The 144,179-nt window shown below is 40.4% G+C and overlaps 3 protein-coding genes and 1 long non-coding RNA gene across 14 annotated transcripts in view; 1 reads left to right on the plus strand and 3 right to left on the minus strand.

Moving 5' to 3' along the window:
- Nucleotides 1-8,864: 8,864 nt before the first annotated feature.
- PTPRC (protein tyrosine phosphatase receptor type C) lies at nt 8,865-62,214 on the minus strand. Of its 9 annotated transcripts, XM_015869491.2 has the most exons (33): nt 62,052-62,214; nt 60,382-60,488; nt 59,942-60,059; nt 34,991-35,080; nt 34,608-34,628; nt 34,058-34,195; nt 33,175-33,261; nt 32,305-32,337; nt 31,312-31,527; nt 30,701-30,823; nt 28,869-29,021; nt 27,790-27,921; nt 27,118-27,273; nt 25,958-26,163; nt 25,103-25,163; nt 23,727-23,835; nt 22,472-22,500; nt 20,946-21,061; nt 20,330-20,420; nt 20,158-20,234; nt 19,867-19,903; nt 19,194-19,291; nt 18,188-18,313; nt 16,683-16,840; nt 16,177-16,312; nt 15,378-15,527; nt 14,930-15,020; nt 13,813-13,946; nt 12,849-12,983; nt 12,421-12,543; nt 11,800-11,978; nt 11,002-11,137; nt 8,865-10,234 (listed from the first exon to the last, which is right to left on the minus strand). In XM_015869491.2, exons 3-33 carry the CDS (start codon nt 60,006-60,008, stop codon nt 9,965-9,967), a joined length of 3,678 nt encoding a protein of 1,225 aa, XP_015724977.1. In that variant the 5' UTR covers nt 60,009-60,059; nt 60,382-60,488; nt 62,052-62,214; the 3' UTR covers nt 8,865-9,964. The 9 variants fall into 9 exon arrangements, with proteins under 9 accessions (XP_015724977.1, XP_015724975.1, XP_015724978.1 ...); XM_015869489.2 differs by lacking the exons at nt 60,382-60,488; nt 62,052-62,214 and adding an exon at nt 60,145-60,293; XM_015869492.2 differs by lacking the exons at nt 34,991-35,080; nt 60,382-60,488; nt 62,052-62,214 and adding an exon at nt 60,145-60,292.
- Nucleotides 62,215-65,957: 3,743 nt separating this feature from the next.
- On the minus strand, nt 65,958-85,241 carry LOC107317188. Its single transcript, XR_001556769.2, has 3 exons — nt 81,823-85,241; nt 80,400-80,542; nt 65,958-77,968 (listed from the first exon to the last, which is right to left on the minus strand). It is a non-coding gene; the product is annotated as an uncharacterized LOC107317188 (long non-coding RNA).
- Nucleotides 85,242-85,319: 78 nt separating this feature from the next.
- ATP6V1G3 (ATPase H+ transporting V1 subunit G3) lies at nt 85,320-96,321 on the plus strand. The gene is made up of 3 exons (XM_015869543.1): nt 85,320-85,561; nt 92,064-92,164; nt 95,379-96,321. Exons 1-3 carry the CDS (start codon nt 85,480-85,482, stop codon nt 95,550-95,552), a joined length of 357 nt encoding a protein of 118 aa, XP_015725029.1. The 5' UTR covers nt 85,320-85,479; the 3' UTR covers nt 95,553-96,321.
- Nucleotides 96,322-141,290: 44,969 nt separating this feature from the next.
- Nucleotides 141,291-144,179, minus strand: part of NEK7 (NIMA related kinase 7) — a 58,651-nt gene continuing 55,762 nt past the window's right edge. For all 3 annotated transcript variants that reach the window (XM_015869364.2, XM_015869362.2, XM_015869363.1), the window contains one exon: nt 141,291-144,179. This exon is cut by the window's right edge and continues 3,931 nt beyond it. The gene's annotated coding sequence lies outside the window, so the exon portion shown is untranslated.

Below are 144,179 nucleotides of genomic sequence, written 5' to 3' on the forward strand. Positions count from 1 at the left end.
GAAACAGAAGTGCCTGGAAAAGCTGCTCTGAAGTTGAATCAGTCTTGTTTAACTACTTCTGAATTACTTGCACTTATTTCCAGAATGGATAAGGACATAACAGTTGACATCACCATCTATTTTCAGAGCTACTTAAATGTTAAACATACCTTGCATTTCTCCAGAAATTCCTAGTTTTGATCATCTGTCTTGGATTTTAACTCCATTAACTAAATTGAAATGGACACGCATATTTAATAGATAGCTTTGAAAGTCCCAATTCCTATTCTGTGCTCATTGTGCCAAACTGCTGCAGCTTTGGAAGTATGAGATTGAACATATATGAGATTGGAAAGGGTACTATTTTGCTACAGTTTAAGCTGTTTTGCTGACTTCATAGACAGTGGCCTTTCAAGCAGTTATGCTCAGACTCTTGTTTGTCTCGAAACAACACCTAAAAGGGAAAGCACAGAAGGAAAATCATTAGTTTTGGTTTGGCTTGTTGTTGTTTTTTGGTTGGTTGGTTGGTTTTGTGCATTGTGCACATGCCTTTGATGAAACCAATTTGAACAGTGTGATCTGTCTCACCCTTAAGTCCACTCAACTTTCTGATGGCACATCTGCATTGCTCCAAACTCATTCAGTGAGGTACCAAGTACTGTAGCTGCTCTGTCTTTGCAGTCTGCCCAAGCAGATCTGTCCTACCTACCAGCCAGGCTAATTCATTCTCATGGGAGTTCAGGAACAGCATGGTTAGACTGCATCTCATCAGTGGTGGCTCCCAGCTCCCTGGCTCAGGATTAGTAGAGGAGCTTCTACCCTGTGTTCCTCTGCTTGATGCCTTCTAATGTCAGCATTGCAGCGAAGATAAATCACATTTGGACCATTCTGTCACAGTTATCTAGGGAGTGAAAAAATAACCACAAACTGATCTGGAATCATTTCTATTTTCCTCTTGACAAGTAAAATTCAGGTACAACCAGGAGTCTGTGAAAGGTCTGGCATGTCATACCACATTCTCCTTATCCAAGGCAACAAAGATTAAGTAAGATTTCTTTTCATTTACTCAGAAAACAAAACAAAACAAAACAAAAACCAAAGTTCATTTGCTGTAGTAACATGATTTTAGTTTTCTTTAATTTGGGGGTAAATGTTGGTGAAATTCAGCGCTCATAAAAGCAAAACATTAATCCTGGCCAGAGGAAGGCTTGGTACAGCTGGACTCTGTGCAAACTCCCACTCGTTCCCATCAATGCATCTCAGTTAGGCTTGCGAGACGTGGCTGCTGTCCCAGCACTGGGCCTCTTCTGAGGGGAGAGTGCCAAACCTGCTGAAAAACCCAAAGGTTTGCTTGATTGCAAATAGGTTTCAAGCCCACCAGAACAGTGTGTTTAATTACACTTCCTTGTTGCTTAACTCTGAGATAGTAACAGGTACTAATGTGTCCTCCAACAATGCTCATGTAATAGGCCCTATTAAAAAAAATAAAAAAAAATAAAATATATATATATCCATGAGATGGAAGAAATTGTATTTTTGATGCTGCTTTATTTCCTGTTTCTTCTTTCTTTCTCTCTTTCTTAACTAAATGCTAAATGATTTTTAATCTGCTGGACTGAATTTTCATGTAACAAGAAGCACTTCTAAGGGCAAATTCCTGTTACTTTTTGTCACACACACAAAAATCTGATGCAAAAGAAGAGAGGATATGAAAAACAAACAGGTGTGAGACTCTGAAAAACACTATAACCAGGTCAATAGGAATTTCCCACTTGCTGTTCATATTCTGTGCCTGTTTGCCAAGGAATCAAGGCTCACCACATACAGTTTCCCTGCTGCTGGCAGGGGTCTTATCACTGAGCCAAATTAGCAGGAAGGCATATTCTTAGATCTTTGCTGAATAGGGGCCAACACAACCACGGGCTCCTGTTAAAACAGAACTGATTATTGTACCCTTCCTCTTAAAGAAGCAGAATGCAAAAGTTAATACTGAGAGTTCACCACAGACCTGTCCTGTGCCATTCTCTACCTGAAGGGCAGCAGAATCCAAAGACTGAACAGTTTCAAGGTACATCATTGTGCAAAATGCACATTTTTATTATGTATATAACCTCTGCTTTCCCCTCAGTCTGCAGGGAGACCATATTGTGAGTATATCTCTGATACAGAAGGACAAAAAAATATACTGAATGTAATCTATTCATGCTTTCTTCTGTTACTTAAAACCCAAAATACTGCACAGCAAAACCACTGGAAGGAATCCCACTAATTTTAGTTGGTAAGGGACAGAGCCTTGGTTCAGAAGAATGGAGCGATCACATCAACGTTACTGGACACTTGTAAGCAACACTTCTCCACCTCCTCCCTAGAATGGACCGCCCAGGGAAGTAGTGGAGTCACCAGCCCTGGGGGTGTTCAAGGAACAACTGGATGTTGTGTTGAGGGACATGGTTTAGTGGGAGCTATTGGTAATAGGTGAACGGTTGGACTGGATGATCTTTTAGGTCTTTACCAACCTTGGTGATTCTATGATTCTATGATCCTTAAAGCAGTTTGTCCCTGGAATTGCTTCCCCTACACTCATGATGTGCCTTGTGCAGCTAAAGCACACTCTGGGAAAACTCAGGGAAGGCTACAACCCAGGGAATTGCTTACGCATTATCCAATTGGGTCAGAAAATTTGTTTTTCTAGAGAATGTGAAATGCATTGGACTTGAAAAGCTCTTGGCTTATGTAAGAGATGCCAAAGGGCAGTCTATTCATTAGCCAAGACATAAAAGTAAAAAGGCTGCTTCAGGGCCTCGAGGCAACTCAGTTTCTTGAGCTCTGCTTCATAACAGCTGCCCTCCAGAGTCTGCCTAACGTCATCAGACTTGCTCTGTAGCAGCAGAGGAAGATGGTGCACTTATTGCTACAAAATCCCCACATTGAACAGACTCTGTATGAGAGGAAAACACCTTCCATTTCCAAATCTGTCTTTTCTGGTGCTGAACCCCAACACTGGGGTTCTTCCTTTACTTCAGTGTAATCACAGTTGGAAATTTTACTCCTTTCTTTGTAATATTACTTTCTAGTCTTCCACAGAGCTGTAGCTGCCTACAGATTTATTACGTGTGCTGCTGGCCCTGCACACCAGTCCTCTATGAGGAAGCTGTCTTGATAATTTGGAAATCATGAAGCAAGCCTTGCAGATTGTATGCTTCAGGCTTGAAGTAGGCAACCAGTACCAGAGAGCAAGAAGAGTTAGCAAGTGACATTCTACTACATGACTATATTACTTGGCTATAGACATGATTACCACACGTTGCATTTTTTTTCACTTAAATGCTGCCATAAAATGATATAATTGGCTAAAAATTCTTTGTTACTCAGTCTGGTACACACTTTTCCCTTTTAGAGGTCCAGCTGGGCATCTGCTTTTCTGCCTTGCATTCAAGCTGACTTGCCTGATGTAGAGGTGCCTCCTGTTCTATCTCCCAAGCTGGGCTTCTCCCTTTACCTGCTAACAGCACCCTGTACACACAAGCTCTGCCTGTGAACCACTTCAGAGGGGCCATCAGCACGCAGTTGTAGCTGTTCGGAGCAGTTACCGTCACGCGGTCACTGGTCTGTGTTTGTGATGTCTCTCAGCCAAGAGTGTCAGGTTGCAGGGGAATGCATTGGCTGGGATGTCTACTGTAGTTCGAGCTCTTGCCAAGGAAACCTGAATAAACCCTATAAAAATATTCTCCTTCTTCCTATTTATCTTAGATTTTTTTGAAGTTATAACTATTTAATTTATCAGGCTTGATTTATTGAAGTATTTACCTTGGATGCTGTTGTACTTGATGGTTTTGAGCAAAGAAATGACTAATTCATAATGACAGTTGGGATAAAAAAAATTGCAGCACAGGAATTAAACTAAACAAACTCCTGATTTATTTATATCTTTAGTTGCAAGCAAAAGCCTGAAGTTGAGTAATAGAGTGCTAGCTGCAATTTAAACAAAGTGCGATACAGAAAAGAACCAAAGCAAAAGAAAATTCCATTAAAATAAACACACAAAAAAACAACAAAAGAAAAGAAAAAAACATACCCACCTGCTTCATCCAAAAGCTTTGAAGGAGAAAAGGGAGAAGAGAGAGAACTGGCTATTGAATAACACTCATTTGATGACTCCTGAGTATTTCTTTACATAAAGAGCATAAGAGCATGAGGCCATCTCAGTCCAAGCTTCATGACTCCCTGTCCAGCAGTGCCTCCTGCCAGCAGCCTCCTGCCACACAGGAGGCACCACGGCTGGCCTCATGCCTGTGCTATTTTAGTGAAGCTTCTTGCTAGGAAAAGGTACCCACTAGAATGCTATGGAGATATCGGAAAATGAGATGTGGGATACATCTCTGAGTCGTAGTGCAAAACCCATGGCCTCAAGGAGTACCGAGTTAGGAAGTCAAAAATAGCAGTTTTGAAACAGTCACTCTTGCAGAACACCATCAGAAAACTGTTCCTGCTAGATGGAAAAGTGGAAAACAAGATATCCAGTTTGTAACTGCTTCTTGCCTACCTGTTCCACGGCAAGCTTTCATAATAAAATCTCAGCTGTGCAGGTGATGGGTGGATTCACTTTGGATGCAGAATCTGCAGCTGGAGCTCAGAGCAAAAGTGGGTCTTGAATGGAAATATCTGGGAGCGTCCCTGCTGTGGAGCAAAGAACTCAGCTAACTCTCCTATCTCTACGTGCTTAGCTCAACTTTAAACTGTGCACAGATCATTATAAATAATACTTTATATCAATAAAGGTCCAAGTTTTATTCTAAATATTCAGCATGCACTACTGGTTTTACAAGAGTCGCTGGTTTTACTATGTCCTTAACGTGAAAGACCTAAAATCTCCGCAATCTCCAGAAGTGCTAAGGCAGAGACCATGGTGTCGTAGGCCCACTGAGCTGCTGTGCTGGTATCTCTGGCCTCATAGACTGCACAGCCAGTAAATCCAAAGAGGCATAAGGCCCTTGAAAGAGTAGATGCTCCTGCCCAGCACACCCACAGAACAGCTTTCCATTGCTGCTGGGGCAGTGGCAACGCACCGTCTGATAGTGGCAATCACTCACTGTCTTGAAAAGGAGACTTGGCTCCTTATGGAATAATTTATTAATACCATTTAAGAAATTGAGTTCCTGTTCCGTATTTATGCTGAATCAATACATGAAGTCAGAATTTCATTTTATTTCCGAATAGAAAATATATTAAAAATCAGCATGGAAAAAGGAAACACTTTTAACGACACTGAGCTGTTTTAGTCTTCAAGTGCTTTCAACGACAAAATGATACATTAGAAATAATACATGTAAATATTTCATAAAAGAAGAGAGTAAAACCGAAGTCAGTGCTAAGGTTAGAACAAGATATGGTTGTTCTCAAAGTGATGATAACGTCAGTAAAATTGGACGAAAAATGATTCATTTTTTTCTTTTTTTAAATCAAAGCTCACACTTCTGGCCAAATGCCAGTTTGGCAAGAACTTCATTTTTGAGTGAAAATTTACTGCTGTCATTTTTTTTTTTTTTTTTTAAACCATATTTCTCTGCAGTTGAAGATCATGAAAGATGACTTACATTGCAACATAAGGGGAACCAATCTCTGGGTAGATGCTGGTGTGAAACTGACTTACTCTGCATGCACGCAATCTACTGTACCTCACTGCTGCTGAATGTTTTGCAAAGTCACTTTTAGAACCACTGTTCTGAAGTTCAGCAGTCACACAACTCAGTATTGTATCTGTGCTGTATTGCTCCACAAAGATGTTAGTAGATGGACACTATTGCATTGCTTTCTTTCCTACCTTCTTTTTCAGCCTGAGGAGTTAACAAATCAACAATTCATTGAATTCTGTGTTGGGAAAGCAATCATACTTTAAGGCAACTAACAATGCCCACAACCAAACAGTGCAGGCTAAGTTTGGAGATGTTCGGTTACAGCATATGCTCTTGTAACCAGGTCTTGGACAGATATAATCCACATGTTGGGATAAACAAATGTCATCCTCATTACCCCAGGTGGCTCCAGGGCATTGAAATTGAGCTGCTTTGAACAGAGCAAAAGGCATTCAAGGAATTCCAGCACAGCCTGGTGGGTGAGCTAGGAAAATGCAGCAGACTGAGATGGGGCAGGCAGCCAGGAGGGCTGCTCTCCAGAACAAAAACCATGATGCTGAATGCTAAAAGTGGTCCAAAGTAAACTTCTTTAGCTTAGAAGTTTAGCTTAGAAGTTGTTGTCTTGCTTACATTTGTACCAAAAGATCAACTTTTAAAACTTTTGTATAAACCTCCTAATGTATTGGGTCCCGTTCTTCCTCAGAAGCCTTATGCTTTTCTGATGTAGAGCTGATGCACACAGAAGTGCGCTGTACTGTGTCTGAAAAATTCCTTCTGGTTTGGTTTCCCCTTGCAAGTGATCAGAGACCAGCACATCACTCCGGGTCTTGGCAAACCGTTGTGTTATGTATGGAAAAATGGCTGTGATACAGCTGCACAGAGCCCTCGGGGAATTCCTGGTATTCTTTCAGAGGCAATCTGGGGAGTGTACAGATTCAAAAATCACTGAGACTGTAAAAAAGCAAGATGCCTTGTGTAAGAGATAAACATTGCTACTGGAGAGCTTTTCTGAGGAATGTTTAAAAAAGGGTCTAATTTCCAACTTAATGAAACACCTGCCTTGAGCCTCTTTTCCTTCTCACTCTCCCCATCATCTCACACAAACAAATGGGTCGTGATGTTGGCATTTCACATTCTTTCATATCTTCTAGATAAAACTCTGGGATGTGCCAGAAACACTGAGCCTCGTATACAAGATGTAAACTAGTTTCCCCATTTTGCAGCAAAGCTCAAACTTTATTCAGCAGTATGGGTGCAAAAAGCAGCAGGTACAAAGGTACCCTGCAAAGGTTCAAACACAGCAGTAAAAGCTGAGATGGGAGGGAGAAGGCTATGGGAAAGCAATCAGGTTTCTGCAGTCCTCTCAGTGGTGGCCCCAACCATCATGGCCTGAGCCAGTATCCCACACTCAGTGGACTGATATTTCTGTGTTGGGTAACGTTCATCTCAAGAATTGTGCTGTAGCTGTTAGTCATGACATCTAGCCTCTGCAAAAGGTTATACTGCAAATACTTTGTTCATTGCAGGGCACAAGAAATACATACAAAGCTAAACCAAAGAGAATGCATGACTCATCTTCTGTTGTACTCACCTCAGCAAGCAGAAGCTTGGGAAGACTCAGGGACCCTTCCTCTCCTACATCTTCCCACACATGGCTTCACTAACACAGCACCACCATTCTTCCACTTTTCTATCAGCTTCTAGACAGTAAATTGAGCAGAAATTCAGCCCCTTTGGTCACATTAGCCCATGATTAGACTCACTTTCCTCCAACACACCTGTCACTTACTTTGGCCTACATTTCAGATTGTAAAATACTTTTGAACAACAACTAACATTTGTCTGGAGGCAGCCATTACCAGTCTTTGTGCAGCTAAGCTCTACGTGAGAAAATCAATGGAGTTTCGCATCATACTTTGCCTGATTGTTTCTCAGGTTTGAGGCTGTTCCAGGTATCCAGCGCACTGCAATTAAGTTGTTGCTTTAACAAAGGCAGGTCAGTTTCCTAATGAGCACAGCTCTTTAGCTTGGGCTTTGTGCCTCACCTGTAATACACTTCACTGGCTTCCTGGGGGACTTGCAAATATGCCCATAGTGTACCCCTCTGAGTCTGTACAGCATCCCAGTGTATGAACACTCCTCTGCAAACGCTGTGTCACCATCTGGTGGACTTCTGAAACTTGGGTGACAACAGAGAAGGCAAAAGAATACATCCCTGGTGTATGCACAGCAAGCTCTTGTAGGCAATCAGAACTTCTAGACTGTATTAAGACAGGCTCTCTCAATTGTCACATTGGGATTTTATGAGATTTAATTACGTGAAGCGTTATTTAATTTGAAAACAATTAAAAGCCAAGAGCTCAGTATACCCCCAGGAATTCTACTCTGAAAGACATTCCTACTTGGCACATGGGGACAGTTTTAATGTAAGGCTCTGTTACCCTGACTTGGTGATTAACAAGAATGTGCATACAGCGGAATTTCACACCGTTCAGAATTCTGCTTTAAAAATGCATCAGAAATGAATCATCAACTCTTTGCGCAATTAAAAAAAAAAAAAAAAGGAAGAAAAAGTCCATATTTTGAGGTTTGCTCCCCAAAACAAAGAATGTGGTCCTAAGTGCTAAAGTTGGCTCAAAGGAAACTTCTAATATTTTTTCTGTAGCCAAGAGAAGAATTAGAATCTTTCTAGAAAACAGCTTCCAAATGAAAACAAAATCCTCCAAAATGCTTGCAGCCCACATGTCGTTGGAAGGGCTGCAGAGCAGTTTTCAAGGAATCAATATGAATAAGTGTCCCCAGAGTCACACGGGATGAAGATTTGGGAAATATTTGCAGTTATTCCTAAAAATAAGCGAGATTGCTGCCTGTCTCCACACCCAGATACTGACTGAAATAGCCAGAGAGGCTCTTGTCAACCAGATCTTAGAAGAAGAAACAGAAATTAAGTGCTCTCTGTCATCCAATGACCCACAGTGAGTAGATCAGTGTTTCAGTTTGCAGATCATCTGAGGAAGGTATTGATCACAATCTGGTAATCTGCTCAATCACTGACTTAACAGCCCCCACACAATTGTTTACGTGGCTCTCCAGATATTTTTAACTTTGTTTTGAAGGAGGAATCACCAATCTGCAGTAATAAGTGGAGAGGCACTATGTCTGTTCAGTGACGATTTCTTTAATGACTTCCAGCAGAAGAAAATCAGTTTTGTCCATCTGTAAGGAGAGAATCATAACACACACCAAGGCTCATATTGTTTCATAAGAATTTAATGGTGTGTTTTCCTAATGAAATTTGTTGTTGTTGTTGTTTTAAATCCACATGCTGGACAGAACAAGATGTTGTGCCTTTAGAAGAAAATGGCCAGTTAAGAGACTTCAACAGAATAAAACAATTCTCACTTTGTTAACTAATTTGCTAAAACGCAGCAAGAAACTGTAAAATTATCATAGCTATAACGTACAAAATCTCAAAAATAAAATTAAATCCCTGCACTAATCAAAATCTACAGTTTGGAGAAAAGCATCTAAGGATTTTCCAGCTATGGAAACAAGTCATGTGCATTTGTGGAAGTATTCTCTTCAAACCACAGGATATAAGCATAAGAAATAAACGTGCGAGCATGCAGCATTTCCATTTCTAAGAATAAACAGAATGCGTTTTCTGTCAGAACTGTTGTGACCATTTAAATCTCCAACCTTTCTTCTCTAATATTGAAATCACAGATGAATTTCCGTGGAGCAACAAGGACATCTTGAGGCAAGACAGAAAAATGCAGAACTTCTGTTCCCCGTTGATTCGGGAGGTTAGAGGGTCACAGTCTCGGTAACTGGCACATGATGTTAACGTTGCACTCTTGAATTGTTTGCCAAAGTCCCACAAGTTCCTCAGAGTATTATTAAAGCAGCACTTAGCCAGCAGTCCTAAAATAATAGGAGACACGCTTACCAATTATGTTGCTTTACTTACTAATAGCTTTGAACACAGACCTGTGTTAGCAACATGCTTGTCGTGGTGCACTGAGTTGCTTTTCTCCTTCTTAGAGAAGTGAAGAAAAAACTTCCTGCTGCTCAAAATAAGAATATAGTATTACACTGTACATGTTTTAAAATGGAAAAGTATCAAGATGGCGAAAAGGTTTTTGAATTATTAGATGCAAATCTACACCAAGATTTAACTTTCACAGTTCTTTGTCACTCTCTCTAAGTTTCAAGTATCACTTTAGATTTGTACCTTTGAAATCCGATATAAATGCTTTCCAAAAGGGAGGATAAAAAAAATCTTTAGTTTCTTACTGATTTGGTTGGTATGAAAATACAATTTTTACTAAAAAAAAAAAAAAAAAAAAAATCTAAGTTAAAACTGGAGTTGTGGGACCATTCGTTGAACTTTCTGTCCCCTGATTGGTATCTGCAGCCTTAAAATCATCGCAACATTCAGGAGCACCATTTCCCTCTGGAGTTGGTGGAGTAAGGTCAATAGTGATCAGTCCGGTTTCCTGATCTTTTTTCTCTACTTCGTTGCAAAATTCAACCTTATCTTCTTGCTGGCTGTTCTTTATTTGTCCATTCTGGGCAGGGTAGGTACGAGCAATGGTGTCATAGAGAAATTGATAATGTTCCTTCAATATAAAGAGAAGAGGTTAGTATGAATGGAATGCACAGAGCCCGCAGATTATCTCATTCTTAGTTTTTTTTAATTTTAGAAATGTAGCACATAGCTGGACATGCAGAACCAACATATGGAGCTGATTCCACAGCTCCTGGCAAACAGGACAGTGGTTTTATGGTTTATCTCAGTTTCGTGTGTGCGTAACATCTCTGCAGCTGCCTCTATCAGATGCACCAAGCAGCACACTTTTGGTTTACAAAGCAAAGTCACCAAAACACATTCTTCAGAGTATCTAAGCATTAAACAGCTTGTACTGTGAAGACTCTGGGACGGTTACCTTATAATCTGGATCATACTGACAAAAGTGTTTGGTTTGCTAGTAAAGCAGCAAATGCCACAGAGAGCCAAAATCTCTCCAGTGATTTAAAGTAAGTTGGTGGCTCCTAACCTATGCAATGGAGTTAGCCTCCTGACCACTCAGTTAAAGGACACTGTACCTGCATGTCCCTTAAGCAGCTGCAGAAGCACCCATTTATGCTATTTGTAGTTGTACAACATGCATCCTTCCATAACGTGTTTTACAATTAAAGCTTTAAACATCTCACAGACTGCTTTATTTTTATCAGCAATGGCCAATTCCCGAGTAGTGGTAAGTGGCCATGAATGTTCTGACTGCAATTAGTGTTCCCTATGCAGAAACAACGCATATGGTTAGGAGGATATTTGATTGATAAGAAGCCTTGTGATTTGTCCTGTTAAGTCATAGGATTTACTTACAAAAGTGGAGACCACTCCCAGCCTGCTGCGACGAAGAGCTTTTACTACTTGGAAAACATCTATTACTTCTTCAGTTTCTGCACTTTCCAAGAGGGTCATCAAAGCACAAAACACGCCAGTCTGCTGTGATCCATCACTAGAAGAAAAATTTTACCTTCTTAAAACGTAACATCACTAAAACTTCCCATTAAACAATAGCTTTATTTCAAAGTCTATACAGTGCATTACATATCTGATAGGTTTTTTACTGGACAGAAATTGTGACAATTACGAATATTTGTAGAATACACACAAGACACAGCTTATTTACATTATATCTGAAATTGATGAGGCCACTTAGTACATCAGAGAGAAATTAAAAATAACAGTCTTACAGTCTCAGCAATGATTTGCGTGATTATCTTCCTTTAAAGATAGTATGCAAGTTTATTTCTAGAAATAGTCCTAAAAAAGTCAGCTTACGCACTGGGATAAACTAAATGCTCTGCCAGGTCCCCACTATTACTTCACTGTAAGAGCATTCTGAGCTAGCACGTCTCAAAATACTTGTATCAGGCAAAAGCAGCTGTCTCTGATCACCCACTCCACGCTCACACTTGTTGAAGAGAAGTGCACTCATCTTACACTATTACAATCAAAAAGGTCAATGCTGAGCAAAAAAGAACACCCTAAGGATAGCTGAGACTCTCTCAAGCCACGGAAAGGCTTGTGGGAAAAGGCAGCTACCACAAAATTGCGGTTACTAAGCATACCCAGACCTTAGAAGTAGGTTATAATATATGTTGAGTTGAGACTCACCAGCAGTGGATGACAAGTGGGACACTGCGGCAGTTCTTGCTGTCCTCAGAGGTTGGTCTGGATGGCACTTTTTCTTTAAGGCTTAGAATCATATTGACTAAATCTTTGGGGTCTTCCGGAACATTCAATCCATTCCACTTGTGATATTGATACTGATATACCTTCTGTGTTTCTTTCCTCTGCAAAACATCAGTGGAGATGTAGTTAATGGTCAGGCTGAAAGAAAAGGTTCATGTAGAAGTACATCCATTGCAGCTGATACACAAAAGAACACTTACATTCCTGGGGAAGTATATTGTGATATGACCTCAGCCTTTATGTAAATATGTGGAAGGGAGAGGTCCAAGCTTTGCTCAATGTACAAAAGATAGCTGACCACCAGAGACTCTACTACCACTGCGTTAGCAATGTGCTAAGTGGTAAATGAGAGGCAATTTGTCACATTTATTGTGATCAGCAGCTGGTCTAGAAGACAAAAATACTTCTTTTTTTTTTTCTTTTTTTTTTTTACAGCAGACGGTATACATGGTGGGAACTGCCCCTCCTCTTTCTTTGGGCTAGATCTGTAACTAGAAGAACAAATGTAGAACTTCCTTTTGTAACTTGCAAAGAAGCTCCTACCTTCAGATGTGTGACATCAAATGCGCGTATGGTGTAGTTAGGACAACAGCTGACATCTGTCATTTGAACTTCTATGCCATCATATGTTTGTCTTCCTTCTCCCCAGTACTGTGCACAGAGTTCCTAATACAGATAAAAATACAAGTAAGTGCTTACCGTACAGACTTATTTATATTTTATCTTCCACGTGCACTTAGAGAACGCGTTCTCTTCAATTTAGGGAGTTTCACTACAGTTTAAAACACCGCACCAAACATTGCCTTTCATCAAAAATTAGTTGGGACACAAATTAGGAAGGTAAATCATAGGAAAAAAGTTCAAATTCCATCCCATGAAATACAAGAGGAAGAGAATAAGAGAGTGCAGGTCAGTGTTTTCTATGTATATAGATGACCTTTAATATGCCACTGAGAAAATGTCACCCTTACCTGATCCCCTTCTTTCAGCTCTGTCAGCATAACAATGACTTTGACTTTTCTTTGGAATACCATTTGCCAGAAATCAGAGATAGTTTCCTGCAGTGGTCCTTGTGTTGCAATCATGGATTTTGGACCCCAGTAACCCTACAAAAGAAATGTAAAATATTTTTCCCTTAAATTCATTTAAAATGTGATTGTCATGCAAAAGAACTCACTGTCATTTAAAGAATACTAAATTAATTATCTCTTTTGGTCACTGGAAAAATATACCTATCACAGCAGGCAGTGATCTTAGAGGAATTATGAGAGTCAAATGACAGCAAAATCACAGTATGACTTTCAGATTGACAAGATGCATTCATGATTACAGTGAGTGAGACCTCACAGTGCCATTACCTACAAAGCACATTCTTTCAGGGATAAAACAAACACCGACTTCTTTAGAACTGGATCAATAAGAAATGAAGTTTACACTACTACAGAGTTAATATGCCAGACAGTTCATTCTAACCTATCCAAAAGTTAAACTAAGTTCACTCTTAATAGATGTAACAATGTCAAATTTTAAAGATTCCAGATAAATCTAATTTACTCAGTAATTCCATAACATTCGTTATCTTCATAAGAGACAGATAATGGCTTGCTTGCTTTGGGGGTAAATATGGCACCATAAAGCTGATGACCCAAACTTTACTAGTACAGTTTTGTATATGTGAATAACTGCACTCACGTCACTTGCAGAGAAAATAATAACATGGATAAGCATGTTGCAGCAAAGTTTAGACTATTTTTTATTATTAAAATTATAAATGGATTTGTCATTCGAGTATCAGATCTTCCTTTTCTGTTCAGTTAAATTTTATTCTATTTGTGAAGTCCACAGAGAATGAGTTCAAGCTGGTATATAGTTCTCATAAGCAAGTTTAAGCTGAAAACTTGTGAGATACTTATAAAGGACCCTCTGTTTACTTACAGTTATGAAGGAAGCATTAATGTATTTGCTTGATTCTTCACAGTCGCTGTCCTCATCTGAGGAGTCCTCCGAATCATGTTCTCCCTCCTTACTTTGTTCCTCATCATTCCTGATTGGCACTCGGTTAAAATCATCTGCACAAGATGAAGTCACAGTTACACCACGTTGCTGCTCATATAACAGTACTGGAGCAGGGCTGACACTCTATGTGATCATCCTCCTGCCATCTCCAGGGAATCCCAGCTACTGTTTTTTATTACTGGGTAAAGAAGTAGTGGTGGCTTGGGTTCCCCTGTGGTTTGCTTGCTTTCTTCTCAGAGCTGAGTGGAGGAAAGAAGTTTATCTACTCACTCTGAACTGTATCCATTACTGAATTTGCTACCAGGTGAACATTTGTCACTCTCTGACTAGCAGAGGAGAGTCAGGGAACTGGGTTCTGATTCTGAAAAACCCTTGCAAAACACACTATGACCTGCAGTGTACAGACAGTAGTGTCCTTCCTGGCAGAACACCAAGAGGCATCAGAAAAAAGGGGTTTGATAGAAGAGCACTATGAGCTCCTGCACCTTGAGTAATGCCAAGTTCTCCAGTGCTGGAGAATGAGGATTTGATAAAAGCTACTCCAGGTTTCCATCCATCAGGCTTCCTCTTCCCTGTGCAATTCCCAGGTGAACCACAAACATTTTGGGGCATGCTGCATCCAAATACTGAACAAAGTTTTGCCCTATACATAAGAGTGCAAGCCGTTCTTTGAAACCTAGTGCCTGTCATCCCTCGCTAGCTCATCAGTCACCAAGTTCTTCATTTTCACCACTGGACAAGACAGCTGGTTCCTGATGTTTTAATGGAAACTGCAACCAGAAAAAGGCCAGTCTTTCACTTAAAAACTGCAGAATGAAGATCACTTTGTTTGAAATAAACCACTCCCAAAAATTCACATTTTAAAAAAATCATTTCTTATTTAAATCATGAGGGGATTTTCTAATTTTACAGTCCTGAGAAATTACTTAAATACATCTCTGTAAGGCAATTTACTGGCCTCAATTGTTCAGAATTTAATAGGATTTCTTAAAGACGATAGTAGATAAAACTCAGAAGGTTCACAGAAAATACTTACATGGAATTGTGTTGGCACTCCTATTTTTGTTTTTATTTTCCTCTCGATTCCCAGTGTTCTGTGTCCTCCATCCCTTGTAGGAAGGAAGTCTCTAAAGAAATAAGTTTGATGTTACGTTTGAGATAAAAACAGTTTCTTGTATCTTGGTCCCCTCTGAATACCCACATCCTGTCCTCATCTCCCAGTGCCTTGAATTCTTACTTTAATTCTATAAAGTTAGGTCACATCTGGACTGTAGCTTAAAAATGCCAACTCTAACAAGTACAGTAACATGGAAAATATGGTTCACAGGCACAATAATCATCCTACGTCCCTAATTTGATTAAAAATATTATCACAGAAGTGATCTATTATACACGTTATCCCTTTCTTGCAGCTACTGTACAAGTTACTTTCAAATCTAAGTGGGAGTGAAGGCCTAAAGAACTAGAAAACAATGTTTCTTTACCTGAAATTCTGCCTCCAGCAGAGAAGGTTCACTTGGAGGATCTTTTCTTTTCAGATTGTTAAGATAGGAATGTAGTTCTGAGAGGCTGACCTCTGTTTCTCCGTACTGATTGTATTCCACTAGTGCTTGATGGATAAGGATGTACTGTGACTGGTGTTTTCCATTTGAAAAGTTTAAGAATTGAATTATTTATGAGTTAGCAACTACCAACCACTATTTTTTATGTTGTAGTAACATTAAACATTATCATTAAGCAGCCACTACATTCAACTACTAAAAATCATATGGGCTTCCAAGTTAAATATTTTGGAGCACACAATGTGTTAAATGAAAATAAATATATGTCACGTCAATAAAAAACCATGCAATTAAGATTTGAAAGATTGGAAAAAAACCTTAATAAGTTAAAAATATTCACCCCATTAAGCCTGCAATTGTACTCTCAGCTGAAAACCCTGCCAGACAGTTTCTTCAGTACAAGATTTATTTGACTATGCAAGTTCAGTTCTGCTTCTTTGACTTATGAGCTGCATGACAAAAGCTGGATTATCAAATCTAGGATGTAACTGTCTTCTTTCTCCGGCATCTAAACTTAATAAGCCTAAACTTGTTAAATTTAAACTAAACAAAAAACTGCTGGAAGTTCTTCTCTCACCTAATATTTTTCAGAGCTGGATTTTGTATAAAATTCTTTGTCTGGATTTTAACAGTATCCACAACTGAGCAGAGCAGTTCTGAGAAATACTGATGAAGAACTAGTAAAAGAGAGTTTTAAGTGAAAGGAACTTTAGCAAGATACCTCTACTTGAACCATGAGGCACCGCTGCCGGCGCAGCTTCACAACATAGCCATAAACATCCACTCTGCCTTCTGCATCCAGACCCTCCAACATAGCATCAATTCCAATGTAGGTCCCAGTGCGCCCAACTCCAGCACTGCAAAGTGTAAAGGGATTTGATTATCTCACTGGAAATTAATTGGCAATACTAAAAATGATGAGTCTGATTTTTAAATGCTTTTTAATTACAATAAGTCCAGTTCTGTCAGTCATTGTGCTTACAGCCAGAGTAATGCAGCATTTACCTGGCTGCTTTTCAAAAGTCTACGTATCCTCAGGTTTAGTCAGCTTGTATAGCAAATGATCCATCAGAAAAAAGGCCTTCCCTTGCATCTTTAACTACCTTTCTCTCAAGTAATTTGGGATAAGCCAATTACTACTAACTTTTGCTAGCTCCCTTCTAGTGAATAGATTAATTTCATATTCATTTAACATAAAATAATCATTATAATTTTTTTATGATGTACCTGCAATGAACTACTATTGGGCCACTAAAAAAGTTGCTGAGAGCCTTTACTCTGCGTCTAAGTTTGAGAAGGAGATGTGGATCCTCAGGAACACCATGGTCTGGCCAGCTGGTGAACTGAATATGAGTGACATCTCTTCCAGATGTTCTTTCTCTTCCCTGGACAAAGAGAAGTATGACTTCTTAAAATATATATATATATTTATGGAAGGCCAAAATCAAATGCAGATACACAAAAGAAAAATAAGGACAAAAGTAATCAAATATTGAAACAGAAATTGCTGACAGTTTGGTGTCATGTGAGGCTCCCAAAGGCCTCTCAAGTTATATTTTTCATATTCACTTTTAATTAAAATTAACTGTCAAGAGCTGTGAATCAGTAATTCACAATGACATTATTCTCAGGCTAGCCTAACTGTGATCCAGAGCATAATATGTTTCACCATTCCATTCATAAATAACTCAGTTTATAGCTCTACTTGTTTCAAGTTGTACTGGTTAGTAATTTTCTCATGTTTCCTAGAAGTAGTCTGCTGAGGGCACCTTAGGTTAAGAATAATAAATAAAATAATAAAATATGAACAAAATAAAGATACATTTAACTGTAATCCATAGTAGAAATAGACACAGTAAAGCTGTAGTTCTCATCATTCTCATAGTTCTCATAGTTCTCATGTAGTTCTCATGTAGCAATTTTTTGCTTTTTGGGTTAGTCACAGAGCAATTATTTACAACACTTATCTCACTTAGTTGCAATTTTTTGCATTACTGGAAGGTAATGAGACAGAAGAAAAGGAATTTCCAGCTGAAATAATGACTCAAAATGAGTGGATTTGACTGATTCTTCTGCTCAAGATATCTCAGTAGAATTACACTGAGTTTTAATGCTTTTATCTGAGAATTAAGTTTCACTTACCCTCACTAAAATTTATTTGCAAAGGGCGTGAAAGGAGCATTTAGCCTTATGTGGCAAATTTTGTTCTCAGTTACTCACAGAGCAAATAATATATTTCATTGACTCTTCACATAGCCAGATGGTAATTTTATAATGTTTATATTTATAACTGCAATTGAGATCACTCGAATTTGTAACTGTCCTACTGTACAGTAATCATGAAGGAATGTAACAGTGTCCTATGAGTCACATTGATTTTGCAAAAGACAATTCTGAGGTGCACATAAAATTTCTGTATTAAGGAACAAGGCATAAGAAAAACATGAAGTATTAAGTATTTCCATACTTAACACATTAACAGATTCCCCTTAAACACAGTCCAGATACTACAAAAAAATAGTTTTTAAAATTGGGAAATACATGTCTAACTCACATTTCCTGAAAGAAATGACGCCCACATCCAACACGTTCTCTTCTAAACAAAATGTTACTTGGGAAACACAAGCAAAGCATCTTAAATTGCTAGCTAACTCTTCTCAAGCTATAAATAATCTCTTAACAAAACCTACAGCCTGACCCCCATTCAGCCTTATGCTCCTAAGTCAACTTACATTTGTGATGTGTAGTTTCTGAATTATATAGTCTGGACACGTTTTACTTTCGTTGATCTTCACAATAATGTCCCCATATGTTGCAGAGCCATTCTCCATTGACGGCCAGTACTGGGCACATTTGTTCTACGAATATAGGAAGTTAATTGGTGAGTAGAATGCTAGCAAAGTGGCAGACAGCAGAGAGTTAGAACAAAGTCTAATTTAAAATAGACAGTAACTTCATACAGTTTTCCAGATCCTCACAGGCCTTGTCCTCCCCTGAAAAGGCAGTCAATGCTTAGGATGTCATTGCCAAATAATTCCAAATACCTATGGAATTTAACTTGGAACACAAAGTGGGAAAAAATCTTATATACTAGGTAATAATGTGAACAACTCCATGCAGACCTTGTTGTCGCCTGAAATCTGTAGATTGTTGCTAATTCTACAGCATCTTTTTCAGCCTCCAGTGAGGAACTTTGCTCATGCTTGCTGATAAAAACAGCTTGGGAATGCTTTAAATCTGCATGCTGTTAATCTTTTAATCTTTAAAAGCTATCAAAACTTCTTGCCTGCTCTATATGGAGTAAGGAACATAATCAAGCCAGAAGCATCCAACTTTCCCAATTAAAGGAAGGGAAAAAGACAATAGATATAAAAAAGATTCTTAACTGAGAGCATTGACAGGATATCAGAAGAGTCTAGACAGGGGAAAACACAAATGATGCATTTTTTGTCACAACTACAAAAAGCCAGAATTCTACCTCAAGCCCTTTTCTGGACTTATACTTGGAAGCCCACCCTCTACTACTTACAGCTGTAAATAAAGTGACATTTTCTGATGAGCGATAATTCCATAAAGGAACACTATTTTGGCATGCTATCCAACATAGGTTTTGACAAAGTCAGAACAACAAAGAATGGAAACAGACGACTGAAGGAGAAAATGTAATCCACCAAAGCATAGCAACCCATTCTGTTTTCAGTCAAAAGAACGATGAATGGATGGATGGGCATTTCTCACCCTGTTTCCTTCCTCACAGCGAGTAACCATGACGATAATTGTTGCTTTCTGTTCCCAGATCATTCTCCAGAAATCATCCGTGGTTTCATCCTTGGGGCCTAGCAGAAGAAAATTTATTTACTGTGAGGGTTATGTGGCACTGTGGAGTCTCCTTTGCTGAAGACATTCATGACCTGCTGGGATGCTTTCCTGTGCAACCTGCTGTAGGGAACCTGCCTTCGCAGAGGGCTGGAATCCATCTCCAGAGGGCCATTCAAACCCCTATGATTCTGTGATTGTGTGATATTTCAAGGCATTTTTTCCAGAGTACAGCTACTCAAAAGCTGCCTTGTTGATGTTAGCCCTGCAGTCTGAAAAGCGAAGCAGATACCATGCAAATAACAGCCACAGATTTGCTTTTATTAGGGCTGCTGCCATTAGGCTGCACTTTAAAATTTTCACACGTTTTCAAGCACATAGCTGTGAAATGTGAAAACTCCTGGAGTAAAGTTATGCACCATCAGAAGTCTACGTCTGAAGTATTATTTGTTCACTTTCACAACATTCTCCAAGCCAAAAGTTATTGGAAACATTTTCTCATTAAATTTTAAAATGTCAAACTTAATTTAAGTTTACTTATGACTAAAAAGAAGCGATTGAAAGAATAAAACAAATAATTTAGGGTTAAATTTACCTTGTGCTGCAATATACTTTCTCGGTTCTTTGAAGCCCTATTAAAATATACAATGTTATTCAACTCAAAACCAAAACAAAACAAAAAACAAACAAGCAAGAAAAGAAGCATGAGCAAGACTTTATAAGGCTTGTAGCTCTAAAAATGATTTCCACATCCAACAGTCCAATAATCTCATTGTTAAATGGAACGAACCACATGGGGATATCTGCAAAGCTGTTTAATGCACAAAATGCACAGAACAGAAAACTTCTTCAATAAGGCCTATAGCTTTGTACAAGTATAACTCACATCAACATAACTTGCGTTGATATAGTCTGATCCTGGGTCTCCTGGAATCTCAGAGAGCTCAACACGGTTATGATCATCTGTTTAAATTGTTTGAAACAAAATAATTATACTCTCACAAGGAACTGAGAAAAGAAGTACCAATACGCCATGTAAAAACCATAGGAATACTCACATGGAAGAATATCGATGTAACGGTTTTTGTTCTGATTATGGCTCCTCTTGGCCTCCTTCATTGAAAACTTAGTGAAAATTCTTGGAATGCTCTGTAGGTAACAATGTTTATTTGATTGGTAATCATGTACTTCAAATAGCTCTTGTTTACAATCAAATAAATACAGAAGAAATTTGGTGCTGCTAAGAATCTGAAAGACAACATTTTGTTTCATACAAAACTATTTCACATATTTCTTTCTTTTATAATGATCATTAAATTTATTTCCTTTTGTTATATATCTCCAGGAAATTGTTTATAACCCCAATCCCACATAGTAAGAGAGACTAGAGATAATCTATCTCAAAAAGTACTTTTGAATTAGATATTTTTAACTATTTTTGCTGAAAACCATCTCCAGAAAGAGAAGGAAAAATTGTAATATGATCTAGCAATGAAGAGAAGTCGGTAGCAAAAATAGCAGGAGCCTTATGTGACCATTGATGAGAATTCACTCAGGTTTCTGCTCTTTGAGTTGTATTTGTAAGCAGTACATATACTTCAGACATGCTCTTGAAAAGAATTCTTCCCACCACCTGGCCACAAATCTGTGGTATATTTCAAGCCAGTGACAAACCTGAAATTCATCCAAGAAAAGTCTTCCTTCATCCGCAATCTTCCTCTTGTATGTCTCCAACAGTTTCTCTGAAGGTATTGGCTCTATGTTCAAAAGCTGTCTTTCATCATCTTTAACTGTGTAAATATGTCGAACATTTATCTTTACTGGCTTTTAAAATACAAATTACATTTCAGCAAATGTGATTCTCAAACTATCAGCTGTATTAACAAAAGGACAAACCCATCTATTTTAACTGAGCATGTTAATTTTTCACGAACCGGTGTCCCTCAGGAGATCTACAAGCAAACAGGTCCCAGGAATAACAGGACTTGCCCCAGCTCTGCAGTGGAATTGAGGATACACCAGCAGGAGGCTGTGTGTGGGGCCTCAGCGTGAATGGTGCTTTTGCACAAAGTGGCGGTTGTCACACCTGGGTCACTGCAACAGACAGCCCAAACACCCACCACTGCTACGTGGGCGTTGTAATTGTTTACTGGCAATGGTAAACTGACTTACTGTATAAACAGCCTGTTCACATTTCTCTTGAAATATAACAACATATGTTGCTTATTTTTCCTAATTTTCTCTGACATATTCTCCATCATATTCTGTTGTAATAATCTGCAATACTAAATTTAATGATAACAATTGACAAGGCTTAACATCTCTAACTATATTTTTTCACTTGTTTCAAAGATTTCTTTAAGCAATTAAATGTGTCTGAGCAAATGGATTTGAATATCAATATTGCATAACATCCCATTTAATACAAGGGCTGCACCGAAAGCATTGCTTCTTATTTCATAATACTGGCCCATTTCAGCAGTGGCAACAGCAACAGCAGGTCACCTTCACTGGTGCAACATGCAAGCTCTTGTTCTTTGCCGATGTAAATGTACACCCAATTGTGGTGACAGTGTTGAAAAACACTGTGGCTGAGAATTTGCTCTCTCAAGCAGTGCTATTTTACTCCTTCCCATGAAAACATATAGGAGGCATCACTTTTGGAGTAGCCTATATATGCACTCCATTTTTTTTCTTTAAGCTTTCTAGTATTCACTGATTTAGTCTTTCCTCATAAGCTTTGAAATCCTGTCCAAAATCTTGCACACGGTGTCTAGTTTCAGTCTCTGGAATTTGAAAGCCTTAAAAAATTTACAGTGATAAAGTACTGCTTTGTGTTAAAATCCTTGCTTTGAAGAAGGTATATTGGGAAGGAAAATTCTAGGTGAAGCAGCATTTGATTCTGAAGTTGCTTTCAGGGTTACAAATGTGATGACTTGTCAGAGATCACAATTGTTTTTTTTTCAATGAAATAATTAGAGTTTTTCAAACTGATAAAATTTTAGTTCACGTATAAATGCTCTAAAACATATTTGAAATTTAATATTTCAAAAACACTCAAGTTGTTGTTTTTTTCTGCATTTCCCTGGATTAGGTAATATCATGCTAATATTTGCAATCTACATATATAACCTAGAATGTAAACATTTCAAAACTGGCAGTCAGATATCTCACCACCTGTTAAGTATAAAGGTACTCACCTACAAGGCTGATGACTTCAGAAGAATTGCTGTAAGAGGCAAAAGAATCTGTAAAAGCTTTGACTGATACAACTTGTATCTGATAACAAGTTAAATAAATGCAGTTTCACATAGAGACACCAAGGCTTTTCAGTAACCAACAGACAGCATTATAAGCTCACTGTAAAACAAGAATGCTGCAGCTGAGGCTGACAGCCCCTGGGTAGATGTGGTTGGGATCTCTGTTGTCCTGCACTGAGCACCAATAAGAAGGAAAACAAAGGAGATGCATCAAAAAGTGTTGCTGCTTGCATAATTCCATCCTTAACACCCATAGGAAACATCTTTAACTTATTGTTTGGAGTGACTCCTCACACTACCTTTGCTTTTCTTGTTAAACATGTGTCAGAAAGCTTACTCATATGTAAAATATAAATTAAATAATAATAAAATTAAGTACTAAAACAGAACAACTCAACCTCTTCTAGAGTCATATAAGTGAAAATTGATTTTGCTTACTGAATTAGAAAAGTTTGAGTCTGAGGAAGAGCAGCTCCCTGCCCTCCTAGTTGGGAAAGAATGGATGAGAGGATCTGGAAGAGATGAACTCCCCGGTTTAACTGTGGCTTTCAAAGTGGCTGAGAGACTTCTGAAGGATCTGTTCTAAGTCCTCCTTCTCTGCCAGCAGTAAATGTCCCCTCACATGTTGCACAGCACACTTCACAGTGGAAGCAGCAGTCAGCCTGGTGTTCCAGTACAGTGCTAAGGGAAGGCAATAGCTGTCCTGTCCCAATATACCATCCTAGAGACCCTGTCAAGTCAACCCAGAGATGTCTGTAATAAACAGCTTCTCTGAGATGCGTGAATCCAAACTCAAAACAGTCCCAAGAAACTGTGTCATTTCCAATACTTATAATTGAAATCTTTTAGGAGAGGTATTCCAGGTAACTTGTGAATATTTTTCACAAACATAGTGACAAGCATTTTCTCCTAGCAGACTGGTCCCTCTGTGTTTCAGACAAAACGGCAGACCAGGGAGATTTTAATTTTCTCTCACTGTATTTGCATTACCAGACAAGGCAACAGGAGGGATTCCGAGTTTCTTTTGAAAGGATGAAAAGATGAATGGATGGCTGTTCCAAGATCAGAGAAATATGAGACTTCTAACACTTCTGTGCTACCACTTGTGAAATATTGTTGAAAAGCAGAAAAAAAAAAAAAAAAGAAAAGAAAAAAAAAAAGTTTTTTAAGAAAGGGAGAGAAATACAAAACTTACCTAAGCTTTTTTTGGTGAAGGTCATAGATTTTATACAGAACCAATAGTAAAGCTATTGATGTCACAACAATCAAGAACACCAAGAATATAATCAAGGCCCTCGAGTTATCTAGAGACAGGCAAAGAATAAACACATTATTTCTCAGATAAACAATTAACAGTACATACATTTCCTATTTTTTCTCTCTGATTTTAAAAAGTATGTACACAAACCAGTGCAAGGCTCTGATTTTCTTTCTTTTGGTGTGTGTGTGTCTATGTGAAAACAACTACATACTTACTTTTAAGTATTAAGTTTAGGTTTGTTATTCCAAAGTGAAAACGTGTTAAAGCCACAGAAAAGGAGGGAACAACTTCTTCCTTACTATGAAAACTTTAACTGTAGTCCTCCATGTCCACCTGTCAAAATGCCACAGCTCACCAGCCTGGCATGGCCCTGGTCTGTGTGCTGCACTCAATGAGCAGGGAGCTGGAGCTGCCCCTAGTGTGGGAATGGGGGGGCCTCATCCCCAGGGCTGCTGCAGCTCCACCACCAAGTGCAGCCTGCCCTCCACACAACAGCCCATCCTGTCATCATTTTCTGACTACATGAATAGACGTGAAGTCTTGGGTAGTAGGTCAGAAAAAGCTCCGTTCCTCAACAGATCTCTTAACTTTCGTCTTTTTAATCTTTTTGTTGTTGTTGTTAAATGACTGCTCCTGCAAGCTCTACCAAACCATTTTAAAGTAACTAATATTCTTCAAATGAAAAAGTCATTTTTCAGTTCCTTTAATCCAGTCATTATTTTGAACTGAATTCAAAACAGGATTTCTCATATGGGAGATCTTATTCCCTGTGACTCTGATGGTTGATTAGACTTCTTTGAGAGACATCAAGGTATATCTCCTAAAAAGATGCAATGGGAAAAGTCTTTCATGTAAATAAGTTACTTTACTTAAGTAATACACAAAGTTCTTCTTAATTTATATCTAGTCTACTATTCATGCCTCTGACATTTAGACTTTCTTAAAATATCTGAAGTTGTAGACACACGCTCCATGAGAGTGGGGATTCCCTCACAAAATGCGGCTCATGGAACACAACAGCTGAATGAGGGAAAATAATTCTGAAGTGAATAATCTAAGTTAGAGGAATGAATTTCTAAATACATTAGAATGTTGCGTGAGGAAACCACGGCTATGCAGGTAATTCTGAGCCACATTTGATGAGTTGCTAACATGGTGTTTTACATTAATGTTGTAAAAGGACATTTATTTTTTTTAATGCAGTTCATTGTTAATAGAAATAGGCAGATTGTAATATAATTCAGAATTTACACCATTACTCCATAATACACTCAAGTCAGACAGGAAAGATGCTATATGTTTTTACTTACATCTGGTATATATTTCCTCATATACTGAGTCTCCTGTATATACTCCATTAAACACAGAGATCTGTATACAGTGGGTGAGAATAATAAAAATATTAAGATAAATCAAGTAAAAATGCTTGTGTAGATTCTTCAAAAAGAAAAAATCTGCACGTCTTTCAAATATAACTATTTGCAATGAACTATTCTCACTGGCAGCCTGTTGTAGTACATCTCATGTTTCCAGCTAAGTTACAGCAAGAGAAATCTAGATCCAGAAATAACTGTTTAACTCAATAACAACGTTAAAGAAACAGGAGACATTTTCCAAAGTGAAAGACAGACAGACCTACAAATACATTCTGTTTCTAATCAAATATCTCAAATCTGAAAGAGAAACCAAATGAAGTGAAATGAAGCATCATTATTTTATTTGTTTCAATACCAAATATATAAATAGTAAACTGATTTGGATATTTATAGGCCAATTGCTGTACTGGGATTTGTTCATGAAAGGTTAAATTACAAAAGCCAAAAACAACTGCTAAAGAAGTTCATATATTTTACACTACTGTACATTAATCCCTCATTTTTCATTTTCTTTATAAAAGTCCTTCACTCTGTCCCAGGCTATTCTGTATGTTTCATGCTGTCAGACTCTATATGGAATAGCAAGAGGGCCTGACTGATATGACTAGAAACACATGCAGAGACTTGTTATGTCATAAGTAACAGCCACTTGTTTACATCTCCTGCCTGCAGACCCATAGATCATCTCCACCACCCCATTTGCCCCTTACTCTAAAATCAAGTACAGTGCACCTAAACAATGTAAATATAGGAGTTTTGCTTTATATTTAGCTTAATAAGCTCACTTACCTTAAACGTATATTTTGTCAAGTAAGAGAGATCTTTTATTATAAAATTGCATTCATTCTTACTCTTCCTCTCATCACTTTTGCTGCTGGAATTCCAAGACAATTCAAATTTTGTTTCATTTCCATACACTTTTTGACTTCTGCAGGCAACTTGGACAGCATTGTCAGCCAGCAATTTCAGTTTGAACTCAGTCACTTTCTCTGGTTCTATTTGTAAAAGAAGCGTTACTGGATCCATTCACATCATTTCAAACCAAACATTTTAACAGTATGTGTTCATGTCTACTTGTTATACCCTCTCTTAACAACGTTATGCGATGTCTTCCTTAAAAATCACAGTCCCAGTTTGTGAAATCAGCATGGCCTTATCTGAGCTGAAAAAGCTGCCAAAGGGAACTGAGACAGCTGGGAGGAACAGAACCGAGTTGGGCTGCAAAGACACTAAGATGGCAACTACCTTTCAGTTCTGATGTCATTCACCAAATTTGAGGAATGTGGGACAACAGACAAAACATGGAAACAAGCAAAGTTTTCAGCCTGAGTATATAGGCTTCAAAACTGATGTGGGAAAGCACTAGTTGCATACACAAACAAGCATGCCAATTTAAGCTACTGTGACATCACTTGCACAAAAACAATGTTTTATTTTTCCCTATGAAGTATTTTTTCTTATTCTGTGCAGCTAGAGAAAATACCCATTTTGTATCCCACCAGGTATGCCATCCCACTGGTGGTGCTGCACCTTGACTTCTATGCTCAGTTCTGAGCACTGGGGGAAAGAAACCAATCAACCCATTACCACCACCACTAATAAGATACGAAGCAGTAATGTCTATATCAACCCTTGTCTCCATCAGAAAATATAGTCAAAATCTGGTGGAAGAGGTTCTTCTGATCTTCCTGTCATCAATTTCAAAGGAATGCAATTAAAAAAAAATATATCTAGTATGGATAAAAATATTAAATGTTTAATTAAAAATAATATTATATAATCAGAAATGAAACACTAATGATATAAATGTCGGTAAAAATAGGAATGTTACTAATCTTATGGGGAAATACTAGTAACACTTAATAAACTACAGCGAAGTCCAATAAGAAATTGCCTGTTTCCTGTGTTAGTGCCAGCCTTGTTTGCAACAATTAGCAAATGAGACTTACTTGCTGGTTTTGTTTTGAAGTGTTCTCCCGCTGGTTCGCCCAAAAAGGTTTTATTCCCATGCTTGCTTTTTTTATATGCTCTTACAGAAACAAAGCCATCAGCATAAGGTTCTAAATCATCACAAGTAAAGCTGCTCTCATTCACGGAAACGTTGTCTTAAAAAAGAAAAATGAAGTTAAGATTTATTTATTAATTAATTAAGATCTCTTGCACCTTGTCAAAGTTACGCAAATCCACTGTTGTGTACTTCCATCTTAATTACTTATTTTAATTACTATCTAAATTTGACAAATATTTTCTGAAACAACACATCAGGCTCTGTCTTTTCAAAACATTAAGCAGAGAATACTGTGCTAAAAACTTATCAGGTAACTGACCCTATTGGGTCATTTTTACTGCAAGACACACTCATGTGTGACAGAGTGATGTCCTGAAGTGATAAACTGAATAACCACACTGCTCGACTGGAGCAACCTCAAAGAAAAGTTAAAAGAAAACGTATGTACAAATAAATAAATAAATAAATAAATAAATAAATAAATAAATAAAAATGTTTAATTGCTTTTACTGGACAGGTTTTAGAAATACATTTGGAAAATGTATCACGCTCAGTACTCTGTAAATATTAAAACATGTATGGAATTATTCTATAACAAAGGGGCAACACTTACATTCATTAGTGTAATTGCATCTCACAATATAGCCATCTATATGTTTTTCTGGTGTGTTGGTAGGTCTCATCCACACAATTGTTACGTTTCTGGCAGTAGGATGCATTGTGAGGTTTTCTGGTGCTTTTGGAGCTGTTTGAAAACAAACGTGGTGGGAAGAAAAAGTTTGAATAAAAATGCAAAATACTCCTTTTTTATCGACTTTGATTAAATTACATTTCATTAGACAGTACACAAGATTTAAGATTTTGCATTGTACATTTCATTCAGAGAAACTATACATAACTATAAAGAGAGTTCATGTAAAATCATAAAATTGGAGACATTGTATAAATTTATTACATTTTAGATACAGGTGAATACAGAAATATCACATATTACTAAAATTTTCCAGCACTTCCAATTAAAATAGAATATTTTAAATTCCTTATCATTTTAACAATATATTTGTGTTTATCCTGAAGTTTCCTTTACAGGTCACTTGGTTTAGAGTGATTTTCTGTTTAATTCAGAAAATAAAGCTAAGCCATCTCCAGGAACATGCTGTAGAAAAACATATCATTTTCTCTGTAAACATTCTTTGCAATTATTCTACCACAACTCTCTTCAAAAGCAAGAATTCAACAATTGTTTTTAGCTAGACCTGCACCTTCAGGTGCTGGGTAGCCCGGTCTGGTGGTTGGAGACCCTGCCCACGGCAGGGGAGTTAAAACTAGATGATCTTTAAGGTCCCCTTCATCCCAGGCCATTCTATGATTCTATGATTCACTGAAACTTGCTTATATTAAGCCAAGTTCTCTCTCAAAAAAAACCCAAACAGTTAATCTCTGGGAGAAGGAGAGAATGGCATCAGACTGCAGGTCTGAACCAGGGGCTGGCAAAGGAAAAGACCATGGTGACTATGGTCATAAAATACAAAGGACAAGAGATGGGATGGCAGGAGCTGGCAGAGAACATAAGACTGGCTGAGTGTGATGCCCAACATACATCTTCATCCTCAGGCAAAGAGATAGTGGAATTCGTAATGGTATTTTCTAGAAGTATACGGTACATAAAGCAAAAATAAGCCTTATTCTTACCATTGTAATCTGTGGTTATTTTACTTTCTTTGGTAAAGTTCTTTTCAAAGAAGCGTACTGTAACACTGCAGATGTACTCACTGTCGGGTAATAAATCCTTTATCAATATGTGGTTATTAATTAATTCCCCAATGTCTTCTAAATTTCCGGAATCTGTGGACATAAAAATGTCTTAAGAACATTTTTCACAACTCTGAAAGCATATAACATCATTTTGACAGGGATTTTATCAATATGATTTCTATATAACTACAGAAGTAGCTCAAACAGAAAAGTATACAAGCTCATCTGATGACTGAGCTCTATGTTCTTTTATATCAACTCAGTTTGCATAGATCTTTACTTTCCATCACTAACACTCAAATGATTTGACTTTCCAACAGTTTAAGCATAGAAATAAAGGAATTCATGGCAGAAATCTGGAGCACCACAGGTTCTTAATAGCTCACCCGTCACAATCTTCAGCTCTCTCAAATGCAAAACCTCAGTCCCAGGACACTGGAATCATAGACTTTATTTGGAACTGGAAGGGACCATGACGATCGTTGAGTCCAATTCCAGTGCAAAATAAAATTAAACCATATACCTAACAGCACTGTTGAAACACTTCTTGAACACCAGCAAGCTTGGGAACACAACCATTTCTCTGGGCAACCTCTGCAGTTCTCAGCTATCCTATCTGAAAAGAACTGCCATCAACTAAAACCCCCAGATCTCTGTACGCAGGGTTGCACTGCAGCAATTTGTTCCTCAGACTATATGAGCTTGAAAGATTACTCGGTTCCAAGTGCAGAATCCAGCATTTGCCCTTGCTAAATTTCACAGCTATTGACTGCCCAGTCCTCCATTCTATCAAGCTCTCAGTGCAAGGCAGCTTTACCATTATGGGAAGCAATAGCCCTTTGCTATTTAGTACCATCTGCAAACTTAGCCCGTATTCAACTCCTGCATTCAGATCATTGATAAACGCACTGAAGAGAACATTCATCATGCATTTTGCTGGGAAGTGAGAATATATCCAGCATACCTTCTCTATGACATCAGCAGCCATTGAGCCAATGTTTCCTTAGGCTCCAAAGCCAGCAAACTCCATGTATGGGAAACTGGTAATCACAGCCTGAAGCTCTGATTAATTAGCTGAGGCAAGTGTCCGGTCAGCTGTGGGAGCACAGGTGAGGGTAATTCAGCTGTGCTCCCAGAAGGGTTGGAGCTTGACTCCACCACTCCTAGACTTCATTTAAGGGCTGACCACCACTAAGGCAGCATCTCTTTGAGACTGCTCCTTTGTGGAGATCAGATAGCCAGCCTCAGCATTTTCCAGCCAGACTGAAGGCATCCATATTGGTGAGTTTTTCCTATAGATAACCTTTTGGATATCTATCACCATCCTTCTTGTATTATTACCATCTTTTGTATTATTTCACCTTACGCTCCAAGAACAGAGTGCCTCAACTCTCACTGTACAGGAGCCTGCAGAGCCAGCTGCCAAAATAGGCTGTAAGGAAGAAGCTCAAAGTAGACACTCAGTCTCTAAGCTCTCACTTTTCCTTCAGGCCATCAAGCAGGAGCTCAAAAGCTCTTTGTCTACTAATTGTGAAGCTAGTAATCTCTACAAGTGAGCTTTCTGGGCTTGAACTCTCTGCAGAAGTCTGGCAGGGTGTGCAAGCCCCAGAGGGTAGTCTCTGACTTGTTAACCTCAGAAATTCTGAACAACTCTTCACTCACACTGGTGTAATTAATTGAAATCTACCAATCTCATTCAATAACAACACCTACATTGCTTACAAAATAATAAAAAATGATCAGCATTTAAAATGTTAGATGTATCTTACCTGTTTTGCAGCTAACAGTCACATTAGGATTGTCACCTTCACAGTCGCTAAATAAAGAGTTTAGGGGCAGTGTTGCGGAGTTGCTTTCAATGTTCAGGGCATTAAAAGTATACCTTTTTTCATCTATAAAAGATTAATATTAAATATCACTGTGAGAATAATTATATATTTATTTGTTATTTTATATACATTTGATCTGCAACATGAAAACGCAGCACAGAATAATATGCAAAGAATTTAACAAGAAGCTGAAACCGAAAACTAAAAGGTATTCATGAATAAATACAATATTGGCATTTAAATAAAAAACAAAACTTTTAATCCATCAAAACCAATATCACTAATGAACAAAGCCTCCAGCATAAATAATAGCTTTCAAGTACTCAGTGGCCTTGTTACTGCTGGCCATGCTGCACGTGGCCAATGCAGATGAAGCTCATTTTTTACATTTACAATGAGAAAATCGCTTTTTTTTTTTAATATGAAAACCTCAGTCAGTGTCTCTGAAAATACAACAACAGATTAGAAAAACCATTTAGGCTGAACTGCCATATGCCACTAATAATAACAGTAAATTAAAAAAGAAATTACTAAAACCTTTATATACCTACCAGGTGGAATAGTAAGATGCATGTCATTGCAATTAGCAGATCTAACTGTATATCTTCTGCACCACTTAAGCACTGCTTTGTTGTTGCTGGCATTCACTTTTGAGCTCTCCCCAGGCTTCCCCAAAATATCATATTCTCTGTTTCCTTTGAGATTCTTTAGCGTAACTTCAGCTGAGCCATTCCTGTCTACTATAATCACATCATCAACTTCATTATCTAAAAGGGAAAGAAAAAATAGTCAACTATAACTTTATGACAATTTTAAAGAAGTATTAAGTGTTTCCTTGGCACCCACAGTATCACACATGTCCTAAGAATTAGAAGATGCAGGAAAATTTGTTGCTTTTTGATACTTGAGTTTTATTTTTTATATAACTTCTACTTTAAAAATAGTTTAGTTAAAATAGAAAATTTACTTGGGAACATATTCTTCTAAATCATTCTCTATAAAGGAAACCAAATGAATTTAAAAGATAAACATTCCAAAGCATTTTTTTGTTATGATTTAAAAGGTCAATTCAAAGATAAATATCTTATTTTGACACATTGAATCATCTGCTTAAAGAGAAATTTAAGATTTCCTTGTTCAAAACATTTCATAGCTGTCTAATAAATAACAAAAGCCATCCCTGAAAGCCAGAGAGGGGAGTGGTTTCAAAGAGACAGAAACCAACATCCAAGCTGTGGATTTACTAGAGCTATGAACTGCGTTTTGCAGTGTGTGATTATTGGCATGATGGGGGAAAATTAGAGAGGGCCTCTTGAAATGAACACAGGTTCTTCCATAGTCCTGAACAGCCCAGTACGAGGACAGCTGAGCAGTTCTGGGATTGGAGATGAGAAGGCCAGAAGTGGTAATAACTTCAGTGCCAGTCTTCCAGAATTGCAAGACAGTTTAGATGGTAACTAATTTGCTTTTGTGATCAGCTTCCTTTGAGTTTACTGATTCGCTCAGCCAGCAGGGCTGAGATGAATAAGGAGTGTCTTTCTTACCACAAGGTTCTTCTGTCACTGTTTTAGTACTTTCTGTAAGAAAACAAAAAGCAAAAGTGAAGGTATGCTTCTCACAGAGTGTTAAAGGAGTACAACTGACAATGCTCAAAACTCTTCAATACATTACGAATGTTGTAATTCTACTCACATCTGAAAAAGTGAATATCAACTACCTACACACTTTTCTTAGCCAGTTCTTTTAGAGACCATGCATGCTTCACCATCTTCAAACGGTGTCAAACCTCTTCTTCTTAACATTACTCCATACAAAGTTATACCAGAATATTCCAAATTCACTCATTCTCTGTGATAGAAGTTCTAACAGCATCCCAGAATACATATGCTATGTAATGTCTAACTGACAGTTTATAGTATCACTAATGAAACAAAATTTACCTACTTTATGCATAGCTACTCTTTCTGAAAACAGATTCATTCAACATTACACACTGTTTTACAATTATTTTTATACTGGAAGATCCAAAAGAAATTAAGAACCAGCGTTTAGGAAATTTGTACAAAAGCTTAAACAAAGAACTGCCATCTTGCAACCAATTATTTAAATGTACTAAGGTAAAAGTATTTGACTGAAGTCTGAATTTCCCTCCAGAAGAAAGGCCCTGGAGTTGCATCCCTTCAGCAGAGAAGCCAGCTGGCTGAGCAGGGCCCCTGCTATTCTTCTTTCACACAGCAAATGATATATCGTGTCTTGTGCTATTAATAATATTCCTTAAAAAATAACCCTGAAGTTTAATGCAGTTGTACTCAAAAACTTTGATTTTTAAATAAAGCAAGATTATTTCTCTCATTCTAACACATTTTCTGTGCTTGCAGTATCATAATTGTGATGACTGTGTGCAAGTTTGTCACCTATTGTGCTAGTGGGGGTGGTCTCAGTGCTTGCTGACAAGATGACTGGTGAAGTGGTGCTGTGCAAGGATGTTGAACTGTAATTATCTGTAAGGGAATAAACAACACATCAGCATTTAAGAAGTAAAATTGACTACTGCACGTGGCTATGTCATTACTAATATCATACACTATACTCCCTCCTCCCCTTCTTTTTTCTTTTTTATAAATCCAGGGTTTTTCTAAGCTAGAGAAGGGTGCTGAAGGAAGGCTCATGCTAATTTATCCAATAACAGAAAAGAAACTTTTTGGAATACACCATTTAAAAATGAATTTTGCAATGGAAGGAGACCATTCTTTCTGGGGAAAGGGGGTAGTGGATGGTTCTGGTTTGTTTGTTTTATTTTATTTAAATGCACAATCCAGGGTAGAGCCAATACAATATAGTACAATAAAAATTGATCAAACACTTGTGAACAAGGAACTAAGGCATGTTGCTGTGTTCTTACAATAAAACACAACTATGGATAGTCCTCATGCTCCTTCAGAAACAATAATCCAGTTGGGCTTATTTGACAGATAAGATACATACTTACTGTTAGCATTTATCCCCCTGCTCACAAACCACTGACAAGTTCCTCTTTTCTCTTAGGTCTATTTGTGTGGTTCTTGCTTTGACAGCAGCCTCCCTCACCGGAGTTACAAAACTACTGAGATGACTGCAAGACTTATCCATGAGATACCAGAGCCTAGATATGATTGGGCTCTTGCTACTATGCTGAATTGCAAGTACCTGTTCTTTCTGATAAACCACAAGGTGGAAAAAGTTACTCTGAGGTCAAAGTACTCTGTTTTTCCCTATAGCTCTAAGGGCATCACTGGCACCTGAAAGAAGTAAGCAAACCTGATGCAGTTGGATGAAAGGCAGTGAGAGTGCGTGTGGTGAGGGCAGCAGGGCTGCTATACTCTGAGTGGCTGAGTCCCGTGGTCAGGCCAGAGCCTGAGTGCATGGAGAGGTGTGTGCTGGCTGCGGGAGAGGCACCTGTGGTGAGAGGCACAGCATCAAATGTTTTGGAGACATGAACTCAAGGAGAGACACAAAGCTTCACACAGCTCTGCTGAGGCCATGTGAACTCGGTAAGAATCAAAGGTACCATGTATGTGCAAGGTTCACATTGCTGGGGGGAGCAGGAGGCAAGTGAATATCCAGCAAATGTAATCCATTATGGTACTGGTTGCACATCTTCCATACTATATGCTGAGTTTAAATATTCTCAAGCACATCACTCAAAAGCAAACTTGTTTGATGTTCTACTCTCTTAAAAAAGTGTATTTCATTTCACTGGGCTGAATGAAAAGACTTTACACTAGATGACCATGAACAAGAAAAGGGAAGAAGAAATCATAAAAAAAAAGATGTTAAAATTCTGTAATTTAAATTTAACATTTCTTACCAGTTGCTGCTGGCTGAGCTCCTAAAGAAGAAAGAGAGAGAAAAAAAAGTAAATTACACTTTCATTGAATCATACATAATCACACAACAAGAAGAATGACAACAAAGAATAATTCATCTCCCCTATCAGCGGAGCTCTCCCTGGGGAACTATTTATTCTAAATTAATATTTAAAGATAGGTAGCAACCACAAGGACCCCTAAACATCAAGCATATGGTATATGAACTGGTACTGTCCACATTAAAGTTCCATTTTCTTGAGTCTTGAGAGAGTTCATGCCATGCAGCCTAAAGGATGGACGTTGCTTCAAGGAAGGCTGTGATGGATGTCAGCTCAGCTGTAACAGAAGAGCAGCAGTGCCATGGTCCCGATTTCACGGTTACCTGCAGTGATGCTTGGAGGTGAGAGTGATGTGGAGCGTGTAGGTAACGTAGAGGAGGGAGAGCTGGCAGAGGTCAGATTATCATTTCCTGCTGCACAGTGAGAAAAAGATATTAAGTGAGAAATGCATGGAGGTGAGAAGCTCATCTACAGTAGAAAAAGTATGGAAGTTTGTATGGCTTTCTCTAAGCAACGTTTCTTAGGACAGAAGATACTGGTCAGTACTTAAATGGCATTTTCATAGTTTTCAGTGTATTTTGCACTAACAAAAACTAAAACTCTCAAAATCTTTCCGTTCACTACAAAGCATGTGTGTGAGTAATATCAACAAATGGAGCTTAACTTGGATGAAAGAATAATGACTTCATTAGCAAGAAAAACACCAAGGTTAATTCCCTTCTCAAGGAAAACCTTACTGGTGTATAACCCACAACTACGTGAAAGCTAGAAATATTTGGCTCAGTATTACTAAAAGCTCTTTACTTTTACTAATACCCATTCCTAAATCCCAGCACTTTTCCTGGACCATCCTGCCTATATTTAAGAAACTCTCCTGAAAATGCTATCTCTAAGTTAACCTCTTATCAGCTACTCACTGATCTCAACTGGAAGCTGTGACTTCTTCACAGCTATAAAAATAAACCTCAGCTTAACACTTTGCTTTGAAACTTTGACCAAAACTATTTTAGATTTGTGTAATGTAATATCAGGAGAACAAGAGACAAAAATAAATGACAACAACTGGAACTGTGAGAACAACAACTTGCAGGAGCATCCACAAAACAAAAGTTATCCTCATCTTTTGCTCACATTGAGAATTAGAAGCTTCCATTTTAAATTAAGAAGATTAGAAGTCCTGCTCACTTCCTGAAGACAAGTCTCTCTAACATGACTGCCATGCGTTCAGTAACAAGCAAGCTTCCACTTGTTCACATGCTTCTTGCTGTAACTGTCCATAAACTGTCTTCTCTCTTCTGTCACTTGTGTTTATCCTTCCTTGCCCTTTTGCTACTAGTCCTTCTCCACTATATTTCTGTTAAAGTTAGGAAACAAAAACATAGATGATCTTTTGAACCATCAATGTACCTTCAGCAACTGAAAACTCAGATAAGGACTGGAAACTTTGTTAACAGCAATTGTATAATCTAGCTATATAGATCAAGCTGCCAAAGAACCACATAATGCTAATATATGTAATCATATTTACCATAATCTACTCAGTCTCCAAGTTATCTTCATATTTCTTAAATTCAGTGTTTGAAAGCTGGCAGTCACTTTCAGTGTCATGCTATGATTTTTCTTTCTTCAACTGGCTTATCGGGTGAAGAATCAATGATTCCCCTTTCTTCCCAAGCCTTGCCTTGCTTCAGTGCATTAAGTGTACTTCATGCCTAGAATTTACTGTCTGTAAGCATCTGTAAAGACTGACTTTCACTTTAAAGAATAATACTTATAAAAGGAGTTGAAAGATCGCAAAGTGGCTAATGAAACAAATAAAAATATTTTCTAGGTGATTAATGAAAATGTGAGGGAGGTGAAAATGTATAAAGATTCCCTCTTTTGACTTAAGTTGGATAATATGAGCAAAAGCGTTGTCACAGTGTTGCAATTCTGGCTGTCTCATTGATTTCCTTAGAGTTCCTGTGAAAGCCATTTTCCTCATTCTTTCCCTTGTAAAGTTAGGAACAATGATACCACTGTAAATACAGTTTCTTGTTTGCTCCTGGTGACAAATGCTACACATTACACACAATCAAAGAACTGATGAAGTTTGGAGAGAGATGACAGAGGAGATGGCCCTGTGCAATGTGACCCACACCAGGTTCAGCTAGAACAGATCACTTCTTAAAGCAACCTGGAAAATAATAGTCCTAGATTACCCTTTTTACCTTGGAATAAGCACTGGTATTTCAACAGAACCACGTGGCAGTTTAATGTCATTCTGAGCTGCTTATAAATCTGTTCTGTGATTCAATGCTGTTATTTATTATAGCAATGGAATAGGATGCAGTTAATAAGAACTCAATAGGTGGCACCAAAACACTAAAGAAGTCCTCTCAAACAGCAAGGCAGATGTAAACTTACAGAGAGATCCTAGATAATCTGAAGGGACAAAAGGGAACCCAACAAACAAACTGTAATACTCCAGTATGAGTAGGTATGTTGCTAAAATTAACTTACTTTTCTCTAAACGTCCTGCAGTTTTCAAACACATCTGAGCCAATCTCTGGTTAACAAAGTTAACTGCAAAGTCCAAACTGTTTGCTCACACTTACATTCTAAAACATGTCTCTGGAAACTCGGAGGCTGGAATCTAAGAATATCTTTAATAAGGATGTTCAGCTCCCCAAAACCACGCAGTGCAGCATGAAAGCCTGATTGTTACCAAGCTGAGCAAGTTGGTCTGGGTTTAAATAGGAAATGCTTTTCTCTCATCTTTAAAGCACATCCATTAAAAAGCTGTTTTTCAGATAATATAAAGAGGACAGCCTCAGATAATCCAAGTGCAAGAATTAAAGTATATAAAAAGTAACAAAACGCGCATCCAAGCTTCCCTTTGCCTTTCTTAATTTGGCCACTGTCTTGTCTCTGCCGACTTACCCAAAAGACTTATGACCTATCAATAGTGTTTGAGCAGCTCTAACCTTGGCCAAGTACCTTGCAGAAAGATCCCACCAGCACATTCTGCCAGCAGATGGGAAGTTTGGCTAATTCCTTTGGTTGTCTTTAAGTCTCACTATCAGTTGGCAGACAAGAGTACAGCTGCTGCTTAAAAGAAAGGTTTTAGTTGAGATGACAGCGACTCAAAGAACTACTTTTAAACTGGATGAGCTAATCATATTTTCTCCTGAAAGCCTGAAGGCATTCAGGCCTTGAGATTGAAACATGGGATTAGAGTAAACAGAATAACTTCAAAATAAATGAGGCTACAGAAAAATAAACCACAAACATCTTAAACCCCAAGGAGAATAAGGTATAAGGTCACATTTGGAGGCCCAGAAGCAGCTTTGTTGCTGCTGCAATCATGACTCTGGACCTGATGTTGTGAACTCTTCTAATAAGTTAATGTTTGTTTATGTCCTCTAAGGAAAGGAGGGATAAAGTGAAATCACTTTCCCTTTGGAAAGAACAAGCAACCCAAGAGCAGACAGCTATCAGACCTAGGATATATTAAAAGTTAGTGCGCTTCAAGGTGCAACCTCTTTAAGCAGGACTCTCCAGCACACACTTTGTGTGCTTGTGTGTAATTAAATGAAACTCCTATTACATAAACAGAAGAACCTGCATTAAAAGCCTGAAAACTTTGTTTCTATGGGCAAAGAGACATTAACTGAAGTACATCTCTTGTGAAGGAAGGTTGAGGGAGCTGGGCTTACTTGGCTTGGAGGAGAGAAGGCTCTGGGAAGACCTCACTGCAACCTTCCAGTACTTGAAGGGAGCTTAGAAGCAGGAAGGAGACTGATCTCTTACAGGGGAAATAGCAGTAGGACAAAGAGGAATAGCTTTAAACTAAAAGAAGCAAAATTTGGGTTAGACGTTAAGAAGAAATTCTTTACTCAGAAGGTGGTGAGGCGCTGATACAAGCTGCACTAAAATGATGTGGACGCCCCATCCCTGGAGGTGCCCAAGGCCAGGGCACACAGGTCCTCTGGTACACACAGCTCAGAGAAACGAGGAAAAGAGGATCCCCTTCTGCAATGCATTTGGCTTTTTAATCTAGTGCGGTGCCATACCTATTGGCTCTGTGCATCCAGCTGCACTCCGCATCTCTGCTCGAGCTGGAGAGGGGCAGAAGAAGTAATCCTCAGTCTCCTGTCTGCGTCCAGGCTCCTCTGCCAGAAGAGCTCAGTGATTCTGCACAGCTGTCACCCTCTCCAAGGTGCTCTCCACCCTTTGGCATATCAGACAGACCCCACACTCCAAACCTGGCAGGGCTTCATACAAAGCAGCTAGCATAGGTCCAGAATAGGGCTTCCCCTTTTTTAAAGTTTCAGCAGGGGCAGGGTTCTTCCCGCCTGCACTGAAAGTAACAGGATGTGGTCTTGTTCAGATGGAGTAAAGCCCTTTGAGAGGGTCCTCTAGCAAAGAGCACAGACATTAGTCAGCTCCACTGCAAGCCAATCCTAGTTCCTAGTGGGAGGTGAAGGGTGAGTAAGGCAAGGAGCCTTACAAAATACTGCCAGCCGCCCTTCTTTGATTTATTTTTAAACTTCAAGTGGGATAGGATGTAATTCACACCTACTTTAAGGCTCCCTTCTGCTGCCAGAGCCTGCTAAGGGGACATTAAAGTAAATGAGCATCAGGGCCAGAGATGTTACAGCTTCTTTTGGCCACAAACACAAAATAAAGAGATCCATTGCTACTTTATAAATAAACCTGGGCAAACCTATGAGTAGGTTTGCAAACACTTAAATGTCTGAGTATTTCCATACCACAGAGGACCCCTCACATTTTAAAAGCAGAATCATGTGTGCCAAAGTGCTTCCACAGTCAGAGTGCAGAACTGCACTTCAGTCTTTATTATTGTGTCTTGAGGAAGAAAATTAAAGCTGTTCCTATTTCCCAGAAACTTGCTGCTTTTTGAAAATTAACTAAAATAAAGATGCAAACAGTTCACACACACACACACACAAACCAACATGTGAAATTCTGAGTGCTTTCAGTTAAAGTGAAAATGAAAATTAATCCTTCAAATTTAACAAGCAGAAACTTCTCAGGAGTCTGAGACAATTCAGATGGCCCTAAACAAATGTTAAAGGTGTTTGTTGTGCGTGGAGACATGAAAGGACTTCAAAATTATCCATAACCCTAAATGATAAAATACTTCAGCAGTCCTAAAAACGCTACAAAGTTAAGAGAACCTCAGAATTAAAAGCAATTAAGAATTAGAATTTCTTTTCCCAGAGGAAATACGGTACTTACTTTTATCTGGAACTTTGGGATAAAAATTCAGAACTATACATTTTAATGTAAGAAAAATACTTAAGTGTGTTGATCATAGATTGCCAATCATATCCTTTTGGTATAGGGATGTAAGCATTCGTTCTGACTCTACAAAATAATTAAACAGGTTTGGCATGAGTTTCTCAAACTGTTCCCTTCTATACAAATCCATTAATTTTCCCCATTGCGGTTCTTTACAATACTGCAACCACAGTTTAGGAGTGTGATTCTGACAGCTCTTTCCTGCCACACATACAGCTCTGGGGAACCAAAGGCTTTTGTCGTTCCCAGGACAGGGGAACCATTGCTCAGACCTGGATTCCACTGCAGAAGGCACAGTCCTTCTGCAAACTTTATCCCAGGAGTGAGCATGGGTCTGCACAGCAGCTCAGTATAATAGGATGCAGTGCTGTATTTTTAATGAAAATTGACCTTTAAAATTAATGCTCATTCTTGCTTGCCATCAGCCATGACCTTCTCCCTGCTCTCCAGCTTCCAGGATGGGAGCTGCCTCTGTCCTTCACAGTTCCAGAGCCAACCAGAAACACTAAGCAGAAGGCAATCAATTCAAATTGACCAGAAATCAATACAAGGGCAGGGGGTGGAATTAAGAAGAATTTATGGCTGGCAGATACGAGAAGGAACACAATGTTGTAGGCTCAGGATACGGGGAATTACAAACATCAGAGTTTATCGGCATCCACCAAGTTAATACCAAGTATAGATTCTGCTTCATACAGAGCTTGTCTTAAGGAAGTAATAAGAAAAGCATAAGAAGAGTGCTGGAATATGTTTTTCCCCTCAGCTCATCTAGCTGATCTGAAATATTTTATTTTTTTTTAAATCAGAAACAGAAATTTCTGATTCTAATTTACTTTTCCTAGAGAAAAAAATAAAATAAAATGCAGAGGTAAACAGAATTTCCCTCTAGAAATATCAATTTTATGGAAACATCTGTTACAAACAATATCTGGAGTTTGACAAAACCATAAATGTGGAGACAAACATAACCCAAAGGCACTAATTCAAATGCATGCTGCCAGTTGCACAGTTCTTACAAACTAATAAATATCTAGGAAGATAGTCCATTTATCAGGCAGAAGAAAGGCATTTCTATCAGTTGTACTGCATTTTAAATGCCCTCCTTGGTCTTCATAGGAATACTTTAGCTACAGTAACCCACTTGTTCGACTGCAGCTAACGATGCCTTTGCTGCTCTGTGGTTTCTCTCATGCTGTTTACTTCTGTTTTTCTTCTACAGAACCCTGCTCAAAAGGAAGAGGGTGCAGCATACTGTGGTTTCGAGCTTAAGCACTTCCAAATGGTGAAACTGTGTTACCATAGCACCCACATGCTCAAGCAATCAGACCTATCTCAGTGCTAAACCACAACTTCTCTAGCACAGTCATGAAATTTCCCTATTAAACTCCTTTTCTCCAAATTTGCATTTTATAATTATTTTTAGTCTTACATTTAGTTGTATCATTAACATCAGACTGCCGAGGCTGCTTTGCTGGGAGAATCTGTGACTATGTGAATTGTCTCCAAGAGGGAGAAACATCAAATGTTGCTGTAAAAGTTAACTGTGAAGCATTGGCTACCATCCACAGTCATTATGAAACATGGATCCATGAGGGATGTAAGATTGGCTGTGATATTTACTTGGCAATTTTGCGATGTGCAACAAAGATGTGCTAACGTTTGTTTTTCTCTTTTGTATATTTTCAGTGTTTGAACACGTACAGAGCCAAGAGCCATGATCTTCTGTCAAGGGCCAGCACCTAACTTCAGTTATAATTCCTCCAGTTCTGCTGTCCCTTCCTTGATATTCTTTTTCCAAATTCACTCTGAGCAGAAAAATAACCACTTGGTCCAAAGTGATGGCTTAATGATACAGACAGTCTGGTAGTGGAACTGCTGAGTGCATAATGCTGCTTATGGCAAGCAGAAGAAAGAAAGGATGCGCACCTGCGGCATCTTCAATTCCTATGTCTTTTGTTTGTTTGTTTTCAGCTGCCACTTCTGTTAGTCTGTTGGTTGTGAGGAGCTATTGAGCACAGTTAAAGGCAGATCAGTTCCCAAGAGGTTTGAGCAGAAACAGAAACTGCAGCTGAGAACTGACTATTGGTGAGAGTGTGAGGTAAAGGCAAACTTCTTCATCCTGGACCATCTCATTGGACCGTGGCTCATTTAAATGTCTAATTTCTGTATCCACCTTCTGTGCTGCTTCAAGATAAAAGTGTTATCTCGTATTGCATATCTCTCCCAGACTGCAAATTACTTCTTATAAACTATTCCTAATCAGCTGAGATGTGAAACCATAAACAATTAAATGTAAAATGAATTGCAGCATTTGGCCACTGATAATCTAAAGTCAGCTGAAATCATAAATCACCTGCTTGGAACGTTAATATGGAATCCATGGATCAACAGCTCTGCACCTATTGGGAATGTTGTTTCAGCGAGTGACTTTCAAAAAGATGCAGCCAGCAATTTTAAAAAACAAATCACCATTTCTTTCAAGAAATGAGAGCTGTTTATGATCTTTCCTCTATGTACTAATACCTCTTCCTATTGGTTGCTGTGTTAAATACTCGAATATAACACAGCTAACAGGCCTGGGGGTGCTAAGTACAGCTTACAGAACTAAATAGTTGATTTTCAGGTGCTCTGAACTTCCTCGAACTGATATCATCAGCGTTGCAAATATGTAACTCTCCTACAAAATAGGATCGAAGTACAACCAAAAATGGAAAGAAAACACGCCTAGCTTCTGTTTTGTAAAAAGATAGAGTACAGTGGGGGAAAATGTTCAGCTGGCTCAATGGAAAGCCATTCCCATACTGACTGCCTGCTAGAGATAGCTTCCTCACTGCCCTGGGCAGCACCTGTAGCCAGCAAACATAATTTCAAGAGAGAGTGATTTCACTCGGTCACCAACCTCTTTTTATTTTCCCCTCCAGATATTTAGGCCATAAATGACCAACAAAGCCAAACGAACACCATTTATCAAATACACAACTGAATAGCATTTTTGTTATTCATAAAATATTATGATAAATGGAATTCACCGATCAATAGTTAACTCAACTGCTCACTTGCTGGATTACAATTTAAAGCAGTGAAGTACATACAGTGTTATTAGGAAATATTGTTCAAGGATCAGATTCTACCACTGTTACTGAAAAAAAGGTAATTAGTCAGTGAAATACATCATTATCTCTTAGAAAAACTGCCAGCTAAGAGATATTTACATACACTTCTTAAGAAAACCACATGGAGTTATTTTTCTTTTATTTTTTAATTATTTTTATATATATTATGTGAAAGCAGAAATTAGCCAAACTTCTTGTATTTGATGGGTAGACTCAAATCCATCTTGTATTCAGATACCATACAGAAAGTTGGGCCTGTGACCAAGTCCTACCCAGAGATCAAGCTGATGCTTCAGTTCCACATCTTACTACTGCATGAGTGGCCAGACATAACTTCTACCTCTGTAACATCATCTGCAAAGCAGAGATTATGACACAATCCTACTAAGATGGCATCTAGTTATTAGAAGTGCACTAAGAACCACAAAGCTTGCAGTCAAGGGACCTGGCGGTGCCATAAAGAACAATTATGCCCACACCTGTTTGATGGCAGAAATAGAGAGAGTTGTAACTCTACAAAGTTAGAAACACTTGGAACTCAAGCTACTCAGAACATCATGTACATCTGCACAAATCCTCACACTTTCTTTCTTAGGAAAAGAACTGTTTAAGGAAAAGAATTTTATGGACCTTTCAATGTATAGGGACCCAAAGAGAGCCCTCAGGCCAAAGCCAAGAGAACATCCAATTTCATGCTCCAACTAATGTAAACTCTCGCTACAGACACAGAAGTGTATATATATATATATATATATATATGTAGACACACAAGCCAGGAAAATTAGCAGACCTCTAAATATTTCTCATGTCTAATAATGAGAAAGATGTATGTAGTGGCACTACACATCTCAGAAGTACAACTCCCACTTGGAAGTGGGAGGTCAGAAAAGCTACGTGAGCAGTGAAGTGAGTAGCGATTTGTGTACTCACATACACAGATGGAGCACTTTGGAAGGAGCGTGTGTAATGTCTCCTGTGAGGACAGGTGGAAAAGCTGACACAGAAAGACACAGTATGTGCAAACGTGGGTAAGATTTTGCTCTCTGACAGTCTATACTTTTCCAGCCTCTGGCTGAAACAGTGATGAATTTACCACCACATAAGCTGGTAAACTAACTGATTTTTTCCTACTTCAGTAAGGGAATTTACCAGAAGTTTGGAACGTATCAGAGATTACTGAACATCTATAAAACACTGAATATACTTGCCCCACAAATTTGATTATATGAACAAAGTGAAAAACAAAACAAAACAAAAAAACAAAAAACAAAAAAAAAAAACGACAATATTTCTGGTAAATATTCATTTCCACACAGAAACTCATAATTGCCTTCAGTAGGAATTAAGGCTGCAGTTTAAATTCAGATTTGGTTCTGGATGAGGACTGTGATGTCTGCAGCATAAGCATGGCATACATTCCTAGTAACACCTCAGCAACAAATACAGATGGGCTTAATTCAGCATTCAGCTCTGCTGACCAGGGAAGGCGTGAGCTTTTTCTCTGCTTGGTGTGCATAGACCAGCTCCAGTGTGGAACTGATTCTGCAGGCTGGTCTGCATCAGATGGGCACGTTGTTATGAGTTACTAGATAAACTGAACTACCATCAAAACTCTGCACAATCTATAGCACCCACAGCCAAACTTCATCAGTTGATCTTCACAGGGACTAAACATTTCAAACTTCATTCATATTGAAATTATGGAAGATGATTTATAACTGTGCCCAACGTTAGCAGAACAATTGAGACTGCTATATATAAAGACTCCAAAAAGCTGCATCTTTTTTGTTTGGACTTTTAAGATTAGCATCATACCCAAAAAATTTGAAGAAATCTATTAACAAGTAAAATGCTGCCTTCTGAATTCCTGTTTTGCTGCACAGGATAGTTTTGTAAGAAGCTCCGTGATCAGCAATGCGTGATGTGCTGCTCAGTGTAACACAGAAGTTACAAAATAAAGTTGAGTTAAAAGCTGTCTCTTCATTTTGGTTGATGCCTGAGGCAGAAAGCTAAACAAGACTAAAACTGCAAAGGCTGTATGTATTTGGTTACCTCTTGCCATGTTACTTTTTTTTCTCCCCAGATGGTTTCTGATTCTCTGCTTCTTCTGGAACAGTTTCAGCAACCTGTCTCATTGGTTCAATGGTCCCCAGGGCTCAAGGGGCTGATCTCTTCCTGCCTGGAATAGTTTGTTTTCTTACTATCTTGCATCTGCTTATGTCAAACTCATCTCTGCCTCTACTGACAATGTCCCTACAGTACAGGTATTTTCATATAGAAGACTGCTCAGGCTTTCCTGAGACTGCAGACTGTCAGCCAGACTGACAGACAGCAGACTGTCCAGCAAGCCTTTGACATGGCCACAGTACTCTGATTATCCTCTTGATTTTGACCAGACTTCACTGGGGGAATATTCTTCGACTTCAGATAGACTAGCAAGCTTAATGAAAATCTGTTCATTATCAGAAGACAATCAATTTCAGAGGAATGTCCAAGTTCACCTGTTTAGTCCAGTTTAATCATATATTTCATATTTCATATATTTCATACTTTTAAAGACAAATAAAGAAATCTAATTCCTACCTTAATTCCCACCCACCACAAGAATAGAAAGAAAATGTCCATTTCCATTAAGTCTGTAACATTAGAAACATACATGTTCTCCAGAAGTAGAAGACAGTTGCAATTTGGATACTGGTTAGTTTATGGGTTTTGATCAGGAATAAGAAATGACACAGGAAATAAGAGCAAATAATGTTTACAGATATACAAGAGCAGCTGGATTAACTACCACTTACAGGAACGTACTCACTTTAATTTGCAAACCTAATATGGCAGACAACTATACAGAATGGAATTTTTCTCTTCCTCTGACACCAGCAGGAAGAGTCCAAGTTGCACCAGAAGAACTAGCTCACAGGGTTTGCTTTCCACTACATGCAGCAAATCAAGCATAACTTAAGCACCATGGTGTTTCAGCAGCATCTGGAACTAATGGACTTCTTTTCATTTCCTGGTAAATGGCTGCCTGCAAGAACTTTATGGTATCACAGGATGTGGGTGCCTTAATTTTATCTCTCTTTTGCAGCATGCTGGTCTGTACTTAGCAAACTAGCTCTCAGCTTGCATTTTAAGCTAGTGCTTTCCCGTTCCCATAGCAAGGCTGCCTGTCAAGCCACAAATGAGTAAACTTCCTCACTGAGGTAAGCTGAATAGAAGCAATACATAAAAATATGAATGCTTCAGTCTACATCATTTGAAAACACAGGATTCTGCAAAACAAAATTACCAGAAAGAGTAATTGTCCTAATGACTCACTTTTCATCTTCAGCAAACCTCTTTAGCTACAGAGTACTACATCAGCAATGTCTACAACAACACAAGCCTCATAAAACACCACAGTATGAGACAGTTATCATCTAACAAATAACTATTTCTGGTTTCATTTCCATGAACATTACACTCTATGCAGAAAACCCAGAGACTCTCCTCGACTAGGACTATCTGATTTGCCCAGTACAAACTGATGTACTTCTTTCTTTCTCTCAGTACTGCTTGTCTTCTCCAAATTGGTATGCTGCCTAACCTAATCACGACAACCTCCTCCACACTACTTCCAGCATAGACAAAGAGCTTCTAATCATATTTCAGACAACACAAACTACAACAACACAGACAAATAGCCCATTATCTGTTATTTATACTAAGTAGCTGGTGACATTTTCCCCACTGTATTGTTCCTTGTAACTTTTGAAAAAGCACTTTTATCAGTAAGACTGCTGTTTGAGGAAGAGATTGGAACTTGAATATTGCATGAAAGCTTTTTAATATTACTATTTTCTTTCTAGACCCAAGTTAAAAGATGCTCTCAAAGATACCAACTAAATGAAATTAGCTAGTTTTTCATTACTTTCATTACGTGGTCTTTCCAAAACTCCCTTTGCATACATTTTCTGGGGGAAAAGGCTGGGATGCACTTAACCTTCCCCACAGCAGCACCTGCACTTAGAACAGTGTTGTCAAACCAGCATCTTGACTGCTGCTGAGCAGAGCTGGCACAGCAGCCAGACTGACTCCCACTCCTCCTTACCTCACAAGATGGTTTACACAGGGGGAGAAAGAGGCGGGGAAGGGACACGGCCAGGAAGGCTGACCTAAAACTGATCATAGGTTATCTTGTATCATTTAACATGCACGATGTCATGTTGAAAAATAAATTCTAGGAAACAAGAAGGAAGGGAGACAGTGATTATGGAAGTGCAACCACTATGTGTACTGAAGCCCTGCTTCCCAAGAAGTGGCTGAACATTGCTTGCAAATGGGAAATAAAGAACAATTATTTTCCTCCCCCTGCTTCCATGAGGCTTTTCCCTTCCCCACTCCTGAAATAAAAATGCTTTAAGTTTAGAAAATAAAACAATTATTTCTGCTTGCTTAACAGACTTATGTATGCTAGAGAACAGCAAAATAAACTGATTTTTATGAATTTTCTCTGATAGGTAGACAGTAAGTACCATTGAAAATAAGGGTATTTCTATAAAAACATACAGAAAGTTCATTCTGATAAGTCAATAGTCTGTTGACAGCGCAGAGCTACTGCAACAGACCTGCCTGTGTCCTTGAAATGCCTTTGGCCTTGAGAGCCAAGAAAGCAGCAGGAAAAGGGATTTGCAGAGTATGAACAATTCTTATGTCTCCAGAGAATCCTCAAAATTCCCCAAGATACAGAGGATGTACAGCATGGTGTTCAGACAGTTCTTCTGTACTGTGCAGAAAACTCCTGTCCCAGTTTAGAAATTCTAAGGAAACTTTTTGACTTGCTCTACTTTCCTCATAGCAAGACTTCACATGTAAAGAAGACCCGAGTCCAGCTGATGCTCACCAATTCCATCATTATGTTAACAAATGTATTGGAGGCAACACTAAAAACATACACTAGTAAGACTGTAAACACTGGACTTTTAAGTCACATTAAATGTAACTATTTTTAGGCAGAGAATCATCAAAGAACTGAAATTCAGAAAGCAGTTACATAAAAAGCACTGTGTCATAAATACAATGAGCAGAGAAACCAAGCTAGAAACTATTTGCAGTCAAACAGGATTCTTCTGCAGCAACTGCACTGGGAAGCTTCTAGATGGAACCTGCAAACAAGAAACCAACATCCAATACTTCAAATACTCAGCATCAGGTGCTGTCAGTCATTCCCAGCATTCTTCATTATGAGTGAAATCTCCTGTCTCAGTATGGGAAGAAGTCATAGGGGTTTGGTTTTGAGTTTGTTTTTGAGCTAAAAGCTTTGAAGCCCTTTTTGTTCTGAAACACAGCATTACAATGAATCCTGTGACAGATCATTTCCCTAACGATCACGCTTCCTGCAGTGAGACTTCTCATCTGCCTCTGTGCTGCACCACCACTGCAACCATGTGCACATCGTAACATTTTCACCCCCAGTGAAAACGCTATTATGTGTGCTCAGACTGACATGCAGACAGGGCTCAAAGAGATGTATCACTCTGACCCAAGGCATACATCAGGAGTGTTCTTCACCAGCATGGCTGAACTGTTTTCGTTTTGGATTTGAATTTCTTTTACAAGGAGAGTAGAAATCACCCTTAACAGAAATTTACCTTGCTAAGATCTATCACTATAGTCCTGACCAAACTAATTCCCATTTGCATTTGCCTCCAGATCTTAATGATTATTGATATACTTTTCTGACTGGAAAAATAAGTTTCCTAACTAGTTACTGTTTTACCTCCCTCTGCATTGGTTCTGCACAATATGCTTACTTCATAGAGAAGAAAAACATTCTCAGCAATTTCTTTGGGCAAGAATTCCTCCCCCTCCTCCTCAAGAACTACCTCTAGATGTTTGAAGTGGAAGAACTATAGTATTCTGCCTACACTTCCTGGAAAGTCAGCATAGGTCTGCGTGTCTGCTTTTATCAAAACATCCATCAAAGGTCAGGTAATTTTCCATACTCACAGACTGATAAAAATGCTATCTTGATGAATCAGTGCTAGAGCTTGTCCCTCAAAATGAATGTGCTATAATCACTGAGAAAACAGAGGACATTATTTGTATAACTTCAACATCATCCAGAATTACAGTCTTTTCATGTTCTTCCACTATATGGCCCCAGTCAACATCTGGAGTCAGGGACAGGCAGGTGACCACAAAGCAAATCAGTCAGCACTGGGTAACTCACCAGAAAAGCCAAGCTCTGGGCCAGTTTTGGCTGACGTCAGAAACTATGAGGTCATTAGAGAGCAACAGACTGCAAGTGCTTCCTTGGACAGGAGTGAGGAAAAACATGATAATAAAAAAACTCTTTGCCCTAAAACGCTGGAAGTTGGTCACCAGGTTTTCATTCTTTTCAGACTAATGACATAGCAATTATGCCCTTAATACTTAACATCGCTTGTGTAGGAAAGAATTTCATGTTTTTCCTTGTAGGGGGAAAACAGAAACAACATAAAATACCTGTAGTTTATTCTGACATCAAAACTGAAATTATGAGTACAAGTTATGGTACATCCGCGCATTCGCTGTATGCCATTCCAGAGGTAAAAGGTTCCAAAACTTATCACGCAATTAGAAGCCCAGGTGATCTTCAGAAAGCCCACACTATCCATCATGAAAACTGCTGTCAGTTTCAACACCAATACAAAGAAAACCGACAAAAGTGTTGCACTGCAAGGGTCCTAATGTGAGCAAGAGATCTCAAAATCTTTTTAGCACTTGATTCTTAGTTTGTCATTATAGCAATAACGCAAGATTTGCTGGGCACCTTTGTTTTAAAATACTTGAAATAGTGAAAAAAATCACCTACTTTTTTTATCCTCTAACACCTCTTATACTTGAAAAAAGACATTGCTGTACAATATTTGGCATTTGAATTTTGTACCATCATTCAGCTTGGCAAGTTTTGATGCTGAATAAAGGCATAAAAACAAAGGCTACAACTGAAAACACACTAGACCTTGATTGGCATATTTTTTCAGTGGGATCCCCCTGCCACTTTCATGTCAGCTCTGTGCTCCACTAAATGGAAACCTATAAAAAGCTTTGCTCCTTTTTGCAGGTAGCAGAAATACCTCAGGAAACAACACTTGAAAACCTTTTTCAAATAAACAACAAATGCAGTGTTCACTTTGATAAGCAATAACAGAAAACTATACCAAAGTAACAGTAGCACTAAAAATATATGTCAGTTTCATCAGTCATAATTCATAATCCTCGGAGGTTAGTAGTAAAGACAGCTGCCAGTGAGTTGTGCTGGGTCATGAGGGGCAGGAATGGGGCAAGCTTGGCAATACACCACTGCAAAGTACCAGCACAACCAAAACACAATGTCATCACTAGTTCTTTAGTTATGTTACACAAGTCCAGAGAGTAGCTATGAAAAAGTTCAATTTTCTTCATGCCCAAAAAAGCTGTGGATGTCCCAACCCTGCAGGCATTCAAGTCCAGGCTGGATGTGGCTCTGGGCAGCCTGGTCTGGTGGTTGGTGACCCTGCACATAAGCACTGGGGGTAAAACTGGATGAGCATTGCAGTTCTCTTCAACCCAGGCCATTCTATGATTCTTCTTTCACAACTAACCTAGCATCAGTCCCCAGAAAGTTGTGGATACACATGATATAATTGCACACAAAAGTACTGCTTTATAATGCAATCCTATACACACACGCTGTTTCTGAAGACATTGTTTGGGAAGCAACAGTATTGTTCAAGAGTTGGGAAACATCCATGTGCACTATCAGTGCAAAGCATTAGTTCTTTTGCCTTTCTAAAGCCTAGAGACACTCTCTGAGATCTGTCAGTCTGTGATCACAGACAGTCCAGCACACATAGAAATACCCCAAAGCATGAAGTGCTGATACCTTCTGCTAACTCTGTGCACGAAGCATGGATTGCTAAACAGACGATTTGCACTCCCATCTTTTGCCTGTTCTTGCCTAGATCTGGCTTTCTATCAGTTTCTCACGTCTCTTACCTGCTCCTTTCAGCTGCCCTGTTACCTGCTGCCATCTCAGACCCAGCACCCAATCTCTTCTCTTAAACCACTTGCATCATTTGCCTTCATATCTGATCAGAACTGCTTTCTGAACATTAATTGCCTATAACTACAAAATATTGTATTCAAAAGATTGCATCTAATAATACCGTGTAGATCAGGTATAAATCACAGATTAAACAATTTATTATTCTATTAATTAGTACAGAGATTTTTCAGAGACTATTATAAAGATTTTAAGTGACTTTTTATAAAAAGAAGCAGGTTATGTACCCATTTCCTGCTGCCTATGTTGCTCACTGCTATGGAGATAAGATGACAGAACAGATAGAGCTCAGATGTTTTAGCAAGACAATGATAAGAAACAGCTGTTACATCAGTTTCACCTGGGAGTCTACTTACAGCCACACCCAATGAGCAGCTACTTTTAGAGCAAACACAGCCATTCCAAATCCTAAGCATTTCACAGCCAAATCATATTACTCACACTTGCAGCCATCTCAAACCTGAAAGTTCGTATGGCTCCAAACAACTCCAACTTCACAAATGAGCAACAATCAACTCCACAAACACTTGTATTAAAAATAAATAAATAAATAAATAAAATTAAAAAAAAATAATAACACCAAAAAACAAACTCCATAGACTTCAAAAATATTTCAGTAATTTTTTATACTGTACTATGGTTCTATGTTAACTTTGAATTCACTACAGGCAATTCCTTGAGCTCCTGCCTACAGAGTTCATGATATCCATGAAATAGGATGCCATCCTTTGCACTGCGTAATTCTGTATTCATATGCAGATGCTATTCATGTTAACCCATCTTATGTGGATAGAGTATCTGCTGTAGGAATTGAATGGCAGAGGAGCAAGATTATAAGAAACTGCAACAAAACAAAACTGCAAGTGTGTGTATGAGAATGACAACATAGGAACCTACGAAGGAGAGTTCAGTTTGAATCCTGGGAGTAATTTATTGAGTTCTGTGTTGCACTGAATAAGATGATGCAGATCCCTTTCTCAGAAAAGGAAATAGTGCAGGAGGTCCTGCAAGTTGTTTGATGGGGTACACGTGCCACTGTTGCTTTTCTCTCAACCCTCTATGCCATTCTTTTTTAAGAAATGTCCAAGCTGTCCAAAATCTGACCATAAACTCTTTGTGGACAAGTCCATCTTTCATCCTATGGTCATAGAGCACCTCACCCCCCAGGTATGTTTGAACATGTCTGAGCTCATCGCACTGCTGTGATCACTGGTAGTAGGGTTGTCTCTCACACACATACAGGAGCAGCTCCCTCCCAACTTTCCAAGTGTCCAATATTCACAGTTGCAGCAAAAAATTCAGGACAGATTAACTTGCAGCTGCACACTCAAATGTTTCACAACACTGATCAATACATGGAGATCCTCTGAAAATCCAATAATTTTCTCCTATGAAAAAACTGTGTTTTGCAATGACAGTTGGAAGCAGGGGAGTCTCCTTAAGCAGCATTCTCAGGAGAGCAAAGAGAAAGACAGCACTTAAAGTTTAGCAATCTCAGGTAGGTTGAAAAAAAAAAAAAAAAGGTGGAATCTATTTTCTTATTTTAATATAAAACCAAAGAAAAATCAGCAAACCACAGAGAAAACCACAAAGATAAAATAAACCTGGTAAAACTTTTGAAAGTTTCAGAGTTTTGCATTTACAGACTTTCCACTGACAGCACCACTGAGGAAAAACTTGTGTGAACAGCAGTTCACTTGAGAAAAGAAACCAAGAGCATCAAGTGCAGAGACAGCAGCTGCAAATGGCCGCTCTGGCATGCGCAGTGCCTCTAGGCTGCCTGCACTGTTCAGTGGAGAGTGCTTTTTAGAAGCTGTGGTTTGCAAGCTATTTCCCTTGCCATTTAAGGCACACTCCTGCAATGACAACAGACTTGTTGACATTTCTGGATCAAAATCATTTCCATGTTGTACTCGGCTCTTCCCGACAGTAAAACACAAACTAAACTCAGCCACTGCTCCAAAAGCTTCTCTGCTTATTCTGAATGGTGCAAAAAACCTCCATCTTTATTTAGTGGTGTTACGGCTTTATGATTTTTGGTTATAAGTATTCCACTTCATAACTTGTTAATGGTTTATGACAAACAGCCCTTACGTTCAGCTTTAATTACAGTAGGAAAGACAAATGCGACTCATTTGTTATCCTTTTTGGTAATCTAAACTTCAAATCTTGGAATGTTTGTGAGAACATCATATTCTCAGCTTTGCAGTGGTTTTCAATGAATCCAGTACATCCTGCATTCATTTAAAGGCTTCCATAGGTGAGTTTCCATAGATAGTATGCTACCTTAAAAACATACCAAAACTTACTTATTTTATCACTTCAAAATCTTCGTGAGCAGACAGGTAAACCCTTCAGGAAAGTATGAAGCAGCAAACTCAGGAGGTCAAATTTTACTGGATTTTATTTAAGTTTCATGAGTGTTCTCTAAGTACTACAAAACTTTGATGGATCAGCATGAAGGATAAATAACACCTCACATCCATCTCACATTCATTTACTTGAATCACATCCCTTGTATTCAGTATTATTCCTCTGCTGTTTATTCTATTCTGTGCTTAGTCATTCTATTCTGTTAGTATATACAGACCCAAGGGGACACTGGGTTAGGCTGTTATAATACGTAGCATTTTCTCATAGCAACAGTGAGCACATAGCGTTGCTCTCAGGACATGCTCACTTCTAAGTCCTCTAACATTACAAAATCATGACACTACCAATCCAGGACAGCAAAACCTGCAACACTACAAATTTGCAATAATCACAGAATCATAGAATGGCTTGGGTTGGAAGGGACCTCAAAGGTCATTGAGTTCCAGCTCCCCTGCCACAAACAGGGCTGCCAACCACTAGATCAAGTACGAGGTAAATCTTACAGCTATTTCACAGGGCTCCCCCAGTCACAGTCTCCAGGCTAGAACACAGACTGCAGGTGTGGAGGATGTAGAAATGCCTTTCAGTTCTGTCGAGCCAGCACAGCTGAGAAGAGAAGCATTAATGAAACTGCAAACTATGCTAAGTTGCTTCATCTACATATTGGACAGCCTCAAGTATTGTAAATTTCTCTCTCCACTTACCTACAAAGATATATTGTGCAGGCATGCAAATTCACACACATGGGGATCAGTACTGGGGATAGAGGAATGCATATATAGCTTAGAAGAGACAATATTATGTCACTGCCATCAAGTACAGCGTATATAAAAAATTGTATGCATTTAAAAAATAAATGGGTTTTATTGCAATTTAAATTCTTCCAAGAAAGAACAAGAACGGTAAGAAAGAAATCCTCCGGATACTCTATCCAAACCTACTTAAATACAAGAGATATCTCTGAGGTGCACATGCATGTGATTCTGCACATCTTTCAAGACTCCTGAGGAGTAACTTATGACTAGGTGGTATGCTGCAGTAGCTGTATTGGCAGTCTTTCCTTCTGTTGTGTGAGTATGTGATTTTAACCATTTAAAATTCAGCTTGGCCTGCACTTCTCTAGAGCTGCTGACATATTTATAAATGCTACCAGTAAAACTCCTAACACACCTACATTGCAAAGATGTGGAGGATGCTTTGCAATGCCAAGTCTTTTGCAGCTGTGGCCCATTTGGCACGTTAGTTTCATCTCTTCTGCAGACAGTGGTGGCCCTGTTCCTGTGTCTCACAAGGGCTCACTGACTTCCGTTATTTCATCTAGAATTGTTCAAAATGGAAACTACGGTTGACATGATCACATTTTTGCGAATTTCAGATCTGCTGACATTAAGCATAGTACGCCTTCGCACAAAAGCATCGGCTCCCCCTTGACAACATCCATGAGATGTTGAACTGAGATGTTGTATGTTGCAACACGATACTATTACTGCTTTAGCTTAACAGATGTTGAAACTGAGATCTGGAGAAATGAAGATAATGCCAGGAGTTTCTCTAACAGCCTAGACTGTAGCTGTCTCTTGCATCTTATTCTAGAAGCTTAACTACTTTCTGCCGTCTTAGCCTTTTCTCCACCTCCATGTGCCTTAACTCACAAGCACACAGAAACAGTTCAGGAGCTAATAAGATGTTAAATCCTTCACAGGCAATGCACACGATCCTGTGGAAAGGCCTTACAAGCCATAAATCTTACTTTTATCTCAGCTGAGACTCCCCATTGCCCTACAATTCCCTGGGTACAAAGTACGTCAGGTTGTATAAGACAAACGCACTTCATATAAAAAAACAGCTATTTGCTTATGTGTTATGCAGTGTCTTTGCAAAGCTTCATGCTTCTTTTCTTTTTTTGGTCAAAAAAAAAAAAAGTCTATTTCAAAAGGCAATTAAAAATATTGCTCCACAGTGTCTGCATTTTTGCAACAACAAACACAAATCATTCATGCACAACAAAAGATACATCTAGAGTTCTGTGCCAGGGCACTGGGATCACAAATGGAGGACAGACAGATCGTAAAAGAAGTCTTTGAAACTAGAGAATAGAAAACTAAGCTAGTGGGCTAGCAGAAGAGGTACTGTCACAGAGGGAGTAAGTGGAAGAACTTATTGTGGAAGTACTTACTGCAAAGTAGAGGCATGAAAGAGCAGAAAAAAGTGGATTCTGTTAGCCATACAACACTATGGATAATGTAAGCTGGCACTGAAGTGCTCACAGCTAGTCTCTAAAATCCCGGCACTGAGGGCCCCAAACTGCTTTACTTGAAAGAGAAGGAAACCTGGAAATAGATAAAATACTTCAACAGTTTCAGAAACGCCAGTGAACATGATCTGTTTACAAGTGTCTGGGTAGCCTGGAAATATATCAGGACACGCGGTACAACTGCCTCAGAAAAGTAAAGTAAAAACGGGGGTGGACAGGGGACAGCTTCCAAAATTGCTTAAGTAACTTTAATCTTTATATTTACAGCAGGATGTTCATTTTGCCACTTTAAGACTTTTTATTCCTGTCTTTGCACAGAAGAAATTTAGGGCCCAACCTTAGCTTTCAAGAGCTATGACAATTGCCCCAAAAATATTCTTGAAGTTCTGTACTTCATAAGACTACTTAAAAGAAATGACTGATTTTTATTCATAAGCCATTAAAGATGAATAAATGCCAACAGCAACATCTGCACACACTGCAGAAGGCAGCAGAGCTCAGGGACAGCCAGCGATTCCCAGACAGGGTGGGCAGTCCTGATCCCGGAAGCCAGCCCAAGGGTGCTTCTGCCTGGAGCAGCACATAGGCATCCTATCTGATCCCAGCTAACCCATTTCATTCCTGGAACACACAGCTGTACTTGCTGGGGTTTGAAGGCATTAACTCGCAGCCAAGGAGCTGAACACATGCTAGCAAATGCTGCCCAGCATATGATACCTTTCTGCAGTGCCTCTTTCTATTGCCAAACTGCATATCTCCTCTTCGACTGTCCCGCATGCTTTGGTTGGCAGCATGGGAGGAACAGGCATGGTGACAAAGGGAAGAGACAGGAGCAGAACTGGAGAGGTCTACTGCAAAATGCAGGGTAACAGACATTTGAACTAGCGCTAAACAAGGAAGTTAAATAAGCATAGTGAGAAATGAACTAACACAGCAGAGTTGAGTGTGGGTTGATTCACTCTACCTACCTGGGGGGACAGATATACACCTATCAACTCTTAAAACTAATTCAAGAGTGTAAACAGAGGACAAAACATTTTTGTGGAGTGCTGGTCTCCTTTGCTTGCTCCCAGCCATGGTACTTTCATTTCTACAATGCAGTTGCTCAAGAAAATAGGATGACTTTCATGCACTAATATAATGCAGTCACAGCTTCAGCATGTAGACCTCCTCCTTGTTTCATGATGCACACACTCACAGACGAAGACAGTTTTGCAGACAAGTCATTGGAGTCAGACAAATAGAGCCTGATTCCTAACACAAGGAACATTTTGAGAAGTCACTTCACACCATTTTCTCCCCTCATTTCTTCTGCTCCATTATATGTGTGAGTTTTCTAGCATCATCATTGCTGATTTGTTCTTCAGAACCCAAACTTACATTAGCTAAAGAAAAACTAAAACTATAGGAAATGGTTCTCTGCCATTGAGAGCTGGATCTTCAGCCTCTGCACAGCAATTTTCTGGCTTCAGGCTTATACCAGTGAAACATTCTCAGTACGGTAATACAGTGATGTATGTTAACACAGAATGTTTCTTCCATACTACGTAAGAGAAACCTGCTTTTATCAACAACTTTCTTTATCTGCAGTTATCAAAATCCCACACCAACATCCCAGCCGTCAGCTTATTCTGTTTGTGTAGGACCAGGTGAAGAGAATTACACATTTGGTACAAGCGAGTAGCTAATTCTTGTCCAGAAACCACATAACCACACTGGTGGGGTGCAGTGCTCAGAAAAACATGTCCTGCTTAGGTACATCACTGCAAGAAAACTGAGTGGCTTCTAGCTTAGAACTGGTTTGTGTCAGAGATAGTCCGACAATTGCAAGCAGTTCTGTGTACCAGCCCTGCATACACCAACTCTTCATTTTGAATTAAGCATTTGAAGGCTGGAAGATGTGAAAAGGGAGCATTCTAGAGATAACAGATTTCACTTTCTTCTAGCTTAATGCAGATCCTCCTGCCCAAGAATCTCCCCTTATCCTTCACCATACACAGAAAACGAGCCATTACCAAGTTCTGCCACTTAAAAATTAGGTCTGCTAAACACTTTCCAGAGGGATAAACAGGAACCCATTGCCTGAGTGACACAGGAGCTGACGACTGGAGAAGGAAAACACAAAAACTGTAGGCGGAAACATCCACAACTCTTTTGCACAGAGAATCCACAGCCTCAGATTTCTGCGTGCCTACTGAAAGTCAGTACTTATTGCATGGAAAATAAAGAAGTCACACTGAAAGCTATCAGGCAATTCTTTAGCTTCCTGAAATAAAGGAAGTGGCTTAGCAGCAAGTGCAGCTTTCCAAAAGCTACTAAATTGCTAATATATTTGTGGAGGGTGGGGGAGAAACCCACATTAATGACCTAATGGAACAAAATGCTTGCAAGCGTAACTTTTTGTTTTTTTATCTTTGTAAAGAGAGCAAATGATTTTTTACTGTTATTTTGTCCTCCCCAGCAGGCAGCACAGTAGCCCATAGCCATCAGGAAGACAAATCTGCCCAGTAATGACCACGCACAGTGGTCCTGCCACCACCCTCACAGGGGAATCAGCTTCACTGAGCCACCTGCTCCTGCTCTTCCCACGGTTTATATAAAGGAGTCCTGAACACTAAAATGCGAGATAAATAGAAAAATACACAGCTGGATCATTAGAAGTGTCACCAGACAGAAAAAGAGGAGCTCCATGCTCTCACATAAGCCCGTGCCAAACTACATGGTGAAAGCAAGGTCTGAGAGGTTGAGTACTTGACACTGCAGCAGACTGTTAATTGCTTTAAATGCTCTAGAAAGGAGCTGACTGGCTCAAACAAGACTGCTGTGCACAGGCAGAGAAAATAACTATTTGAAATAAAGCAATGCTACCCCTCTTGGAGTCTTCCAGCCCTCTCTGTACACTAACACATCCACTGACTGTGGGGGTAACAGGAAGAGCAGAGGCAGTTACCTGCCCTTCCTGGAATAAGGGAGCAGTGGGAAGTCTTAGCAAATTCTTATAAAATGGAAAGTAGGAAAGTAGGACAGCAGATTCCAAAACGGGGGGAGAGGGGGGAAGGAAAAGATCTTTCCTTTCCTATACAGCATTCACTTGTTTTCTTATAATATGCAGCATCTACCAACCACATTTTATTCAGCGCTGACTCTTTTCAGAGATTCTGAAGGACAGGAAAGCTAATGCTCAAGACTTTAAATGCTCTTAGGGAGTTATCAACCGAAAGCAGATCATTTTCTTGCTCACATCAGCAACAGGGACTTACTAAAGTGAAGTTATGATAGAAACATACACATTTAACTAAGTGAGAAGATATTTCTGTGCTGCATATAATCTGCTATTGCAGAAAATGTGCTATTTGTCATTTTTAGGGTCAACGCTACTTAATAAGAAACAAACCAACCAACTCAGTGTCTTCTGTAATCCCACATTACAGTAAATACCAAAACTGATGGAAAGTACTTAAACATAAAATGCTGCATGGTATTTTGAAGAAAATAAGTTCTTAAACAGATCCATAAAATTATGATCTTTATAGTAAGTATCAACTCAAAATTCATTGCTTTACTTCCTACTCACAGTATTGGTGACAAATTCATCTATATTGGGCTAAGATCTATAGAGCAGTCCGAAATTTCTTTAAGAAGCAGTTCTAAAAACTAATTATCAATGTAATTTTTCAACTGTAGAAACTAACCTACAATGTTGCACGTTTTTTTTTCTTAACCCCACTGCTATAAAAATCAAACCAAGAAACTTAAGGCAGATTCTCAGATCAGGGAGCACTTACATTGATGGGAAGATTGTTTCTTAAGGCTTTTAAGCACATAAAACAAAGAAATGCTTTTTGAGACTAAACATAAAGATAATAAATGTTCTCATAAGAGATCGACTTACGTGGTTTTAAATGCAACTATGAATGTTGCTTTCTTTTGGTTTTGTTTTCTTTTTACTAAACTCACACAACTGCGTGGAAGACATTTTAGCTTTGTATATCATATATTAGCTTTCCTGATGCAGGTTATGACACCATTGCATTCAACTGTATTCTAGCTGCTGAATAAAGATGTTTCATCTCCATTTAACAGAGCTTAGAATCTGTTTTAATCCTACAGAGACATTATGGGATCAAAATTAGAGAAGGAAATATCAGTTGCTACCTACCTTGGGCAACAGCATCCTGGCACAGAAAGGCAACACCAAATGCCAAGAGCTTAAGCCACAAAAACATGGTTAATTCTGGAAATCAGGCGTATCCTTACGAAGCAGCATGTGTCTCTCTCTGGAAAGCAAAATTTCTGTTATCTCTTTGTAAAATAATTTCGCAGCAAAACTTGAACCAAAAAGGAGTATAACTGGGCACATACATTACACTGCCTGCTTATCTATGAAGGAGTTGGCTTCCTCTGTTACCCCAACCCAACCACTCGCAGACTTGCTGTGCGCGGTGATGTCAGAGACCATTACTTCTTCAAAAAAATCTTTCAGTTTCCAGGAAGTTAAGAGGGTTTTTCTTAAATTGCGGCAGTAATACTCAGCTTCCTTAATCCAAATGAAATAGATTGTTTTCAGCCATTTCTACAGAGGAACTAGCAAAACTTAACTTTTCAAGGGACCGGACTCCAGAAACCATCATTCTTTTTCTTCATATTCACTTTGACGTTGCATAAGTTTTATCGATCCTCCTCTCATTTATGGATTGTTAAGATTTCTGTTGAGACAGAAGGAAACCCAAACAATCAGTCAACAAAATACTTGCAGTGGTAGTAAGACCTCCATAAATGGATAGAATTCTGATTTTTTATTTTTTTGCAAGAATGCAATTCTAGAACTGACACTGATATTGAACAAATGGATATAGGTTATCTGTTTTCTAATTCTATCTTCAGTTCTTAATTATGGATCCCCCATACAATTCTCTTATCGTGACAGTGCCAGAGGACTGTGGTCTATGTCCTGGAGCAGATGCAAAATGGAACAAAGACGTTTATGTCACCGCATGCACTGAGCTAAGACTCAATAACTGGATAAAAAGCACATGCTGTATAGTAGTCTAGAAAGGGAATAAATGTTGGAATAACTTCTTCCATTGGAATATATTTGCTTTTATTTTTCAGGTCGTCCTAAGCATCACATGCATACATTTGGAGAATAATTTATAGACAACATAAATAGAAAAAATCCCTCATAAGATTAAATCCAGCTTCTGCATGTCCAACTTGGAGTGAAGTCCTATAGCTCAGACCAAAATCTGAGATTCCTTTAGACAACGTGTGTCTATACCACCTCATATAACTATTACTGTAAATGTATTTAGAAAGAAACTGACATGGCCTAACTCTACAGAAAGCCCAGTTTTGATACACAATAAACTCATTGTGCTGGAATTGTTTTAAGTTGAATTTGGATTATAGCTATATGTTGTCTGCATCACTGACATTTTAGTCCCTGTTATTCTGGACAAAACCATAATTCTGAAGAGCCTTAGCTGATTAACGTAACATACTGCATCATACGGAGAGCTTCACAGAAAGGCTCTCAACAAGAACCAGGTGCCATTTCCATCTGATCTTCCCCAGCAGTTGCCATTTCCATCTGATCTTCCCCAGCAGTTTTACACAGCCTCAGCTTCCATTTGGGAGCTCTCTCCCTGAGAAAAATTCCTGCATAGTGGACTTTATCTGGTCGTGATATTTGTAAAGCCTTCACACCACTTAAATATTGCATTTATCACAAATGTTATTGAATTAAAAATTTCTAGTCATCATACCACTACAATACAACATTTAACAGCTGAGAAAGTAAGAACCATTAATCTGTAGAATGGCTGACCAAGGTTACAAATGAAACTCATGAGGAAATTACAGATTCAAACAATATATCAAGTCTTAGCAAAGGAGGAAGAAGAAAAATCTCTCATTCCCAGAGTAGATTCCTCAGTCAGTCAGCAATCTGTTCCAATGACCATTGTTTGATGATGAGTTTAACCACTGCCCTGTATCTCAGAAAGAATAAACATCCCTCAAAAACTGCATAGTGCCTTTCTTTTTTGGCTACTCTAAGGTGAATTAATATTTCATTTACTTGTAATGTATTTAAATACAAATCACAGCAGTCTGTTTGACATTTTTTCTAGTTGGGCACCTGAAGAAGAAATAACCTATACTGTGGTGCTAAAACATGTGCTTTTCAAAGTCTGTAATTCAGAAGCTGATATTTTACCAAGACTCGCTATGTGCATTTTACCCACAAGATTCTCAAAACATCAGCATACCTGGCCTAAGAAGCAAAAAGGACAGAGATCTCAGCTCTTCTGGATAACAAGGCAGGGCAGCTTATCTCCTCCAGGCCACAGGGAAGTCACAGAATGGTTGTTGTAGACTTGCTGGGTAGACGTTAAGGTCCATAAAAGCAGTTGGTCCAGTAATGGAAAAAAAGAGAAGATGGTTTGAAAGGGAAATTCCTACAGAAGAAGTCAGTGTAGGGCTGGCTTATATCCAGGATATAGGATGTCTTGTTTCACTTTTCCTTCAAGGAATGATTCCTTGGTTTTGTTAGCCAAAAACAGTGCACTATAAGCAAGCCAGAGCTGGCTACAAGTATGGAAAATTCAGTTCCAGAGTGGTTCAGATTTGTGCTGAAAATAAAACTATAAAGATACAATACTGAGATTTTACACTTATTGTTTTGCATAGGTTAAACACGTTTCGTTTCCCGTTACATTTCAACCACTATGTTTTTCTCCCTAAAACTTTAACTAAATAACGATGAGGCATTAATACTCCTCACTCTACACAACTTCCAAGTTCACATTTTCAATTTCAGTGTGGTGTCACCTCAGCTTTCATTACAAAGAATTCTGTCTTGGGCACGTTTACTTTAATTTTCCACAGGTACATAACCTTTGTTTTCTCTTTGGTTCAGAGGCCCCAGAAGTACTAGTTACAGAGCATGCAGTTCAAGAACATGGAAACTCTCTAGGTACTCCATGCATCACTTGAATTTAAATGACAAGTGCATTTCGTTCTCAATAATAATCTCTACATGGAAGCAAGCTGATGTGATTCAGCTTGGTTATATTCACAAACATGATGGCTGCACATCAGAATTAAGCTGCTCTCATAGTCTGAAGGCATACACCTTAGCAAACACTATGAAACACTGGACAAATTCACCCCAAGGGCAACTCTATTTCAGTCAAAGGAGCCACCTCCATAATACCTTTCATTCTGTAAAATTAATTTGACAGGATATCTCTGACAATTCTGTTCATGCTAAAGAATACATACTATACTGCTTTTAAATTTGCGTTACTTGCTAGGGAATCTACTGCGCAGATACTTTTTCAGGCTTGTTTGCATTTGCCAAGAACAATTTATTGACAAAAGAAAACATTTTTACTTAATATGTCATATTGGATGAAATTTTTTTAAGCTTGAGAGTAAACAATATAGCTCTTTGTGCAGGCATGCTGCTATGCTGCTATCAACCCTCAGGCAATGATGATTTGACATCCTCATTTCATATGTTGCCTGCATCATCTGTATTGTACCTGCTCAGGACAGAGATCAGATTTTGGTATCCCTGAGGCACCATTCACAATCTGGCCCCAAATGAGCAGTATATGTATGATAAGCTCTCAGAAGTGCCAGGCACTTGTTTCTTGCTTACAACTGAAATCATTCTGGGATAACAGTAGGCACAGTTACTCTGAAATGAGTGTTCTTGAATCACTATGTCTAATGTGCCCTTTAGAATTTACTTCCAAAGCTGATTAAAAGCAGCCTACTCTAGTGCCTAGATAGCTAGATCCTTGCAAACTGAAAATTAGATACTTATCAACACAGCTCAGGCAAACCACACACTCATAAGTTTGTCAGAGGAATGGTATGTCATGCTGCCCTTACACACACAGCACGAGATGCCTATGGACTTTTTCAGGTGGAAAAAATATTCCTCTTCTTGTACCAAACTCAATCAGTAGATAGGCCCTGATTTCTTCATCTTTTCATCCAGCAGATTTTCCTCTTCTGGTGTCTGGAAAACCACCAGTCTCAGACCTTTCAACCCCAGAAGAGACCTAAGTCATTCATATTTTATAGACAGCATCCTTACAAATAGTGTGTGTCAGAACGCCGATGTGTTCGTACCCAATTCAAGGAAGCCTGCCCTCTGCACCAGCATGCCTTTTGCTGGCTTACAAATACATTTGGAAAGCTGGAAAGGTTGGCCAGTGGGGGCTTAGCAAATCCTTGGGCATCAGTCACTACACATAAATATATGTGTGTATGTATCATAGCTATTACTGACTTTACCCCTTTATTTTGCCTATACTAATAAATTGCTTCTAACTCCAGTCCACTAGTTGTACTTGATCCCTCCATCCCCGAGTCTCTCCTCCTTCCCTCAGGAAGTGAGTGAGCCAACAACTGCATAGGGCTAAACTAACTCCCAGACTGAACCACAACATGACAGAGAAACAAAAACACCACCCCCATTACTTACAGCCCCATTGACATAGATTATGAAATAAATCAGGTTCTAAAGAGGGATAAAGCACCAGCAGAGAGAACCACACTAACAGCTGGAGGGGAACCAAGCACACATAAGAGCCCCTAAGCACAACCCATTCATACCTGAAATCCAAACAAAGATCTGGCATTTGGATGAAACCATTGAGAAACCACAGAATGGGAGCAGAGACCTGGACAAGCCCTCCTACAAATGAGTTGATTTTACTTGGCTGAAAACCAACCCATAAGCCTGCTTGACAATGGACAAGAGCAAGAATAAGGGAAGCTACCTGCTACATCAATGAGTTATAGCCCTCAAATAAAGGGCACTACAGTGCCCAGCACAGCCTGCAGAATTGCACATAGCAGGGGAAGAAAGAAACCAGTGGCCAGCAGGCAGCTGAACAGAGAAACAAGCTGCATCAAGCCACCTAAAACATAGTACCAAAATTAAACATAAACAAGCACTAGAATAACCATAATACAGCCAAAATTACTACATGAATATGAGAGTGGGGGAAGCAAATATCCACCCATCCACACACTCCATCTCAGCAGGTCTGCCAGAAGCGCAAAAGCAGCAAGAGAAAGCCCAATTCCTACAAACCCATCCACAACTCCAGAAACTGAACTGTACTTCAAAAGGAAAAGGCTGCATTCCTCAGAACAAACAGGGAAGGGAGAGCGATTAACTAGTTCTTGATATAACATACTATACGAAGCCTACCACAAGGGATTTGCTTGCGTTAAAAATAATAATAAAAAAGAAAAGGAAAAACCAAATGAATGAAAAAACCAAATACTTTATTCACAGGGGTGAATAAAGGAAATGGGGAGCAATCATTCTTATAAACACACATTTCAAAGAAAAAGCTGATAACAAAATAAAAAGACAGTGAAAATCAACCCCATCTTCCACTCTCTGGCCTCCCGGCTCCTCACACCGCGTCTTCTTTCTCCGGCAGCAGATCCTGAAATACGAGGCACGACACCATTAGACCCAAGCAGCAGCAAACCCGCCACCTGAAGGAAGCGGGGAAACCCAACATACCAAAGGAACGCGGCACAAGACTGCCCAGCCAAGGGGCAAGTCCGTGCATTGGCCCCCGCCCCAGCCCCTTCCAGACAAAAATTCTTAGAGCTGCTTTTCTCACCTCACTGGCGCGCTGCGGAGGCTCCAGCCGGTGCCGCAGGGGATCGCGGAGGCGGGCAGACTGGGCAAATGGAGCTGGGCACACAAAAAGCAGCGGCCAAAGGAGTCTGCTTCCCTGCTTACAGGGGACCCTCAGCCACTGCCACCATCGCAAAGGGCCTGGGACTCGGGGGCACAGCCGCTCCCTGACTTACAGGGCAGCCCCCGTCCCTAGGCCGAGGGAGGCTCCTTCTCTCCCACTCTGGGGCCACCTAGACACGCACCCCGCTAACGGGGCCATCACGCCACCAGCAGAACAGGCGGCCGTGCAAGGACAGGCTCAAGCCCTGGATACAGGGCGGCCTCAGCCACGGAGCTACCCATGGCTCAGATCTCTACTAAGAAAAAATAAAGAAATCAATCTTTTATAATTTGTCTTCCTTTTGGTCATTAAATAGTGATTGTATAGTGAACTAAGAAAAAAGGAGACAGGCAGACAGGACAATTGCAGCGCTCGTGGGACTAAGATGGGGGCAAGACCCCCCCCTCCCCTAAAGGCATGCAACCAAGTCCTCCATTCCCCCCTGGGAAGTCAAAGCTAAGCTGCAGCCATCTCTGTGGGGGCCTAAAAGGAAAGCACACTCGCTCACTCACTCCACAACGCAAACAGGGAAGGGGGACACACACACACAGATGCAACTTTCCAGAAGGGAAGGACAACGCAGCGCAGCCAACGCCTAGGAATAAACCCACACCCACGAGCAACACACAAGAGCCTGTGACCTGTTCCAGGGCTGCACGGAGGCCACAGACCTCAACGTGCCAAGGGGCTTCTCAAGTAAGGACAAAGGCCAAATGCCGCGCCACACACCCCGAGTACAGGGCTGGCACACTGTCAGGCCACCAGCAGGCAACGGCACTGCGGGGCCGGGGGAGAAGGGGCAGGGAAAAGGCACCTACCCTGTTTACAGGGTGGCCTTGGGGTCCAGCTAGCTCCGTTTCCCACTCGGGTGTGGAGAGGTGGCTCGCACCCTCCTTACGGGGGGCCACACTCCCCGGGCAGCCAAAGGAGCATCAAGGCAAAAGGCCAACTACAGCAAAGACCACAGCCCTGCTTACAGGGAGGTCGCCCAGCACAAAGACGGCCTGGTCACCCAAGGCCGCCGGCAACGTTCAATTCCAATGTGACTATAGACCTGCTAACAGGGAGGTGCTTTGCCCAGAATGCCTTTCTCTTTCCCCCCCGCATTGGCGGGCTTCTGCATCCTCTTCTTCCTCGCTCCTGCCTCCCAGGTCCCAACGTCGCTTCTTCTTTCTTCGGCAGCAGATCCTGAAATACGAGGCATGGCAACATTCCACCCCACCCACTTTTCTTCCCAATTCATTCCAGCTGCCACTACTTATAGCACCTGCTACAACCACTATCTTCTGAAATACAGGCAAAGCTGGGTACAACTCTCCAGCTGGCTGAGGCACAGTTCCTTAATTTAGATAAGAGATTGACAACACTCATTATCTAATGCCATGTATCGTCCCATGGTAGGAAACATAACTTTATGTTCAATACTTAGTTTATTTGCAGAGCAACCTACCTCTTCCTTTCTCTCAATGCTTTTCCATCAAATTCATTTTCTTAAATACTTCAGCACTGTTGCAGTGCTCTTTCCTTCACATCCTAAATGTTTCTCTTAACTTGAGCCCTATTCCTGCCAGCCTCGTGTTATAAACCGAAATAAAATCCTTAAGGAGCATCACACCAGTCATGAGAAAAACTGCTTTATTATTTCTTCTTTTTTTTTGTCCCATAGCACCTTCAAGGTTGAGCCGTTGGGGCCCCGCTCTGGCCAGCCGCCCCCTTTCCCTCAAGCCACCGGAGGCCCCGCTTTCCGGACCGGCACCCCCCCTCAGAATCCTCCTCCAAATCATCGTTTCCAATGCATCATGCTTGGCATCCGTATCCACTGCTCCCAGCTGCCCCTCAGCCCCACCACACCCCAGCCATCCCACTCCTCACCTTGTCCCAGGAGGCTGCTTGAAGTCCGCCCGCTGCCTTTCCATCGCAGCATCCCGCTTCATCGCGTGCTCTGAGGTAAATACCTGAAGCACACCTTCCCGCCCATGCGCCTTATATAAGTTTCCCTGACACCCGTCAGCCAATAGGAGCTCAGAACGCCGCTTTCTCTTCTCACCCTTTTCTCTTCCCGCCTCTTTTTTCCTCACCTCAGCCTTCCCGCCCTTTCCACCTGTATATATTATTTAATTTTATTTTTTATCAATTATGCCATTGATGCCTCACATCTCTGCCCCTACAGGCAAAATCCCTTGAAATGAAAGCTTTAGAATACTAGTATTGCCCTTGAAGAAGTCCAAAGCTTAGCCAGGGCAGCTAAGGGAAGGTGAAATAGAATGGCTTTAGATACACTGTTAACCACACAAGGTGGGATTAATACAGTATCTAGTACTAGTGATTGCGTGTATGTACATCAGAGTGGTAGAACAGAAACACTTGCATATATGGCACCAAACTGAAATATGTCATCTTGGCTTACTTGATACAGTTTGCTGAAACAAAACGACTTCCTGGCTTCCCATATTCAAATGGTTGAAGTAGATCCCACTATCTTTGGGATAGTGTGTAACCACTATATGTATCCTTGCTTGTTGCATTATTGAATGCTGGAGATGTATCTCTACATTTGAAAAGTCTGAAAAGTCAACAGTGGTGAAGATTAGGATATAAACGTTTTAATCCTCAAAAAGAAAATGGCGATAGGGATCAGTGCATTAGTTTAAGAACCAATATATTAGGTTAGCAAAAGGAATCCATAAGTGATAGCTCTGAAACAGTGTCAGCTTTAGCGGATGAACAGTCTTGTCCCCAGGGCAAAATTGAGGAAAAACAGTACAATACTTTTAATGCCTAGCTCAATGTTTAGCTAATAGAAAAACATCTCTTACACATGGACTTGAAAGCAATCTGCCTGATTTTAGTTACAAACTCTGAAATACAGCTATGCAACTTTTGGTGGCTTTAAATCACCCAGTAATTTGTAGGCACAAAGAGGTTTATGAGGAACCCTCCAGCAACTTCAAGCTTCTTGGTGGGATTCTATAGGCCAGGGTCTCTTACCTTTGAGCAGACATCTGCTTACAGACAGCAGGTTCTGGAAGCAAAGGATGCTTGTAAAGAATTCATCTACAAGCCACACAGTCCTATGCATTAAGCAGTGGCAGTGTGTCCAGAAGCACTGTGTTGGTTTTCCCTGACAATCTACTCCTCCTCCCTTGAAGGAGCACTAGAGCACATGATGATCCCCCACTGCCTTCACCAAATCCACCCTGCCAGTAGAAAAATTGATTGCTTGCAATTAGTTACTTTATATTAGGTGTCTGTTAATTTGCCCAAATTATATGAGTACTATATAAAAACATATGTACGCAAAATAATGTATATAAAAAGAAGTGGAAAAAGAACATGGAAAGTCATGTGCCATGTTTACAGAAAGACTGACAGAACACAAGTCAAAATAATAGTAGCAACCCCACCCCCACCCCCATCAAAAAAAAGACCTACAGCTTTCCCAAAGTACTTCCATGCTGGTTTTACTTCCATGCTGGTTTCAAAAGACCAGTCACACACTTTATTGTAGTTCACTGGATATTCCATTATCTCTTGGACACTGTTTCCTGTGGGCTTTATAACATACTTACAGATATGAAGATATTCCTGCACTAATGTCTTAAATATACCAAACAGGACGAGTTCTTTTTTGTTGTTGTTTTTAAATAGTGTGGCTCTGCCTGGAGCAAGCGAGGACCAGTGCCAGACAGGCTAATGGAGCTGTGTTTTGGTACCTTGAAGAAGGAGAGTGGCTTTCTTTGTGAGAGCTCTCAGCTTTCCCCAAGTAGGTATATTCTGTGCTGTGCTGTTAACCTCTGGCACTATGTTCTTCTACACAGGCTGCTTCCCACCTAAAATGCCAGACATTGTCATATACTATTATCTGCAGCCTGCAAGGCCTCCTAGTGTTTTTGCAATCTGTCAGATGACGGTGCTCACATCCAAGAGTATTTTTGTGTTTTGTTTGTTTTTTTTTTAAGGTACCACATAACTTTATACCAAAAGTCTTTCAAACATTCAAATGCTGATTATTTTGTATATAATAATGTGTTCTTACAGCTGATCGCAGTCATTATGATACAGAAACATAAAAAAAACTCTCAGCAAGGTATTTACAGGCATAAACCAAAAAATTTACCCTTGAAGGCTGGTCTGCTTGCAGTAATGCTGTTGGTCATCTCATGATAGCCCATCTCTTACCATTCAGCCTGTTCTGACATATTTTTCTCTCTGGGGCTGTCCAAACAATTTAGACAGATGTCTCCAAAGACAAGCATGTGGCAGACATTACTTCTCCCTCAGTGGCTTGTCAAGAAATTGCCACTATAAAGCTAAAACTGCCCAAAAGATTTCTAAAATCTTAATTCATAACGAGCATCTTTGAATTTGAAGCAGTTAGGAAAGCAGACTGATCCCACAGTCTTACCTTGCACATCACTGTGCCACAACTCTCTGCCTCAGTTTCCCTGCCTGAGAGCTCTTCCTTTTATGTAAGGCAACATAAATTGTGGCAAGTGTATAATGCTGATGGGCAAAAAAAGAACAAAAAGGTAATCTAAAGATGGTTGTCTTCGTTTATCCTCATGTTACAAAAGCAACAAATTAGCACATGCAGTAAATCCAAAGCTTATTTAAAGAGAAGTAATTATGAAATGTAGAAAGAAACATTAAAAAAAAGAAAAAAAAAGTGAACTATAAGCTGAGATAAACTTTCCTGAGAGCTTTCTGCAGCATATAAAGACTTCTGAAATAGTGGAAATCACATGAAGCTACATCCTGGAACATATGCTTTTGAAATATGTTTTTCAAGTATTGTCCTAGTAACCTTTTCTTCTGAAGGTCCACATGCCTTGGTTATTTACTCCTTCAAAAGAAGTGCTAAAGATATGATCTTGCCACACAACTTCCCTGACTTGACACAGTATGAGTCAGTGCTTTAAAAAGAGCAGTTTCACAGAATAGGTAAGAAGTGGGAACAAGCTGGGGACAGAGGCAGAAAATACATGGGATGGAATTCAATAGCATGGAAGAAAGGACACTTGCCAAGTGTTACATGTACATCTCTGTACAAATGTTTCAAGTCAATAAACTCTCTGCAATGATTATTTAAACCAAAATGTACCAAACTATCAGCCTTTTCCATAGCCCTTCAACATTCATGTAGACTTCATCCTCTCTCTTAATCCAAGTACATCACTGGGACAAAGAAACATAATGGAAAAGGGGAAAAAAAAAAAATTTAAAAAAAATGGATTATTTAAGGAAAAAATGAGACCTACAGTTAGGCCCTACTAAGGTTAAGATTGTCTGGCTGATTTTTTCTTTAGGCCACATATTCATTTAGACTTTTCCAAATATTCAGTATTCAGAAATCTCTATGAAAATCATAATACTCGAGTAGATGGAATGAGAACTACAGAAAGGAAATCTGAGCCAAAATGAGATGCACTCAATTAAGTACCCCAGTTTCATTAAGAAGACTAAAATGAGTATGATACACAACTTTTTATGCAATTTCAAACACTTCTTTATCACTTCTCATTAATGGATATAATTAAAGCCAACTAGCAGAGATGCAGAAATAATGGAAATAAATGCTTTTAAAGCAACAGCAAGGTGAACAGAAGTCTCCTGTGCAAGAGTAACTGTGGCACAAAGCCATAGAAATCCACGATAGTTTAAAGACAAGTAAGAGAAGAGACAGCACTGGAAAATTCAGTACTCTGAAATTAAACTACTGGTTTCATTCATAGTTTTTGTTTCATAGCCTTTTTCTATTTCCCTGTAGGTCATTCTGTAATAAACATTCAAAGAGGGTTAGCATAAACTATTTTAATCGTTCCAGAAAACCTCAAGGAAACATCGCTGGGCCCTTAGAAACGCACAGAGTATGTTAAATGCATACAATGCAGTGAAACAGCCAAAAATAACCCAAAGAGGATGATGAAGGAAGTGCAGGAAAAGCTGAAACAGTTCATGCTGTGATACTCCCAAAACACTAGGAATTCTCCAAGGATGTTAACTGCAGCATTACAATGACAATAAAACAGCATCCGTCTCTATTTGTCATAGGGGGAAAAGATCTTCCACACTTCTCAAAGAAACACCTTAATTACCCAACAGTTAATTTATGCTCACATACCCACTGCCAAAACTCTAGCTTCAGTTCCAGAAAATGGCCTACAATTGCTGATATTTCCATTTGTTTTTCAAATTGATACAAGGATTGGCAATATAAGTTCTAACATCACAAAAATGCTCCTGTTTCCCATATCAATCTCAGGCTGGCAGATCAACTGAAGTAATGTGCTCTCCCTCCAAAGACAAGCACAAAACAATTGCACATCTGCTTACTGCCTGATAGCAGTAAGTTACTTCCCATATTTAGCAAGTTAGGAAACACTGCAAATGGAACTGTGCAACAATTGTTTGGCAAGAGGCTCTATCTTCTTCTGACAAAAGATCCCCTTTATAGTTCATGAAATTCTGTGTAAGAAGGCAGAGGCAACATATAAAGTTCTTCTTAGATAAAACATGTTTATAAGCTTATAAGGCTCGTAAACCCAGAAACAAAAATCAGGGCTTTTCCTTCAGACACTGAGAAAGATGCAAGCTTCATTTTCAGTTTGCTGGCGATCAGCAAGTTACCCCGCACAGATCCACAGAGACTCATTCTGTTGGGTGAGAAATTTCTGACACATTTTATCTCCCCCATCAATGTTTTGTGCACAAGAGATCAACACTGATGCAAAGGTAATGTGTTCACAACAGTTTCTGTAAGAAAATCTACTGATTTGTAACTATCTTCCTTACCCTGCTGTAAAAAGGAGCACAACTTTAAGACAGAAGATGACAGCAGACAAAGGAAGACCAGCCTGCCCCCCGTGATCCCTCCTTACCAATCTTTACACTACTGTTCACAGGGCTCGCCATTTCTTTAATCGCAGGCTTTTAAGATCACACACATCTAGCTGCAAGGAATGACTTTTGTATAGGGCTACAATATTTGGACAGTGAGAATGCCAAACAGCAGTCCTGAGGAAGCCAAGCTCCGATTGAACTGCTGAATTTGGGGTGAGATGCAAAGAAGGGGGAGTTTGGTCTTTTCCCTTTTGCTTGCATGAGGAACACAAGAAGGGCTAGAAAAGAGAAGTACCAAAAAGAGATGGGAAGAGATTTCTCTGCTGCTTCCACGGTGCTCTCTGCTCTGCTCCAAGGAGAAACAGGAAGTAGAAAAAGTGTTTTGAGAAAGCCTAGTTCCGATGCGCGTCTCAGCTAGTGCTGAGAAGCTGAACAGGCTGAAAATGCAGGCCTTCATTGTGCAGCCATCCAACCACACGAATTCTCTGTTCATGACACATCTTACTCATTTACAAGAGTTTTATGCTTCCATTAAAATTCAAATTACTTATGGAATAAACCAGTTTGCTTTGCACCATCTTGAACTACTAGATTGTGTAAATCTGGTTTTATAAATCATTTACACCAATTTTCAAAACCTTTTAAAAGTGTTTATTAAGCACATGGAAGCTCCAAAGGAAAAACAGAACAAAAGCCTGTCAAACACATCATCTATCTTACATCCAAATGAATACCCACTTAAATGGCTTTACTGCTGATACTATTTTTTATGCTGTGTTTGTCAAACACTTTGTGTAACGGAAGCAAATTTTTCTTAACTGCATCATGAGATGCACTTAATGCCTTTGCTGACCACTACTCTGCAAAAGACCAGCAGCAGCATCTTCAGGACTGTTGGCTCACAATCATTACCCTCAAATACAATACGACTGAAATTAACATAGCAGCTCCTGCCTGCTCTGCTGCTTTCTGCTTCCGTCTGAGCTTGGCCTGCAAAGCTTGGCAGGTGAAACCCAGGCTGGTTTCACTTTCTGGTTCCTGTATGATAACTAGCAAGGCCCAACAATGCGGCAGAGTTGCAAAGATTATAACAGAGGTCTAATGAAATCCGTAACTTTTCCAGCCAAGCGAAATCCAAGCTACACCACACAGGGCACAATTTTTCTCATGGTGTCTCTAGGAGATCTTTCTGAAGGACTCTCCAGAGAACAGCTTATGTGTCTTAATGCTGCCCACTGAAGCTCTCTGATAAGAAAACACTCCAGGAGTAAAAGACACAGCAGCTCTTACATCCAGTCCTGCAATCCCCAGCCTTCACTTAACACACTGAAACATTTCATGTCCGTGTATGCCTTCTTATCACTGAACCGCTTGGGTTAAAAGATTGGCCATTGAATATCTCAGGTTTCATTTTGTACACGGAAGAACAAATCTCAGTGTCACCAGTCTGGCTTTGTAACCCAAGTGCCACAGGAGCTTTCTTGCTGAAAGCAGAAAAGAACAATGACAGATCATCACTATCCAAATTCAGCAAAACTTATTTAGTCAGTGGCCTCAGGTTCTTCTAAGTCGATACGCTGGTTCCTTAGCTCTTGTCAAGATGCAAAGGATGATTAGGAGTTTGCACCAAAGCACATAGCACACCAACTCCCAAGTCTTGCAAGGCCAATGAATCCAGTTCTGAGGTGCTGATGGAGTTACAGAAGTGTTCAGAAATTTGAAGTAATGTTCAGATTTGCTGCTAAAATTACCATTGATAGCATTTTAAGGGTCGTGTCTTTAAAGCTTCAGGGTCTAAAAACCAGAGGGGGGAGGGGAAAAAAACAAACAAACAAAAAAAAACAACACAAAAACAAACAAAAAAACATCTTATCTAGCAAGAGACTTGGTAACTTAGATTTGTTGCTAAACCTTGAACAATGGGGGAAAATCTCACTAAGTGTTCCTGGGGCCCATGACCAAAAAGAAGAAGCCTGGCTTCAAGGAAGTTTACTTCTGGTTTCTTAGAAATGAGATGCTGGCCTAGAGCCGTAGGAACCTGGAATCTCATAATAATTAAATATAAGCCAGAGAAGGTTTCAAGTAATATACATTTTTACCTTAACAGGGAAATGGTTCATCTCCAAGCTGCATAAGAAACACTGTGCAAAAATTCTATATTTTATTCTGAAACTTTCTTGAGAATACAGTGTTCTTTTTCTTCAGGTTTATAGCTTACAAACAAATATTTGCATTTCAACATATCAGAGATTTCAAAACCATACCAAATGAAACAGCCATTGTTAGCTAGAGTTCAGAGCTAAATACTCTCAAACATGATGACCTCACTCCTGTGCAATGTATAAGGCATACCCCAGTTGTCCATACAGAAGCTACTGCAATCAGTATAATCTTACTGCCTGGGGAGTTGTGAGGAAGAACACAGAGTGAACTTTTCTCAGAGATGCACAAGTAAGGAACAACCAACTGCACTGAGCAAGATTCTGACAGCAAGAGCAAAAATTCCACAAAGATGATCACTCAGTAGAATGCAGCATCCATCTTCAGGGAGAGTGAACACTCAATTAGAAATGGCCACAAACAATTAACACTGAAAAAACCCCTCTGCTCTGAGCTTGGGAAACAAGCAGATTATGTTCTCAGAACATATCCAGCTGAGGTTATTCCATACAATACTGCATAAATCTGAATCAGAGGGGTTTTACCAGGTGTGTGGGGAAGGGGGTTGGGGAGTTCATTTATGAAGTTTAGGGAATTTTTGGTCAGATCTTAAATGATTTCAAGAATACTTCATTTACTTTAGAGTCACCCTCCATTTCTTTGCATCCCAAAGTTTTTTGGTTTGTTACCATGTGGTTTTTTTTGTCGTTGTTTGGGTTGTTTGTTTGTTTCCCTCCTGCAACAGGTTGCTAGGAATAGATTTCAAACTATCAGAGCTTTACTTTCTTATTTGGGTCCACTGGCTGACTATAAGAATTTTACAAGACATTAGATGTATGTGCTTGAAATACCTGATACTGAAATTCAAATGATTCTTTAAGCAGAATTCCTAGCAAGAAGAATTTGTGACAGGGAGACTACAAGATTTACTTTGAAGAAAAAATGTGTGTTTAAGAGAACCGTAAACCTTCAAACAAACACCTCCTTCAAAAAGCCCCGTCTCACAACTATAAGGGATTTTTCTCTGAAGTGAATGTATTTATATGAAGTGGAAAGACTTGCAAACAGTACAAGGCAATTACTGCAAACACTGCTGTAGTATTGAACAAAATATTCCTGATTTTCACTGTTTTCTCAAAGAAATCAACTATTTCTTTCATCTACAGTGAAACTATAGGCCCAGCCTTGTAGTTCTTATGGAAAAAAATCATTTTAGAGACCTCCTGCTGGTCTTCGGCATGAAGAAAAATGAATGCTGCAGTGAGGTGAAGGGCAGAATGGAGATTGAAAACACAGTCCATATGGAAAGAAAAACTGCATTTAAAATGCACCCAATAAACACTAAAGATCTATTATGCTGTATTTGAGCAACTCTGAATTTTTCACACTGTTACTGACATTTATATATCCATCTGTATGTATATAAAGGCACATACTTGCACCGGTATATACACACACTTCATTCCATGTGGAACCATCTATATTAAAAAGCCTCACCAACTCTCCTCTCAGTCGTATCAAACAGGATCCTACACATTCCACAGTATCATTAACTAACAGTCCCCCAAGTTGTGGTCTCTTATTGCTGCATGCTTCAAATCAACTGTGTGAACATATTAAATCTATATTTCATGAAGAGAAGTCCAGAAAAGATAAAATAATGTCCCTTTCTTGGAAGCATTCAAGGCCAGGCTGGATGGGCTCTGAGCAACCTGGTGTAGAGGGAGGTGTCCCTGCTTACAGTGGGGCAGTTGGATCTAGATGATCTTAAAGGTCCCTTCCAACCCAAACCATTCTATGATTCTACAAAAAGATGCAAATAAACAGTTGTGTCTGCTTAGGCAATTCAAAGTTGCATCTCAATTTTGTTTTATTTTTCAAGTCCCCATATGGTTTATACATAAATTCTTCTGAACCCCACATTTTATAATTCTCATTATTTCTGAGCCTAGTCCCAGAGTGCTATAGGGAAGAGGGGAGAGACCTTAAATTATTATTAGAGCAAGGGTTAGGACTGCCAAAGCTTTTCACCAGTGTGTGTGCATACGCACACACAACTATTTTTACACATCAATCAGTATTTCATTGTGGATTCTTCCCTGACCCATAGTGGTCAGTAGGAACTGGAAGAAACCACCAACAACAACAACAAAATCACACTGTATTTTTGTATATTTCAGAGCAATCTCTTTCCACAACTGTAAGCACAACACTATCATTCAGCCTGTGCACAATAACATTCTATATTGTAGTCTAGTGACCCTTTTCAAAATCATAAGAATGGTAAGAAGTTATGAAAGATCTATCTACCAGATATAATTTCTTTTTATCTCCTTTAACAATCGGAAAGGAAAATTCTTCATTTATTAAAAATCAGATTCATTTTTAAAATGAAATCTTCAAACGCAGCATCAATTCCCAAGCTCAATCCATGCTGAAGCTGTTACAAGTTCTTGCTGGTTTTATGGCAAAGGTTTGAGTTTGTGATGCTCCAGAGTGACTCTGCCTTTCCCCTCCAAGTCATTCAGTTCTTCAAGAATTTCAAATATTTCTATTTAGAAATATTCTTTTCTGTGTGAGGGTTTCCTCAAGTGCAGAGCCTACTGCCACTTACCTTCTTCTATAACTGAGCACTAGCAATTTGAGTTATCACCGCAGTAAAAGCAAACACATCTTCCAACTGCTTCCCAATAGCCAAGACTTTTCTTTGCTCTTCTGTCAAGGCCTGCCACTTTAAGGTTTCCATGACAGAAACTATGATTTAGTAAAACTACTGAAAAGCATAAACCTGAAAATATTTAACTGTTTGTGATTTCATAGGTGGAAATACGGCCTTCTCAGGCCTCTCCATCTTTCCCACAGTGTTACTTGAGAGCTTGACCAAACTGCACATAGGCAAGAAATTGAATCATCTTCCACCCTCAAATGCTGATAGGATACACTTAAAATTATGTTCCAGCAGAGAACTGTGAAAGTTTCCATTGTCAATTTATTTTTCAACTTAGTTTTCTACAATAAACACATTCCTCTGTCAAAGAACCTGTTGAGATGTTATGATTTGTGAGATCAAAACCAACATGACATACCTTACCTAGCCATAGACATCTTTACTTTCACATAAGCCTTTGGTTTGTTGGTTACAAGTCAATCAGACACTGTTTGGAGAGGGGGAAGTTCATCCTTTTTTTTTTTTTTTTTTAATCTGAGCACTTCAAAACAGCTAAAATTTGTATAGAGGAAGTCAGAGTTACTGTAAAGCATCAGGTTTCTGAACCTCTTACCGCCAGCTCTCTTCCCACCCTGTAATTCACATACCTATTGACACCTCTTTTTACACTGCAGAGCTTTCTTATTTCTTCAGTATCATCAGTGCCGTAATAACGAGCATTTCACAAACTGCAGAACTGCAAAAAACAAATGTGAGAGGGTCAGAATAAAAGACCAATATCAAAGCTATTAAAATAACAGTAAGTAATTTGTGTTGCACTATTACAAGAAAAAAATGTAGCATTCTACCTGCAACACTCAAAGCATAATAAAGCATATACCTTTTTATTTTTAAGTATATATGGCAGAATATGTGCATTTGGAAAAATATATCAACCTGTTGCTGTTAGAGTCAGTAGGCACAACATCCAAAGAGCACGACATTGTAACATAATACGGTTATTTGGTGTACAGAAGTGAGTGCTTTCCTTTTCTCCCCTCTAATCACTGCAGCTCACAAGAATAAAGCTTTGTCCCTTCACCACCAGTTCTCTCTCTCCTCTTCCACTGGGGGATTCATAAAAACATGGTTGGATGAGAGATGGCTGCAGTAGCCTATCCAAAGAATGTACCAGACAGCCAGTGCTGAGCACGGAACCACTGGTACCCACAAAATGCACCTGCTGCTCTCTGTACTACCACAGGTTAGTTCGTAAAGCCAGCATCATCTTTGTTCTGTAGGCAAGGATAGGGCAGAAAGAGGTAAAAGAAAATAATTTCAGAGAGTTTCAGTACTTTGGCTTAAGGTGCTCATCCCAACCTATGAAAGGAAGAGAACTGAATAGGACAGATGAACTGCTGTAATATTTTCAATTCTATGATACAGATCTACAATCACCTCTGCTATTAAGAGGAGGAGCTCAGATGGCTTGGAAGGAAAAGGTCCAGATGGAATAAAAGCTATTCCACGTTAGGCCTTTACTGAAGAATTTCAATGGATTTAATTCCATTTCAAGAGGGTTTTGAGAGCCAATATTGTGTAGCCTTTTATCAAGGGTTATCTTATAATAAGCATGAATCTGCTGCTTTTTTTTTTTTTTTAATGCATCTTTTGAGGTTTTTCAAAGCAACGCATTTTCTTTTGAGAGACTTCTATTAGAGCCTGTGCAATGCTCTGTGAGAACAGGTTTAATTCGTGCTGCTTCTGCTGTTCTCCACAGTACCAAAAATAAGAGCAATGCAAATATTCCCAATATTCTCAGGTAGAGATCAAGAAAATAGTTTTCTGCTTTCATAATGGCCTGATTCTAACTTGTTCTTCAGCAAAAATAATATGCAGTTCACCTTACCCTTGTGATGACTGAACCACCACACACTGGTGGTCAGAACATCCCTCTCTGAAGAGGTGCGCGTTACCACCAATGGCCCAGTTCTCTGCAGGGCCCATAAACACTTGCTCAAGCAGCTCCCAAAATCCTCCTGAAACACAATAATTTCTTCTTCCTTGTTCCTTGCACCTTCCAGGCCAAGTCAGACCCATTAAACGTCTCAGCAATAACTACAGAAATACAGAGCCTGCTTCCCCTCACAGGGGCCCTGACAAAAACGTACTCTCTTTGTGGCTCTTCCACAAGCAGCCCCTGCTCCAAGAGCCACCATTAAAAGTATAATTTGTATAATTTGTACCAGAAATTAATGTCTCAGGCACAACAATGCTCATTATCTTCAACCAATCTCTGGATGCTTATTATACTACGTGAAGGACAACATTGTGCACAGACCTTTGTGATGCTAATTTATTACTATTATTATTATTATTACTATTATTAGAACTTTCTGTACTTTCCTATTAAATCATTCATCTTTAGAAGAAAGACATCCGACACTGAGAGTCAGGATTTGTTCAACACATTGTAACTGTGCTCTGAAATTAGTCTCAGAAGTGAAGCATTTGGAAAGAAAAGCAAAACTAATGGTGAATTTTGACCTTTTCTCCAAGCCTGGAAAGAGGACAAACGCTATACATAAAACAAACAAACATCCTCACCAGCAGAATTACTCTCTGCAAAGCAAAACTCAAACTCCTGTAAGCAGCCAAGGAACTGAATAAAAGACCCATTTACTGCATCAATTCATGATAAGAATAGCCCTCCCTCCTCTGAGCTGAGGGAGTGACTGACACGCAAGACCTGCTCTCACAGCCACATGAGGAGCAAGATTTGTTGAACAGAAATACCAGAATGTGATGTGATGATAAACAGGCTTAAGTGAGTGTTCTTATTTCTTTAATGAAGAAGGTGTACATTCCTTTTTTTTTTTCTTTCCTTTTTAAACTAAAAACCCTAGAAGATATGGAATGGTGAAGAAATAGTAGAGATTTTAAATTGAAATATCCAATCATGTGCATGCCAACGCATAAGTACACTAGTACATAAGTATACATACATTTTTCCTGTCAGGAACACTCATTCACAAGCAGGTCTTAAATAAAATGAGAAAAATCCCGTCCTCATGAAAGTATCAGGAAAAGCATCAGGAAATGCTGTAAGAACTAGGCAATGTCTACTCTGGTCTTAATGACAGATTGCCACTATTCAGCATTTTTACACCCCAGATATTGTGCCTTACCTTTCCAAACGTTCACTTGCTTTATGTTGACTAAAAAAAATGCCTTCTGTCTTCCTACTGTAGTATTAATATTTTCACTAGAAGAAAGGAAATTCTTCTTATTCCCTTTATTCATTTTCAGTTTAAGCTGGTGTTGCCCAAAGCTGAAATGAAACACAATGAGATGACTGAGTACAAAATTAAAGTTCTTGTTGAGGGTCAGCAAATTGGTTAAGTGTCCTTTGATCTATATATGAAGAAGCAGCACATAAGTATAGTACAGAAGATTACAGGTTCAGCTTCTCCAGGATGCAAGCAAAGCTGAATTACTTTCTTTGTGGTGTCTTTTTTCAGTTCAGTAAATGTAACTGTAGATAGCAGTGAGTTCTGGTATGTTACATTTCTTTCTTCAAGTGAATGTTGAGCTGCAACATGGATGTGAGTTTTTGGTTAGCCTACACAGTTCAAAAATACATTTAAGTGACTCCCCACTTCCCCTCTCCTCCCAGCCTGCCTGCACAGATGTACTGGTGGAGCTGCAAACTTCTCTTTGAAAAGGCAGCATTGCTAAAAAGTCATCAAGGGGAAGTGGTAAGAGAAGAGGCGTGTTCTGTGTGCCAGAGGGGAGGGAAAAAAAAAATAGTAAATAGTTGCACTGGGAAAAGATGGAGGGAGGGAGGGAAGGGGAAGGAAACACCTGAAATGAAACTGCAAGCTGGGTCTGGCTGGGATGGAGTTAATCTTTTTCAGAGAGCCTGCAGGTTGCTGCTGCTTTTGGGATCTGTGACCAAAACAGTGTTGATATCACACCCAGTGATAACACACTGTCAGAACTTTATCTGCTTCTCACTCTGCCCCAACAAGGAACAGGCTGATGTGGGCAAGAAATGAGACAATGCAGCAGGGACAGCTGACCTAGAATAAGTCAAGGGATACCTTAGGCCTCAAACCACAAGGAATAGTGAAAGAATTGGGTAAACACTCTTTCCAAAGCAGCCATTGTGCAGGGGCTGGCTTGACATCACTGCTTATTCCCATAAGTGGTGGCTGACTTGTCTTTGCAATATTTGGGTTTTACTTTTTGGTTGGTTGGATGGTTTTCCATTTATTTCACTTCTTAAACTATATTTAGACCCACAGGTTTTCTTGCTTTTACTCTTGTTTTCTCCCTCATTCAACTCTGGAGGAGTAATCTGGCTGGGGCTTAGTGGCTGGATGCTGTGAACACATCATACACTGAAAAAAGGTGATAACCGCAGTCACACCAATTATGATGTTATAAATTTATCTCAAAGTGCTGGTGAATAGAGTTGCCTTTTTTTTTTTTTTTTTTCTTTTTTTTTTTTTTTTTTTTTTTTTTTTTTAAATAACATACTATGCCTGAGTTATCATATGATTAATTTAAAAATACATACTACACTAATATTTGTGCATCTTTGCTTACCTATTTTCTCCCATACTTGTTCAGGCTTCAAGGGGAAATTCAAGCTGCTGATGTCTACTGCACTGAAGTCAACAGAGTGAGAGCATCACTGCTAGGAACTGCTGTAGAGAGAAGCCCAAACTGCAGACATAATTACAAGTTCCATACAAAGTTCAAAACTATCTTTTTAAATACAGCTGTTCAACTACGAGAGAAAAGGACATGATTTTGAGAGGCATGTGATAGTTGTTGCACACAGTTTAAGTTATGCACAAGGTCCTTTTGGTGCTAATGCCGACAGAAGGAGCAGAACAGTGCACTTTCTGTTCTTCCTCAACATGATAGCTCTTACTCTCCACTTGAAGATCTTTCATTTTCATTAGAGAAGCAGTCCTCAGTATGGTGCAAGTTACACAGGTGTGCACTGTGCTTTCTTTTCCTTTCTTAGACCTTTCTAGAGCAAAGAAACAAAAGGTGCACATGCTGATACCCAAAACGCCTCTGTGCCACCTGTCCTGCCTAACACACTTATTTGAATGCTTTAACATTGAATCAGTCACTGCTTTGAAACCACAGCCTGAACAAAGCATGCTATTTAGTACTCATACCAGCACCATTTAGAAACAATACTTTTCATAAGTAAAAAATGAAGTTACAAAAACGTGCGTGCTTAAGGAAATGCAACCACACAGACAATGCATGGGAGAACTTCAGCTTGAACACATTTCAGCGGAAACTCTGCCTGCTGCTGTCCTACATTGAGAACAGTCTGCGCACATGTAAACCACAATAAAAGGCTGCTGCAAGCACTGCTTGGTGGGAGATGCACTGAGAAGCTGTTATATTTGCGCAAGGTAAGGATCAATCTGAGTCACAGCAAGCAGACCTTTTTCCAAGTAAAATAATATGAATTACCTGGGGTGAATTTACCCCTTGCCACCAACCTTCCCACTGCAGACAGAAAACAGCAGCTGCACAGCCTCCATCTGGAGCAGAAACAGCTGACTCTGCTGGGCAAGCTGCAGCTGAGCAGGGAGGTGTCTGCAGGGTCTCTTATCCCACATAAGACTCATCACTTCATAGAGCCACAGTTTTGCTTCGGGGAAGCAAGAATACCAGAACTGTGCCAATCTTCCTTAATGTTGGTGAGAACAATCAGAGAAGGCTCACAAAACTCTGGGTAGTGAGAGAGCTGGATGAGATGCTGATGAGGGAAATGGAAACATCTTTTAAAGAAACTTTTCTGCCTTTGCTCCCTCACCTTTGCCTACATCATCAGTCATCACATCAGCTTCTCTTCTCTAATTAAATGAGTCTGGACCTGACTTTGGGGAAAAAAAAAAAAAAGAAGAAGAACAAAAAAGAGGCCAGTGACTACAGCACAGAAAAGTTACTCATTTGCCCAGGTGATGAAGTAGGAGTCTGGTCAGTCAGTGGCTTACCCCTACTTTATTTTAATGAATTACCCATGAAGTGGCATATGCATAAGGTGCCATGCCAAAATAGTCTGACATCATCACCATCATCGTCAGACAAGCTTCAAAATGAGTTCTAGGTGGCAGTATGTGTGGAGCCTAACAAACTGTGTATGAGCATCAGTCAAAACTTCCCCCCCAGGGAGACGTCCCAGTACCTGACCTGTCAGAAGGGATCTCAGGATGGATTGCTGTCCCCATCCACATACCAAGAGCACCCATACAAAACTAACTATAGGGCAAATTACAAACTGAGATTTTTTTTTATTTAGAACGAGCATTGAAATATGTGAATGTGACATTTGCAGCCCAAATAGTCTGCTTTAGAAACGAATGCATTTTTAAATGATGGAAGAACTGGTAATCAGTTCAAAGGAGGAATTTTTTTTCTATAAAAATTCATCATATTTAACTGTTTTCTGTGAAATACTAAAATCAACAGATTTTTAATACCAGTATGCAGACCATTACTGAGGTCCCTGTAACATAATTACAGCATTGAGAACTGCTCAGAGAAACAGAAGTAGCTCATTCCTGGTTCTTTTAGTTACACCCAGAAGCTCTGAAACAGCCTAGTTTGGTAGCAGCTTTGTTTCTTTTCTTGTAGCCCAGAGATTTGCTTGACAAGACCCATAGCCTTGAATATACTTCTGATGTCTGAGAAAGGCCTGACAATATCTCTGCTTCCCACTTAATTAAGTATTACTTTCAAGTTCTGCGCCCAAGTTTCCTGTCCCAAGTTAACCATGTTTTTTTCCTAATACTTTCATTTTCCACTTCTGCTTTTCTTTGCTGGTCAGATTACTTGGAGCTGAGCTCCAACAGCACAACAGGCTTCCCGGCACTGCAGCTTGCACATTTTCAGTACAACTGATTACCACTTCCTTTATTGTTTTTCTGAATAAAATAAGCTTGAAAGATACATATTAAAGCCTACTAATAATAGCTCCAAGTCTGTTCCCTTGCACTGAGGGCTGATCTCTGATGTCAGCGCTAGAGCTGGGCAGACTTCTCGCATGGTTTCTGGCTGAAGGTTGGCAACACACCGTAAGGAGCAGGCAGCTTCCCAGGAGTGAGCCTGGGTCACAAATCACAAAGCAAAACACTTCCTTTTCTCAGTGCTACTGTCATTCAGAGTGCAGCTGAAGGCAGTAATAGGGCAAGAGGCTTCTCCCTCCATTTTCCCACAGTCAAAAAGCCTTCAAAACAATAAGCATTTCCTCAGAAAGGCCAGGTTGCTTACTTGCATGAAGCAAGCAAGAAGGTAGTCACAGATTTCTGTTACAAATCTTGACGTGTTCCTCTCCTGTGTAATGCCTGAAGCGCCTTTAACAGCAAGATTTTATTCTGTTTTAATGTATTTTGAACCCTTATTCAAAATATGATTCTGCTGCTCATTCGTGCAGCAGCACACAAGTCACCTTCCCACCACATGGAACAGACATGCACTACAGCCAGGCTCCCACCCACTTGATTGCTCTGTGTGTTAGCAGAGCTTAAAAGGGAGAGACATGGACCAGCAGCTGCACCTTCCCAGACCGTGCATCACTGAGCCCCCTCCCACAGCCACCCAGCACAGCACTCAGGTCCCGTGGGGAAGCACACCTGCCCAGCACATGCCTATTTAACCCACAGCCCTTGATGAGTTCATTTCCTATGAATGTTTTGCTTTAAGAAAAAAGAAAAAAAAGAGAGAGAGAGAGTACCTTCAAGAAGCAACGTGAAACAAAAGCCTACAACCAATTCAACCACAACTATTTATGGGCTGCCCAAGTCTGATTCTTGACATTCATGGGAAGCTTTATTGAAAGCTAATTTCAGGAGCAAAAATTATTTTTCCCCCCAGTTCCTCTCACAGGGTTAACTATATTCCACTTCAGCAACAGAAGACTAAAAAAAAACAAACAACACCAATACAATCAGTAGCCATTTGGAGTGCTTTCATTTTCCCAGAGAGAGAACCAGACACTTTGGTGACCCTAAGGAGGAGGAAGGGCCTTGTAAATCTAGTTGCTGTTTCTCCAATTACACCAACAGCCTTTTTCAGCAGAGGTAATCCAGACAGAGCAGGCTGGTTTGGTTTAATCTGGAAGGTTGTTGTAATAACTGACAGACGGAAAAGCACAGGGAAAGGCCTGGCAGCTGTATAAAGCTCCCTCTGAGCCTTGAGCCCTGTAGAAGTACATCAGCCTCAGCCACCAGTATGACCAGCCAGTCCCAAGGAATCCAGCAGCTTTTGCAGGCAGAAAAACGTGCCAAGGACAAGCTGGAGGAAGCCAAAAAGAGTAAGCATGTAGCCTGGTTTTATTCTTTTTCTACTGTAAGCTTTTCAGAAATACAGGGGCCCAAGGAAAAATGTTATTCCATCTGTACCTATCGCAGATGTGCTCCTATTCTTTCCTATATGCCACTTCCCTTTCACCTGCATTAGTGCCATGCCTTGACTGCAGCAGGTATTTAACCACATGCATACTTTGCTTAAATTCTGTGCACACGTGCACTTGTGTGTGTGTGCGCACATGCCTCTTGACATTAAACAAGGTTTTCTTTGTTATATTCATCCTGTCAGCTAGATTTATTCTTGTTTTTTCTCTATGCCAATAACGTCATTACAGCCTTCTTTAGGTATTTAAACTAGAAGCCTACATGCCTCCGGCTGCCAGCTCCAGAGAACGAGCCTCCAGACCATGTATTTCTCTTTATATACATTTTCAGTGTTCCTCTTTACAAGTACCTTTCCTTTTAATCTCAACTGGGCATCAAAAGCAAAATCTGACAATAAATTGAGATGATAGAGAAACGATAATAATCAAAGTCCCTGTACAATAACAAGAACTGTGACTGTTTCTATAAAGTCTTATTTGCGAGCAATATGCTACCAGAAAGTGATCAAACCTTCGGTTTAAAATAAGCATATCTTGAATGGGTAAAGTGTGTATAGGTGTCCATGAACGAATTCAATTCAAACCATTATATTCTAATCAAATATAAGCAATAACTCATAAATAAAAAAAAAAAAAAGGTGAAACTTTTAGTAATTCAAGAAATAATTATTCAAATAAGAATACCACTCCATAGTTCCATCATTTTCTGTATTAATCTGTTATTGATTTTAACTCTAAATACTGTGACCAGTTTCCTGAACACAGGTTCAGCTACATGAGTCACTAAATTGCATTAGCCACGACAGGCAAATACTGTTTCATGGAACAATCTTGATTCAGAAGAGGGAAGCTTAATGCCATTCCCCAGCACTAAGGTAAAATGAGTGAAGATCATAGAATGCTTTGGGTTGGAAGGGGCCCTTAAAATCATGTAGTGCCAAGCTGTATTTACTCCACTCTGCCTACAAGTGCACTACTCTGTCAGCACTCCAGCCCCATGCACAGCACTCATGATAAGCATGGAGCTACTTCCACGTAAGTTTCCTTTCAGACCCCTCTGACACTTGAGTTCAACCCCTGCCCATGCTTACCAGTGCTGCAGTGCTGGGGGAAGAGTTATTCAGCAGCTACAGCAAACAAGCTGTAAAATATTGTTATCAGTAAAAACAGAAAACAAATATTTCATCAGTATGACTTCCCTCTCTATTACTCATCTCCACTCTCACACATCAGACTGCTCTCACTGCGCTGGCACAAATTCTCCACATTGTTCTTCACTTCAGGCTTTCATGGCAGTGTCACTGTGCTGCTTTTACCTGTCTAACTAAACCAGGGAAGGCTTAAATAACATGAGTCAGGGACTAAAGGGGTTCTCCTACTGCCAAATCCTGCTGTGCCAAACCAGAATTATTTCAGCAGTCTCGTTCCAAGAGTGATTCAGCAGTTGAATCAGCATTAAGGACTGCAAAGTTTGCCTCCGAGTGAGGCTAAAATACAGGGAACATCAAACAGAATATATTTAAGTGTAACCAGTTAACCTGCATGCACCATTCGGAGAAGCAAGGTGAGGGTGTTCTTCCTCACCTCAGAAGCACCAGCCCTGGCCCACCTCGGACCGGCTGGGATTAGCAGCTGCTGCTCTGGGCCGGGCAGCTCGAGGCTCTGGGTGAGAGTGCTGAACCCTGCCCCTGTTGAACCCTAAATATGACTTTGCAGTCACTGTAAACAGTCCTTGCACAACAACGCTGGTTGAGTAAACCAGATTATCCTATTTATGCTGTAACGTGAGAAGAAGGAAAGGCCAGTTGGCTCGAGGGTCACAACAAGGAAAAGTCATTTTCAAGGAAATGCAATTACCAAAAGTAGACTTGCGCAAAACTGTCAGCGTTTACTGCTGAAACTCACATAATCAGATCAAAATGCAGCATGGACACACACAGAATCATACAGAAACAGGTAACGGGCCTGGCTGTTACTGAAATCTGTGCAGCTGATTGTAACGTAAAATCCATTTGTACTACCAAAGCTTGCAAATAAATACAACTATATTCATGAAGCAAAGCAACAGTGTAGCACTGCAGCTCTTCTTGCTCAGTACCCTTTATCTCACCTTCCATATCACATCCTCTGCCATATCATCAACTGATGTCATTTATACCTGGCAATTTATTAACAGTTGGTAGATACACATACACAAGGCTGAAACCATCAAATCCATTAAATGTGAACAAGAGAGCTTGCTGCTCTCTATCCTTTTGAACACCGCACTGCTTGTCTATTGTTTTTTTCCATAAGCATAACTCGTACCCCTGAGGTAACTTATCACTGTCAGAACCAAAATGTCAACTGCTGAAAACCCTTTTGGGTAAAAGAAGAGAGAAACTAATGTGTCACATACACTGGAATTAGCAAAACTTGGATTCCTATAGATTTGTATACCTTGGCTTGAATTTCTAGTTTCCAATACAATGAAAGTCTGTATGAAAGTTTTCAAGCAATCATGTTAAAAATACCAATAAATATTTACAGAAATAAGACATTTTAAAAGAGTGATATCAATTACATCCATCATGCTCGCTTGGATAACACCCACAACCTATTTTGTCTAGCAAAAAGCTATTTATACACTGATCAGCTGGTTTTACTGTATTTTATTAAAAGTGCAAAATAGTCTTTAAAAATGAGCATTCCTAAATTCCATTTAGCAGACAAAAAGCAAGGCACAAAACAACAGAAACAGCCCTATTTAAAGAAAATGCCGTTTGTTTTTGGCAGCTTTTTCATGTGACATTTCTGTGCAGAAATTTAGCTAGAAGCCCAGACGATCTGTTTGAAAACAGAAAGATGATTTCAGCAAGTCAGTTCTGGGGAAGCAAGATAACAGTGTTTAAGCAACTCAGAACATAACATTTGCAGAAAGATTTGATTTCTGCTGCCTTTCTCTTGTAAGATCTTTGAGTAAGTAAATAAATCACTCTGGTTGCTCTGGATCTAACCAGGTATTTCATTAACCTTGTGGTAATACCTATGAAGAAGGATATAACCTGTCCTCATGCTGCTAGTTCTTTCCCACAGATTATGTAAGAGAACATTAAATACAGGGCTGACTTGCTACAGGAAGTTGGTTAAGATTAGCCTGATTTAATATGAAGCCGAGAAGTCTGTTGTCTCCCCCTCTCCCTCAGCCACCATACCCAGGGAAATGGAGCCAGGACAGCTCTGCTCCACTGCTACTCCCTGTCCTGAAGGATGGGAAAAAAGGAAAGACAGGCAACAGCAAACCAGGCCCTCACTGTGTGCCCCTTGGAGCAAAGGGCTCGTCAAACCTGGAACTTACTGCACCTCACTTTGTCAATCCTAGGGTCAATCTTTGAGAGTCAGGCTGGCTTGCCCATCTCCCTCCTCTGTTTCTAGCCCTCTGTCTGCATGATTTTGGCTGAATTGCTGTGCTCTGCCACCCACGAGGTTGTAAGGTTTAATATTAACTCGACTGTATGATAGAGGGTCCCATCTAGAACTTCAGTAAGACTTGGAAAAGGCAATTCCTCATTGTACATCCAAGGTAGCAGACAAGCAGTTAATAGCAGACTGATTAATTAATTTTGGTTTGCCTCTAGTGAAACAGCAGGTTAAGCTCTAGTTTCTGCTTAACTTAATCAGGTGCAGCATATGCACTATCGCATATGTTGGCAGTTGCTGATTCCATCCACAACGTTGTTGAGCTAGCAGTAATTTACTCACAGCTTTTCCACTTAATTAAATAGGAAGCAGCAGGTTCCTGCTGTGCCAATCCTAAAGGCATCATGGAAAAAAAAACAAGAAACCACAATGGCTGCCACCCTACAGTGACACGCTATGCAATGTGCTTATTCCAGTGTCAGAAACTGACATGCACGTATATATTCACTTTTTTGGTTCATCAGCTGCATTGTGAGAGGTGGGCAAACTGTATTTCTATAGTTGGTCTCTTTCTATTGTATGCATTTTAAATGGATTCATTTATCTATCTCGTGGCCAAATATGCAACATATTTAGTACAGATGGCCCCCCAGATGGAATTTGAAATTAAAATCCCACCATTTTTGAAATAATTTAATTTAGTATAGAGATCCAATTCTTCAGCTGGTAAAATTGGCAGAGCTTCATTTTAGTCACTCCCTCTGATCACAGTTCCAGAGAATCTCCTCCCAGTGCCATTTCTAAAGGAAAACCTCTATATTAAGCTGAACAGCTCTAAATTTGGAGACAAGAATAAGAGCAACTTCCAAACACAGTTCTCACCTGGCCCTGAGTTTTGTTGTCCAGACTAATACCAGGCTTTTACATGGGTCTGTCACTTAATAACACTCCATACAGTGAAACAGAAGCTGAAGGCAACAGCTCCTATCAAACAAATTCAAACTTTTGGGGAGTTAAAATACATCATTATCTTTCTATACAAACTACATTGCTTTCATGGCAGGAGAACTCTGAAATGAGTAACAGCCTGCACACGTGAATACTCCACTGAAGAACCGAGGCAGCAAAGTTGTGGAGCTCCCCATCATTTTCCTCCTTGCTGTAAAACCTCACCTCTCTGTGTTTCCCACAACAAGCCCATCCATTAAACCCATTGGTTTAGGAACCAAAACTTCAAAAAGAAATACATGTTCCAGGCATCTCTCTGCTCCTGCTCACTGTCCTGCAGATAACAGCTTCCAAAGGGGCTACCAGCTGGGTAAATACTTTACCACTGGATCAAAAACTTCACCCAGTCACAAATGTATCAAAACCAATGGCCTTCTCACATTCACCCTGCACAGGTGAAACAGATTGTTATGTGTCACACCTGATGAGGCTTCAGAAGCCCAGCACAAGTGCAACCAAACTGACAGAGCCACCTGGAAAGAACAAGTCTGAAATTGGGACACACAGCTCCCCAGCTTAGCTCAGGAATGGTCTTTAGGCTTTCCAAAAAGAAATTCTTTTCAGCTTACTTGAATTTGAAGATTGAAAAACAAACCAAAAGCTTTCTGAAAGTATTGATATTACTCAGCGATATCACGTAGGTGGCTTCAGTAAATTAATGAACATTTCATGCATCAGATTAAGGAACCACATTCAGCTGTCCAGTTTTGCATTATCCTCATTTATGTAACTAAACAAGGAATTTTTAATCCAGTGGAGCGAGAGTATTCTCTCCCACCCCTTACATTCTAACTGTATAGAAGAAAGAGACCAAAGAAATAAAAAATTGAAAATAACGAATCAGCATCAGCCCAGCAGCCTTAAACATAAGGCATCAACTTTCAATGCATGAGGATTGCTGCCCTATCAGTTAGTGACTTGCTGCACAAAATAACATAGCAGAGTCCCATCAAGATCCTCCTGACTGTTCTAAGTTTCTGCACGCAAAGCATGCAGACTGCAATGCGTAACCATGGCATTGTCACGAGATGCTCAGTACTTTCTTTGTGCAAAATCTTAAGTTATCACATGCCTATCAATCCTTCTACTTTCATCCCTGACCTAACATAACTGTGGCACCCAGGCTGCGCCTTTTACCTGCTCCTGCAATAACTTAGATGGGTTTCATTTTACATACCCTTAGTATTTACCTCAGAGAAAATTAAGCCTGTGAACACAAGCCTTCCCAGGAGGAAAAGTCTAGTTTTCACTGCCTAAAATGACATTTTTAAGTTCATCATCCTATTTAAAAAAATAAAATAAAGACTTGACAATAACTTCCACGTTTTCTACACATTAGTAGAGAATACCATCAGCCCCCTTTTCCTCTTAACCACTCACCTCTGCATTTAACAGATGTTCAGGAAAAAGGGCGGGGGCGAAGAGGACAGAGCCAGGAGGTTGCAGCTCAGTTTGGTAATGGTTAAGATGTATCTTGCAGCACTTTGGAAATCTGCCAGCTCTGAACAGAACCCAGTTGGTGTGGGATGAAGGGATCCTGGCAGCCAATCAATGCAGAAAAATCTTACAAAATAACGTCTTTTCCAATCACTGACAACTAAAATCTGTTATCTGGCTGCTACTATTGCTGATGAAGGGAAGACAGATATTTACTTAAACACAAAGCTGTGATGAAAAAAAAAAAATAAAAAATCATTTGTGTTATGAGAAAATGTGTAGTTGCAAAAGGACTTCTGCTGTTAGCAAACCAAAAGCTTTTGATTTTGATGCGTGCTTTCGTGCAGGGAGCTGATCTCAGAAGATGAGCACTTTCACTCTGAAAGAGCCCCACTAAATCCCTTCAGCTCTTCTGCCAATTTCTGCACAAATGACACTGCTGTTCACTTTGCTCTAAACTTTGTCCATGAAGCTTCTAGCCAGGTTACATACCTCTTAGGTTGGGAGATGCACCTTTTGGGATTATGTGAAGTAAACCTGTGTTTCTTCCCTCTTTTAGGAAAGGGAAGGAGACTGAAGCAGGCCAAAGAAGAAGCTATAGCTGAGATAGATCATTACCGGCTGCAGAAGGAGAAGGAATTCAGGAACAAGCAAATGAACGTAAGTGAGACCTGCGTAGGCTTCTGCAGTAAACCACACTGTTTCAAAGAGCAGGATGTGGACACTCATACAAACTAACCTGGCCATGCTGATTAAACACACCTGTCATATGCATATACTTCATTTGGACTTTTTTCACAGGCTTGGAATGCATTTGTACCTGGTATTGTGGATTTTAACCACTAAAATAATCCAGATTCTGTATTATGGTTCACATATGCCCTTTAGAAAGTGTTATCTCCCTTAAGCAACAATACTTTCAGCTTCCTCTAAAGGAGTCTTCCAGAAATACCTTGTTTCTGCTCTGAAACTGGAGGTTGAAATACGGTAAATATTTCAGTAATAGCCAAGAGTTAAAAATCCCTCTTTCTATTTCTGTTCCACTTGAGCTTTTTAACTGCATAGAGCACTGCATCTTTGATGAACCAAAATCATCCAAGCTTCAGGGTTTTTCACATCTTCCTAATAACAACTGTCTGGATGATATTTTCATATCTGAATTGGAGTTCATATTATATATTTATGGCATCTTGCTGTCATCTCTGCCATTTTCATGAAGTTTCACAAACTATTCTCTTCATGCTTGGCAACCTTCCTCATGGTTTTGTTCTTGTTTCCTCCCTCTTTGTTTTGTGCAAAGCAAAATAAACTGCGTTCAAAAACAGCAACAACAAAAAAGCCAAGGAGGTCGTATAAAAACTGCCATATAAATATATTATTTCAGCCACATTTCACATAATACATTTCCCAACAGAGATCGTAAGTTTTAGAACACACACACTGCAGACACGGTACCACTCTGGCAGTGCCAGGTGGAGTTGTCCTATACAAACAACTTCAGATTTTTACTGATCATAACAGTGTAAAAATGCATCTAAATGTCTTCAGCTTCTCAGCTAAACCAAACTTCTTGGCTTAGGTCTGACATAGAAGAGGAGAAAAACCCCTTGTTCTGGTACACTCAATATTTTCATCGTAAACAAAACTCAAGCTGCAAGCAAAGGCCATTGTTTGATATCTGAGCATGTTACACAGGCAGGCCAGAGCACATATTGCTCCTCAAACGGCAGCATGCTGTACAAGATTGCTGCAGTTCTACTTGAAGTTCCCTGGCCACATTATGCTGAACCTTTAATTATCCCAGAACAAAGTCATCATTTTTAACATGCACTTGGAAGGCAGTGAGGAGTTCAAGGTAACCCAAGGTCTGACACCCAGCTCAGTTTGCTGCCTCATGTATTCAGACACTAGCATCATTTTTGGTCGGTCTCATTTAATGTTGTTTCTCATCTTACTGTGTGTTGCTGTATCCTTACTGGGGTAATTTTTTTGTTACGTGAGATGTTCTGTATCAGTTCAGAAAGAACAATCACAGAATCACAGAATGACCCGGGTTGGAAGGGACCTCAAGGATCATGTAGTTCCAATGACCAAAAACAATGACCAAAAAAAAGAAGTAATGATTAATATGAGGTTAGAGTGATGAACAGCTACATTTGGTTTTCAAACACAATATTTTTTCAAAAGAGACATACAAAATTGAAGGCCAGAGCCCAGATTGGTTTTGATATTGCTCCTGTTGTTGCACATGGGGTCTGAGGTCACTGAACTCTGGCAATGTGAATGCTGACTCCAAACCTGTGTTTTCAAAGACAGGGTAATGCTTTGGCAACTTTGGAATGCCGCTAACATAAAAACAGTATGGTCAAAATGATGGACAAACTGTCAAGGTCAGAAAAAAAATCCAAAGCAAAACAGAACAGTGCCTGAATCCAGACAAGAAAAAGAATTCACAAGTGGAGTGAAAATAAAAGATCTAAAATAAGATTAAGAATCAACCATCCCAGATCAGTATTAGCACAAACAAGGAGAGCAGGTTCCTGGTTTAAAGAAGTTCTCATTATTATAATCCTCTCCTCAAGGTTTTGCAAAAATATTTAGTAGCTGGATAACACGCAACCATCTGGGATCTCTAGAAAGTTATTTTCCCCAGTGGAAAAAATCAGCTTCATAAATCTGGTTTAAGCTGTACGATCTTTCCCACATGAGGCCCTTACAACTTGTCTAAAAGCTAAAATAAAATACCAACTAAAAATAGTTACTATAGAAAATGATTCTCTTTTCCCAGTGTTTACTATTGTGTCTACATCCTGTATTTCTTCCAAATCAGAAAATGTTTTACATCTGGATTGCAGACAAACTTCTTACTACGTTGCCAGGTACAGATAATTGCAAATGTGATTTGTGCAAGGGAGATCATAGTTCAGCTGCCTCTCCTTCTTTAAAGTACTCAGTTGGGCAGAAATCACATGGAAAATAAAGCTAATGTCCCGTCCCATTTGAGGTCATCCTCTAGGTACCCCTACTACCATCACAGGTTAGTCCAGCTGCTAGTCCACCACTGAGAACTGTGGCAGGAACAAGGGGAATATGTTATTTAGTGCTTTCTTACTCTGTGTGCAGAAATGTCTTCCGCTCTTCCCCGTGGAATTCTCTCACCGAAAACAAAATTCTCTCTCGGTATCTGAAGGACTTTTCCATAAGGGAAGAATGCAAGGGATGTTGGAGCAGTGGGGGAGGAGGAACAAAGCCACAGATTTGGAACGTGTGCATCTGTTTATAACATAACCTTGCTAAAATGTTCAGTGAGTGTAGAGTCAATTAAATTCTAAGCGAATGTCCTGATATTGACTGTGCCAGAAGCTGTCTGGTACTTTGCCAGATAAGAAAATGTAACATTAAAAGACCTTGTCTGAGGCCTGTTGAGGGTTATACATCAGTAGCTGCTGAAGACATTTCAAACGCTCTGCAACTCTAACAACGCAGTTTCAGGAAGGCTTTCCCATGTTTTGCTCCTTAGCTGCGCTCACATTCATTCTGAGCAAGGCCAAGTGAAGCACAATAGTGCTAAAACTTAGTTGACTAGTCATTAAAACAGAAAAGAATAAAATGAATGGTTAGAAGACAAAACACGTACAGCATTGTTTCCATAGGGAGCTGGGAAATTTGCATTACATGGGAGATTCCCATTGCTAATGAGCATATGAAAGAGTTGCCTTCAATCCTGTTTTCATGTGTACAGTTCAACCTAGATCATACCCTTACTGTTAGAAAACAGTGTGATGTGTTTGCATTATGTTTATGCTACATGATAAAGAGAAGTACAATAAATAGTCATGCATAATGCCTGCTTAAATGGCTTCTGCTTTTTCAGGTAACGGGCTCCCAAGGTAACCTCTCTGCTCAAATAGAAGAGCAAACAACAGAAACCATCCGAAACCTCACCAGCAGCTACCAGAAGAACAAGGAGAGCACATTGAAAAGGCTTTTGAACATAATATATGAAGTCAAGCCCGAAATCCACCCGAACTTTAAATATGCAGCTTAAGATCAACTATATCTAGGGAAGGATGTTTGAAAAAGTAGCTTATTTCTCAATAACCACAGATAGTTCTTCCTCTATTGTTTCTGAATGTGAGAGAGAAAACACTGAAGCCAAAGAGTACAGTTCCACAAAGGTTCCGATGTGATGACAACCATGCAGGGTTTCACAAGCATTTGGTTGGAATAGTGTTGTTGCTTGTGTTGTGCTTGCAGCCAAACCCCTGTCACTGGAACGGGTGCAAGTCAAAAATTACAGAAGAAATGATTATTTGACAAAAGCAGCTTTTCAGTGGGAGTCTCTCTCATATCAAATGTTCTGTACTAAATGGGTTGTTGCATAATATCTGTTTATCCCAATCTTTAGTGTACTTCAAATCACGTGAAGCCGAATATCACAAAAATAAAATCAACGCATTTCTACTGAGGCTATGACACATGTAGCAGTCGGGTTATGGAATATACAGGAACTGCCAGTTTTTGGTTAAAAGTAAGACATCAGAACAATTCTATTCTTTTTAATCCTAATATAAAGCAAAATATAGATATCTGTGTTCAAAAAGCCGCATTCCAAGTATCATCCTGCTGTTTAAATACATTACAAGCTATATAACAGTTTTTTTAAGTCTGAAAGATGACAGCAGCAATCATTTATAAACTTGCCTATGTTCAAGGTGCACTCTAGCACGCTCATCATTGCACTTACACCGAAAGCACAGAAATCCTTCAGCTCAGACTGCTATGCTAACTAGTCCCTTATTCCACAAGAAGTCCATGGAAATCCAGTCAGTCAGGGCTCACTTACTGTCACCTAAAGTGACCCTGAGTAATGCTTCTCTCCACAACGGCACAGATTTCCCTTGAAATAATGTTTTTTCTGAAGTCGGGAAAATACAGTATGGTCTGGTTGCTTTAAGCTGATGTCCATTAAATCTGATGGTAGGTGGGGTTGGGGCAGTTGGCACACACCTGCATTGTGAACCCTACAAATGCCTTGTGTCTTCACTACAAAATAACACTGGATTAGAATACAAGCTTGAGAAATCACAAAGACTAGCAAACAACTGCCATGATTTTCACTCCACGCAGACACAGACAAATCACTTCAATTTCATGGCAGCTAGTCGTAGGCAATCTCTTGTTCCAGGGAGGTTTACACAGCTGACATGCTGTCATGTGTAAAATGACCATAAAACTGTAGTCAACTTAATGTCAGCAAATATGACTCCTCAAGGCTGTGCCCGATGCTACACCGTCTCACAGACCTGATTGTAACAAGATTCCATGCTCGATTATGTTCTCTGGAGACAACACAAGGATAAAGGGGAATGGGAAAGAGACCAGCGACCCTACTGACATCAGCCGAAAGGCTCATTTACTTATCAGGAGTGCTTTGAATCAACAATTGGGTTTGAGTTACCAAGGGGATGAAGGAGCCCCAGACCCAGCCCAGGAGCCTGAGTCAGAGCTGCACCCTCCTATAGGCATGGGCAGCTGAAATGGCCTCAGCGCACACACCTCCAGCCTGAGTTGCAGTCCCAGCACGGTGCTCAGATGTGAAGCATGTGTATTCTGTTAAATTCAATTAATAGTGAAAAGTGATCATTCTGAAAGGAAACATCATAAGCTAAAACACAGCCTGAACTCCACACTAAGAAACTATCCTCCACACAGAAGGAACATTCAGTGTCAAGATGAATGTCTTAGGTTTGACGCCCTTAGCAGTTACTGCCAAATAACCTGATTTTTCCAAAATGGAAGAAGTTAGTGACTGGCAAACTGATTCCAAATTTGGCTAAGCCAAAGCAGAGACAAGGGTAGAACAAAGAACTTATTTGAAAAACTAAAGCTTTGAGGTGTGGAATTAGTGGTAGTAGGAAGCCTCAACATAATTAGGTAGCAGTACTTTCTGCTTTTCTTTGGTGATCTAATACTGAAATTACTCATTCTTGTGAAAATCTCCCGTCACCAGCTGCCCCTCTTGTGAAGCTCCTGCCCTCCTTTCAGGGCTGTTCTGCACCCTTCTGGAGCTAATGGCCACATAACATCTTCTCTAAAAGACATCTTCCCATGAATGCTGCCCCCTGACAGAAACACAAGCAATAGACACAGCAGAGGCCACAAGCAGCAGGAGACATGCTGTCTGGATGGGAAGATGCAGCTCTACATGCACACCTCTTCTCCAGACCCACTCTCTGCATGCTTTACTAAAGCCAGCATGGCCAACTACACACAAGTACAAACTCATCTGAAATACAGGGAATAGTCAAAGCAGTTAAACTACTTAAGGCCCTGTGAAGCCCAAATGAGGCTGCTCAGGCCAGCTTAACCAGTCTGTTCAGTGCCAGCTCTCACACAATCACACTGTTAAAGCAGTTATGACCTACCTGTACCCTCTCCATCCCTCATACCTGAGAGGGAAATTGGGTCTTAAGTGCTTAAGCTTCCTGGATGTGATTTTCTTGAACTGTGGCCATTATGAAGAGCTACCACTCATGAAAATGAAATTAATTCATTATGATTAGTTGCTTGCTACTGAGAGAGAAATCTGAGCTTTGAGCACTCTGTGCATTTGGACTAATTTAGTACATTCAGTCCTACTTCTGCATGGGATAGTTGTGTTGCTGCTTTCAGCTGTGCAGAGGTAAAGGCCAAAGTAGGTTTCATATATGTTGGCAAGTTCTGTTCTTTTTTAAATGAAGAGCTGTATCAATGAAATATTGAGGAGAATATTGAGGAGAATATTGAGCCAAGAAAATGTCTGTTGAATTTACAAGAGCACGAATATCTTGTATGCAACACTCCAATACTTAGAACAATAACACACACTCATTCCAGATCCAAGAAAAATAGAAGAAATAAGGCTTAATTTAAAAATACTCTTAAAGGCATTACAAATAAATAAATAGAAAGTAAAACTGCATACTCTGTATCACTGGATGACCAAAAATGACTATATGGATCACCAATTGAGTTTTGATGCATCAGTTAGGTGGTTTTTGCAACACCCCCATTCCCTCAGCACTGGACCCCTCCCATAGCTCATGTTCCCAGTTTACCCCCAGCCTATGTACAGGGTTGTATGATTGTGCTGGGAGGTGAAACAGAGCCCAGCTGCCATCTCCAACCTGATGTCTCCCCTGCAGGTCCCAGGGAGCCCCCAGCCTTTACATCAATCTGAAGAACAAGTACCTGACATGTACTAATGTAATTACCAAATAAAGTGGCACAATGTCACCAAATGGCATAAGAGAAAGTCAAAGATTACATTCTCCCTTGGTAATTTCTTTTTCATTAATAACTCTGAAAACAGGGTCTCAGAAAATACCTGAGGAGCTGTTGTGAAGAACTCTACCTCTCCGACCATGTTCTTGCCATGGAAACCTGCTGCCTGCCAGCAGAGCACCATCACAGCATGCTATCATGAAGCATAAACAGTGGGCAACTGTAGTCTAAACCTGGCAAAGATTTTGGTGTAAGAGCAGAAATTCCAGCCCTATTCGTTCCAGGAATACACTACAGGCAAATGGCAATTAAGCAAGAAATGTGAATGCTTTGTTATGTTATGTTCTTCTTTGTGTATACAATACATAAACTTCACAATGGTTTCCTCCAACTCATTGAAGGAAAAGAGGAAATGCCTACTATACAATACACAAGTGTCACATATTCCTGCCAAGCTCACAGTGGCCTCTTCTTCACAGATTTGATTATTCCTCGTTTTATGGCAGAATAAGGCACTTCAAAATCTGAGTCTTCCCCGAGGAATGTTAACGCTTGTTAGAAGTACATGACCCAACCAGCAGTACTACAAAACACTTGGAAAATGTTACATTGGAGTACTATTAATATACTCTATTGCACTTACAGGACACGACTGCATGTGGAAAATGTGATTACTTGCAAGCTTATTAACTTACTGAGATTCCTCGTTGCTTTTAAGAAGGATAGGTGACAAATGAATTACCTGACTCAGGGCAATTCCTGAAAGTCTTCTCTTGCCCCAAATACTTGATTTACAGTCAAGCACGCCAGACTCCCAACTTCTTACTGAATTTCCACACTGCTTTTCAAAACACCAAAACTTTCTCCAAAGAAATCTAATTTGGTTGAAGTTAAATACCATGACAGGCTATGTAGAACCATTGTAAGAAAATCATCTTAGACTCAATTGTCAACTACTGTGAATCAGCACAAGGGGGGTAATACCAGTGAACTCAGTGCAGTGCTCCCCAGGACACTGGTTGTTTAAACTGAAAAGAATGATATGACCACGGTCAGTGTAACGTAAATATTTGTAACATCTTTGATCTATACAGAAATTCAGTAATTCTGCAGTACAACATAGAGCTCTAAAATCATGATTCACTTGTTTGAGATGATTTGCTCAAGCACTAAGACCAATATTTATATTCTTTGGTGGTTAAGAAAGATGTCATATTATAGAGAAAATATGTTCTATGCAGAACCATGTGGACTCATCAGCAAACACAGAATGCAGTCATATTTACTAATGTGTTATTAATTACTTTGTGGATAGTAACATTGCATCCCTGATTGGCTTCAGAGGGAAAATAACTTTCCTTGCAGTGGTGAACATATATGTATCCTACACACAAGCATTCCAGTTTTTCCCAAAATCTTGTGCAGCTTTCCAATTAAACTTGAGATGCATTCTCTAATATCAGCTGGAAAAAGATGAGATTAAATGTGCACTAGCCAAGGCAGCATGTAATTAAGATTCAAAGCACTAACAAAAACTGTACTTTGCTGTTTATAGGTGAGATGCAGGCATAAAGTTTAATGAGCCTCTTTGTTTTCTCACCCCCTTGTGACTTGTTCCAACTCTTAACTATTCCTTTGCCTTGTAAACCTCGGGTCCATGAGAGGTGAGGACCAGCCTGAAGGTGCATAACATAACGAGCATGTCTGAGTTTATGTTACACTGCCTTGCTTCCGCTTTGCTGCTCTTGTGAGCCTGGAGTCTTGCAGAGTACTAACAGCAACAAAGTTCAGAAGTCATCCAATAAATTGGCAGTGATACAGCTACAAATGTCTGCACAGCAAAAACATTAGTAGTACACGCACAAGTGTTTGCTGACCTTATAGGCTACTACTGGAGTTCAGAATTCAGCATCTTTGTGAAAGAGTTGGGAATTGAAAGAGCAGTCTTAACAGAGACTTATCAACTAAAGGAAGTGGACTGCAATGACATGGGTTGGCAAAGAGGTCCAGCTCTTGACTTAAAACCTCCGGCTAATGCCCTAAATAAATTGTTAGAGGCCTCTGCACTGCAGTAGCTTTCGCCCATCACAGTATTACTCTGTATGTTTTGTGGATTTCTTTTAATACATTCATGAGACAGAGAAGACCTGTTTTCTAAAAATCACACAGAGGTGTTGCCATAACTAACAGACTGGAAATCATCCCTCTGGAACCCATGATACTGAATTCACCTCCCTTTCACTGTGTCATTCCTGAAAATACACATAACTACTGCACCAAGGAAGTACAGATATCAGAGCACTATCACCAACACACTTAAAACCATCTTATTCTATTTTCATTCATTCTGAAGGGCTGGAAACATTAACTAACATCAGACTGATCAGGCATAGTTTTTAATGAAAGATTTGAATTTAACAAGTATGACCCAAATTATGAATTATGAGCCTCCTACTTCCAAGCTGTCTTCATATAACTGCTGGCTGCCCGTCTATAGGACAATCTGAGCCAGTTCTGAACTTGCAGACTGCTCTCTAACACCTGACTCTAACAGGCTGTACAAAGCAGAGTCTAATTGCTCAGTCAAAGGGGGAATCATCCTATAATGTATCATGCTTAATTACAGCATGTTCATCTCTAAGCATACCATTGTATTGTTGGTGAACAGACTAATCCACCATATATACAAAGAAGGCAAGAGTCTACTGCTTTTCTATTACCGCTGCCTAATCTTAATAAAATAACAATGTCTATAAATAATTAGATGTTGGAAATAAGGGTACTGTTCTAGTTCTGCCCTTGTCTTTTTTTATTTGACTTAGTATTTCAAGAGAGAGTGATCCAATGGCCTCCAGTTCTGACCTTTATCAAGTATTCCCGAGTTCTGCAGCTCAGCTTTTCTAATCTTAGCTTGACTCCTCTTCAGTGACCCCCCTTCTTACAGACTTCCCAATTACCTCAATATTCACAGTATTCCCTAAAGCACCACTACACGATACACTATTATCTCTTATCTATTTTATCTATTAACCTTAGGAACACCGGCAAGCTATTACAGGCAATCACTGCGCTTAGAGAAAGAGAACAGAAAAGAGGCTGTGCTTTAAAGCTGTATGTGAAAATAGTTTGCATTTAGGCTACATTTTGAATTTCTTCTAAAGGAAAATGAACTAGATATTTCAGAAGCAGAGCCCACGTATCTCAGTCAAGCCTTTCAGCTGTTCTGCATTCAAACGAAGTACTCATATTTTTTTAAAGATGTTTCTACTTGCTTGCATTTTTTTTCCACGTGCTTTCTGTTCCTCACTCCTCATGGAAATCTCTTCATAAGGCAAGTGCCACCTGCAGATAAAGATGTGCTGCATCTCTAACTCAAGCCCCACCGTCTTCCACCCAGGTTGACTGTCAGGTTTCTCAGGTTGGTGATGCTTTGCATCTGTTTGGGGATGGCAAGCAGAGAAGCAGAATGCTTTGCAAGAAATAGATAGTTTGGGATTGAAGGAGCAGTCAGAACAGAACAGCATGAGACACTAATAGCATGAGACAGCAGTTAAAACTGGAGGAGAGATCTGCAGGAGCAGAGATCATCTCCAATTGCAGAACCAGTGAATTATTTACTTACTTTCTAGACAAAAATGTTTGGGGTCTTCTGAAAACTGAAATTCAGAAATAACATCAGTGAAGACAGCTGAGATCAGTCTCCCCCTCGCCAGTCAATTTGTTTGGCTGTTTTAATTGCAGAATTGGCCACGTGATCACATTGGGTAACAGCACTGATTTCAGATGAAAGAGGAAATTATTTTTGTTTCATGAACAAATTCAAACTATAAAATCTTGATCTTTCTGTTCTTGTTAGCCCTCCTTTTTAAGAAGGAACAAGAACACCCACCAATTTTCCATTTTTCCAAAAAAGCTCCAAAGACTTTTGAACATTACTTCTGATTTTGAGTGGCAGGGGAGTGAAAAGACCTCTAAGCAAGAGAAGAAAGAAGAATCCATAGGGCTCTGCTGTACACATGGGACGAGATTTTAAAAGCACCTGTTCAGTCTCCTTCAGAAAGAGTCACACAGCCCCAGAGTGCTCAGGATGATGCAGAGGCGCTGAAATCTTCCAGAGAATAAAGAATAATAATAAATCCCAAGTATTTGGTCTTTTCCACGATTTACAGCTGTTGTTTGATCACAGAGTTAAATTTCCTTTTAAAGAGGAGCCCACAGTGAATTCTCTTCCCGACTCGATCTCAGCGCTAATTCCGTCTGTAACCGGTAGATGGCACCATGAATTCACCATACAGGATGGAGGCCAGAAAGAAGTAAAATTTCATCCCACCAAAAGAGCATACACCCAACCTGACACACAAAGATCAGGAATTAAATTCGGAGGCTGCACCTTTCTCCTCATGTCACCCTTCCAAAAAAAAATAATATCTGTGGAGCATGCAGCGTTACGCACTGAGACACAATCAGCAGTTGCACCTAATGTGTCCACAGCTTGCCCTGTCATTGACCTACATTGCCTTATGACTTCATGTGAGATTAAAAACAAAAAAGATAACCTTTTCTCCATCATCCCTAGCTCTGAACAGTGGCACCACCAGAGCAGGTCTCCCCTCAGCTGGAAGAAGTCAGGAACGACCATCTGTGAGCACAGAGGCCAGCAGGCAGGGCTGGAGATCCAGCCCCACAGGTTGACCTCACCTGGGGCTTCTGTTCCATGGACAAAGCCCCATTAGCTCTGATGCTGCAGCACTCCATGAGCTAACCACAACTTGTTGGCAATGGTAAGGCTGACTACAGAGAAGTGGAGAAAAGTTCACAAGCCACTTTCTGCTGTGCAAACTGCAGCACTTCTACCTGGAATTGTAGAGGCAGCCCTTCAGCAGTGCCCCTCAGCTGCAAGGAGCACGACATGAGGCCAGCCATTACCACATCAGCATCTGCCTGCCAGGAGCCAAGCTCTGCTCAGAGGAGCAGCTTGGTCCACCTGGTTGCCCCCCTCTGCTTCTGGCCTGGCCAAGCTCACCCCAACCAGTGCCATGGGACACCTGGTTTGCCAAGTGGCACTTGCCTGGCACCGCACCTCCTTGTGCCCACCCTGCTGCTGTGGGGCTGTCCTGGCAGGTGATCAGTGCAGATAAGTGGACACAGGAGTATGCAAGAGACATGCAAGATGTGCTCAGCCCCACCAAAAATCTACCTCAAACGTGGGCTTTCCATGCCCATGCATATGAACGGTGAGTGTGAAAACCCTGTCCACCCACCCTGTTACTTCAGGTTTCTCTCTCTTGCTGCATGTTAGAGTTTCTCCCTACACTGTCTTCAGCAGCACAAACAGAATCAGTGAAATTAGTAGGAATGGTAACTAGTATGCATGGACATCACCTAAGCACTGTAACAATAACTTCAATGCTATGGACCTCCAGCTCCAGGTACTCTGTTCTCAATGGGCAGTCATTAAAACCTACAGCAATGGACACACTGCTCTGAGGAGCAATAGTTCTACCACATGAATCATGGAAACACTGCCCACAGAGAACTGCTTTTCAGACAGCAGTCCCAACCATGGCACAGAAGCTACGTTTGAAGACAGAGCAAAGTAGCACAGGAGGGAGAAGAGAAGCCTACCTCACACAGCATGGAGCCATCTGGTCTGGGGCCACAGAGGAGGTGCCATGCATCTGTCCCCCCAGGGCTCACAAACCTTTCTCTACCTGGCCAACCCTCACAACCTCTGACTAACCATCAGACACAGCTCAGGAATTACCAGCACCATTAGCAGTGACACCATTGACTGAGCACGAGCAATACCAGCTTAGGTTTTGCCTCCAGTCAGCATTCAGTAATGGCACAGCACAAAGGCCCTGCTTGTAGGGTGAGAAGGGCTGTCTGTTGCCTGTCCCTGGAGCAAGGTGCAAGTGGACCTGACTGAGATGGCAGCAAGTGCACTGTCAGAAGCCATAGTCTCAGGAAAAAGGCAGAACAGTGAAGATTAAATGACAGCACTGAATCAAAGAATGACTCTCCCCAGAGGCTGGGACAGTCCAGGCTTCCCCACAACACCTGTTAGGGGCACACAGGAGGGCCTGGAGCTGTCCCTGGGGAGCCCTGGCAGCCACAGGCTGAGGGGCAGCCTGCAGACACAGCTGCAGGACAGCAGGGCCCACAGCAAGGCATTGGGCTGCATTCTGCCTGCTTCTTGGCTTGCTGTTATGGGCTGAAAAACAAGCGTGTGCCCTATGACTGCTTAGGGCATAACCACCTTTTCCTCAGGCTGCTTCTCCAGCTTACACAGGCTAGTAAAATATTTTTTTGCATGAGAAGGAGGCAATGAGAGACAGGATTTTCACCTGAGAGACAGCCTCAGCTGCAGCCTAAGCACCTGCATGGCTGTTTTCCACAAGCAGGGACAGAGCTGAACCAGGGAAGGCTGAGCAGTGCCTCAGGCCACACAGCAAACTTATGAAGCAAAAACAACAACCTGCTTGAAAATCAGTCTGAGATACAGCAACCTGCAACTTCTGCTCAGCTCAAACAAACAAAAACAAGGGTTAGCATTACACAATGAAGTGGCAAGGAGGAAGCGGCCAGCAACAATATCAACAAATTTATGCAATCATTAACATTTGTTATCAATATCAGATTAATTCCCTGTATACTTTCTTCCTCATCAGGCATCTATACAATTTTCTCTCAGCTTCAAGTTGGACAAAAGCTTTTCAAAGCTAGCTGTTTAAAAGGGGAAAATTATTCTGCTCGGTGTGGCTTAGGGAAAATAATGTTATTTGTGCTACAGCGTATTAGCAATATACCACTTGGCAAGAAAAGCTAATGATCAAAATACATCCTTGGGATGCCCAGAGCATGTGGCTCCTTGTGTCTGCTGCTTCCAAAAGGGAAGCACAGGGCAGTCACCATCCTGCTGCTACCTGTGCCGCCACCATGTCCCTTCCACAGTGGACAGGCCTGTAGCATCACTCTCTGGTTCTCAGAACTGCTGATATTCCTGATTTTATGTGCACCTGCAGCTGGCTATTGTTTAGTCAGCTTTTGTTATTATTACAAGGGAACCATGACTGACCTCACTGTAAGCACTGCTGAGCAGCCCCTGTAGAGCTAAGTGTTTCTGGGAGAAATTCACTGGACAAATGTAAACATGCTATGTACTGTTTTCTATTACTATTTCATTTGAAGAAAACAAGGCAAAATTAATCAGGTCTTAATTGCAGGTTAGTGATTATCTCTAAAGATCAATAACACGGCTCTTCTACCAAACCCACACCTCTTCCTTTCACTCACCATTAGAAATCACATTGCTTTACGGGACTCCACAAGGCACAATGAGGAAAGAAGCCAGCTGGCAGTAGATCCAAACATGAGTGTATCCCACCATTCACAGAAGAGGGAAACAAATATGCATATATCCAGTGGTACAATAGAAATAATCTTCAAAGCTTGGCTGGGCTGCAGCACAGCCAGAAGTTGGAAGTACACTCACTTGACTGTAAGAGTTATACCACAGGTGAGCCCCAGAGCCTGATGAATTCAACCTGAGAAGAAAAGATGTTTTCTAACTGTGTATCTACAGAGTTACAGATAATCTTCAGGCTAATGAAATACCACAATTCCTTACAAAGAAGCATCAAACTCTTTAGATTTAACCTTGAGCTGATGTCAGTACTAACCTAGACAATGTGTAGCTGTACAACAATTTAAATTCAAAACTCAGAAGCAAAGAATATTATACTGACACAGTGCACGTTATCAAACATTCCACATTAGATGTCACACAGACCATTACTAAATATGTGTTCCTTTTTATTTCTTTTTTTCTCTCCTCAGTACGGGTTTTCTGGTTTTGATAATATTTCATTGACAGGAAGGTTGAGGACTGTATGCCAATATACGCACTTGCACCATATTTCTTTAAATATGTTCCAGGAAATGCCATACTCATGAACTGCTCTGTAATGTAATCCTTCAGACTGGAGCAATTCATAAGATCTCCAGAACAAAAAAAAAAAGCTTTTTTCAGCAGGTACAGTTAATCAGGAAGTGAGTACATGCCACATTAGCATCCCCTAAGGGTTTCTCATGCTCAGTGAGTGTACGGCCAGTTTGTTGTTTTGCTCAGAAAGCTGTCACAGGACAGATGTCCTCATTAGAGCTCCATTTTCACATTCTCCGGAGTTCGGAGCAGAAGCTTTGCCATCTCCCCTCCGAGACCTTTATTGGTTGTACCCCAGGACAGGCTTGAAGGAAAACACTCAGCCCTACAGTCCAAAAAGTTCACAGTGTAAGAAGCAATTCACACTAAGGATAAACCGTGAAATGCATTCTTAAAAGTGTTTTATTATCATTTTCTATTCAAGCCTTGTGCAGGAGGTAGACAATCGTCTTTGACATAAAGCTCCTTGTGCCACCATCGGTGTTAGAGCTCCAGGGACGCAACTGCAAATTGCTTTCCAAGTTTATTTTAAGAATGGTTTAATAATTGGAAGAAGAAATAAAATCTTCAAATTAATAATTGGAAGAAGAAATAAAATCTTCAAATCAAACAATGAAATTTCTTAACATTAAAGGTGATGCAACAAAATTGGCTCTCATAGGACAGAAAGGAGAACAAAATAGCCTTGCACAGAGAAGCTACGCATGGCCCAGCACCCACTGAAGTCACAGATTTCTTCATGCTGACTTCATTAGGGGATGAGGCCCCAGGGGAACTAGAACAGCCAGAGGCTGGGGCTGGTCTCCTCTCCCAGCACAACACACAGTGCAGCAGGTAGCACACAAGGTCAACAGCACCCTTGCTGCAGCACATAATATCCAGCACTCCGCGATAAACTTGGGCTGCCTGACAGCTCCAGCTAATTGCCCATCAGGGTGCATTGACCCAGCACCAAGGCTATATGGATGGCATTAAGATCCCAAAAAGCAGCAGTGAAAGGTTGCATTTGTCCTAAAATTGTGCACTTTCTTCTTCCTTCTGGAGCAGACTAAATTAGAGCAGGGTAAGTTACATCGGGTTGGCACAGAAGGAAATAGCCTCTCCAAACAGAGCCTGCCAGGTATCAGCAGAATGCCACTGAGGGAGCAGAGCTGCTCCACCAGGGTTGCACCAGTGCTGTGTGGTACACGCTGCAGACAAGTGGAGACTGTACAGACATTCAGAAACAGTTCATCTCAAACTGCTTCTAACTCCAAGGCTAAGAGAATACAAATGCACTCACAGTATTCATAAGCAAACCTAATTTGTTTACAGTTAGCAGAGAAAGGTTTCTTAGTGTTTTTATTAAGGTATTTTTTAACACTATGATTACTCATTGCTCACTTGCAGCAGTAAAAGGAATTTGTAGATATTCTGTCATAGAAGGAAAAGATTATCAGGTGATAATAAAGCAAAACAGCTCTTCTATGCTTTTAGACTGAAATGGACGTATTGCAATCCTCATGCTAAAAGGAGACAGGTCTGATATAAAAACTATTGAAAGTCACTGGTGGTTTATAGCCAGCTTTGCCTGTATATTAACTTCTATTTTAAAGAATATTGTATGCATTTTCAATTCATTAAACACTACACCCAACCATGCCCAATGCAGCATGTATAAAATTGAGCCACGCGATGCTCTGAGTGCCTACACATCCTACAGTACCACCAATCCAAATGCACATGTCACTGGCACAGGAAGCAATCCCTGTAGGATTACAGGGAACCTACTTTGTTTGTCTATGGACTATAGAAACGATTTAATCACATGGCTATTTTGCTTTAACTGAACACTAAGCCTCTGCAGCCATACTGATAGAACTCCCTACCACTGAAATATTTGCAAACCAGTTTTAGCAGCTTTGAATGCAATGTAATTATTACACTAGTATAATCATAAAAGGACATTGTTATTTGTGTACAACTTGTAAGAAGTTAAAGACTCTTCTGCAGATGCTCATCAGCTATTTTTCCCCCCTGTTTCTCTGTTAGTAAGCTGTGGGATAACAAATGGAACACAAAACAACCAGCATCTGGTTTTCATAAGTTGAGTGACACCAGATAAGTGACCTCTTGTTCCCTTTGTGTCTGCTGGTAACACCAAGGTTTTTTTCTGGCAAGAGAGGAGAAACGCCAGTTTCATAGTCAAGGTCTAATTTCCGCACCCCTGATATATTTTCCCTTTAACGTGGACTAAAATAAAACATCTCTTCCTCCAGTGTTACACCCTGCCAGGTACCCCGCACAAATTGGTCTTCTTTTGCTCAGCACATCTGATCCTGACACTTGCAATAGGTTTGCATATTTAGAAATAACTAGCAAAACTGAGCTCTTTTCTGTGTGAATCTAACCAATGTAATTCTCCAGAGACAGGTGAGAAAGAATGAAGACACATCTGAATGAACTTCTTCTGAAGCCCCAGAGGAAGATTTCTCTTTCATCACAACATGTTACAGTGCTGTAGAGATGGACTGTGGTAGCAGGACATCTCAGATGCCCTTAGACTTTAGAACAGTATCTCACCCTACTAGGTGAGTGGGACACACAGAAAGTCTACTATCTGGTCTAAACCTCCTTAAAACATTTGCCAATAGGTGGTTCTGTCTCAAAAATCATGCTGTGTACTCAAACACTCATCAACACCTAGGAGTTACGCTGATGCTCTGGGATGTGGTGGGCTGCTGAAGAAACCCGTTTCTCAAAGCACGTCCCAACCAGTCACAGGGACATGGGAGCCCACGTGTTTCTGGAGACTCTAATCGAGCACCTGCCACAGCTCCCCACTCTTGGTGAAGACCACAAGCAACATAAAAGCTAAACAGGTAACAGCATGACACGAACAGGAGAAAGACGGTACACTTTGAAACCCAGCATGCAAGTAAGGGAATAGAATCTAGAGCTGCCAAGGTAGATGTGTGAGACAATTCAGTTTAAACACCAGCAATCTGCCATAAAACTCCAGAGTACACCTCAGGATGCTATTTTTCCCCCTAGGGTTTTTGAATAACAGAACGAGTAAATCATATTTAACAGAAAACAGAAGTTTGTGTCCTTCTCCCCATAACCAGGACAGGCTGTGTGGTCCTGGAGGCCAGAAGAAGCTGCAGCTCCCCAAAAGGCTGCTGAGAAGAGTGGCACCATGCTCACCATTGACACATGCAAACATGGAGACAGGAAAGGAAACGTCCCTGATGGAAAGGGATGACATGATGAAGTGAGGTGGAAATGCAATAGCAGAGCTCACTAAATCAGACTTAATAGATAAATAATATCACAAGTATTTCTACTATATACTTGTATACATGTAGAACCCAGAAGTATCCTGAGGTAGACGCCTTCTATCTGGAAGGCCAGGTTGGATTAGGAATTGAGCAATCACATCTACTGGAAGGTGTCCCTTCCCATGGCAGAAGGACTGGAATGAAATGGTATTTAAGGTCCATTTCAACTCAAATCATTGTATGATTCTATTACCTTAACTTTCAACTCATGTTCCTTCAGGAAAATGAAACAATTGACTGATGTCCATCCATACTGCTTGTCATGAAATACTACGAACAAAACAAAAAAACACCGGGAACATCCCACAAAGGAACAGTTTGGGCTCAATAAACACTGAAATGGAGATATACAACGACACCGCTTGTGTGCTACCCATCTAACATCAGGAGCCTTGTACACTGCAATAACTGCCTAAAATCCTGGATTCACTGAACTTTTGACCCAGAACTTAATCCAGTAAGAACAGGTGGAAGTGCACTTAAGGGGAAAAAAAAAGATTTTTACTTCAGTTCATTGGTCAATATAACAGTCAGTGTCCTCTGCACTATAAGAAGTCACCAGTACCCTGAAATGTTCAAGTTAGCATCTCTCTCAGATATTCTCAGCTTAATAACAGAAAGATGATACATGCTGCAGATGTTCATTCTGCATAATCAAGTGATCAATTTGTGACCTTGCAGATACTAAAAGAAATGCATGGAAATCTCGTGAACAGAAAAAAAAAATAAAAATACACAGTTCATTTTTTACCTTATCAACAACTTTTAAAAACAGCATTCATTATATTCTCACAGCATCTGAATGTACCTATGACAAGGGTTTGTCACACTGCAATTCAAGAATGGAGGTAACTAACTTTGTATCAGAGAAAGTGAAAGAGATTACTCATATTTACCAAGCTAAACAAATAAGCAGTTCTTTGAAGGCACAGAGAACAAATTGAGACGTAAAACAGTACAATGAGAAAACAGACTGCACAAAGAGATGACAAAACCATATCAGATCAGTGTGACATGGCTACCTCACTGTTAGGGTGCTTGCTTGTGCTACTTTCTCAAAATGTCTTATAACTCCAGGAGATGCTACATATTTATCTTCTCAGTAAATCCAAGCCTATCTGAAGGTGCCAGACAAGAAAGCTGCCCTTATAACATAAAGCTTAGGTTTCTCAACTGCACCAAGGGACTTTCAGCCTCACCTCAGCAAACCTGTAAAATATTACAATGGGAAGCGTGTTATTCCAGGGCATGTGGATATCACGGCACAGGCAGTCAGATAAATATCTGGAAAAGAGTCATCATCTGCAGCACGAACACAATTTTCCTTTAGGGTTTTTCAGCAGCTTATTTTAAACTTGCTGCTCTCTCCTTTTTTAATGTCTTGCTTAGAATCTCAGCAACAAACAGGGAGCAGCGCGGGTCATCCCGGCTGCATTTTAAGCTCCATTGCTACAAGTGGCTATTCCAGGCAACAAGAAAAGTAAGAGATGAAGGGAGGGCATTGTGCACTTTTTAGGCTTAGGTTGTCAGTGAAGCTGCTGAGCGTGACAGGTTTTTGGTTCAGGTACGAGTTTCTAGGAAACACTCTGGTAAACAACTTTGAAGTCAAAATGAAAAATTACAGCCCGAGTGCTTTTTTTTTTTGCTTTTATCCCTCATACCTTCATGACTGTACTAGTCCATTTAAATGGCAAAGCAGTGCTGAATGCAAACCGCCTCCTTCTGCAGGCTGTCTCCACAGTTCAATTACCAGTGCTTTAACAGTGCTAATTAGCATTCCTCAGAGCTAGATCTCTTTGAGTGACAGGTAACCATGGAGAGTCACAATCCTGTAGGTGATCAGCAAGAGTCTGACTTTTCTTTTTAATTAAAAATTAGAAATGCCTTAAACAAAAATAATAATTCACTGATTTATGCTATTATCCCAGGGTTGCCAAGCCGGTGAGCATAACAATAGCGTTGTAAAAATGAAACAATCTTTAAATGAATAGACAGGGACGACAGAAAGGAGAGTGGGTTTATTATCGGCAACGAGAGAATGTACTCGTAATGATGGTACAAAATAGTAGACACTTCTCCCGAGAGTTGGCATGGAGACCAAAAATAGGGCACTTCCCTGAATGTGGGATGGGATTGCCCCACTTTATTTTAGTTTTTAATGAGGTAGATAGATAAATACTGAGTTTGTAGCACAAATAGAAATTTCACAGGGATATCATTTCAGTAAAATTTAACCACATTGAGAGATAATATTGCATCTGGTACAAGTGAGAGCCAAGACTGGAAATTGAATCAGCCAGCTAATCAATTAGTGAAAATTGTTTTCAATGCAACTATGCCATTTTCCGCCTGTTAATGATCCAGCTCTTGTTCCAGAAATGGGTTCCAACAGCAAAAAAAAATCTTTATCATATTTTTGAAGACTGAAGTGTGTCCAGCAGCACTGACCCAACCTAACTGCAATATAACTCATCAACAATTAGTGACGAACATTTTAGGCTGAGTTTGCCAAAGATGGGAGGTGAGATATACACATATTCACAATGACAAAATACCTTCCAAGACCAAGTCATCTCAACACCGCACTGTCCTTAATTAGCTGTAGGCTTTTAATGACAATGATCACATACCAGACAATAAAGGGATGACTGAGCAAAAATAGTTTAAATAATGACTTTGGTTCAGAAAGATAACCACACTGTTTGCTGGTATCACGACTGTTAATTGTGAAGCATCAAATACTCCTTCGAGGAGATTATTTAAGCTGCACCTACGTATTTTTTCTGTCTGAAAAAAATAAAAATAAAAAAATAAAAAAAGCTGAATCCTTATGGCTCTGTCTATTTTAGATGTATTTACATCGTTATGACAGAACCCTTGCTAGGAGAATTTGTATGGAATCTATATAGAAAAGAACTAAAGATAATTAACAGCACCCACAATAGTACTATTTCCTTTTAAAGTCAGAACGGTAACCAAAAGAAGTTAATTTCTACAAATTGTGCAGAAACACTTCAAAACCAAATTGCAATTTTAAAAAAAACACAATTGGATTCTCATCTTACCATTTTAAACTGTAGAGCAGTCACTAGTAACATGAGTATCTAATTTTCAGCTCATATGCTAAATATTTAAGCTTACAAATTGATAACAAAAAAAATCTATTTATGGTTGACAGGATGGGCAGGTAGCCAGGGCTCATTACTTTTTTGTCAAGTCTGTAATACAGACAAATAAAGGGGAAAAAAATAAGAAGAACAGTTTTATAAGAAAAGCATCTCTGCATGAACCTAATTTTATCTTTGTTTTCTACAATATTTATTAAAATATCCATCAACAACAGATTATTATTATTTTTCTTCCAACTGCACTGACTGTCCTGGAACTTATTTTGGAAGGAGAAGTTCTGCATACAAAAGAATCAGGGAGCTGCCTTTGTGCAATCAGGTGACTGATCAATGACCCAGTTCTGCAAGGAAGCTTCTCAGCAGGGCTGGGATGACTGAGCTGATTCAGTCTCAGCCTGCCCTGTTGATTCTCTGTAGATGTGCTTTGACTCTTTACTGAGAATCATCATGGCAAAAATAAATCAAAATTAATAAAATCTCTCAGAATAAAAGTCTGCTTTCAAGACCATATTCCTCACCTTGTTTTCTGCTTTCCTTTATCTCTACTGCAACGCAAGGAGGAACAAGCAAGAGAAGGAGACGGCTGACACAGTGACGGCACAGGAAAACAAATCCAGCCTCTGAAGTACTGCTCTTGTCCTTGTTCATGGAATTAAACTCTGTTCTTATGGATCTGCTCAGTTTTTACCTAGTTAAACAGAATGCGGATTTAAGCAACTACAGAAATCACACTCCTGCCAGCAAGTTCTATATTTAAAGATCAAAAAGCATGCAGTGTTGAACTAACCTTCTCAAAGTCTAAAGAACTTTCTACAAAGGCATTTATTTTAGCTATTTTAAAGAAATAGAAAATTAAACATCTTCACTATTACTGTGCCAATTAACAGTTCACATCCTGCTCACTTCCCTCGTGTAAATAACCACAGCTCAGTAAGGTTAGGTTTTCAACTACTAGTTATCCTAGCCAAAGATTATTCAGTTTGCCTCAAGAATACTTTGCCTGCATCTAGGCAAACTGATAAAATATAGTCTACTAAGATCCAGGTTTTGCTGGATCAAATCCCATTCAAACAATGAAACAAGCTCTTGGATAACTCCTAGCAGAGGGATGCAGCTGCTAACAATGGAGCTGGTAAGTTCCCTGCAAATGGCTATCAGAATTTCTCAGCTACATTTCCCGATAGGACAGTCCCAGCAGCTTGCCTGGTTACTGCAGAGAAGGAAGGGCTGCCAGCTGTAATCTCTTGGCTTCTAGTTCAGAATCTTTGACGAGATCTTGATTGCTCTCATCCTTCCCGAAATCAATATAAGCAATCAGATAGCCTTCAGTAGAACATGTACCAAGATTTAAATCCACTCCTTCTACCAATTCAGTGATTGATTTTGTCAGACATTTCAGTATTAGTAAATATTTATAAAATTTCAGAGTTTTCTATAAGCCATTATTGCTCCTCTTCCCTGACAAGAACCCTCTGGCTATGAAATTGAGTGGCATTTTTCTGAAACCACACTATGCTGCTTTTCTTTCAACTCTTCCCTCAGTCAGCTTAAAAACGAAAATAACCTCAGCCCAGACTGGTCTGTCCATTAGTCTACTTGTAGGCAAGCACCCAATTGTAAAATAAACAAGACTTCCTATTTTTTTTTTTTTTCCTCTTCTTCTTCCATTAAGGGGTCCCCAACTCTTCATCTGCATTTGACTGTGGAGATGGCTCCCAAAGCAGGCACCCTCGCAGGTGGCAATTCACACAGGACCCTGTTGATAATTCACACAGGACCCTGCTTGATAAGCTCATTTTGCTTTCACCGTTTCTTAATGTTTACCACTTGATAAAGCCCATTTTCTGAATCACAACACAGAGTAGTATAAATCTGCTCTTTAGAGTCCCTCTGGATGAGTGGATAATTATATAGCTGAAAACATTTCCTTCAAGATAAAAAGCAAAACACACTGAAACATTCAATTATTTAAGTGAAAAAATTGCTTTACTGAAAAACAGTGCGTGACAAGAAAACCTATCTAATAGGGAGCTACAGACAGGTTTGTGGTTTACTACTGTTTACACAGCATGCGATTCCAAGCAGCATCTTTCTTCCCACACGTGGGGCCATGAGCCCAGCACGCAGAGCTGCACCAGTCAGTCCCCATCCTACAGTGCTGGCTGGCTGCCACACACCAGGGCAGCTCTGCCACTTGCTGAAAGGAGTTTGGCTGCCGGGATCCAAAGAGCAAAACTGGCACATATATCTAGGCCCCTCAGGCTCAGCACTGAGCCACACATCAGAACGTTCATCTCTTAACCTACATTCTACTAAGTGATACTTCCCATAGCCTCAGAATCATCTAACGTGAGCTCAGAAGTAGAACTGCTGCAGCTGGAAAGCAATGGATTCACCTTGCTCTCACCACAGATGCAACATGGGAGGTCACAAGTGAAATGTGGTGCTCTCCGTTATTCACCTTGCTGCTAAACTTCAAGTTAGGCCAGTCTTTGAGTCACAAAGATGACCAACAAAAGGGATTAATGATCTACTCTCAGGCTCTTTTGTGAACACACACACGGCAGTTGTGCTGTGTTTTAGAGGCTATATTACTTTTAAACACACACAGCAGGATGAAAGGAAGCAATACAAGTTGGATGTTCATGAAATCACTTTCATCACTCTTTTTAAAAGAAGTTCTTCAGAAAGCAGCTATCATACGCAGCAGTCCTACCTAACTCGGCTACTTCCTTAAGTCCCAGAATTACAGCGGGATATTACCCACTCACACTCACAGGAATGGATCAGGTGTTCATAATGACAGAAAGCAGCCTGAGCAATTTTCTTCAGCAGCAAAGAGTACCAAACACAAGTGAAAGCCTGTAATAAGTAGGACTTCCTTCTTTTTTTCCCCACCAAAAAAGAAAATAACAACAATTACTGCCATATATGGAGAACTCACAAAGGTACCTGTGCACATACCACAAGAATTTCAAGTGCATAGAGGCTAAATCTGACTTCCAGTGATGTTAAAAAGCTGTTTGCTACTTATTTCAGTGGGCTGTAACTGATTTCATATTTAGGAGAATGGGACAATGTTTTTCTCTCTCACATACAAATGGAGCATCCTGCAAAGAAAGGATGTATTGCTTTGTTCCAGCTAAAGGGAAACAGTTAATGAGTGAATAAGCATCATCTAAATGGAAAGATTCTCATTGACTTCTCCAGGCTTTGGATCAAGCCTCAAAAGAGCAGCTATTTCTCTCTGATACAGCAAGGAATCAATTCTGTCTCCCACTGGTACTCTAAATAATTCAATATTTTGTCTCAGATCATTTCCTAAGACAAACGATGAGGTTGTTGTTTAAGTGGGCAATCCCCCGAAGTGACAGCCCTTGTCACACTCGGCCACATCCCACCTCTCTGTGCTGCACACAGGCAGTGTCCATGCAGCCCATAGGAACCGAGGGCCCACTTGCCCTTGCGTTCCTCCTCCCATGGGCTGAGGGACACACAGGGACTGGGCTACATCTAAAGAAATGCCTGTGCCATGACATCCCTCTAAAGAAGCAAATTTCATTTTTCTCTGCTTGAAATCATTCACTCTTTTCTCCTTCTATTTGCACAATTCATTTCGGTGCATGCAAACGCGCAACAGTTGCACTGCTGATTGTGTTATTTACCTACAGCCAAGGGCACTCTCACTATTCTGCTACGTGTATGCTTTATAGAGCAAAACACAGCACAGAGATAGCTTGATTTTGAGCTCTTCCTTTTCACAGCAGAGCAGCATTACACTGAAGAAGCCCCCTCCAGACCAAAGCAAAACCTTGCTCATTTTCCCTGCCACGATCAGGTGGCCTTCTGCACACTAATCCCTGGCTGCTGCACACTGGGGAGGGGGGGTTGCTACAAGCTGCATACGGACAGCTAAAGCATGAGCTGCTGCTTTGGCACCATCACTGCATCCCAGCAGCACCCAGCCCTGCTTATGGCCTCATTGGCTTTTGGCCACTGCAGAATAGCAGGGATGCATTCTGCCCATTTACACTAAAGGACAACAATTTGCAATAAGGCTTTTTAAGGATAGGAGGAAGATCAAGTGCTTCTTCACTTCCACCAGGCAGCTTCCCGCCCCCAGCTGAGAAATGCCCAGAAAGAAATTGGTGCGGAACTGCAGTTGGTGTGACTCTCCCAGCCCTCTCACTTCTGATTGAGCTGCAGCCATGGGGAGCATCTCACAGCAGCACCTCTGCTGAGTGCAGACCTGGCGGTTCCAGCACAGCCGCTCCCTTCCATTCCCAGCACAACATGCAACACAGCCCCATCTTTCCTCATTACCTATGGAGAAATACTCATAAATACCAAACAAATTTCTATTTTCAGGAGGCAGGTACGCATAGGTCTCCCTTTCTTGTTTGCTGCCTTACTCCTGCCAGAGCAGCATTAGGGAGATCATCACCACCTTCAAAGAGCAGCAGAACCTCAGATGCCAGTCCCAAGAATTCCCTCTGGCTCCTCCACAAATCCTAGAGGTCTCCCTACAAAGAGCAGGGCCCAGCTCCCACTGGCAGCTAGTTCCCAAGGGCAGGAAGCACACAGCTCAGCACCACCACAGACACAGGTCTTTACTTCCATTCAAATACTTCAGCATCTGAGATTGTATTTGCTAAACTGAGCTGATACTCAGACAAAAAGACTAAGAATATTTCTGACATTTCCTCGCTAGAAAACGCTCTTTGGCTTTCTAAAGGCATCAGAACATTCAGAAAAGAGGAAAGTTGAAGACAAATGATAGCAAACACCACCATCCAGAAATTTAGACTGCGAACAAATTAACTTTAGAAAGATGAACATACTCCAGGAATGTCCACTGTTACTTTTGCATTATAGCCAACCGAATTGCCTGCATTTCTGGACAAGGCTCCCCAGAAGGCAGTGACACACCATCAGCTTTGTCATCATTCTCTGTACGAACTCTCCCAAACCTTCCAGCTTTCATTCCCCACCCAAGTCGATTTTTCATTAAACAATGCATGACACTACCAAGCGGGATTTGGCAAAGTACCACATTTAGCACTGACAGGACAAAAAGGACAAATCACTCTAATTTGCTGCATATATCTATGGAAATGACTTGATATCTACTCACTCAGATACTTGAATGGCCATAACAATGCTTCAGGAGTTCACTGTATAACTAAAGCAACAATGTGAATTCCTTGTTTTAATTAGCATGAAATTAATGTATTGTAATAGAAATGCTCAAATATCACAGAAAGCACATGTAGTGGGGAAGATGTTGCACACAGCTCTCTGCCTCATCACCTCCAGGCTGCGGGATGCTTGGCTGCAGGGTGCTTTACCCTGAGCCATCCCCCCCCATTGGCACTCACAGTGCTGCCCGTGCTGGTGCAGCTCTGCCATCAGGTCCCACGTAGGCAGGAGCTGTGCACGGGCCCTTGGATTACACGCTGGCTGTTACTGCCTCCAAAACTTTTCAGAAGACAGAGGAGTCTTTGCAATTTAATTGGTGCTGACACCTTTTGAAGCAATGCCCGGAGGCGCGAGGGTCATTGTCTGCTCTTCCCTGCCTTTCTGGGGCTGCCTGCATTCGGCCGCCCCGCAGCCTGCCGTGCTACATTGGCCCCTGCACTCTGCATTCATGTTTGTGCTTGTACCGCATCCCCTTACAAGGATCCTTGTTAAACGCCCAGCAGGCAGCACTGAATAGAGATTTTGACTATCTGGGATTTGAAGGCCTCTAGCAATAACAGAGAAAGCCCTGAGCACACAAAAGTATCCCAGTAGCAGCGGGGCATTAACGTAATCACGCATTTATACCATGGGACCTCAGGACCATGCTCCTCACTGTTGATTCACCAGCTATTGAGTGCTGGTAATTAGGTGGTTTCCCGTGACTTCTCTTTCTTGGGATTCACCAGTGATCCGTTTCCATATGTCCCTTTTTTCCCAGAATGGCTCTATACTCTCTCACGAGCAACAAGCCAGGCAGATGGCACCATGCGCCAGGCTCAGAGCAGGCAAAGCCCATTCAAAGCAAGTGAAAAGGTTTTGCATGGCATTCCTGGAGCTGCCTGGGAAACCTGGATCCAAAAATCTGTTGAACTCTCCTGGCCTCATGATGGCAATCGCACATCTTCAGGCTCAGCCCCTAAGCACACCCACAGGGAAGACGGATGGAATCGTGTACCCACCCAACACAGGAGGCAGCCCCTATCAGCACTATGAGAACCATCTCCCACAATCAACCACGAGATTCACCCAGACGTGGAATATGAAGAGCTTTCTGCGTGCTGACAAAGCCACGCTCAGCAACAGCAAAGGTCTCGCCTTCCTTAATGCACTCCAAAATCCTTTTTCCATCATTCCAAATGCTTTTCCTCTGGCACAGCACATGAATCTTTCTGGAAGTACTTCTAAGTCAAACAACGTGGGGAAAACAAGCCTTCAGGCACACTGCTGAGGCCAGGCTGGCCTGGGTACAAACAGACACGGCACAGTTTCACAGAAACCACCATCAATGACAGGTATGTAGTTCCAGTGAGCTTAATGCAAATAATGCCAGAAGAGCTTCCAGCCAGAACATGCTCCTGCAGTGCAGCAGGCTGTGCCAGGCTTCCCTTCAGCTGGCACGGCAAAATGCCACCTGCAGAATAGGAACATCCTGGGGCTCCACCAGGGATGACAATTCGCTGCACGAAGTTGCTGGCCAACAGCTGACCACAGCCAGACAGAGAGGGATCTACAGGCAATGAAAGATCCCTGCAGCCAAACTAAGAGCACATGATCTGGCAAAACCTTGCCTGTTTTCTGTTTTCAACATCTTCCACACACAGAGCCTGCAGGAGGGGACAGAAGGTAGCAAATAAAAAAAGAAAGCTACTCTGGACCCACCAATCTATCATGCAAGTTCAGTTCAAGCTGTTCCTTGCAATGATGAGGCTGAAATTAAGACTGTACCCTCATGGGGGCAAGGACTTGACAGCGTCAATTGGCAAGATGAATGCTAGATTCTAACTGCCCTTGTGCCCTTTCCTTTAGCAGCCTTTAGTAAAGTTTCCTTCCATCACTGCACCCAGACTTTTCTTGGATCCACGCAAACTTTCTATATTATTTCAGTATCTAAAGGAGGGCTGTAAGAAAGAAAGAGACAGACTCTTTAGCAAGGTATGTTGTGATATGAGACAGGGAAGTGGTTTCAAACTACAGGAGAGGAGATTTACACTGGGTATCAGGAATGAGTGCTTTGCATTTTTTTCCTACACTCAGGATCTGCTGAGCTGAAAAATGCCACTGTCCCTCCTCCCTCCAACACGTGTTGTGTGGGAGCTCTCATGCATACAGAAAGTTGCTATCCTCCCTCTTGCCCCAGCTCCAGGGAGCCAAAAAGGCTGGACCCGTTCTCCTTAGCAGCCAGCAAGGAGTTATCTTTAAGTGCAGCCTATGTCCAACATTGCACAAAGGTTTCCCCAATGTCTGCTACTCATGCCTGTATCCTTGGGGCTAACTAGTGCTGATTACAGCACCTTCCAAAATGCAGTTGTTCTAGAAAGACCAGGACTAAAGAAGTCAAACTAAACATCCTGGTGTATTTATAATATGACCTCACTCTTCCCTGGGTTGCATTTACATCCGTCCCTGTTGTCTTCTAGGAATTCACCTCTGATTTAAAGTACACTGAAGATGAAACCATCCATGTGAGGCTGATTATCAAAAGAGCAATGCTGATCCTGCCAGGCATCAGAGCAGGGGATTAAAAAGCCCTCAGCTGATTGGCCACATTTCAAAATCCTTTCCTCTCTGTACCCCACATTTGTTCTTTATTAAAGCAAAAATAATAATAATGCTGTGTTTACTTAGTGAACGAGGTAGCTGTAAAATTTAATTAATCACTGTAACTTTGCCTGCTGAGATTTTTAAATGAAAGCCCCATAAAATTGCAAAGTTTCCTACAAAGAAAACCCCTCAAAATTGCCTAACTTCTCGCTTTTGTATTGCTTGATATGGGATCAATGGCTGGGCACTGCCTGCAATTCTGATTCAGCAAACTACTTGGAAATACTTTGGCCAATGGACACCGCAGCATGCACTGATACAGCTGACTTGGGACAAACAAATTGGTGCCCGAACACTGTCTGCTTCTATATTTCTCATCCCCTTCCAAACAAGTCTATATCACCAAACAACCCTTAGTTCCCCATGCTCAGATTCCCAAATGCAGCTCTATTCAGTCGGACAAAGCACAAGCCTTGTTCAGCCATACTGCATTCCATGAGCAGATGCCAGTGGGTAGGCGCACTCCATGCCACATGACTGGAAACAACCATCACAGCAAGGATTGCTGCTCTTGAGCACGCAAGATTCCCGCGCTCAGAGCTGCACTTGCCTGGGATGTGCCCCAGGGTGTAACACATGAATGCACACAGAGATGCAAACTGTGCATGCTGTATCTCAAGCAAGAGCTTCTTTTGTCTTCTGAGTAATTCTGTTTCATTGTACGAATGGATACTGTTACAAGCTGATAATCCCCACAGATCCCACTCCTTTTAAATCAGATGGGCATGCTGCATAGATGAGAACAAATACCCTCTGTGCCCTCAGTTAAAACCTTAAATACAGATTAAGGACGTAGGGTTGGGATGAGCACAAACTTCCCCACTATGCACACACACCCATACAACTTTTACTCCTCCAATCTCAACAAAACCACTCACTGCTTAATTTGTCAGTTACAGGGAAAAGCAGGCAAGGAAGAGGACCCCAGTGTGGCACAATAGCAAGGGTAGATTTCCATGGATCAATTGCCAGCCATGATGCCGCATCCTTTGGCTGGCAGGCATGAGGGACCACGCGCCCTCCTCACCGCCTGATGGATTGGGAACCTCATGAGGGACTCAGAGTGCACGAGATAGAGTAGTATACAGCTTCATCTTTCTCTTTTACAGCCCTTTTCTCTCCATTTATATATGACGTTTTAGAGATTGAGCTTTGTTACAAACTGTTAGCCCAAGGCAGCGGATTTGGGAAGTGAGATTTAATGGAAAGACAGAGCACAAGAAAGTGTGAACAACTGGAACTACATGTGATATTAGTGGTTTGTTGTTGAAGGGATTTCTGTTTGGATTGTAGATCAGACAGTTGCCTTGATGTACTGCAATGAAAATCAGCACCCAGTCCGCCTGGAGACAAACCACTGAACTGTCAAAAAACACTTTTTTCTTTTTATCTCCCAGAATGTGAAATGAAAAGTCCCCATTCGCCCACCACACGAAAAACATGGCTCTGCAATCACAGCGCTGTGCAGCACCGCACTACAGAAAATAACACAACTTCCCCCATAAGCACCAACATGAGTCATCTCTGTATCCAATTGTACAGATATATAGTTACACTTCTTGACACTGTAGAGCTTACTGCAAACAACCCCATCTCTGGTAACGACCAAGAGTCACAGAAGTACCCATCTGGATTGACCGGCTGTCAACCTACAGCAATTCCACTGAATTCTATTTTTATTCTGCATTTTCTTCCATACAGTAGAGAAGAACGTGGCACTTAATAAGTATGTTGTGATCTGCAAGCGACCAATTTGCTTACCTGTGCTGAAGCATCCACTGGTGACCACGTAAGCTCCCTATCCACCAGTACCCACATACCCATGCCATCCGAGGGCAGGGACTGGGGCTCACACAGTACACTGCAAGCTGGAAGTGACACAATGCTTGTCCTGCTAACAGTGATCATCTTTGGCAGAGCTTGTGCATGCAAATTGTGCAACAACTTCTCAGAAACCAACAAAACTGTTCATTTAAACAGCAGAAAACAATCTACAAGCGCCAAGAATTTCTCTAGTCTCCAAACTAGTTACAGCTCTTAACTACCAAGATGAAGAGACTGGAGCAATAGAATCGTCTTCAAAAATACACACAGAGAGTACACAGAAAGGGAGAGCTGGGGACATCCAGAAACACTCCAACTCTGATGGCATGCCAGTCTCACTCAAATGCTTCAGTTCAAATGAAGATAAGCAGTCATGCAATGCTATCAGATCCTGCATGGCACTTGTTCAAGTTTACAGCCAACATGCCAAGGTGGGAACCACTGTGTTACAATTAATTTTGTGGGCAAAACATGAACCGCATTAGATGAGTAACTAGTCTTGCAGGAGCACTACAGCTGAACAGCATTAAAAATACTACCTACAACTTGTTAAAATAGCTCTTTTTGTCCCTTTAATTGTGAGAGGACTAACTGTGAGACTTGCTTCCTGTCAAATAAATTGTTTTCCACTCGGAGGCAAACCAAACTGCGTACGGGGAGAGCCCTGGAATGGAAACAGCTGAGGAACAGAAGTCCCAGTTGTGAGGAGCGGAGGACTTAAGCCAAATGGAAATGTTGTTTTCCTTGTTAAATTAATCAGTTTACAAAATATGAGATTATAGAAGGAAAGCAGAGTTCTCCTTGTTAAATATTTACCATTAAATCTCTGCAGGGATTCCTACCATAAGTCAGATCCTGGCTGGAACTGAAGAACAAGAGAATTACAGTAAGATATTTCCTGCATCACAGTACATGTAATGCCTCCAGGGTGGGACAGAAATCTCTGCCCTGAAGACAGCATTAAAGATGGAAGCGCCATCTCTCTCTCTGTGAATACCTCTGATGGGTGTAGGTTCCTCTTCTCTACTTCACTGATTTTTATTCAATTACTTCAGGTGAAAAATGAAGATCTTAGGGCAATGTTTTTGTAGATATTAACAACTTGATTTTCAAACTCATGGGTTATCTTTCAGGTGCTTAAAAGTTCATTTCAACTTCTGCCGACATTACTTTTTGCAAGGCTTTTTAGGTCATTTGTAGAACTATTATTTAGGTCTTTAACAGAACGTATTTTGTTTCCCTATTTTTTTTACAAGCCACAAAAATTCAGAATGAACCAAAGAAAGGCCTTTAGGTCCTTCAAGCAGATAGAAGGAAATACAGAAATAAAAATCATAATCACATTTGAGCAAAAAAAGTACTTGGAAAAAAAAAAAAACAAAAAAAAACCATATAGTTAATCCAGCATCAAAAAGGGAAGCTGTCAAACACTTGGGAAATGACTGAATGACAAACAACTTATTAAGGCTTTGCCAGATTTCAGGCTACTTGACATGCCCAATCGTAGACAACTAAGGTATCCACTTTGCCTATGAGTATCAGGGACATACCTTCCTATCCTACCTTGCAAGCAAAACACCACACCATGAGATCACTTCCACATCACCTCCCTGCTCAAAGCAAGAACTCATTGGCCAGCTGCATTCCTCCAGGGCAGCAGAAACGAGAAGCAACCAAAACAAAAGGGTGCTGGTGAAGACAACAGAGGAGGACTACAAAATCCAACAGCTCAGCTGACCAATTGTATTCAGATTCAAATTGTATTGTCTGTGTTCAGTAGGATGATGTTCTGACCAATCTGGGTCATCCAAAGCAAAAGTTAAATCTTGTTTATTTCTACAGGAAAATAATGTAAAGAAGGAAGAAGTGTCTGAGGAGGCCAACAGGAAGCCAGCAAGGGTGACTAATGTTTTGGTTACAGCCACAGGTTGCTCTGGTAACCAGGGTCGATTCCAGGAATGCCTTCATCCACAGCTCTTGCACATTAACAAAGCTTAAACTTGTCTGTTTAGGTTTCATACAGTTCAGGCACACCTGTTTTGTAAATAGGCTGTGTCACTTTTAATAGAAATACCTGTTCCCAAAACAAGTCCAAATAAGGCTGTTAGCATGACTTCAGACATTTAAATAAAGCCTTCCCATCATTCCAGTAAACAGGTAAGAACTGAAGTACACAGGCAACCCTGAAGTATTGTACACAAGGCAAGCATAAAAACCGGTGTAGGACTTGACCCACCTCCACCAACTTGACTCATACGTGGAGCCTGATAACATCCAGGAACCAAGCAGAGTTCATTTATCCGTTAATTACTGAGACAGCATCAGCAGGAGGGAAGAGGTACTTGATGATCATGTGGTTCTTTTCATTACGGTGGTGCTACACACAGAAAGATTAGGGTCAGAACACAGCATCAGAAACTAACATCTGACCTTCAATTCAAGTCATGCAATGGCCACTTTTTCTCCTCCATCTCTCCCTTATTTCAAGCCAAAGCTGCCTGTTCTTGCCACTTGAGTGGTGCTCCATGGAGTGAACAGAAATTCATAACGAGCAAAGCCCATGTGCAGAATAACTTCAACTTCTTGGCCTAGACTGAACACACCGTGGATGTGGGAAATGCAAAAGCAGCACCCTTAAGGAGCATCAAAGGTTCATTCTACCAAAGCAATAAAGACGCATGCTGAAAAATGAGCAGTCACCGCTATACTTATTTTGACAAGCAAACGATACCAGACTCTGCACTGTCAGTCCCAAACCTTTCACAAGCACTTGGAGGTACAGCAGGAAAATGAAGCTCCAACTCAAACTTCCAGAATTAACCCCTCAATTTGCACGGCAATCAAACACCAGATAAAATATACATTTATCAACGTTACTTAGAGAAAGCAAGATGATATAATGGAGAATCAATCACTGTTGAAAGTAAAACAGAAGGGCAAAATAAAAGGCCTCCACCTGCTTTTAATTTGAGCCCACACCACAAGGGAGAAGTGAAAACTCATAGGTATATACGCTCCTTTGAAAGGCTAGGTCTGTGCCTGAACAAAAGAGAGAGGCTTTTCACTTACCTCCTATGGTATCAAAGAGCCCATTAAAAACCAGTAAAATATTATGAAGCTTTTTCCCTTTGTGAGAAAGTGCAATTAATATCCTTCAGCAGATGATTATTGATTTTTATAAAGCAATTTACAGGCTTCTAAAGTCATGATTATTCAACCCTCTGGGTGCCAGAAAGGAAGAGTTTTCAGAAATAAGGATCTCATGCTCATTTCCACATCAGCACGGCCAGAATTTACAGACTTCTGATTTTTTTTTGCCCCCAGGATATTTTTTGTTATTGTTGATGCTGCAGTGCTCCAGCACAGGATTAACCCTTTTATTCCCTCCCACTTGAGTCAGATTTTTGTTTGTGACCCATTCTTGAAGTATATCGCCTGTCAGATATTCTTCCACTACTGGCGGCTGGCGGGTTGGATGCTCAGCAGAGTAGACTTCGTGTCAGAAAATCAGCAGCTGCTCATATATCACACTGGTCATTAGTAGAGGATCATTCTGGACCTTTGCCCACAGCACCTTGCTATGGCAAGAGAAGGGCTATAAAACCCTAGGCCCTGTCAGCTGTTGTCATTTAGGTGAGAATTTATCAGGTCTCAGAGTGCCCTCTGACTGGATTATTATGAATAATGAATGAAGCTTTATGCCACACTGAGGCGTTAATAAGACTGGGATGACTGGGAGAAATTCAGTACAGCATCATAGCGGTAACTTTCTGTGAGCAAGTACACAGCTGGTGGGCTCACTGGGTTTAGCTTATGGTGGATACTGAAACTGAAACGAGGAGCTCATTTAATTATTAAGCAAGCAGCACGATGCTCCTGGTGTAGCCTATGGGTGGTATTACTGACCCGCTCACGGAGAGCCTTCAACTAAAGGCTTTCGGCCCTCTAACCAAACACATTCTGCTTTTAAGTAGCTGAATTAGCAACAGCCTCCCAAACACAAATGCTGACCTTCATAATTATTTTTAACCCAACTCGAACAAAAAGAAGATGCAAGATGAACAGTCATTTAACAATAATTCCCTAAAATCTCCTAGCACGGAAGTCTATCCTGTTGGTGATACTCTGGGGACATTAGTCAGGATTACTGATGTTCATCCTTATGTTTCCTCAGTCCATTCAATACTTATCCCTACAGCACAAAAATGAGAAGGACGGAGACAAAAAGGCATCCACCAACCTAATGAGGGGGAAAAGAAGGTAAAAAAAAGGCAGATGCACAGCAGAGGCGACTGGCAATAATCACCCTCCCGGTGTGGCAGTTCCAGCTGCACTCCAGAGGACCGAGACCACCAAGCTGACAAGCACTCAAGGCTGTCATTTATCTTGGTACCAGCAATGGTTTTATAGGGCAAAACACACTTTTACAGACTCTTTAATATCTTTGGTGCATAGTATCATTAAAACCTTAGGTTCTTACTATCTCATATCACCACGTCCTCAGCAAAAACAGCACAGTCTGTTTCAAACAAAGATGTTGTCTCATAACTAATTTTCTTTTAGCTTTTTTTTGCCTTTGATCTGGTGTGCTGCCTCCAGGAAATCCTTGCTAATGCTGGGCAGGTCCCAGTTCTTCTGAGCAGCCTCAGAGAGGAGCACATAGCACGTGAGGAATGCACTGGCTAATTACTCAGGCAGCTCCAGGGCTTGGCCTAACTCTGATACCAACCTCTCCATTACACATTTTTGTACAATAAAATCACCCTGCCAAATTATCAGCAGAGAGAAACTTACTCTTTTAAAAAGAGAAAGGGTTTTGGCAGGGGCTGGATGCAGAAAATGCTCTGTCAATAAAATTCACTTTTCAGTTCAGTGGCACAGGCAGAAGTGCAGAGCATAAGGGCAGCACGAGCCACGGCTCACAGAAGGCTGAGGGCCAGGCACTGAGCTGCTGGGCAGCCCCCAGACACAGCCAGAGTTACAACCAACCTGGGCACGTGCTCACAGCAGGACCTGCACCTGACATACAGCCACATTAGGTAGCATTGGGAAGCTCCTGCTCCAATAGATCAGTCAATGCCACCATCCTGGATGGAACACTAATGTTAAACTTTTCAATATGGTCGTAGAACAGCAGCCCTCTAAACAAATAGTGGGTAAACTCAAAAGTCCTTGGCCTGTCCCAGCTTAATGCTTTGAAAAATGTTGCTCTTTCTCTTTCTTGGCCCTAGTTTCTGAATCTGACCCCAAGAAGAACAGGGGCAGTCCTGAGTTGGATGAGAAGCAATGAGAGTAGGAGCAAAAAGCAGAGCTCCCACTCCCAGTGCAAACTGAAGCACCAAACTGAGTGTCAGGGTTTGGGGCTTTGTGTATGTATGTGTATATATATATATATATATATATATATATACTTTAATTTTATTATTATTTTTAAACAGGGTCTATAGGAATCAGCTCAAGAGGAACCAGGCACTCACCTTGCTTCAGTTTCCTGTGTCACATCCTCCTTCTGGAGCTGGGCTGTTTGTTGCACTGATGGTTGGTAATGCCCCATTTCCAGAGATAAGCACCAAGGGCGTCCCCTCATCCCCTATTCCTGCCTCCTGTGGCCCAGCTTCCCCACATGATGCCTGAGGACAGTGAACATTGCTCGGCCCATTTCACACAAAGAGAGGTGCAGATGAGAGGTGCCACAGGCCTGCAGAGGGTTTGACCAAGTTCTCTGCTTTGATGTACTCGGCAACCTGAGAGTTGTAGCAGCATCCTACAGCTTTGCAGGTCCCTCTGCGCCCCCATCTCACAAGCCATCCTGCTTCCCCACAGCTTCATCCTTAACCCCCACAACCCTCCTCACACAGCCCCATGCCGTTCCCTTGGGCCCTGTCACTGTCACACAGAGCAGAGCTCAGCGCTGCCCCTCTGCTCCCTGTGAGGAGCTGCAGCTGCCATGAGGCCTTCCCTCAGCTCCTCTGCTCTGGGCTGAGCAAACCCAATGGCTCCTCAACGATGCTCCTCACACACCTTGTCTTCCAGAGTATTCTCTGCCTTTGTAGCCCTCCTCTGGACATTCCATAATAGTTTTATGTCTGTACACAGTGGTACTCACATTGCACCGAGCGCTCCAGGCAAAGCCGCACAGTGCAGAGCAGGGCGGGAAAACGGCTTCCCTCAGCTGGCAGCAGTGCTGGGCCTGGTGCTCCCCAGGGCACAACTGGCATCTGCTCTTGTTAAACTTGGTTGCAGCCACTCTTATCTGTTGAAAGCTCCCTGCAAGGCTTCTATTTCCTCCAGAGAGTTAGCAGCTCCTCCTAATTTACTGTCATCCACAAACTTACTCAGAATAAGTTCACTAAATACACAAAAACTGAACTGCTCAAAGCATTCAGGCGCTCCCTGCCCACATGAGCACCATGCCCTGCGCAGCACTGAGTTCCCACTTGGGAGCTATCTCCCTTTTTCTTGGTGTGCCACTGGAATGAATGCAATACCTCTGAGAAAACAGCCAGCCCCCAGCTCAGAGCACACGCACAGCACATTGGGGCATCTCCCTTTAGGAGTAAGAGAGTGCCTGCAGGCAGCCAGGACAACTGATCCTGCTGGGAACCCACCATCCCTATGGGAGAACACTTCCACCAGTGACAACATGGCAGATTGAGGACTCAAAGCTTTCTGCCATGCCCGGTGCCTTTCAGCAGAGGCTCTGCAGCTGTTTCTGGCAGGAGGGCTCAGCACTGCTCCACATGCAGGAGCTCTATGGCTCTCCTTAGACCAAGAGAGTAACAGAGATCAAGTCCAGTTGAGTTCTCCCCACTGCACACAGTGCTTTCAGGGCCTTGGAGCTGAAAGCACAATTATAAACCCTCATCCCAGAAGAAAAATGTACAAACCCTTACAGCTCCACTGTGGTAGAAGAGGTCAAAGTCAGCACTTGCTACCTTTTTTGAGCATTAGGAACTTGACTCTACCTTCTCTTGCTTGCTGGAGCTGTTTCCTTAGTCTTAGTACCTCCACTTTTTGTCAAGACAAATTCTTGTGCACTCAGCTGTTGGGTGCGCTTTGGTTTGTGCTTGGGATGAAGCAGCACACAGCCACGCTCACATCTCCCATTTTAAACAGAGAGCTGTTCTAGCAGGGAGAAAGTGACACATTTTTTAATTTAGAGGCTGTGTGATACAGGAGCACCGGTTTAACAACCCTTTAAGTGTAATCGAGCTAATACACACGTCTAAAAACACTAACGCTGGCTAACCACCTTTAATTTATTATCAACAATAATGAGCAGCAACCCGCTCATTTTAAAGCTTAAGGTATATACAGTGAAGTTTATACGAACCCAGAGTCAATTAAAGTAACAACAATTAGAGCATCTTACTGCTCTCCAGCTTGCTCCAGCTACTTCTTCTCTGCAGTAATTTTGTTACACATACCACAGTGATCTCACTGCTTCTAAGGAGAGCGATCATTTCCATTTAAAAGCTGAATTTATTTTACTATGATTGAGCAAAACATGCTGCTTTAACTACCTCTCTGGTTTATTACTGTTTTATGTCTCCTCTATTTCATTTATGCTGTTTTCTAAAACTTGAAAACATTTTTCAAGCTGAGTTCTCCAAATTTGGATTAAGAGAGTGCGGGATAGATGTAAGAAAGGAATAGTCTGAACCAGCCTATATTTTGTATGTGCTAATTCAAGGTTCTGTTCTGGAAAAGAATTTTATTTTATTTTATTTTTTTTCCTAAATTTATTTCCAACTACTTTTGTTTTCCTTGAGGGACCTTTGAAACACTATATTGCTACTTTTCATGTTTTTTATTTGCCCTCTGGAACAATAAAGGCTCAAAGGTTCATAAATATGCATCCTGTAAATGTATTATGCTGACAAAGTGTTGCTCAGATAGCTGCTCTTGCCTTTAGGGAATGAATAAGTTTACAGCATGCTTAAACAACAGCATAAGGGAAAGACAGCGAGAGAGGGAGAGAGCTGTGTCAGCGTGTGGGCTGCAAATGGAACAAAAGAGATATCCCGAATGCACTGAGAACACAGAAAATGAAGTTCGATAGGACACCCACCTCGTGCTGCGGGGCAAGGTGCAGCAGGGGGCTGGAGGTACTTGCATTGCTTTGAAGGGCTATCATAGATTATTTTCCAGGAAGACTACGCAACCAAGACATCATAAAATACCCAGCTGCATTAGCTAATTTTGGTATGTGAATCAGGATAACTCCTTTGTTTCTCCCCAGACAGCCAGTTCTAGACAGGGTCCATGCCAGGGTTAATTCTCGTCCCAGCAGACGCAGACCTAGCTCTGCTTCATTCACACCTTTGGCTTGCCGGAAGCTTAGGGCTGGTGCTCATCAATATGGACGCTTTTAGTAGAACAAAACACTTAGCAATTAAAAAGATCACTTAAACGCACCTTCAAATTGGCATATTGATTAGCATTGCCATAATAGTAGGTTTTGACAGATAAGCTTTGTGACTGGCCAGATTAGAAAGATGTAAGTGTATTGCTCGTTCTAAAATAAAAGACGCTGACAACCCTTCCATCACATTCTTAATATCAGACGTTTCTTAAATGCTGGGAGTTCACACCCAGGTTTAGGAGCAGGGACAGCAGGGAGACATCACAAATAGCAAAATGTCACTTGCAGTGCTACAAATCAAGCTGCCATAAACCTGGAGACAGAAACATTTCCCAGTGATGCCTCCCCACTCCTGAGCAGCCAACACACAGTCAACAGAGTTCAACTTACACCCATCTCCATTTGACAGCACGTGTAAATAGAGACACACTATGCTTCTGCTCTTCACAGGGTAGTAACATCAGCAGTTATATCTGTACTTACAGCTAAACACACCATGAGGCTACAGGTGGACTCCTAGACCTACAACTCTTATGTCCCTGTGCTTTTGTACAGCTAAAATCCTCACTGATTAGATGATTAACCACAGTTAGGATTTGTGATTTCCTCACAGCCTTTGAGCTTCTGGCTAAATGTCTTCTCAACAAACACATTCACATTTTCCTGCTCCATCATGTAGCCCTGTGCCTGGTTCTTTTCTTGGCAAGTGTTTTGGGATTGTCTGTCATATATGTCAACATGGCTGCTGAGACTGTTCTCAAACTAATTAGGTCCTTCAAAGCCTTGTACCTTTCCTGGCCTCCTTCATTCATTTTATTCTTCCACTCTGTATTGCATCTCTGTTAGGCCAGGAGTAATATCTAAAGCTTCCCAGTATTTCTTTCTCTTAACCCTTTCCAGTTTTTCTTTGCTTCTTCTGCTCAACCACAAACAACGGGAATTTCCAACAGAAGATTTAGGGGATGCTTTTAGCTATGTGAACATTAAATGATGCTGTCAACTGTTAAGCATTAACACTATTATACAATTCTCAAAAGCATTCCTCATTGCAGTGTAGAAAGTCCTTCATTAATTGTGTAATATTAAGAAAACCACATATTTCTAATGTGAAGCAATACGTGAGCAATCTCCCCCTTCTCCTACGAAGGCAGAACCAGTAAGTTCTCTTAAAAGTTCATCTTGAAGTAATTGTAAGATGAACTTGTAAAAATGGAGCAGCATATTCCCAGAATAAATTTGGAGAAAAAAACCATTTGAAAAATCCCAGTAGATAATATTAAAAGAGTTTTAATCTATGTTCTCAGAGCAAATCCCAACACCCATTCAACTGGCAAATTAACTTAGTAAATCCTACATGCTCTTGTGTAAATGAGTGTGATCCAGCAGGAGCCGAGCAGCTTCACACCACGGCAGGTGCTCTGCTCCCCCTGGAATGGGGCTGACTGCAAATGAGGGATGAAGTTCAGTCTTTGCCACTAGTTCATTTATGCCCACTGATCGTAGAAAAAAAAAATAAAACCTTCCCAATATGGACAGGGCTAGATTTCACACTCAAGTTGTATGGAAAAAATCCTTGGCAATCCAACTAGGATGAGGGAAAGGGGAATGTAATAACGTGCCTGGCAGCCAGGTTGCTCGGTCTGCAGGCATTCAGCAACAGAAGAAAGGGGAGAGTCCTAGAACTAGGAAGGAGAAAGGAAACAGGATCTGGGGCTATTCAAGTCAGAGACAGACATACTGTGAGGGTTTCCAACAGAAAGGTAACAGAACAAGACAGGGGATACAGATGCACTCGCATTCTGTGTCTCCTATAGATCTAATTTAATAAAGCACAATTGATGATCATTTTTTCTATTCCTTTTTTATTATTATTATTTAATCTATTATTAGGTTTTTCAAGTGTGCAAGTATTTCTTAATCAAAAGAACAGTTCCATACAGCTCTTGACATGAAAGGACAGCTTCTCCAAAGCTATTACAGTATCAAAGTAATGTTCTGTGCAGAATCTAAGGTGAACCACTGGAATAATCCTTCTGGGATAGAGATAAAAAATGCTGCATTCAATGTTGCCCAGAAGCATCCAAAGCAATCTATCAAAAAGGCCATAAAAATATTGGGCCACACTTACTTGATGCATGTACTCGCCACTGCTATTATTTTCCTCCATTTTCTCTTTGTCTGCTTAGCCACTAATCTTGCCTTTGTCTGAAAGTTCCCGCTGCATATATGAAAGTAACAGCACTGATTAGCAACTCGCAGGAGGAAACGACCTCTGATGTGCTTCAAATCCATAAACCTTTTATACAGTTGAATCATATTACGAAGGGGAAAAAAAAAAAAAGGTGTTGCTGCAAAAATAGCAGTGTTGCAGTGGCACTAAGGTGAGATTGCCTGACATTAGCAACCCTTTTCATCTGCCCTTAGCAGATCTTCAGTATGCTCAAGTCAGTTACCTCTAACTTCTCTTCTGCTTATACTACATGCACTTAGTAGTAAACTGTACTTACTACAGGAGTTAGTTTGATCATTCACTTTGCTAAGTTTGGTCAGCTGCCCCACCACTAACTTAACCGTGCCCAGTGCAATGCACAGATTTCTCCCTTTTGTACAAGTCAAACGCTGCTTTATCTGCTGAACAGATGAGCAGTTTGGTTTCAGGGCAGTTGAGCAAAACTTGGGCTGGGGGAGCAGAGAGGAGGTAAAGAGAGGTTAGTAAGCAGCAAGAGCACTTGCATCTGATTGTTTTTAGCATCGAATATTAGCAAGCTTAATGTGCATATATAAAAAGGCTGCATCTTAGAAATCCTCACAATAAAGGGACAAATTTGGGCAACTGTTGGGAAGACACAGATGAGAAACGTTTTTGTTGGCTGCCTAATGAGACCAGCGTAAGAAACAGAGCAAACCTCCCTGTGTTGTGCCCAAGCCTGCTACCAAAACACATCCAGGAAAAACATCTCACAGAGGAAGACACAGGATTTGCTGTTCCCACCCTTACGACCCCAGCTGGCAGCACGAGGGGCTGCAGCACTCCTACCCCAGGAAGGCAGCAGGGGGGCTGGTAGCTGATGGGGTGGGACACGGTGCCTTCCAAGAGCAGCCAGAACAACTAATCTGGAGCACTGCACGCTTCCTCCTTATTGCCTGGCAGGACAGCTAAAGCTGCATTGCAAAAATGCGTGTTAAATGAAACCAGCAAAAGTCTGCAGTAGTACACAAGCAATAAAAAACTCCAACATGGGCAATATTACAAGGAGCTCAGCCACAAATATCAGCGCGTTGATTGTGCTGTGAAAACTGTAACCAAGCTTCACTTAAAAATGCCAATGGAAAAATACCCATTTTTTATTTTATACATCCATATATTACTGCATGAAGCCTGTCTGCAATCAGGGCAATTTACAGCTGCTCCTTCTGCAAAGGATTACTTTCATAAAGTAACATTAGTGACCAGGTAAGGATACCTTTGTGACTGCTAGCCTTGCTAACACCGTTCCAAAGCATAAAACATTGCCTTTTTCCCAGTCACCAGGGTCATCACGAGACTGCCATGACTTGTGTATCAGTGAGAGCAGCTTGGTAACTACATCAGCCAAAATCATGGAAAATACTGCTTTCTTCCAACTTCACTTGGTCCCAAAGTTATTGTTATGAGTTAATTACTAATTGCAGAAAGACATACCAGTAGACAGGCTTTCATCATTAAGCTTCTACATCAGATAAAGCAAATTCCAAAATACAAGAGCCAGACTGCAGAGTCAGCACCACAGAGGCCATCTGGAAGACACGGATCCTGCTCAATCTTAAGAACCCAATTTAGTGAGATTTGTCCAAAAGTGAAGCAGAAGAGCAGCTCATCAGCTGAGCAGCTCACAGGATGAGCTGGGCTAAGTTAGATGAGCTATTCCTGCACACAACTTCCGGAAAATAATAATAATAATAATAATAATAATAATAATAATAATAATAATAATAATAATAATAATAATAATAATAATAATAATAATGTAGTCATATTTCATTCAAGAAAGCAAACTTATCTTAAGTCTCACATGGAATTATTTATTACAGGTAAAATGTTTCAGTCATAATACTCACAGTACATCAAATATGGCTTATATTAAATGGCAAGAGAAACCAAACAGCTCTGGAGAGAAGACAGAAGGAAGCAGTTACAGAAAGCGATTTCTATCCTATGGAAAACACCCTTTTGTCACCTGTATACTTGAGAGACTCATGGATTCTCTTATTGCCTCTGCTTCATTTCTCTACAAGTTGACAAGTGAGGCTCAACTACTTTGACATATCACATTGCTTTGTGTCATTCCACCACCTGCCAACGCCACTGGCCCATCAAGCCTGCAATCAAAAGAAGGTTGCTAGAAACTGGGGAGGGGGAAAGAAGGAAACAGAAAAATAGAAACCGTCATTTTGTATTAGTGAATAGATGGAGAAATATTGACCTGTAAAAGTAAGCAAGATGGAGCAATTTAAGTATCAGTCTCACATGCAGATTAAAGAATGTAAAGGCACTTCAGAACACGTATATTAAATGTCGTGTATTATATGTGGAAGATTACATCAATGTAAGAGGAAATACAACTCTGCAAAACACCACTGTTCTTCACTCTGCTGTCTTATGTTGTTTTGGAAGAAAAGCAGTGGAAATCACAAGTTTTAATAAGTAAACATTCCGGAAGCACAACCAAACATGCAGTTGTCTATGCTGGCAACTATGAAAAGAAGTGTCTCAAAATAAAAAAGAAGATAAAACTATGCTTGGATCCTCATTTTTTTCTTAAGGTTTAGTCCTGAATCTAAGTGAAGTATGTGTTCTATAACCATAGAAACACTGCTTGTCTACAGTCCACATCTATCAACAAAACTTCCTTTCAGGAGAAAGAAAAATATTTGCTTTGTTCTGCAGTGAATATTAATGGACAAAATACTGACAGAAAACAGCAAGAGCACCAGTACCAGCCAAACAACAACAACTGCTGCAAAACGTGCTACCCACTGGGTAGCTCTTCCGCAACTAGCAATGCAGATACCCTTCTTCACAGTATTTGCTTAAAATCTCACCTTGCAGGATTCTGAGCCCTACTAGATATTTCCACACAGACAAATTTTTCCACTCCAAGTCCTGCATACCACAGCCCTCAATTTTTTTGCTAGCTTTCAGGTGCATATCATGTTTCCTAATGCACTCTTTGTGGCCCAGATCAGTAGCACGAATCCTGCATGGGAACAGAGGCTCCCAGTCCAACTTCTGTGGAACTGGCACTGTAGCTCAGTAGTTCCCAATGTTGCCAGATGCTCAGAATGGAATGGGACTGTCACGTCTCACTGGGAGGTGGAGAGAAATCACTACAGCCACCTCATCCTCAAATCGTAGCAGAAGCACATGAGAAAGAAAGCACAAAATTACTAGGAAACCAAGTACAAGGTTACCAAGCCAGATGCTGTGAAAAGGGCATAAGGCTGAAAGGAAAGCTTGTCAAAGCAAAGAAAAGGCACAGGAAAATCACAGAATGGAGCAGAGCTAAGAGGCAAAAGGCAGAACTGAAAGTTAAGCACGGTGTGAAATACAGGATCCCACAGAAATTGGGAACTCTAAAAAAATAAAACACAAAACAGAAGCACTGTGAGAACTGGCTACACTCCAGAAACAGCAGAAAAACAGAGCTACGAATATATAAGAGGAGGGCGGAATCTGCAGGGTTTGCGTGCTGCTCCAAAGCTGGTGGACTCCTCTATGACTCCTGTTCACTTACACGATCTATTGTGGAGCATTATGTGTGGAACACCTGCCTGGTAAACGATGGAAACTCTCATCACGTAAGTTGCACAGAAAAATAAAATGGAAACAAAATTAAAGCAAGTCTGCACACCGAGAGCTGTCAAGGTAGAAAATGTTCATGTTCCTCCATAAAGACCAGGCTTAACAATAGCTTTCAAGAGATTTTTCACATCTCTGGTATAAGAGCATCTACAATATCTGCATCCAAACACTAAATGCTGAACACATGTGAAACATCAGATCATTGACTGTGTCTAAATATCGGCAATCATAGGGTCCAATAGAACAGATAACCCTACATCACTTACCCTTAGGACTTTTAGCTACCTTAGAAACATAAAGAGTCACTGCAACAACGCAAGTAATTCTTTCCCCTCTCCCTTTTCTGAACTATCAGGATAACATTAGTTCAACAGAAGTACGACCAAAAGTGTACAGCAAGTATATGAGTACACAGTACTGACTTCTTATGGTCCTCAACAGAGTTCTGAATAAAGAGAAGTTCTTGCACAAGTGGGTACTACAGCCACTAATTAACTCCTCCAAAGATGACCCCGTGCTTCTGCTGTCACTGCTGGCCACAGCACCACCACTAACCCTGTGCACTGCTAAGGCTTATGTTACTAAATTGCAGCTTTAAGGAAAGAATATTTTAATTAACACCGACCTTAGGAAGAACTCCCAACATAAGAAAAAGAATACATACGTAACACCTACAGTGCTTTACTATCCGAATAACAGAACAGTGACCCGGGAGCTGGAGCACAGCTGACAGAGCCCCCATGATGGCACTTGTACATTAAATACGCTTGGACTGCTGACTTGTGCAGCAGGCAAACACGCTCCTTGGCACACACTCCTCAGCTGGATGACCATGGTTTCCCCAGAAGTGCTCATATCGGAGTCAATATCCTTGTAGTCAAACAGTAATAACAGTACAGAAGGACAGACCTACACATCCATTCTACCTTAATGTATCTGCAAGGAGAGAGCTCAGAAATACAACCTTTTGTACTTTTGTCTTGTTTTTTTGTTGTTTTTTTTTTAATAAATACTTCAACAGAGAACTGCCCCAAGACTATAACACATTTATTACACAGCAATTAGATTAAATGGTTTCAAAAGAAGCATGTACATGTTTCCAGCCTACATTCTGCAGCAGAGCAAAAACAATTCCGATACTACTCCGCAGCAGTGTACACTCATCACAGGGTACACAAACACGACTTTAAGGGAATCATGCATCTCCAAGGACATTTTCATGGATTAAATGTCAGGAATGAAATATTGCATTTCAACTTAGTTAGGACCTTAAAGAATGAATATAAAGACAAATATTGAGAGGTCTGAAGAAAACAATCGATCTCATTCTCAACTCTGAGGCACTTGAAGCAGTCAAACAAAAAGAATTTGTACTTCAGTTTCTTAATAGATAGAACTAAGAAGTTATGTAAAGAAATGAGGCTGACCATATTTTGAGTCTATGAGAACAGCAGAACTTTTGGTTAAAAAGGAGGATGTGTTTTAAGATGGCATCTTCAAAACAGAAATCTAACCTCCAGTACAGTGAAATAAAATTCATTTATAATATGCCACTCTTTTCAGAGTCAAAACTAACCAGTCAAGAAGAAACAAGAAGGGCAGAATTCCAACAAGAGCCCATAAAGCAGGCAGAAACTACACATCTGCAAGGTGCTCTGCTGCAGGCAAACCACTGCCAGAGCTCAGCATAACAAGGCTCCTCTAATCAGATGATGGACTACACGTGCAATACAATGTTCTCATATAGATGTACCATTTTGTTACAGTAAGGTCCTGATCAGGATTATGGCATTTCAACCCCATTCTATTAACCAATTCTGATAATATCTAATTCAAAATTTGCATAGAAAAGAAATATAAATCATTAATTGCGAAGTACACACAAATTCTCATATCACACAGTGCTAAAATACCTGAACTGCCTTTATAAAAGCTTATGTAAGTTTTGAGAGCCACCAATGCCATTAAGGAGAATGTGCAAGCAATTACTGTCTGATGACAATAATTAAATGGGCAGAATTTCAGAAGTAACATGCTCCATTGTGCGGATATTAACTCAATGTCATCTGTTCCTGCCCATCCAGAACTATCATCACCAACCAACACAGTCCCAGAGAAATATAAAGATTTTCATTAAAAATATAATTTCATAAATAGATTGCTTAGCATCCTAAGCATTTTGTTATTAAAAATGAAGAGCATTAAAAAAAAAAGCATTATGTCTCAAACCAACCCTCTGTGACATGTCTGCTTTCCAGTGCAGTTTCACAAGGTTTGCTTGGGCCGTCTTACTGTGAGGGACATCCAAACACCGCAGCAATAGAAAACCAATGACAGAGATGGGTCACCTGCATGATCCTTTGCCCTTACAGCACAACCTGACAACTCGCACTGAACTGCCCACTGCTTCTGAAAACTCCAGGCAAATGGGTCATTTCTTCCAACTGGTTATCCTCAGAGAGAAGTAAGCAATGGGGGAGGAAACGTTGTGGCCCAGAGGCCCTGTGCAGGCTGGTGGATCAATGGGCAGTGTCAGCAGGCTTCCATTTAATGATGCTCAAACTAGCACCAGCCGTGCTAACAGCCATGCTTACCACTGATACCCACACACAGGAAACACAGAATAGTGGAAAGACCAAATAATTGCCTTATTTTACAGTATAGAGATTTTATATATAATATATATTATATATATATAATATATATATATAATTTTTTTTTTTTTTTTTTTCCTTATTTTACAGTATAGAGATTTTATATATAATATATATTATATATATATAATATATATATATAATTTTTTTTTTTTTTTTTTTAAGTTGTAAGCCTTACATTTTATGTACGTAACATCAGTCCTTAGATTTCAACCACAAGAACATGAACACATTCACAACAGCACAATGCAGCAGTCAGGAACAGTGAGTAGATCTGTGTCACTACTGGTAACTTACAAAGCCCTCCTATAAAGAAGCATGCAAGGCTTGCAAAGTGCTGCTACTATACATACACAAACATATATCATTTCACACATGGGTTTGTTTCTTCTTAAATATACTTTTAAGTCAAGAAGTATTTGGTAAACAAACAGAGAAACAACACCTATTAAAGATCCTATTTAATTCAGCCATTTATCTTTGTAGAGCTAAAAAGACAAGCAACAAAAATCAACCAGTCATTACTTTCCCAGTATTCTAAAATCTCCAGTGTTTACTTTCAAAAACTATTATTGCTTCCTTTTACATTTACAGGCCCCCTCTGCACTCAGCAGGTGAAAGATGGTATTCAAGAGGGGGACATGGCAGTTTTTTCTCACCTATCACGTCAACAAGCCCGGATCCTGTAAAAGCCCCGGTACCAACATGACACCCAGACACCGCCTCCACCCCATAAACCTATCCTTTCTTAAAGACTATTTCCTAAGATCAAGAAAGAATTTTTGTTTTAAGTAAATTATCTCATTTTAAGGGTGAATTTTCTTGTCAAGTTTTTAAGTGTATGTCATCCTTTTCATTTGCTTCCAGGAAATTCATTGTCAGAAGTTTTAAGTTCTGTTTTCCCATTGATCACCTGGGAAAATTTTCCCAAACTCCCCTGAAAACCACCCTTCACACATCCCCTACATCATTCCAGCCCCAAATCTCAGTTTTGATCCATCTCTCCAGGCATGTTTCCACCAGCACCTAAGAACAGAGAAGGAGAGTCCCCATAATCAGCAATTACTCAGGTGCACATTAGCTTCTTCCTTAATGCCAGTGGACAGTTACCTTTCCTGAGGGATGCTCCAGAAGACAGGAACAGCAAGTTACATTCAGGATCCTGAATCCCCTGCTTCACCAAGGCAGGCAGAACTGCACTCTGTTGGGAAACACCTAGTAGGTTTAGAAATTAAGTACTGATGACATCTAAGTAGTAGAAGTCATTTACTTCTAAATACAAAGAACTTCTTAATCACTTTTAAATGAAAGATCTCCCAGTCATTCTGAGGAAGGACACCACAGGAACACGAGACCATCAGTATTAACATTTAACTTAGTTTTCAAGTTTCCACTAGCCTTTAACATGGTAGTATTGCAGTGCCCTCAGCAAGCTCCTAGTGAAGGCAGAGAATCAAGAGCTAGAAAGTGGAGAGGAAGCAGTGAATCCCAGCTCAGTTTTACTGTCTTGAAGACCATTTCTGCCTAGTCTGAGGCTGGTCTCTACCACTTGGACTTCAATAACCAACAGTGAAACTATTAAGGAAGGACTCGATGTACCTAATTTCTTACATTCTTTTTATTGCCACACAAACAGAAGATTTCTATCACACAAAAGTTGTAAGGCCTCCACACATCATTAAAGCAGTTGTAAAAGAACAAGTTACACAAGCTGGCAAGAAAAACGAAACAGAAATCCAACACACATTAGGAAAGAATTTGCTTTTTACCAACCAGGAACTGATACTCTCTAAGTAAAGAATTACTACGGTGCAAATAAGTACTTACTGCATAGTTTGCTCCAAAAGTAATGCCTCCTATTTGCTTCCATGGAAATAAGAGAGCATGATAACGCTATTTGATCAAACTGTTTTTCAACAGTTAATACCATTAGCTGTGCATTCTCACCAGCAATGAACAGCATGCTGTGCTCTTAACATTCCGCACCAGCTGAGGTTAACCAATGTTTTACAGCTATTATGATGGCATCACTGCTAAGAAAACACTGCCCAAGCAGTTCAACTTTCACTGCATTCACATCCACTGTTTGGTCTCCATCAATTTTCAGCAAGCATCCACACGTGTCAACAAGGGCCAAATTTTCCACATGGAGGAAATCAGCAACACACCTTTGACTCATTTGCACTTCCACATCAGACACCATTTTGCCCCACTGCTGCCACCTGCCACACAGCAAAAAAAATATCACAGACAACTGTTGGGAAGTTTCAGCCTCTCCCGCCATACCACCAAAATCCACCTCCAACACTGCTGGCCACCTTAATAACATAGAAGGCATTACTTTCAGAGGAGTTCTTGTAGACATGAATATATATATATACACATGTGTGTATATATATACACACAAACATCCTGATATCTGTTTCTCTACCCTATAATCAAAAAAATAATAAACACTATCGCTAAAAATTCTTAGTTTAATGGATAATTAATCACATTTTTTGCTACTCAATTTGAACAGATGCATAAGAATAAAATAACCAGGAGTAATCAAAGGTCAGACAATGTGATCATCAGTGAATGTCTGCAAACATAGACTTCCAAGTCTGAAAGCCTGTTACAGCTGGGAAGGCTAATAGTATGTGTATACAGAAAACAATGCAGTGCACTGCTAGCACATCTGATTTGACACCAAATTAGGGTCACGTGGATACAGAATTAACACAGCAAAAAGGCTCCATTTCCATTCCAGCCCCAGAGGGCAAACAGAAGTGTGGCTTCTGGTAAGAACCTGCAGCACTGCTGCAAGTACAGAAGCTACCTTATCTGCAGCTGGCTTGATTTGATGTAGGCTAACCTGCAATGGAACACAGTGCAACTGCAGTTAGGCACAACATAGAGAACAGCAACTAAGAGAAAGGGAATAATATCGTCAAGGATGTTGGAAAAATGTCTAGAGGGAGTCTGGAATAAAAGTCAGATCTTTGAATCAACAAGTTAAAAGCTGGCCAAATAGTTGAGAAATGATCCAGAGACTGAACCATCAGAGAGCCAAACTGGGGAAGGGGGCACTGGAGCTTTGGGACACTTGAATGACATGGCAAAACAAAAGACACGAAAACAGAGAGAGAAGGGATTCATGTACATAAAATAAGAGGATGCTAAATAGGGAAAAAGGGGTAAGCATTAAACATAAGTATTTAATATGAGGGGAGCCATACACTTCACGATGGGAGTAAAAGAGAAAATTCTTGCTAGTGAAGGAGTCATTCCTGAAAGTCATTCAAAGAGAAATAAACAAGAGCTGCAGGAGTTAAAGGGCCAAACTCACACCAGTGAGAGGCAGAGGCCTGGTTCAGAAACAGATTCTAAGAAAGCAAAACAATTGGGGAAGAAAAAAAACAAACAAACAAGCAAACACATAAAAGCTAAAATGAAAAGCAAACCTGGAAGCAAACTCACCAAGAAAGAAGATGTGGCCCAAATGGTTAAAAAGTCCATTGGGAAGGAGAATTAGAACAGGTAAGGCAGAGCTGAGTCCAAAGCTTTGTTGTGTTGACATTCTGCAGCGATATCCAGAAAATGAGGAATGGAAATTAAGAAATAACACGAGAAGATGTACAGGGAAGGTATTGGAGACAGGGCACTGTGAGAAGCAACCAAAGAAACAACATACAGAGAAGCAGACAGAGATGAAAATAAAGACCAGTGAGTCAAAGGAGGTAAGGCCAGTGAAGGAAAGAGGCAGCTGAGAAGAGTAAAAGAGTCAGAAAGGTTAACAGACTGGAGATCCCAAAAGGAGTGAGTGACAGGGTAAAGGAGAGAGAACGACAGATATGCTGAAAGAGAGCAGGTAGTGATCAGAGACAGGGAATTTAAAAATGAGAGATAATAAAGCACACAGTATTTAGTAAAGACGAGGTCATGGGAATGATTGAGGCAGGGAAAGCATCTGTCTAAAGCTAGAAATCAAAGTGGCAGCTAGAAAAACTGAATAAAGAACAATGGAGCTAAGGAGTGATCCAGACAAAACAAAACATCCAGCTTGCCTATGTTTAGGGATAACATTTGAGAAGGCAGGAGTGGGTGGATTTCAGCAAAGCCACAAAGAAAGAATGGAACTGTTGTCGGCCATTTGGAAAACAAGAACTTCAAGTTTGAAAAAGGGAAGAGACAACTGGGAAGACGAAGGAGAGGCAGGGGATGACTATGGAAATCAAGAACAAGAATCCCAAGAATAAGGCTTAGGGAAAGGAGCAAAGACTAGAAAAAAAAATCCTTAAAAATCTCAACGTGAATCACATTTGGAAACTAAGTGTCAAATCACTGGGGATGCCCAGAGCCTGCATTTCCCCTCTTCAGTGATCTCTGTGGGAAGATTTAGTTATTCAACCAGACCAGAGCAAAGATCAGAATCCAAAAGATCAGCACTGTCATTGGCTATTAGCTGACACGGGGATGTGGCAGCATTGGAAAAACTTCAGACTGC

Source organism: Coturnix japonica, chromosome 8 (genome assembly GCF_001577835.2).
Source record: "Coturnix japonica isolate 7356 chromosome 8, Coturnix japonica 2.1, whole genome shotgun sequence".
NCBI classification, from domain to species: domain Eukaryota; kingdom Metazoa; phylum Chordata; class Aves; order Galliformes; family Phasianidae; genus Coturnix; species Coturnix japonica.

Bases quoted from the DNA above. Each gene is read 5' to 3' on its own strand.
- PTPRC (XM_015869491.2), bottom strand. From the start codon at position 60,008: ATGTTTTTGTGGCTTAAGCTCTTGGCATTTGGTGTTGCCTTTCTGTGC. The intron at 20,421-20,945 runs GTTTGTCACTGG...TGTTACCTACAG, and splicing joins TTTTCTTGGATGAATTTCAG to AGCATTCCAAGAATTTTCAC. The intron at 12,984-13,812 runs GTAAGTAAACAG...TTTCTTTTGTAG, and splicing joins TTAATGCTTCCTTCATAACT to GGTTACTGGGGTCCAAAATC.
- ATP6V1G3 (XM_015869543.1), top strand. From the start codon at position 85,480: ATGACCAGCCAGTCCCAAGGAATCCAGCAGCTTTTGCAGGCAGAAAAA. The intron at 85,562-92,063 runs GTAAGCATGTAG...TCCCTCTTTTAG, and splicing joins GCTGGAGGAAGCCAAAAAGA to GAAAGGGAAGGAGACTGAAG. The intron at 92,165-95,378 runs GTAAGTGAGACC...CTGCTTTTTCAG, and splicing joins TCAGGAACAAGCAAATGAAC to GTAACGGGCTCCCAAGGTAA.